This window comes from Vipera ursinii (assembly GCF_947247035.1).
Source record: "Vipera ursinii genome assembly, chromosome: 3".
NCBI lineage: Eukaryota > Metazoa > Chordata > Lepidosauria > Squamata > Viperidae > Vipera > Vipera ursinii.
Window position 1 is genome coordinate 52,664,715 of NC_139516.1, and position 144,179 is coordinate 52,808,893.

Here is a 144,179-nt window from a genome sequence, read left to right on the forward strand (position 1 = left end):
CTCCCATCAATCCTTACATTTTGCCACAACAAATTCTTAAATGGGCAGGGGTGCAGTTCTAGAGGGATCAGTGGTTCTCTGGATCAGAGCAGGGCCTCCTAGAGGAGAGGCCTTCCTTAATTTCTCAGCAGGTTGTGTGAGACATTCTCCTCTGCTAGCAGGTAACATCATCAGACTCTGATCATTTAAAAGAACACATTTATCTGCATTTATCTGATCAGTTTTCACAGGAGCTATCATATTTATTTATTTATTTAATTCCATTTTATATCCCGCCCTTCTCCGAAGACTCAGGGTGGCTTACGAGCTTTGCCTTTTATTTACATTTTCTTGGAAAAGAAAATAGAAACTGAGATAATGATAACACTCACAGATTTATGGGGATCAAAAACGACAGATATCAGTAAAAGAGAATATTTGTAGCTGAGGGCTGAAATGAGGGCTCATAGGACCAGCACTGATGATGTTACCTAGTTTGGATAGTGAAATATCTGCAAGAAAATAACCAAGCTACTAGCGCACCAAGAACCCCTCAACTACACATATATTTCTCTTTGGTGCTCTCACTTTGACATTATGTTTTGGTACAATTTATGGTGACATGGGATTGCTGAAATTTCTCCTCACAAAAATTCAGCCAAATCATGCTTTCTTTTAAGTAAAAAAAAAAAATCAGGAAAGAATTGTATGTTATTTATGGGCTAAAACAAGTATGATGGTATAAGTGTCTTTATAGTTTTGTTAAAATTGATGGGCAGTCGCTGTACCTGGAGATGTTAGGGACCTTGAATCTATACTAGAGCCTTTGCGTGAAAATCTCCCATGCCAATTGCTGAAGAGAGGTTTCCCCAAGAATTGTAGAGTCACAGGGGAGGAATGGGTTATATTTTCTTTTCAATTCCAGATCTAGTTTAGCCTTAAGCCTTTCTAGCTGCATTGTCATTTCCATATAAGGCATCCCTCACTTTAGCAATATTATCTCAGTAGTGGCTGTTTTTCCAACCAGTCACTTGTCTGCTATTTATCTTACAACGAATCTGGATTTTCAATTAGTTGTGCAGGTGCCTTGGAAGGAGATCACATAGATGTCTGGTAGAGGCCATCATCCTATCCCATTTATCATAACATTATCAGTCAAATGACACAAATTATGTAATTTGCACCAGTCAAAAAGCTATGAACAAGGCACAATACAGCAGTCATCTACATGAAGTTGTGACATACATGATATCACATGCTTCCCTTGTCTCCCCCGCATAGATGAGATTCGGTGCCTTGCTAACACTCTGCTATCCCAGATAACCTTTGTCTAACGAATCCTGAGGATATGGTGCCCAGTATAAATAAAATGCTTGTTTTGTGTCACTATGGAACATTAGTGGCAGCAGTTATAAATTTGTTCATCTCTATGTGGTGCAAATTGTTGTTATGCTGAAAGTTTGGCTGGACCGTAATTTCTTTTCTGCCCTGCATAGAGCAGAACACATACAGCTGCATTGAGTAGCTCCTGCTGGTACTTTATTGTTAACTCTTGTTCCATGACTAAAGAAATGATTTAAGATGCCCCCAAGGCAAGCTGGGTTCCTGATGATCATATCAGCACATATCTGTGGTTACTTAGGCAATAAGAATATGGGACTGGTTTTCTTTGTGGATTTTAATTTTTTTTCCAGCTAGCCAAGATCCTTGGAATTCCCTGGTGGTCTCTGATTCAGGCACTAACCAGGTCTGACGAGATCAAATGCTTCCCTCTGCTGAGCCTCTCCCATAACTATGCCTTGTTAAAATTAGTTCCAGGCAGCCTTTCCCAAACAATGGAAATGATCATTTTAGCTTTTCTCAAAGGAAAACAAAAGTAGCCAAAAGTTGATTTCATATCACACAGTGAGCAAAAATGTGGTTTGTGTTGTTGCATAGGGTATGAACCCCACCAGTACTTGTTTATTCAATGGACTATTGATTATCATACTATGGTATTATGCAGGGTAAACATAACCAAACTTGAGAATTGCTGCCTCATGGCGCTCAGAAAGGTTATGAAGTGAGATCAGATAAGGCCACAGCATCAGGGTTTTCCTAAGAAGGAAAAATATTTTTGCTTGTGAAGCACTGAGAAATAAAGACTGAAGCTCTGAAGATGCTGGGCCTCTGATTGTTGCAAGGATAAGAATAACCACACTTAAGAGAATGCAGTATTGCTTCACAGCTTCCAAAGGAAGAATCTTCCTTTTACATGGAATAGTGGTTAGCCACATGCAGTATTGTTCTGATCTGGAATGAATAAGAAATTCATCCCATCCAAATTTGTATATGAACATACATATACTTACTTCCCAGATTTTCAACTGGAATGCGTGTGCATAACTTTTGTGATTCAAATTTTGAGATTCAGGTCATAATGACAAATGAAAGAAGATTTCAAAGAGAAAATCTATATGGTTGCTAAGAACTGACTGTCTTCATGGCACTTAATCAATCAACAAGAAGTAAACAGTTTCTCACGCTGTTTTGCACAAACAATATTTTGCATAGTAATTGTGGTTTTCTTATGGTCCTTTAATATACCTTCCCTCAAATTGTACTTTTGCTACACAACTGTATTTTGAGTACATACTACAATTGTATGGGGAAATGCAGCACTTCCAGCATTGTTGTCTTTCTATGTACAGGGTTAAATTGTTTGAATATACTAGGCAATTTTTGTCACATTCCCAATATCACTTTGTGAATCTTTTAAATTATTTTGCTGCACTATTTAAAGTCCTTTCCTAGCAATGTAAAATCCCTAGCATCGCAACTCCTCTGCCGGAATGATCATACATAGAAAAGCAATGGGACTAATTTTTTCCCTTCCCTAACACTAACTGTTGTGACATGTCATATGGCCTTTCTTGAATTTTATGCCCATTTTTTTTACCATCCTGGTGTCCTCTAGAATGTATTCAGAACAAGGAAAGTAGTGAATGGATGGACAGGTGACAAATGCCACGCTTGCTGCTGGTTCAAAAGAGAGAGCCATGATGGATGAATGGAATCCTGTGCCACATGTTACTTAATGGTGCAGCCACACCTTCTACACCAGCACTGCATGAGAAAAGAGCGTGGTAGGAACGCAGAAGACCATTGTTATTCCGAGGAGTTTCATGACATACTTTGATTTATCCTTCCTATTAAGAAAAGTCTAGGATTTTAGAACTCATTCTGAGCTAAACCTAATGTTTTTTTATACTCTTGCTTACTGAATAAAAGAGAAAGGGGTGGCGGTAGGAGGTAATAATAATAATAATAATAATAATAAGAATAATAATAAGAATAATAATTTAATTTCTATACTGCCCTTCTCCCGAAGGACTCAGGGCAGTGTACAAAAGTTAAGATAGAATTAAATATTAAAGCCCAATTACAGTAAAATTAATTAAAATTAATATTTAAAAACCCCAAACCCCTCAGACCAGGCTGGCTTGTTCAAATAAATAAGTTTTTAGGTCACGGCGGAAGGAGCGAAGGTCAGGAGCCATACGGAGCTCAACCGGTAAACGGTTCCAAAGGTCTGGCGTGCCCACAGAGAACGCCCTCCCCCTGGGGGTCGCCAGTCGACACTCTCTGACTGACGGCACCCTGAGGAGGCCCTCTCTGTGGGAGCGCACTGGACGAAGGGAAGTTGATGCCGGCAGCAGGTGCTCCCGTAAGTAATCCGGACCCATGCCATTTAGGGCTTTATAGGTCATCACCAGCACCTTGAATCTCACCCAGATAGCTGCAGTCTATGAAAAATCTCAAACTTTCAGTTCCCATCCCCAGAGTCATGTGTCATCTGGTCAAGATCAGGTTTTACAGTCTCATGACCATAGCAGGGCCATGAAGTCATAGTGCCAGGTTTTGATAAAAACCTTGGGGTTGTTGTTGTTTGTTGGAAATTTCTGCACAGAACCCAGCACTGGGCACTGTGGAAATTGGCCACTCTTAGGTATGTCTCTGCTGTCCTTATTAAGGAATTCTTGGCAGCTTGTAAGACATTTGGGTGTCACCTTGCTTGGTATGTATGTCTCTTATGTTATGCTTTTAAATCTGTTTGCTTGAATTAATAATAAAGCTTAAAGTTTCTTTATTCACTGGTGTGCTCATTGCCTCTGAATCCAAAAGAACCAATTGCCTGTGTACCTGATCACTGCCCTGACACTGGGAAAAACAAGCAGTACCTCAGTTTGTCTTCAACTGTTGGGTGGAGCTGCTGGCACTTGTCAGCCAAGATTTCTAAACTGTGAATAATGGAGAGAAAACTGGGATATCCAGGCAGCCTTACTTACATGTTCTGTATTCAGAAGAAGTTTTTGTGTACATCAGGGGTAGGCAACCTTGGCTCTTTTATGACTCATGGACTTCAACTCCCAGAATTCCTGAGCCCGCCATGCCGGCTCAGGAATTCTGGGAGTTGAAGTCCACGAGTCATAAAAGAGCCAAGGTTGCCTACCCCTGGTGTAGATTAATTTGCCTAATGTAAGCAAACAAAAACTATGTAGAATTTATCAGAGGATTATGACTGTTACTATAAAAGGCTAAATCTATTAATAAATGATTCAGTTTCTCAGCACTCAGACAGCTCTAATCCCACTGTGGCAATCTGAGATAACTTGATTCAGAGTCCGTTTCAACTACAAACCACAAAATGGGTTTGGGAATATTAATACTTCAATATCAAAGTCTTTAAAATGCAAACAATGATTTACTTCATCAGATTGCTAAAGAGAGGACAAAGGCAACAAACTTGAACTGGAAGAATGTGTTAAACTAAGAAATACATGGTATTAACTAATAATGATCAGAGGAAGCAGAATGACTGGTAGTCAGATTCATAACTGAATTGTTTGTGTCCTTCAGTAAGTAATATAGTATTCTCTGTTGGAAAAAAATAGAGATGATGTATTTCTGCAAAACTCTTCCCTACCTACAAATGCAAAAACACTGGATTAAAGGTTGAGTAATGTTGTCAGGTGAGAGATCTAGCATAGCATTGCTTGGAAAGCTGTGTTGTGGGCTACAGAACAAGGATTTCCAATTAAGGCTACTTCTGTGATACATTTTCAAGCACTGTGAGGTGTGTCCAAGATTCTCTTCCGCCCATCTCTTCCTGGGCAACCAATGTTTTCCTATTTTAAAAAAATAATAGATGAACATCCCAGTTACTATAAATACATTAATATGGGCTTCTGTGATTTCACTGTGGAGGTATCATGTCATCATGCTTTCAAAAGGGCTACAAGAGGGAGTATCTGACATTCTCAGCTTTCTAAAAATACTCCATTCTCTGGCCAAGGATTAAAGCGATTTTGCAAAGCAATTGCCCAGAATATGTTTTTAATCCTTACAATGAAACTTGACAGCCTACGGAGCTTCCGTACCAGCTTCTGATTTTGGTAACGCTCCTATCATGGACTAAAGACAAAATTGGGGGTGGGGAATGAACGGGAACAATTTGCAACAACAACAACAATATAACAAAAGAACAGAGAGATGTGAAAAATAAGAGAGCCCATAAATATTTTACCTTTGAAAAATACCCCCAGAAGACTCATTGGAAGTTGCAACTGCTGGCCTATAAATGTAAAAAGTAAATAATATTTAACTTTCTCAGTAAAAATTACAAGCATTTTTAAGAACAAGCATGTTTTGAATTCAAATTCTACACTGAATTGCCTGTAATATGGCAATGGTGCAAACCTTCCCAGGAAGGTTTGTCAGTTGTGTTATAACTCAAGGAATACCGGGTGATCTTTCAAAAATAAGCTCAAGCAGAGTCAAAACTAGTTAGTCGAGTGGGAGAATAACAGGAAATATCAGACTTACTCTATGTCAGCCCAATAAGTTGAAAACAAATCCTGGAACAAAACAAGAGTAATCATATCTGCATATGCCTAGCCAGGAGTTAAGTTCAACTTGAGGGGAATTTAGTGTTTTCCTTCCTCCAGGTTAATAACAGTACTGTTATGACAGAAATTATACTCTATAATTTCCCTAGCCATTTTATTTCTGTGAGAATATTTTAGGAGAATATTTTCCTGGCAGAGTGAGAAATTCTTGCATTTAGTTAAAGGAGGCTGAAACATAGTATATTCTTACTACCTTTGTGATGATATTCATTCAGTCATGTCTAACTCTTGGTGATTCTACTGTATGGGAAAGGTCTCTCCCCATCTTCCAAAGTTGCAGTACGTTTGGGGGTGGGTGGGTTTATGCTCTGGCTAGTGTCAGCTTTCATGGTGTCCAGCCACCGTGTTATTTGATGGCCTGGTTTCCTTTCACCACTAACTCTTCCAAACATAATTAATTCAGCAGTTTGCAGCCTGCCTAGTTTCACATAAATCCCAGTAAAGAACATTATGAAATAATTCCCCTTATGGATATCTTCATATCATGGAGTTTGGGGTAGTCAGCTATGGCTAGTAGTGAATTCTGGGGGGGAAGAGAAACAAAGGTATATCATGATATAGATTAAATATTTGAATATTTTGTATAGCTTGATCTCAGCTCAGCTCAGCATCAGATTCTGATGGAAACTTGCGTTGTCTTTTCTTGTCCGTAGCTCTAAAGGTATCATCAATGTGTCTAGGAGCTAATAAACCAATGTTAGGTACAATGATGCCTTTGTGCAGCCCTAGCAACACCACATATTTTAAAAATAAGTGTACTTCCAAATAATTTCTTCCAAAACTGGAAGAAATTGTCCACATACCATATGGCTCAGTTTCATAACATCCATGGTAGTCATGTGCAGTATAATTCCATCTGGAAGTTGAAAGTATTCTATGCCAAATGCAGAATATTGATATATTTGGTCTGATAAACAGGTCAGTGTAACCAAATGCTCCAGTCTGACAGCTCTTCCACAAAAGGATTCTGGAGAAGAATTCTGAAGAAAGCTTTAGATCAGGGGTGTCAAACTGCCGTTCCATGGGCCCGTTGCATCATATGGAGGCCGTGCCCACTCCAGCTCCGGCAATGCAAAAAAAGTCATGATACTTCACAATACGTCACATGACGTGGCAGGTTTGAAACCCGTGCTTTAGATCAAACCTCTCCTATTATTACAGCTGTATTGGAGCTATATTGCGTTATATCTGGCTCAGTTGCAGCTAGCAAGGCTTAAAACCATGTTGCTGTTCTGTTTTGTTGTGGTTAAAACTCTAGTTCCACCTTTTTTCCTAGCTTCCTAGATCTTGTCAGGGACAAAAGAAGTAGGGATGAAATTAAGAGTATCAAATGACTGGAACACAGTGCTTGGCTATTAGATTTTTCTCTTTCCCTTTTGTGCATAGTGGATTTAAGGAATTTTCAAATCTGCAGTAGCTTGAAGCAAGATGGTGATTTTCTTTCCTTGTTCTCAGTATTACAGGTTAGCAATGTTAAGCAATGCTGATCACATTTAAATTACTTCTGGAGTTTGGGGTAATGAAAATAGTGATGGTGCAAAAATGCCCTATAATTGCCCAAACAAGGGTATCCATACTTTCCTAGTGCAGTGTGTGGGAAGCAGTGGCATAGCGTGGGGGGTGCAGGGGGGGCCGGCCGCACCGGGCGCAACATCTGGGGGGGGGCGCGCTTGCACTCGGGAGGGATGGAAGACGCGCCGAAGCGCCCTTCGCGCGGCTGGAGTCCCGCGGGGGGGAACCGGGGCTGAGGCGCACTCGGGGAAGCAGCAACTCACAACCAGCTACTCTTGGGGGACGGAGGCACAAAGCCGGCCAGACAGGGCTCGGAGCCATCCCAGACCACAGCTGCACTTCCACCTTTCCCAGGGCGGCCCCCGCAGACGGAGCGCAGTGCAGGGCACCAGCATGCCCCACTGCCAGAGAAGCGCCCGCCAGTGCGGCCCCGACTCCCTCACCCCGCGGCAGGTGGCGGCGGCGTAGCGGGGCTTGCGAAAAGCGGGGCCGTCGGCGGCGGCTGCTCCCGGCGCCAGGCAAGGGCAAGCAGGGCAAGGTCGCTCCTGCTCAAAAGCCAGAGTTCAGCGGCTGGCGAGGCGCTCGCGCGGGGCTCTCCTGGGCTGGCGGGCCGAACGGGGACCGGCCTCCCCCTCTCCGCGGTAGAGCGGCCCCCGCGGTGGCGGCCCGGCGCACTTGGCTGAGGGGGCGGTGGTGGCGGGAGGAGGGTCAGAGGAGCGAGCCGAGCTCTCCCGGGGCAGCAAGTGCGGGCTGGTGCGGCTCCAGGCTCAGCCGCAGCTCCGGCCAAGGGCTGCCAAGCTCACGGGGCGTCGTGCCGGCCCCCTCCCTCGCCCCCCGCGCCCGGATGCGCCCCCGGCGGAAGCCCCGGCCAGCCGCGGTGCATGCCTGAGCGAGACGGGCAGCTGCGCTGGTGGGTCCCGCTCTCTTCCAGGCATCAGAGGTAAGAAAGGGACGGCGGCGCCCCCATCCGCCCCCCCCGCCGGCTCCGAAGCGGAGGCTCCGCTGCGCCGCCCGCCTCCTGGCACGGCCTCGGGTCCCGGCGCTTCTGCCGCACGTGAGGGAGGGGATGCCGGACCTTCCCCCTTTTCCCGGGGAGGCGTGGGTGGGGGGTGCGGCGGACGCCCAGGATGCGGGGCTCCCTGCGGCAGACTCGAGTGCTAAAATCCACGGGTTAGGGGGCGCAAATTACTTGCCTTGCCCCGGGTGCTGACAACCCACGCTACGCCACTGGTGGGAAGTCTCTGGACAGGAACATCCAGTAGTGATCTTGATCCCGCCATTCAGGATTGAAAGCTCACTTGACAATCAATCTAAGTCCTATCACTGGGGGAGAAATGGCTGATTCTGGGGTGACCAGGACTAGGCTATTATTATCTCCAGGATCAACAATGACTGGCCATCCCAGAATCTGCATGTACAGTATAAAACTGGTTATCATATCTTGCAAGCAATGATTATAACACACAACATGAGTTTTGATCACATTGTTATGATCGACTTCTACAATCCTTCCCAAGTGGATCCATTAACTGGATCCAGAGTAATGCACCAGATTTGAGGAATTCTTTTGTAGATTGAAGAGTAAGAATGCATCAGCAGATGTTACTTCTTATCTGTCACTTTAGTCTTGGAAAATCTGGAATTGGGTTGTGAATCTTCTTTGCAAACACAACACGTTCTAAACATTTTCCCCCTCTTAATTAAATGTACAGCAGAGAGTGGGCAAGTTATCTATTTGTATTATATTCTATTATATTCTATTCAATTAACAATGTTTGCCCGTTGAGTGCTATGTTGTTTAGATTATTTCCTTTCCTTGTTACATTCAATTTATATATTTTAGGTGGTTGAGAGAAGAGACCTGGTTAAGGCTCCCGAGATGCATCCATGAAAACTGGGTAATGCATTTTTGCAAGAAACTCCTTTTTCACACTATGTTGTTCCTTCTGGCATTTCTCAGGACTGGACCAATCAAATGTGATGTTGAAACTTTCTCTTCCACCTTGCTGACAGCAGCTCCTATTCTGTCACTTTAATTAGGTTAGTATTTCTTTGCTTCAGTGAGTGGCAACACCTTGTCAGGTCTTGGAGGGCTAAGTAGCTCAGGCCTGGTTAGTACTTGGGTGGAAATTAGTAGGGATTTTCCACATGGTAATATGGAGTGTGAACACAACTGTAAAGTCTTCAATAGAGCTCAGTTTTCAACTGAAGAGTTTCAGTCGCTGCACAGTATTGGTGATCAATGGAACATTTATTGATAAGCTACAAGTATCTTTAGCAGGCCGACAGCAGGTGGTAGCCTCTTAGGATGCTAAGCAAGGTCACATCTTGTTAATGCTTAAAGATTACTAGGAAACATTAGAGCAAACATGTCAAACACAAGGCCCGGGAGCCAGAACCGGCCCGCGAAGTGGTTTCATGTGACCCGTGAAGCCATCCTGGAAACAGGGAGGGAACGGCCCCCACTGCCTTGGCCCTGGCCCAGAGACCCTCCTCCTGCCAGAGACCCTCAGATCTGTCCCACTCCTGCCCAGGCCCCCATAGGCACCCTTGATGCGAACAATGTAGAGCTGGCCACGCCCACCCAGTAGGCCATACACACTCTAGCCACACCTACCCAGTAGGCCACGCCCACCCAGGCCATACCCACCCGGCCCCTTGAGGGCAACCGCAATGCTGATGCGGCCCTCAATGAAATTGAGTTTGACACCCCTGCATTAGAGCCACGGGCAAAATTGGGAAAACAACAACGACAGGAGGCTGAGATAAGCCCCTTCTATACTGTTGCTAAGAAAACTGTCCAGAAATCATGGAAATGTCCCGATTGTGAACTCCTTGGAGATGTAATAAAATAATTACCATTCTATACTTTCCTCATTTCAGACCAACCTTCCAACCTTATTATTACGATAAATCCCAATATATATGAATACTGTCATCAGGGACACATAAGCAGGGGGTCAGGATCTGACTGGGATAGGGCGAGACTACCGCGTTTTCTCTCTTTATTCAACCTTGTAAAACAATAAACATTGGGGGTATCAGCCAAATCTTATCACAATAAACAAGCGCTTTTACTTTTCAGCTTCAACACTGCTAGTTCTTTTCATTCTTTAGTGAACAATTTCCCACCTCCCTTTAGCCTAGCGCAGTCTAAAGTAAAAATACCATTTTTTTCTGGACCTGTTTCAAATGTCTCAAAAACTTTCTAAGCAATTTTTAACATAGTATGATGTACGCTTACATAGGATTTAATTTGAATGCATTCCTAACATATATGACCACAGCCTGTTATCTATACCCCAAGTCCCCCCTAGGGTACACATTTTTTTGGTTTTACTTGTATTTAGCCTCTAAGAAAAGAGCTTACATAAATAATTGGCAGTGTACCATCTACTCTCAAGTTGAAAAGATGATAGGTGACAGGCTTTTTAAATCTTTGGCAGGTAAACCTTTGATCTTCTTATCCCAGCTATAGAGTCATTTAGTTGGGTGTCCTCTTCAGCACTTTTATCTAGGGCATGCCCTCAATTGCTTCAGTGAATCTTGTCCCAGTCAAATCAGAACTCCATTAATTGGTGGAAATTGCTTGGTCTATTTAAGGTTTATAAGCCAACCTTTATAAACCAACAATTCAATATTTGATCTTCAATAGTTATTAGCACTGCCTATTTAACTGTTGCCATGATAGCTCTTCAGCTGTCAGCCAGCCATCTGCATTACTCAGCTTCTTCTCCCCCACAATCCTCTCTGATCTTAATGTGGTCTCCTGGATGTTTCTAAGCCTTCCTATTTTCAGAACGTATCACAAGCAAAACACAGTGTTGGAAGAAGAGAGTTTGAGTACTCCCCTTCCAGAATTCACAAACTAAAGGAGTCCATGACTAATCAGTACCAAAAGCATGGCTAACTTTTGGCTTGTCAAAATTACTACCTTTGAACTGTGCTGTGTCTTTCAATTTGATATCTGGATATAATGGCTGAGTTTATAAATCCATAAACAGATTTTCAAGTCATAATTTAAGGCAGGGTTAAAACGTTTTAGGATCATGGAGTGCACTCATATTACTGAATGGTGTAATGTGATAATGCATCAAAAGAAACATATCATATGACTCTGGGCACAACTGCAAAGTACAATCTACTCCAACTTTGTCCCCACAAGCTTTGCTTAGTTGCATATGTAGTACTACATAGCTGTTTCCACAGGGCAGCTGTAGAATGAAAAAATAAACAAAAGGTTAATCCTGATAAGATTATCAATCCTGAGTTGGAAAACTGCTGATGTGGCTAGTAGTAGACAACCAATCTTTGAATTATTGCAGATAAAACATTTATATAGGGCTGCCTCATGATTAAAAATAAAATGAACAATTTATTGCCTAAGTTGATCTAGCAACTATTCTTTCTCACTTGCATATGTAGTACTATATAGCTGTTTCCACAGGGCAGCTGTAGAATGAAAAAATAAACAAAAGGTTAATCCTGATAAGATTATCAATCCTGAGTTGGAAAACTGCTGATGTGGCTAGAAGTAGACAACCAATCTTTGAATTATTGCAGATAAAACATTTATCTGCCTCATGATTAAAAAATAAAACGAACAATTTATTGCCTAAGTTGATCTAACAACTATTCTTTCTCACTTGCTTTGTAATGTCTTAACATTAATTTACATTTAAAACCATTAATAATTTATTTATAGTGCCATTTCATTGCAGCTCATTATCTTGAGGAAGTGTGATCACTTTTGTCATTATTCTGGTGTAATATACTAATTAGATTCAAAGATCATTCCCCTACCGCAGACGTGTCAAACACAAGGCCCGGGGGCCAGAACTGGCCCGCGAAGTGGTTTCATGCAGCCCGTGAAGCCATCCTGGAAACAGTGAGGGAATGGCCCCCACTGCCTTGGCCTTGGCCCAGAGACCCTCCTTCTGCCAGAGACCCTCAGATCTGTCCCACTCCTGCCCAGGCCCCCATAGGCACCCTTGATGCGAACGATGTAGAGCTAGCCACGCCCACCCAGTAGGCCATATGCACTCTAGCCACACCCACCCAGTAGGCCATGCCCACCCAGGCCATACCCACCCGGCCCCCTGAGAGCAACTGCAATGCTGATGCAGCCCTCAATGAAATTGAGTTTGACACCCCTGCCCTACCGTATAATGTCTCATTAAGGTATTGGGCCTTCAAAGACATTGCAGTAAACTTGTTCTCATTCCTATCCCATTGATTTATATTTAGGATTGAAAAGAAAGGACTGATTGTAAGACGACAACACCCCCCCCCCGCACACACCCCCGCGTTTTCTTTTTCCACATCTTAAATATTACACACATCTGTCATCAGGTAGGTCATTAAAGAACACCAAACAATTTCTCAAGAATTTGCTCAGACTTGTCCAGACGTTTTTCCCTTCATACTTGCTAAGTTTTCCATTTCTGCCGCAAGATGGTGCTACGTTCGGACAACCTTAACGACTGACCCGGTTCGCTTCCACCACTGCGCGGAGGCTCCTGAACTGCCAACCGCGATTTAATTTTGCAAGGCAGCCCGGCTGGCTGCCCACGCCGAAGACGGCTTCCTCTTCGCTCCAGGAACAGCCGTTTTTTTCGGCTTAGAGGCCCCGGGAGGAGAGAGGAGGGCCAGGGAGGAGAGAGGAGGGCCCATCAGGGCTGGCAACACAGCAGCCAGGCTGGGTCACATCTTCCAGCCAAAAGCAGCCAGCTGCGCTGAGCCGAGCTGGACCCTTGGACCAGGAAATGCTTGTGCAAACCCACCCGCTCAGCCTCGCCTGACCCTTGGCGCCGGAGGGGCTGCCCTCTGCCCCGATTTCTTTGCTAAGCTCGGGCCTTCAGCTTACTGGAGCATTCAGCCAGCAGTAGGATGGCTTCAGGTAGGGAAGAGCCTTGGCTGTTTTGAAACAAAGTAAGTTCCGGACTGAGCTCCTTTCTCTCTTCCTCTCCCCGTCACTTCTTTTCCCTTCGCCCAGTTCGCCTTCCTCCAATCCAGCTACTTTCCCGATCTGGTTTCTTCACCGTTCTCTCTCTCTCTCTTAATCGCTGCTCGGGGTATTACAGGCGCCGACGACTAAGCCCTCCGGGAGACACGAGTCTGCTCTCTAAAGCCACGCTGCGCGCATCCCCGGCTAGAAAGCTCTCAGCTCATCATCCATCCCATCACGGTGGGAGGAGTTCGCCGTGCTCGGAGTTTCCGAAGCACAAAAAAAAAAAAAAACCGCTGGCTAGGTCAGGGGTAGGCAACCTCGGCTCTTTTATGACTCATGGACTTCAACTCCCAGAATTCCTGAGTCAGCATAGCTGACTCAGGAATTCTGGGAGTTGAAGTCCATGAGTCATAAAAGAGCCGAGGTTGCCTACCCCTGGGCTAGGTGTGGAAATTGGACGCAGCGGGCAAGAGAGTTTCTTTTGGGGTCATTTCCCCCCCCCCATCCTCGTTAGCGTAGCTCAAGTTTGAGCTAACACTGATGATGTTACCTAGTTTGGGTAACGGAACGTCTGCAAGAAAACAAAAGCTCCAGAGTTTCAAAGACGCCTCATTTCGACCCCGAGCTACAAATATTCTCTTTTATTGGTAGCTCAAGTTTCTTTCAAATTTAAGGCCGGGAAGGGACCGCGTCAAACCATTTTAAGAGTCCGCGAGCAGGCGACGACCAGTATTTGGAAACGTCGCTCGCGATCCCGCTTTGCGGGAAAAATAAAACATAAAAAGATTTGGAAGCCCACGCGAGCGGTAACAAGCAGCCTCTCCGGGCGCCATTTCCCAGATACTAGCTGACTTCCCTTCTTCTCCCCCAAGGCCTCTCGCTCCCGCCGGGAGACGACTTTCTTCCGTAAGAAGGCACGTTGTTCCCCCGGGGTGCACCAGCCGCGCACCGCTGGCGCCGCCGCCCGCTCTGGCAACCAGAGTTCCCCGGAGGAGTTCAGCTTGGCTTCGCACCCCGCTTGCAAGCTCCGCCTCCCTTGCCGCAGGCGGGGCGGTTGCGCGCCGGGCATCTCCAGCTAAGGCGCCGGGAAACCGGGGCCGAGCGGGAAGAGCCGGCCTTTTCGAATTCCGCCCCAATGTCCGAAGCTGGCTTGGCGTCCCGACAGTCGCTTTCCCCGGCAGGGAAACGGGGGCCCCGCCAGAGAAGCCCTTTCTGGCTTGTTCCCCGCCCCCAAGCGGTGGCTCTGACTCCCAGGCTGCTATATAGCGCGTCACCAAGTAGGCCGCTTCCGGTTGAAAGAAAGGCTTGAAAAAAACTGATTGGGGGCAAAGCGCAACTTTTGCATTGAAAAGCCGTTGCTTTTTACAGCTTAAATTATCGCAGCGTCGGCTACTTCGGGGACTGGGGGGGGGGCGTGTAATCCATGCACGCCTTTGTAACGTCAGGGAGGCGACCGAAGTCTAATTTGAACCGTTTCTCCCTTTTGTTTAAATCGGGAGACGCCTTCCTTTAAGCTGGTTTGCTTTAGCCCTAACACTGTCGAATTATGGTCGATTCGTGGCTTGAATGTTTTAGATTTAGATTTAGATTTGATTAGATTTATATACCGCCCTTTCCCGAAGGACTCAGGGCGGTTTACAGGGCATTTTAAAATCACATCAATATAAAATACAAAGTTAAAAGAGAATTAAAAGATTAAATTATCCCTGAAAATAAAACCCCAGTTAAAATTCTCAGCCTGGGTCAGAGAGCTCAAAGAGCCAAGTCTTCAGGTCCCGGTTTTAGCGCGATTTTATGAGCCAGAAATTGCTCCGAATTGGTTGGGTTCACCTAAACAGGGCAACTAAACTAGGCCACGAGCGAACTCGAGTTGTGGAAACCCAGCCACTTGGTTAATGATTCCTGTCTGCAACGTGGATGAAGTTGAACAAGCCAAGAGTCCTACCAGCGTGTAAAGCTGGCTTCTTCCAGCATGTTGAGCCACCATGCCATTGACCGGGGAGGATAAAGGCTGCCACTCTGTTGCACACTCCCGGCCCCCCCCCCGCCGCCTTTTAGCGCTGGATTAATGACATCCAGGGTGTTCCTTCAGTCGGGAGAGGCTCCTTCGGCGCCCTCTCAGCCGTCAAATTTACAGCATCCTGGGTGCGGTGCCTAAGCAAAAGTGGGAGGTAGAATATTGGCGAAAGCAATTAGGGGACTGGGACTGGCTGTGATGATCTTAACAAGCATTTGTGGCTCCGCTTAAGGAGAATGCGGTATCAGGCTCTTGTTCGGCCTCGGGGAGCAGTGGAAGGTGGGGAGGGTCTTATAAAGCCCTGAAAGCTGAAAGCTCCGCCGAGCCACGTCATCAATGCATTGGAAAGCTCTATTGCTCTGCTAAGTGTATGAGGAACGTCAATCGGCAAATGGGGGGGGGGAGAGAGAGAGAGAGAGAGAGAGGTTCCTAATGTCTTTCCCACGCGCCTCCATCAATCAATAATAGGGGGACAACCCGACACTGTCTCCGCCTTCTTTTGGAGCACGGTGGCTGCAGCCACACCGGTTGCAAGACTTCTTGCGGAGCATCGGGAGCAAGCAAAATGTCCTCTGGTATCGGTCCCCCCAAAAGCGGCTCCCCGCTGAGGAAGCGGGCCAGCCTTCAGGCTCCCAGCGCAGGAGGTGAGCATCTGTGGATTGCTTTTCCGGCTTCACGCTGGCTTCTCTTACGTGCGGGAGAAAGTGAGGAGAACTCATTCGTCACAGAAATTAATTGTCATCGCTTCTCTCCTGTATTCGTGTCCTCTTTAGGTGGTGGTGGTGGTGGTGGTGTGTGTGTGTGTGTGGGGGGGGGAAATAGAGAAATTGGCAATCAGGATTCCTTTTTTATTCATATCCCTGCGGCTCTTTTAACGGTGTGCGCTTATTCAAACAGGAAAGATGGTTGCTTCCTTGTTGGGTGTTTTAACAGCACTTCTCAATTTTTAAAATTCAGGAATAAGTTTTCCTGGGTTCATTCTGGTATCCCTGGCAACTTTGTGTGGGGTGGCACCCTGGGAAGAGCAAAAAGGAAGGGGTTGCTTGTTTGCAGCTGGAGGTATGGATCTAATGTGGTGTGTTCTGTCCTCCCTTTAACACACATGCGCCATTCTCTTTGTGCATAGCGGCAGCTTTGAGGAACCTGGAGTGCCCCAGGTCTGCTGGGATTTCCTACGTATCCTTAAGCTAGCTGGAATTTCTGGGAATTTGCTGTAATGGATACAGTGGAGAGATGCAAAAAGGGACATTCAATTTGGGAGAGAGAGCTGACAATTTCGCACAACTGTTTGTGTAATACAGACTAGACACCATTACTGTGAACCTTCAGCAAACACATTAGGATAAAGCATTTGTGTTGTAGTTACTTTTATGCTTGCTTGGGCCAACTGCACAAAAATTGTAAGATGTGTCAAAAAGCATTAGATGTGCTGGCAGAAGGAAGGATGCTCCCAATTATTTAAATTTAATAACATGAGCAGAAATTTGTTCAATCCCTTTTTTTAAATTTGTTTTTAAGATGCAGCGCTTCAGTTAAGCTGGTCCCGCCCAAAGTAAATGGTGAGAGCATGTTTTACATTGAAGGTTAAGCTCAGTGAGATAATATGAAATTGCAGGTGCTGTCATTTTTTTTGGTAATAAGCAGTCATAGCCAATTTGTATAAATTTAACTGCATTCTAATGCCATAATGATCTTTAACAGGGGTGTCAAACTCGTAACATCATGTGATGTGTCACGACATATTGCGACTTTTTTGCCATTACTGGCAATGGGGTGGGCACGGTTTCGCTATGATACATCCGCCCCACAGGCTTGCAGTTTGACACCCCTGATCTATAAGATTGGCTCTACCAAGACTGTAACTGCAAGGTGATCATGTTTTCTTCTTCCCAGGTTGTGTAGTTAAGAAGGCACTGTTCACAATTTGTTTTAAACTTACTGGAGGATCTACAGTACTGCTGCTTACTGCAGTGTTTCTTAAATTCTAGGCAATCATGGATCACTAAATAACTGTTTAGAAAATGCAGGAAACAACAAATTACACTTTAAAAAATCTTATATTTTTGTCTTAACAGCATGAAAGTTTTATATTAAACCTAAACAGCTAGGGTCTTCACTCAATGAAAATGGGTTTTTTCATCATCATCATCATCATCATCATCATTATTATTATTATTATTATTATTATTATTATTATTATTATTATTATTATTAAAATTTATATGCCGCCCTTCTCCCTAAGGACTCGGGGCGGCTCACAACAATAAAAAATTAAAAAACATAGAATACAAAGATTAAAAAAGAATTAAACAATAAATAAAGAAATAAAGGACAATTTAAGCCGATAAAAATCAAATTTAAAAACCATGATCAGTCCAGGCCTGCTTGTTGGAACAACCATGTCTTCAGGTCACGGCGGAAGGATTGAAGGTCAGGGGCCGTCCGCAGCTCCGGAGGCAGTTCATTCCAGAGGGTTGGTGCGTCCACAGAGAAGGCTCTCCCCCTGGGGGTCGCCGGCCGGCATTGTCTGGCCGACGGAACCCTGAGGAGGCCGACTCTGTGGGAGTGAACTGGGTGATGGGAGGTTGACATTGGCAGCAGGTGGTCTCGCAAGTACCCCGGACCTAAGCCATGTAGTGCTTTAAAGGTAATTACCAGCACCTTGAATCGCACCTGGAGGGCAACCGGAAGCCAATGCAGCTCACGCAGGAGTGGTGTAACATGGGAGTATCGAGATACTATTACTATATTGTATTTTCTTTTTCTTCTTTGTGTGAGAATATAATTCCACTTATCACGTTATGTATAGATTCATAACGTCAATAACAATACTTGAGACTTGTTTACTTTTGCCAGTGTTCTGAATTTTATTACTCACTTTGCTGCTAGCATTATTGCTTCAATGAAACAGGTTTTGGCTATTGAGCTGCTTTCATGAAGCAGTTGACCGCCACTGAATGTAAAAGATGGGAAGGAGTGAGTGTGCTTCTTGTGTGACTGGTTGATTAATCAATGAGGGAAGACTTTGGTAGACTATGTGGTAGGCCTTCATGGGCCATTGATAATCCACAATTCACTGTTTCAGAATTGCTGTTCTAATGGTACTAACAATAAAGCAGTTCCATAAGGAAATTCCCTGGAAATACCACTGAGTAGAGGCAACATAGCCAAATGAATAGCCATTTCCTAGCTAGGAGAAGAAGAAAGTATTCCACAACAAGTAAGTAAACACTGGTTTAGCCAGTAAAGGGGGAGTGAGTGAGAAAGAAACTCAAAACTGCCCTGCCTTGATTCTTTTTGCTATATGGATGGGAGGGAGGGCAGAGAGGGACAATATCATTAGGCTTTCAAGATTCTGTTATATCTTTTAACAAAATAAAGTTCTAGTAATTCTTGCATTTATTTCTTGACCTGTTCTATCTTAAAGGGCTTACACTTTAGCACAGGGGTGTCAATTTCATTGAGGGCCGCATCAGCATTGCAGTTGCCCTCAGGGGCCGGGTGGGTATTGCCTGGGTGGGCATGGCCTACTGGGTGGGTGTGGCTAGAGTATGTATGGCCTACTGGGTGGGCATGGCCAGCTCTACATCATTCGCATCAAGGGTGCCTATGGGGGCCTGGGCAGGAGTGGGACAGATCTGAGGGTCTCTGTCAAAAGGAGGGTCTCTGGGCCAGGGCCAAGGCAGTGTGGGCCGTTTCCTCACTGTTTCCAGGATGGCTTCACGGGCCGCATGAAACCACTTCGCGGGCCGCATCCGGCCCCCGGGCCTTATGTTTGACATGTCTGCTTTAGCATCTGGAAAGAGAATTTAGCAGGGTGTATGTAGGCACATTCCCCAATATGGTTGTGGCAAAAGATACACCTGGGTATGTCACCTAAGTTGCTTGAGTAGGTGAATAAATAATACCCTCACTGAAAAATCAAACTCTTTTTTCTGTATTGAGTTTTTGCATTATGGCTTAACTCAAGGTAAGAGAATCATTACCTGCAGTCCTTTGGACAAGTGGAATAGAATATGCAAGTCTTGAAAGTTGGAATATTTTGTCTTTTCTTTAAAAAAGAAAAGCAAATACAGGCATTAAAAAAACCTCTATCATGAGTATGACATACACAATCTTCATGTGCAAACTCTTCTGCCGTGTGGGGGTCGCTAGTTAACACAAGATGTTGTATTTGCTCCTACTAACTGCTGCTCCATCTGGCTTCTTTTTATGTTGCCTTAACAAGATCCACTTTCTCTTCCCTTGGAGTAATAAGTCTCCACCATACAATTGATGATTAAAGTTCATCTAAAGAGCTCTCCAATATTTTGGATGGCTTACATATTTGGAGATGTGTCTATTCCGAAAAGAATCAGGTAGCAATGATCAATTCAGTGTAAGAGATGTCAGAAAGCATGTACAGCGTGCTGATGAATATGAGACTCTTTTTTTTAATCTGTTCCTTTTTTCTATTTTCTCAATATTTCATCGTTCTAAAATGTTTACTTTCAGGTTTGAGCTAAATGTGTAGTTGTCATAAATAAATAAAAACGAGACAGTGGGTTTATTGTAACTTCTTGTGGCTTCATCCTGGCTGGAGAAACTTGCCCTGAATGGGGTTTCAGTCTCAATGCTGTATACTGAAATTAATCCACAGTGTTCCTGAAATCCTGTTTGCTCCAGCAGTGTGACACTCAATTTTTCATCAGCCAGCATTTGAAGATTCTTCTTACAGTCTAATTTGGGGAGGCTACTTCTCTGCCTGGCTCTCACTGTGGGGTTCAGGTGGCCTATGTAGAGTTGAAAGCCATGAGGTATATACATAGGGATCGACAGGGCTGAAAGGAATGGTCATTTCTGTGATAAACAGGCAGCAGTCCCTTCTAGTATTACAGAATGTCAAGACTTCAAAAACTTTTGTAAGTCATAAACAACACTAAACAGTAACACTATTTTGTTTCACTTCCAGGATATTGTAATGAGCTCAGTAATAAAAAGAGCAACACTAAACAGAGAGTTCAGTGTGCTCTTTTTATTACTGAGCTCATTACAATATCCTGGGAGTCAAACAAAATAGCAACAGTTGTTAGACTTATATATTGTTCCATAGTAGCTTTACAGTCCTCTCTAAGCAGCTAAGAGAGTCAGCATGTTAGCCCAAACAATCTGGGTCCTCATTTTACTGATCCTGGAAGGATGGAAGGCTGAGTCAACCGTGAGCCAGTCAGGATTGAACTCTAGACTGTGGGCAGAATCAACCTGCAATATTGCATTCTAACCACTGCGCCAACAAATTGTATCTTTTCAGTACAGTAGTATCTCAGTACTCATCATTAATTGGTTCTGGGAGGTGCGATGAGTGCCAATAACTATGAGTACCAAACAGTTTTCCCCCACAAAGGATAATGTAGTGAAACATAAGGCAACTGACACCAACTAGTTCTAGCATGCACGTTGTGTGCCAAACAAACGAGTACTGAGACAAAATTTTCATGTCAAAATGCGTTCAGTATCAAATTTGATGAGTTTCAAAGCAGTTGAGTATCAAAGTACCACTGTATTTGAAAGAATATTCTGTATATAATATTAAAAATATTTTTGAAACAAGAAATTTTATGAAGTTACAAAAAAAATCCATGCAAAATTACAAGAGGTTAAAAGTTATGGAACAACAAAACTCATTGAAAAAGCTGTTGTAGATTGTGAAGAAAAACTCTGAGACAGCTCTACTTAGCCAGGTCTTCAGCATGTATTGCACTACTATTGCCACTGTCTTCAATGTAAACATATCCAAATAAGGAGCTTCGTGTGATGAAAGATTGAGCCAAAAATATCTAGAAATCATGTAGTTGGGGAATGCTGCTCCCAGTGATTCCTACTACTGTGCTGGTCTGCCTCAAACAGAATTGATCAGGGAATCGGAGACCATCTTCTTTCATTTGTAATTCTCAGAGTTCATCTTTTTTTTGTTACCCCACATATAAAATACATTAATCAAGTAATTCACAGTTCTAGTCAGTATAACTAAATTACCCTTTGATAATTGTCCTGGTCCTAATTGGTTTGGGAATTGAGCAAGACCAAGAATTCTATGTTCAGTTCCACTGACGTTTCATGTGAATAATTAATTCAGCTTTCTTCTCTTGGTTAAGTATCCCACCATTATCCCTTTTCTATGTGGAATCAGATGGGTTTATTTTTAAGTCAGTGGAAAAGCCATACTCTTTATGTTTACACCAAAGTCCTCAGTATATAATGAAATTTTCTACCAGAAACATACATTATTGCAACCCAGAGGTGGAGGGGTTCCATTGCAGCCTGGCATTAAAAAAAAACTATAAAAAGGGGACTTCAAAAGCAACAGTAAGTCTTTAAAAAGCACAAAACAGCCTTTGGCCCATCATTTCAGAGATATTTCCTTACCTAAATAGGGAAACAGAATGTCCATAGGTAGACAAAAAAAGCAGTGGAAATGGGAGTGACTTCTGATTTCCTGCTGGCTTTCCCATTGATTTTTCTTGTGGGAAGCTGGCAGAAAGTGTTGAAAAAGATAGTCATGTGACTGCTGCTGACCATGGCAGGGGGGCAGTGTAGTGGCTGCAAGTTTGCCAAATTTCAATCCTATGGGAGTAATAAGACCCAAACTTTGGATGCATTCTTTAAGTTAGAGTTAGACCATTTGAGGTAGTTGATTAAAAAAAAAATTGACTGATGTTATACTGTTTCACCTAACTGAAGGTTACAAACAGAGTTTTTGTAATACATAAATGGGAGATGTTTGGGAAATTTGGGAAATGATAAAAAAGTTGCAAACAGAATCTTTTTCCTCCAAGTGAGGAACATGAATAACAAGTGAAATACATGAAAATATTTACATAAATACATAAATGGTAATTTGTGAATTTAGTTTGATAATATAAACTATGGAAAAATACAGCAAATGTTCGAACAGTAGTCTCCAGCCATATCCTTTGAGTTAACTTTCTCTGGCAGCCAGAATATTTTTGCTGAGAACTTCTCTATTTTTAAAACTTAAAAATAATACTGACTAATTTTCTCAGAACATTTCTGGAACACAAGCACATTTACTGGTTTTAAACGCAGGAGAGAAAATCCCAAGGCTCAGAATGATCATACAGTGTGACCTAAAAAGTGTTTCGCATCTGGGAGTTCTATAGCAACAGAACAATTTTAGGGTGTTTCTTCAGTCCCAGATGGATCTGCACAACCATCACAGGTTAGGAAATTGCTTCTTAAAATGTGGCCAAGAGCAAAAAGTTTAAGAAACACTGGGTTGGACCGATGACAGATAGTGGACATGAAATATGGAGGCTAGAGTTACATCTGTAGGCTATGAATGGTAGAAGTGCCAGTTGAGAAAGATAAATTGAGCCCTCAAATTAGTGAGTGCTATTTAGGATTAGGACAGTGGTTGGCAGTGTCTGGGATCACATCCCATGATTCCCACAAGAGGGAGAAGCATGTATTCATTTTGTCAGGGTGTTTTTCTTAATGCAGTAGACCTGTTTAGGACTTATACTGCAATTTTCATCTATTTCTCAACTATGTTGTCAGTTTACCACAGTTGTAATCAAAATGGGATTCTTTTAAAGCTACTATTTCAGATATTTGCAGAGCTGTAAAAGAATGACTAGCCAGGCTATTGTTGTTGACTTTAAAATATTAAGCCCAATTCTGCTTTGAATAGGATACCTCACAACTGGTTATACTTGTTGAGGCTGTTGGGGATTCTGCTTGAGCAACATCACTGTTCACCGCCCTGAGTCCTTAGGGAGAAGGGCGGTATACAAATCAAATCAAATAAATAAATAAATAAATGAATAAATAAATAAATAAATAAATAAATCTAGGCAACCATTCTCCTTTCCCAGTTTAATGGAAGAATCTCTGTCTTGTTAGCAATTCTAATTCCTATTCTGATTTGTGTATGCATGTACAAGACAGAAATAAAGTGAATCTTCTAATATTTCCTTTCCCACCCTCTTTTAATCTGCATACAACATTGTTTTCATTTTGCTTAGTCACCATTAGGGCTCCAGGTAGTTTATAGTAAACAAAAACATATTGGAAAAACATGAGGAAATGCAGAACAGCAGGCCACCTGAAAAAAACAAAAACAAATTCTGATTGCCCAATGTAAAGCAAGTCCAAAAATGTATTGTTTTACAAACCTTCATTTATAAACAGAAGTAAGACTAGGACATACCTCTGGTGAGGTATTCTTTCACTGCCCTACAGCAATTGATTCAAAAGTCCTGGTTTAAATGTAGCAATTATTGTTTCCTGTGACACACACACACACAAAAGTGGACCTAATGGGAGGATCAAATGCTTTGTTGTAGGTTTTTTATGTTCTGTCTTCCAAAAAATTCAAGGTGGTCCGCGCAGTACTGTATCTCCCACCCACCACTCCCGTTATTTCCTCTATAGCAGTCCTGTTAGATATGTGAACTAATAGGTGTCTGACATTTCTCCTGTGATTGCTGAGCCAGTATTTCCTAGTTCTGTTCGGGCTTTTTTAAAAAAAGTTTTTACATGTAATTTTTTTTTAATCCCATTTATATCCTGCCCTTCTCCGAAGACTCAGGGTGGCTTACAAGCTTAGCAGTAGCCTTCATTCTATGTATATGCCTGCTTATTAGGGCTTTCACACACCCCCAAGCGGCATTATTACAAAGTCAGCTTAATTGCCCCCAACAATCTGGGTCCTCATTTTACCTACCTCGGAAGGATGGAAGGCTGAGTCAACTTTGAGCCTGGTGGGATGCGAACCTGCACTAATTGCAGGCAGCTGGTGTCACTTAAGGAGGCATTAGCCCACTGCTCCACCAAGGCTCTTTGATATTGTTTCTATATGTAAGCAAACATCTATTAAAAAGTGGGACAGACCTCAACATTTTTCAGCTAACAGTAGAAATACAAGAACCTGTTCAATGAAGCAAACCTTGCCATTGATGTTCATCTTTTTCCCACGTAGAATTGAAGGTATAAGAGCAGCGTTTCGACGAAATCTCATCCGTCATCCGTCACGTTGCTCTTATACCTTCAATTCTACGTGGGGAAAAACCCGAATGACCAAAGATCTACATACAAACACCCGCGAAAACCTCAGAAAACAAATATATATATATGTATATATATTGCTCAAAAAAATAAAGTGAACACGAGATAAGACATCCTACTATTAAATACAGTACATTGTGTTGTTTAAGTGTTCCCTTTATTTTTTTGAGCAGTATATTTCATTTGCCATTGGTTTCCAGCAGTGTGGCTGAGCAGCTTACTTTGTACTTCTGAATTCAGTTACAATTCCTTCTGATGCCTGATAGCTGTGGTGGCAAACCTATGGCATATGTGCCACAGGTGGCACGCAGAGCCCTCTCTGTAGGCACGCGCTCCGTCGCCCCAATCCTAGGCCTTCAGCTGGGTTTTCTAAAACCTTTTCGCTTTAGGCCTCCACCGCCGTGTGCAAAAAACAAAAAAAGGTTCAATCAATCAATCAATTTCAACTTCTTGCGGGGGGGGGAAGATCTCACAAAGTTGGAATTGATTGAACTTTTTAGTCACACCCAGTATGCTGTTACCACCGCAGCCACGCCCACCCAATGGGCAATGTCCACCCAATGGACCATGCCCACCTAGCACCTGACGATACATAAGTGGGTTTTGGGTTGCAGTTTGGGCACTCGGTCTCTAAAAGGTTTGCCATCACTGCCTGATAGTGTTTAAAAGAATGATTCCTTCTAAAATGAGATGGCATCTGCCACCCAGGAACTTAGAAATTGAGATTGGGTTGGAATTGAAGGCAGAGAGATCTGGTGCAATGCAGAAGATGTGAGTGGGATTTTTTTTTTTAAAAAAAGTTGGATAATTGCTGGGGTGGGGGTGGGGGGGTTAGGACTGAAATTATCCTGAGGGCTCGCTGCTTGTCTTTCTGATAGCTTCTTTGCTTCTTCACACCTTCCACCTAACTGCAGACGAAGGGGCTGATCCTCTTGTAAGATGTCTGAACAAATGGACAATTGTGGAATCCTTGGTGGTCTCTGCACCTGGTTGTTTTTTTCATACAGCTGTTTTATTCCCCGGCTAAGTAACATCTTCAGTGCAAATGGACAATTTGCAGAGAATTTTCAAAAGCAGGTTGATGGGGCTCTATGAACACAACTGGTTTTAACAGCATCAAGTTGGTTAACATGTTAATCCTAGTACCACAGCAATTAGCACTTATTAGTGGAAATTATAACTGCAGTGATATCTGGTTTAAATCTAAAGTAGTTCCGTGAACACAAAGATTCAAAACAGGAAGAAGTGCTGCTATATATAGCTTAATATTTTCTGACTTTTCTCGACTGTTAGAGTAAGGCTTAAGAAGTGATACTTAACCCATCGCGTGTGGTTACATTTTGCTGTTTTCTGTTTCCCCGCAGGAAAAAACCAAATGTATAATTTCTCCATTCCTAGAAGGAAAAAAAGTGACGTGCAGAAGCTCAGTCAGGAATTGACAGAATAACAAAATATTTTTGCTTGACTAAACTGGGATATCTGTGAAATGGGCCACTTTTATTAACTGTTCTCAACTATGGCTTTGCCCGCTATATAGTCCTTATTGTGGTTACGGAGAGTGAAGGGCAGGCAGTCCTAACATGTCCTTGAGTTGTGCTCTTAAGAGAGATTTGCTGAACTGATTTCCCAGCAAAACATGAGAATGGATATACCGTACTTTCATCAGTTCTGTAATTTGCAAAAATTTCTCTAGAGCATGACCTCGTAAAAGGGCAGAAAGATTGCGAAATCCACGTGATTAAATTTAGACTCTGGGTTTCTTTCAGCTGCCTGTTATTTCCTTAACTGTGGCTACAAGCTGATTCAGACTGTGTATCACAGGTAGTCCTTGACTTACAACCATTCATTTAGTGATCATTCAAAGTTGCAAAGGTGCTGAACAAAGTGACTTATAATCAATTTTGATACTTAACGGCTGTTGCAGCATCCCTGCAGTCACGTGACTGCACGTGATCAAAATTTAGACTCTTGGCAAATGGCATGTATTTATATAAATGCAGCGTCCCATGGTCATGTGATCACCTTTTGTGACCTCCTGATAAGCAAAGGCAGATTCATTTAATTACTATGTTACTAACTTAATGACTGCAGTGATTCACTTAACAGCTGTGGCAAGAAAGGTGGTAAAATGGTGCAAAATTTACTTAACAACTGTCTTGCTTAGCAGTGGAAATTTTGGGCTATAATGAAAGTTTTATATTGAGCACTGCTTGTATTTGGAATTAAGTCCCACTGGAAACAGTTGTCTTCTAAGTGAACACATTGTTAATCTTTCATTTTCTCTCTGGTGCTTTTCTTCGCGCAGTACAACCTTCCTTTATGACATGCTGCAACATACAAGCAACACAGAAGACAGAACTTATATCTCCTGTACAGATCTGTTGTAGGATCAGGTCATATTTAATGTATTCTTATTTTATTGCCCTGTACACTGCCCTGAGTCCTCCAGGAGAAGGGCGGTATATAAATCAAATACCCGTATATACTTGAGTATAAGCCGAATTTTTCAGCCCACTTTTTGGGCTGAAAAATCCACTTTGGCTTATACTCCAGTGAACAAAAATCCACTTTGGCTTATACTCCAGTGAACAAAAAAAAAGAACTTCCACCCCCCAGTTTGGAGAGCTGCTGCTTTCATCAAACATGGACGAAGGCAGCAGCTCTCCAAACGGGCTGCGGCGGTTTGGAGAGCTGCGCGCGCAGCTCCTCCGCCACCTCTGCAAGCCTCCGCTGAGTGAATGGGGCGGTGGAAGCTTGCCACCCATTTTCTCGGCGAAGACTTCTTTCGGGGGATGCAGCCTCTGTCACCCCCTTCTCTCAGCTGGGCAGCTGAGAGAAAGGGGCGGCAGAGGCTGCATCCCCCGAAAGAAGTCTTCGCCGAGAAAATGGGCGCTGAGACGCCTCATTCTCTCGTCTCAGCGCCCATTTTCTTGGCGAAGGCGAAGACTTCTTTCGGGGGATGCAGCCTCTGTCACCCCCTTCTCTCAGCTGGGCAGCTGAGAGAAAGGGGCGGCAGAGGCTGCATCCCCCGAAAGAAGTCTTCGCCAAGAAAATGGGCGCTGAGATGCCTCATTCTCTCGTCTCAGCGCCCATTTTCTCGGCGAAGACTTCTTTTGGGGGATCCAGCCTCTGCCGCCCCCGAAAGAAGTCTCCGCTGAGCGAGAGAATGAGGCGTGCTCAGCGGAGACTTCTTTTGGGGGATGCAGCCTCTGCCGCCCCCTTCTCTCAGCTGCCAGCTGAGAGAAGGGGGCGGCAGAGGTTGCATCCCCCGAAAGAAGTCTTCGCTGAGAAAATGGGCGCTGAGACGCCTCATTCTCTCGCTCAGCGGAGACTTCTTTCGCGAGATCCAGCCTCTGCCGTGCTGCACCGAGAGAACAGCAAGCCGCCCCATTCTCTCGGCGGAGCACTCCACCGCCCCATTCTCTCGGCGGCTTGCCACCCCGTTCTCTCATCTCAGCAGAGACATCTTTCGGGGGATCCAGCCTCCAGCTGCTGCATTTCCCAGCCTCGGCTTATACTCGAGTCAATAACTTTTTCCAGTTTTTTGGGGTAAAATTAGGGGTCTCGGCTTATACTCAAGTATATGCGGTAAATAAATAAATAAATAAATAAATAAATAAATAATTCTGTCAATGACCATTCATTCCTGCATTTCAGATATCTTATATCTAGCAAATGAGTGTTCTGCATATTTCCGAGAAATATAACTCTGCTTCATCAACATCTTCATCAACGATTTAGTAAAGGCCCTGTAAAACTGGATATTTTAGTTTTGTTTGGATTTTATTCCTGGTATTTTTACAAGGCACGTTCCCTAAAATATTCTTTTAGTGTTTCTCTTTTATGCAGTCAAGAATAGGCAACTGCTTAGATCACGGATGTCAAACCCGATCGCATTACATGATGTATCATGACATATCGCAATGGTTTTTGCATTTGCGGAGCTGGGGTGGGCGTGGCCTGCGTGTTACGCATTGGCCCATGGGCTGCCAGTTTGACACCCTTGGCTTAGAGCAATGTTGTAGCTGAAAGGTTTTGACATATAATTTTGTTAACCAGTAAGCTGGTTAAGTTTACTCCTGATTTTTTAAAAAATAATCCTGAGATTTCTATGATGATGCCCGTCTCCTGCGGCTCCCAGTCTCCCGGTGCGTGCGCACCTCTCCGAACGGGGAGTGGTGCGCGTGCACCTCTCCAAATGGAGAGTGGTGCCGCCCGTTTGGAGAGGTGCGCGCGCACCTCTCCGAACGGGTGGAGGTGCGCGCGCACCTCTCCAAACCTTTGGAGAGGTGCGCACGCACCTCCGCCCAAACGGGCAGTGGCACCGCTCGTTTGGAAAGCTGCCGCGGCCCGTTTGCAAAGCTACCACCTTCGGAGGAAGGCGGCAGCCATCAAACGGGCCGCGGCAGCTTTCCAAACGGACAGCGCCACTGCCCGTTCGGGCGGAGGTGCGCGTGCACCTCTCCAAAGGGGAGACCCGTTGCCGTGCAGGTGCCTCCCATTTTGTGCATGCGTAAAATGTTTTTTGCACATGCGCGTGCGTAGACGCACGAGCGCACACTTTTTGCGGCTCCCACTTTTTTGTTTGTGTGATGGAACCGGTTCCCAGTGGCTCTTTTCCTTTTTCCGGTTGCCGACCCCTGCACTAAGGTAATGCATTGTGTGAACCCAACGATGAGATCTAGATGATTATGAAACAGCAGCAAAGAAATGTTCTGTATCTGTTTGTTGCCTTCTTATGGCCATCTGAATTTTTGCAGCACCTGTATTATGCAGTCCTACATGATGAATCTAGCCATCATGTAGGACTGCATTTGCTGAATTTGCTTGTGAGGGTTTTCAACTCTGCTGCCTTTGAAGACCAGGGAGGGAGAAGACAGGCTTGTGACTGTGACACTCCAGGCCTTTTATATCTGGGTCAGCACAGAGAGAGAGACTTCGGTGACAACCAGAGAAGTGGGAGGAGTCAGCTGCTTCTCGGAGGTCATTGTTGATAAATATTCGGTGACTACAGCTCTTGGAAATAAAGTTTGCCCTGCTGCCACCCTCAATCTGCTTCTATTCTGTGCAGATTTTTGCTTTTTTCTCTCTCTGTCCTATCTTAAAACCTAATCAGTTTCAGTTCTCCATTGGCTTAACCCAGGGCTTTTTTCCTCATAGAACGCTCAGAACGGAGTTCCGGCACCTTTTTTGGATGGAACCTTGTAGGGTAGGCAAGGCGGGTTGTATGACGTGTGTGAGTTCCGGCACCTTTTTCTTTTACAATAAAAGCACTGGCTTAACCTATTTGAAAAGATTATAGTATGGTAGTTCTGTAAGTTAGATAACGCAATATAGCTTGGGAAGTAACAATGCCCGATGTTTAGAAGTGGCTTGTTGGAATGTTTTAGTGTCTGCTTTAAGCCTTTGGATTGTATCTGGAATGGGCTTAGGAGGTAGGACTGAATATCACACAGTAGAAAAAAATGAAAGCTGCATGGCAAAGAATATATTAGACTGCTTTTAACATTTCTCAAGGAAAAGAAAGCGGATTCGTTTGCTTATTTCAATTGCATGTGTGTGCACACATACCCATGGACATGTGCTTAAAGTCAGAACAGCTTTATTATTATTATTATTGAGGCTCACCTTTTTCTTACTATCGTCAAATGACCAGTATGTGGTGCTGTGTGCTTTTACTTTTGGAAATCCCGATGCATTGGAACTCCACTGTAGAGTTGAGAAAGAGAGAGACAGCCTGAAAGAGAGCCATAACCCTCTCTGGTTCTTGAAGGGTTAATTCTTCCTTATTTTGAGATTAGCTTGGCTGGCTGACCATTGGTGGCTTCTTTCAGTTGTCTCTTGCTCTGCCTGTCTCTTGTCAGTGGCTGCAGTTTTGGGGCTGTCTCCTCCCTCTCCCCCTATGTAGCTGTGATTGGTACAGCCCAAGCCGGCTCCGAGGCTGGAATCCTATGGGATTGTAGCTCAGACCGAGAGACTATTTCTTATGAAATACTGGCCACAGTGACTGTAGCTTCCTCCTCTATCGCCCCAGGTATATCCTGGAGATCCCTTTGCCCCATGATTAGATAGAAGACCATGGATGCCCCTTGATTAATTTCTCAGCTTCTTGTTTTCCAGGTGGAAAGAGCTGTCTAGTGAGGTCCTGATATTATTGCCAGGTCTGTAAATGCTCGCAACCTCTTTTTCCCTTCCCTTTTTTCCTAGGGAGACTAAATGACATTGAGCCAGTGAAGCTTTTTGTTGGTCCTGAGTTAAGAGATGCTTGACAAGTCAGTATCTTTTAAAATTGAAGTGACCATATCTGTGCAGTGGGGTGGTGGTGGTGGTAGAGATGCCTTGTAAAAGCTTTTGACACAATAGGAAGGAAAAATTTGATCATATTGCTGCTAGAAGTAAATGCCTGATAGTTATTGGAGAAATGGGCAAGTTGTCTCTCTGCTATTTAGATATATTGGAGTTTATCCTGAGAAGGGGAATATGTTTCAAAGAACTGGGAAGAGAGATTTTGGTAAATAAGAACCCAGGCTAGCAGTTCTACAAATTCATCATTCATTTACCATTTACCAACCTAGTTTGGGCAAATTTATTTATCTCCTTCTGGAGAAGGTATGTTTGTGTGGGGGGGGGGAACGGGGACTTCAAGACATGGCTCTTAGAGTTGACCATAACTATTCATGCATTTTTGTACAGAATGCATTTTCTTTCTCTTTTCCATGCAGAAAACCCCATGTAATTGAGAAAACTAGTGGGGTCCTCGTTGGTTTCTGAGTTAGAATCATCTCTTCCAAAAAAGGACAGTTGTTAATATCGTTATTAGTTCCTTGTTTTGTGTTTCATTTTTGTTAGGATTGATTCTTCTTCCAAGTTGATTGCAATCTTCTGAGTAAACTTTAATGATGGTGGCTTTTCTTGACTTTTTTTTTTTGCAACACAGCTAAAAAAAGAAATGTCTGTTTGATTTTCTAGTCAGCTTCAAATTTGTCCTCTGTTTTCCCCCCAGCTAACTTTTATAGCCAAAGTTACTTTTCTCCTCACTCTTAAAAAATGTTTTTGAGCCATTGTTCCAAAAGCAAGAAGAGCAGGGTATTACTGGCAAGATATCTGTCAGTGTTGTCTTTTAAAAAAATAAAGATAGCTTGTTCTTGTACAATTTAAGAATGTCTCATCCTTGGAATAGTGACATGATTACAATAAAATTGTATGGATAATACAGAAAATTGAATGGAGCAGAAATAATTAATAAATCATGGCTTATAGCCAGACATAACATTTGCTTACATAGAAATGGAAATGGGTATGTTCAGTGGGGATGCTACTTGCTTTTTAACTCAAGAGCTTGTATTGAGTTCGAGAATGGACTTGCTCTGTACGACACGGAATGGCACTGCCACCTGAAATAAATGTCAACTCACAGAAAAAGAAGCTTCCAAACAGGTACATTGTTTTGTTCTTTCACCTTTTTTATACCAGTGGAAAAATTACTATCTTGCACTTCTTAGTGGATTATTTTTCAGTTAAATGAAAAGGTTACATTAGTAGGAAAATCTAAATAAACAATAGCGGTCTGGAAATGTATTTGAGAATTTTGTGTTCTGTCAATAAGACAGCATAGCTGTCAAGAAAGGTTTAATTCTTGGTCCTTATCTTATTATCAGTTGGGTTACAAGATTAATGATTTCTGGTCTTGGAGAGAAATGAAAGTTCATAAGGAATGAGATGCTTCTGTTCCTTCCTGTCTAACAAAAAGCATGTTCAGATTTTAAATAGAAGAAAAAAAACGTAAAAATAACCACAACCAGAACACTCCCTTGATTTTATGTCTTTTCAGAAATAATTACCAACCACATGTAAATCCACATTTATTTATATATTTAAGGCATACAATTTTAAAATAGAATACTTTAATTTTTTTCAGAATTATAGTCTTTAAGAAAATCTGTTTCAAGGAAGATCATACATTAATCTGAAAACCTTTTTACCTGGTAGTTCTTCACAAAGAAATTGTAGCTCTCTAAACTGATAGAATATCCCCTTTTTTCCACAGAGAAGCCAAAATAGTATTCTGTAGCAGAAGACTGGGAGAATAATATCATGCTCTTTGACTTCACAAAAAAGCTTTCTTTATTTTTTAGGAAACACAATTCCTCTGATGTGTGTTTGGAGAGGGGGACGGGACAGCATGAAACAAGAAGAATGTATAATAACATTTAAATCAGATGCAGTATCTCTCTGGATGTCACAAAAATTCCTTGAGAAATCTCAATAATTGCATCTCTATTAGCTACTTAGGATTTTCAAAAGAATTCCATGAAAAGCAATGCAAGGGGAATATAGTTATTGATCTAGTATCTATAGTTAAAATCTTGGTGAAAGCATTTCTTCATAAGACAGGAAGCTGACACTGTACAATACGGTCAGCCTTCTCCAATTTAGTGCCTTCCACATGTATTAGGACTACAATTCCCAGAATTTCTAGCTAATGTGAATTTAAGAAGAGATGGTTCTTTCCCAAACTGGTTGGCTGCTTCAGCTCCCAGAATTTCCAGTCAACATGTTAATTGTCTAGAGCAGTGTTTCTCAACCGTGGCAACTTTAACATGGGTAGAATTCCAGAAATTCTGAAAGTTGAAGTCCATCCATCTTAAAGTTGCCAAGGTTGAGAAATCCTGGTCTAGAGCACACCAAGGAGAGGAAGGCTGGAATTAATCATGCTGCGGATAGGGCAGGAAGTAAACTAAGAATGATGTGTCTTCATTTCTCTAAGCTGTTTGAGGGCAAATATGTAGAGCAAGGTTTAAAAATCCCCCCCCCCATTTTTTCTGCAAAATTACATGGGTGTAGCGCTGTTGGCAATCTGGGCTTAGAATCAGTGCTTTTCAGTTGGGAGACTGCTCGGCCAATGTGAAGCCTCAGCCTGAAGCTGCTGTGAATGGGGGCAGAATGGGAGTGGTGGGAAATCTGTGTTGCTCAGGCTGTCCTTGAAGCTCACAGGACCAGCTGTACTTGACTGGGCCCCTCATGAGATCAAGACAGATGCTGGCTTTGATAGAGCTGCCAAGCTTTCTCCTGGTAATTGGCACAGCCCTTCCTCAGCCCTGCTGGTTTCTCTTAATGAATTGGCTATTTGCAGTGTACACAGAGATCATATTAGGGAGCCATGTGATGGTCATTAATAAGGCATGATGGAGTTTATCTCTATTTAGCCTGTGCTTGGATCAAGAGTTAGAGAGGGGCAGGATGGCCTCTGCAAATATTTCTTCCTGCCATATACCTACTGTAATGCTTTGGCTTAAGCTGGCCTTAGGAACCTGGAATAATGCGAGGGCTATAAATGAGATTTGACAGATGTGGTCATGGCTGCCTGGCCTGATGTCTCCTGTGATCACCCATCCTGAAGCAAGGCTTGTGCGGGCTTATCGAATTCTCCCGTGTCTTCAGTGGACTCAGAAATGAATAAGCTCAGTGGCCAAACTAGTTGTTCCTGCATTGCCCCACTGTTCTGGGTGAGTGTGGTGCTAGCAAAACCTGTTCTGTGGTTTGGAAAGAGAGTAGGAATGTGGTTACTTAAACTCTGAGCAATAGGCTACTAATACCAGTAGGGTTTAAGCCATTTTAAAACCGAAAGCATGGAAAATCTGCCCGTTCAAAAATTACCTCATCAGCCACTGTTCTGCAGCTGTTTCTAGGGTGCAGTCAAAACGTCCGGGTCCTATTTATTTATTTGTTTATTCTAACATATTTGTATCACTTTATCAAAAAGGAAATCAATACATAGGAACAGTCACAGTGAAAACATAATTATAAAAAGGCACACGAACAAGAGAAGATAATATTAATCGCAGTAAGAGAGCCATTGCAAAATCTCCCTGGTCTGCTGGGACCCCCAGGCATGATAACAGAGCCAAGTCTTGAGGGACTTGTGAAGCATAGAGAGGGATGGAGCTGACCTCATTTGCAGGAGGGAAAAGGGCAAGCCATTACTTTGCAGCTGGCTGAGACACCAAGGTAAGAATTCTAGTTAGCATAGCTATGATTGTCAAAAAGGGAATTACTCTATCTCAGACATGTCAAACACAAGGCCCGGCCCGCAAAGTGGTTTCATGTGGCCCGCGAAGCCACATGTGAGGGAACGGCCCCCACTGCCTTGGCCCTGGCCCAGAGACCCTCCTCCTGCCAGAGACACTCAGATCTGTCCCACTCCTGCCCAGGCCCCCATAGGCACCCTTGATGCGAACGATGTAGAGCTGGCCATGCCCACCCAGTAGGCCTTAAGCACTTTAGCCATGCCCACCCAATAGGCCACGCCCACCCAACTGCAATGCTGATGTGGCCCTCAAAGAAATTGAGTTTGACACCCCTGCTCTATCTCATTCCAAAAACAATGTTTCTAGGAATATTATATACAAACACGCATTGACAATCTGAGATTCTTCCTCTAGTTTGAAATCCTCTTGAGGTTGCAACAAAATACTTCATGTGAAGTTGTCACACGTCTGCTCTGTTTCTTTCTATGACAGTCTTGACCATCATTACCAAACCCAGCATCCCCATTGCTACTAAGATAGGAGCAGAGTCAAACAGAGGAGAGTCCAGGGACTGCTTGCTTTTTTTAATGACTTGAAATGTCTAAGGAAAGAGCCAGGCAGGATCTCTGCATTGGGATATGGAGCCTCCAAGCCACCAGGTTCAGTATCTGGCATCTCCAGGTAGAACTGAGAAAAGGTCTTTGTTCTAAGTTCCTGGATCACAGACATTCTGGACGGACATTCATTTCAGGTTGGGGATATGCATTACATTTTGTACATTACCTTTTTTCCCCAAAAGTATCAGGGCTAGGACAAAAACATAATTGAATTTATTGAAAAATGTTATTAAAATTACTTCAGTAAAGTTCTTTAATATAATCACTCCACGTGTGCTTAATGATTTTCCTTTCTGCTACATTAAAAGTAACAATTGACTGTAATATTTGGTGGGGATTTGGAATTATATCCAAGGATTTCTGGGGGGCACCAACAAATTTGGCACGGCTGGTCATTCACGTTAGGTATTGTTAGTAGTAAGCTAGTAGTAAATTAGATTGAAGGTACCTTAATATCCGCTTTTGACTAAAAACATCATTTCTATCTACCCTAATTAATGCTTTCCTGTGGTTTAAGTAAACTGCATTTGGTACTGATTTTTGAGAGATTTATAGGAGTAACTTCAAGAGATAAATTGTTCCCTGCTACAACAATGTACCCACCCTCCTTTCTTGACCTTAACCTTATTTCTTCTACCATAACTACTTGATGCAATTTCTAACCTTTCAGGTCATTAATGAACTTCCTTAAATGTTTTTTTTGCATATGCAAAAAATAATTGCATATGCAATTATTACTAATTACTAATACAATTATTTATTTATTTGATTAAATTTATATACCGCCCTATTCCCGTAGGACTCATGTTTAGAATAATATATTTGAGTGATGACCAAAGAAGGCGTAAAAAGGAAATGAACATTTGGAGAATACCTGACTTGGGTGGGTCTTGACCAGCACTACAGAGAGTAATTGCTTGGAGAAGTTAACAAGTATAGCATGTGAGCAGTGTATGATGGCAGAAATCAACCAAGGACTGCCAGAATGGGCGGTGCATATTTATCACAAATTGAATGTTTCTTGAATGCCTGCACCAATGACAGCAAGATGTATAGCTTGGCAAACGGAAAAAAGGGTAAGGTAGACTGCAATCCTTTTATGAGGTAACTACCTGACAATAGCTGACTGTTGTATCCTGCCCAGAGTCTCTGGTTTGTGGGATGGGCAGCTGTATAAATTGGTAAATGAAATGAAATGAAATGAGAAGAAAGAGAGAGAGAGAAAGGAAAGAAAGAAAAAAGAAGAAGAGAGAGACAGAGAAAGAAAATGAATGAATCTGGATAAAATGTTGCTTATTGATTATTACTCAAAAAGGCGGCTCCTATGATTAATTACAAAGCTTTAAAGTACTACCTACCTCTTGACTGTAGGTTTCAGTGCCATGTGAAGAATTTGGCAGAGGTTACCCAGTTGCACTAGTATATCTTTTCCCTGCCTTTGAATCTTTTCGCCCACCATTCCCCTTCTTGCTATTATCTTTTACAACTTCAGGTTGTTGCTTCCAACTCCAATTTCAATTCATTCATACGGTCATTCTGGGATTGCTTTGCCTGTAAGGCTAATGGAGTTAGAATATTCACACTCCCAGCATGATCTCCTTTACAGTCTTAATTTCTGTCTTGTGTGGCCCATCCATTTTCTTCCCCTTTTTTTTTCCTTCCTCTTGGATTTACCTAAAAGCAGTCTTTGCATCTGCACCAAAATTAACTGGAGTTGGGCTTTAGAGTCCAGGCTAGAAGTTATCTGAAAACCATAGTTTCAGTGGAGACACAGCTCTATATCACAGTTAACATTCCCCCTTCCCCGCCCCCCCCTCCAAAAAAAAAGGAAAAAAGAAAGGGACAAAATAGAGAGAAATAAAGTATTATATCAACACTGGGCTCTTATGGAACTATTATTTATTTATTTATTTATTTATTTGTTTTTATAAACCGCCCTTCTCCCGAGGGACTCGGGGCGGTGTACAGAGTAAGATAGGCAACATAATGAAACAGTATTGAAAAACATTAATCAAAACAAAACAAACTGGGACCCCAATTAGAGCTATCAGAGCTATCAGGCCAGGCCGGACTGCTGGAATAGGTAAGTCTTTAAGTCGCGCCGGAAGGTGCGGAGGTCGGGGGCCATCCGGATTTCAGTTGGTAAGCAGTTCCAGAGGGCTGGCGCACCCACTGAGAATGCCCTCCCCCTGGGGGCCACCAGCCGACATTCCTTGAGCGGTGGCACCCTGAGGAGGCCCTCTCTGTGGGAGCACACAGGGCGGTGGGGTGTTGACATTGGCAGAAGGTGCTCCCGTAGGTAGTCCGGACCCATGCCATGTAGGGCTTTGTATGTCATTGTTAGCACCTTGAACTTCACTCGGAAGGCAACTGGAAGCCAGTGCAGCGCACGGAGGAGAGGTGTGATATGGGAGTATCGGGAGGCTCCCAAAAGTGTCCGTGCCGCTGCACTTTGCACCAGTTGAAGCTGTTGTGACTCAGGGCCAGCCTGTGGGTCCGACAGCCGGCTCCGATGTATCGGATGACTCAGATGAGGGGGAGGAGGGAGACGAACCGGCTGATGATGGTTTGGAGGCTTTGCAGAGCCCTCAGCCGGGGACCTCTTCTCAGCTGCGTGAGCCCGATAGTGCGGAGGATGATGACCCACAGCTGGCCCTGTTCAAGGACGCCCGACGCAGGAGGCAGTCGAGCAGGAACAAACAAAGAAAGGCTGTGGGACTCCTCGGGAGGAGGCACAGGGAGACCACGCCCTGAGCTCTCAATAAAAGGAGTGTTTGGGGAGGGGCTGGTTGCTGAAAGCAACTCTTCCGCTTGAGGAGTCAAGCTCTAGTGTTTTTGTTAATTGAGTAATAAATCTTGGCAGATGCCTTTTAGCCTTGGACGCTCTCCAGTCTCTTCTTTCTGAATAGGGGTTTGCCTTACTACAAGGCCAGAAGAGGGCTGGTTCAGAACAGAAGCTTCCAAGTGGATCTCAAGGGCAGCCCCATGTAGAGAGCGTTACAGTAGTCTAGGCGAGAGGTCACAAGGGCATGGGTGACTGTACGTAAGCTGCCACTGGACACTATTTATCCACGGTAAACATTTTAATGTGAAAAAGGGACATATGTGAAGAAAGTGTGCTATGGTAGTTAAGGTGTTAGACCAGGGGGTCTTCAAGCTTGGCCCTTTTATGACTTGTGGACTTCAACTCCCAGAATTCCTCAGCCAGGCAGGCTGAGGAATTTTGGGAGTTGAAAGTCCACAAATCATAAAAGGGCCAAGTTTGAAGTCCCCTGTGTTAGACGAATGATGAAGAGATCCAGGTTCTAACCTACTTTCAGCCACCAAAGCTTACGGATGACTTTGGGCCAGTCACTTTCTCTCAGCCCAACCCCCTCACAGGGCTACTGTCGTGGGAACAAATAGGAAGGAAGAGCACTAGGTATGCTGCTTTCAACTCTTGTACAAAAAATGATAATTCAACTGAATAAATAAATTACTGTATATGCTGCTGGGTTACCTTTTTAGCATGAACAAAAATTATTTTCTGGACTGTTTGGAGCAGCAATCCCCAACCTTTCTGACCTTGCAGATCGGCGGGTCGGCAGACAGGGAATGGTTCTCCGTGAGTGACAGGCGACTGAGCCTGTGCAGCTCCATTTGCACAAGTGGCAGGCATGTGCGGCTACTGCTTGCACAAATGGAGCTTCGCATGCATGTGCGCTCGCCCGCTGCTCATTCAAGTGTAGTTGCATGCGTACACACGAGCATTCACCCACCACTTCTGCGACCCAGTTCCAAACAGGCTGCACCCTGGTAATGGGCCACAGCCCAGAGGTTGAGGACCCCTGGCTTAGAGCATCTTAGAACAATGCAACTACAAGCAATTTTTTAAAAGCCTGGAACCGAATAGTAGCATTAACCTCATGGATCTTCAGCTTCTTTCTCCCTGCTAGGAAAAAGGATCACTTTTAAATGGAGCCTGGATGCAGCTAGTGAATGGGCTGGGCAATAATTTCTGTGCTTTTGTTCCTTCTCAGTATTAGCATCACATATTTAAGACATCTAACTTCTGTTTAGATGCACCACAATTTCTTTCTAATAGTGCCCATTCTGAGAATTTGGGGTGCTGAGGTTGATACATTCAATTTTGGGCTCCAATTGGAGAGGGTTATTTTCCTTTGAAGGACTGTAGGTAACATCAGCGGGGGTATTTTGGTAGCGTGGAAAAATGGTGCTGAGGAAGCTGTTGAAAGAGAAATGCACATCTCTACATGGGTGTGATATTGTGGTGCATAGTGTATTCTGTGACCCATAGAGTTGTGGTTGGGACTCGTAATTTGTTTCTTATGTGTTGAGTCCCCCTGCCTTCCATTCAATCCCTTTCCTTTGACCTCCACGTAGTTTACTTTACTTTATTTTAGGAACATTGAGATCCATATACATTCTATGCCATGAAAAGCTACAACAGAAGGAGATGCAGTCAATGCTGGTGGTTCTCTGTTTTTTGCTACTTACTCGGCCCCTCATTGTGCAGAGGGGGTTGGAGAAAGGAATTACCATACTCTTGGCCATCTCTCTGTAGATTTCTCCAGCGCCACCGACACCCACCCCTGCCTGTGCCTCGAGCTAGGAGTGGCTGTTCTGTTGCAGCAGCAGCAGCAGAGAGGAAAGGTCTGATCTGCAGGCAGTAGCTCTCATTAAAGAATGAAGGCCTGAGGTTTGAAAGCACAACAGAATGGACTTTGGGAGCAAAGCTTTCTTGGGATGTTGTCCCTGAAGCCCAGGATAAGGCTGGCTGATTTCTCCTGAGGTTTTTCTCTTGGCCTTTGCAGTCCATGTAGGAAGGAGGGTGGTTTTGCCAGGTTTTTTTAAACAGGACAAAGGATGTTTGTTCGTTCAGTGTCTGGAAGACAGCTAAGATACTAATTTCCAAACTGACGTATTAGTTGTGTACTAGCAGGATAGGATTTGGGGCTTTTGAGTCTTGGCTGTGAAGGCTTTCCCCAGACTGCAAAGTGTACTATATTGAAAATGATAAAAAAATATGCCTGTTTTGCTTGCCTAGCACCTTCAGTAGCATTCTCTTGTCCTTAACACTGCCATAAGATCTATAGGAAATTCTACTACTGACCCAGTGTTTCTCAACTTAAGCAGCTTTAGGATATGTGGACTATGACTCTCAAAATGACTTGACTGGTAAATTCTGAGGGTTGATGTCCAGACAACTTAAAAGTTGCTGAAGTTGAAAAATGTCTTAACCAAACATGGCAGAAATTAGAACTTTCTACTTTGAGAGAAGCTGTAATGGTTTTCCCCATTATAATTTGGATGGCCAAATCCTGTGAAAAGTCCCTTTCCATACCTGGTTGCAAATCTTTTTATTTCACTGCTGGCATTTCCCAAGCGTAGCCAAGGGAAACTCAGGTACAAAGTGCCAGTTTTGTGTATGTGTTTCAGTAAACACTGAACTCATTGGATGATTCCCCCCCCCTGCATTTGATTATCAGCCTTGGTATATTTGGGATAAGATGGCAACAAAATAACTATGGCGTGGGTTTCCATTGTGGAGAAGACTGTGAAATCCCTTAGAATTTCAGGAGTAGGCAACCTTGGCTCTTTTATGACTCGTGGACTTCAACTCCCAGAATTCCTGGGCTGGCTCAGGAATTCTGGAAGTTGAAGTCCACAAGTCATAAAAGAGCCAAGGTTGCCTACCCCTGGCTTAGATCATTCACTATTATCTGAGGCTAGTCCATTTCTTTTAGTTTCCTATACCTGGGGAAGGGAATAGCGGTGACTTGCCTAACACTCACGGGGCTCTGTTGAACAGGTGAGGCTTATGCATTTTATGCTATCTACAAAAATAGTGTATGATCATATAGTGAAAGAAATGAGATTCTTTCATGTGGAAGAACTATGCGGAAGGCTCTTCTCATTATTAGGAGGGGGATTTCCAGATTACATAACATGGAAAGGTTAAAAATCTGGGGCTTTCTGTCTGGTGTCTGAGTGCTGCAGCCAACAGAGGAAGTTGGTTATTAAGATGGTTTTCAAATGTTGACAGGCTCATGGAGAGAGAGATATTCATTGGCAACTGTCATTTGATTTTGGAGCTTATTTTATTTCTAATGATGGGTCCTTAGGGACAGATGGGAAAAATCTGATCTGGGTAGAGATAGCACTTCTTTTGGGACCAACAGAAGAGATTATAAGTAGCTCAGGGTTGAACTGTGGAGTCCTTGTGCTCTCTGAACTTGGTTGTTTATTTATGCTCCTTCAAAAAATCAAAATGCCTTTAGAAAATAAAATGCCGTCAGAAAATATAGTGCATCCAGAAAATCAAAGACCTAAAAACTGAGGAAGATGAAATTATGGTTTCATCCAAAGTAACAGCTCTCTTTATGTCTAGTGAAAGAACTAGTACTAGTGAAAGAATCCATAGCAACAGTACTACACAACATACATAAGCCAATACACTAAGGTTGAAATACCCAAAATCATGGTCCTCATTAACCTGTGCCTCAGTAAAGGTAAAGGTAAAGGTTCCCCCGCACTTGCGTGCTAGTCGTTTCTGACTCTAGGGGCCAGTGCTCATCTCCGTTTCAAAGCCGAAGAGCCAGCACTTGTCCAAGGATGTCTCCGTGGTCATGTGGCTGGCATGACTAGACGCCAAAGGCGCACGGAACGCTGTTACCTTCCCACCTTAGTGGTCCCTATTTTTCTGCTTGCATTTTTACGTGCTTTTGAACTGCTAGGTTGGCAGAAGCTGGGACGAGTAACAGGCGCTCACCCTGCTACGCGGCACTCGGGATTGGACCCGCCAAACTGCCGACCTTCTGATCAACAAGCTCAGCGTCCTAACCCACTGAGCCACCACGTCCCAACTGTGCCTCAGTACTTTCAGTTAAATGGACAAAAAATTAGAAGAACACCTTATGTGACCACCACTCTCAGCATCTATAAACTATAGCCCTGCCATACGTACAACCAAAAGTATAAATTCAGTATGTAGATGACAGCTAAACACCATGATAAAGATGGAACATTAAAGAAGACACATGAAAACAATCAGCAATAGCCTCAAGGGAATAAAATTCACAAGGGAAGAAAAAAAGCTAATAACACACTACCCTTCTTATCCTCATCATCGGAAAAACATGACAGCAAATTAGAAAAAAAAATCTATCGGAAAACAACCCACACTAACCAAGTTCTCCATTACCAAAGTAACAACCCAAAGAGGAGCTGTGAGAACATTATTCAAATAAATATAAATGCATCGTGGCAACCCAGAATGCCAGAAAAAGGAAACAGACTTCCAGCTTTATCAAACAATAGCTGATCACTTAGTTCACTAAAGCACCACCAACATAGGCTATGTAAAGAAAAACACTACCACACATCAAAAGCATCTGAGCCAGCAGTGTGCTGCAGCTGCCAAAACAGCCAACACAGTGCTAGGCTGCATTAACAGAGGTATAAAATCAAGATCACTTGTAGTGTTAATATCACTTTATAATGCCTTGGTAAGGCCACGCTTGGAATACTGCATCCAGTTTTGGCCACCACAATATAAAAAAGATGTTGAGACTGTAGAAAGAGTACAGTGAAGAGCAACAAAGATGATCAGGGGACTGAAGGCTAAAACATAAGGAACGGTTGCTAGAATTGGGTATGTCTTAATGAAGAGGAGGACGAGGGGTGACATGATAGCAGTGTTCCAATATCTCAGGGGCTACCAAAAAGAAGAGAGAGGCAAGATATTCTCCAAAGTGCCTAAAGGCAGGACAAGAAGCAATAGATGGAAACTAATCAAGGAGAGAATCAACCTAGAACTAAGGAGAAATTTCCTGACAGAACAATTAATCAGTGGAACAACCTGCCTCCAGAAGCTGTGAATGCTCCAACACTGGAAGTTTTTAAGAAGAGACTGGACAACCATTTCTCTGAAATGGTATGGGTTTCCTGCCTGAGCAGGGGATTGGACTAGATGATCTCCAAGGTTACTTCCATCATGATGATGATGATGATGATGATGATGATGATGATGATGATGATGATGATGATTATTATTATTATTATTATTATTATTATTATTATTATTATTATTTTATTCATTAAACATGAACCTCAGTCAACTGAACACGCAAATTGACTGGCACTAATGGTTGACACGGGTTGCTGTCAGCATCCTAGGTATCAACCAGGTATCTCCTTAAAATGTAAGATGTTCTGAGTAGCGCAGTTTTTTGTAGCATTGCTGGAGTTATTGCAGGAAGCTGCAATTTCTTGATGTATTTTGCAAAGTTTTTGGACATAGTTCCCAGTGCCCCTATGACAATGGGTATCACTGTTACACATTTCATCCATAATCGTGCAGTTTCGATGGCCAGGTCGCGGTATTTCATAATTTTTTCCAGTTCTTTTTCTTCGACTCTGGCATCTCCTGGTACAGCGATATCAATCAACTGTACATTCGGTTCTCTACAACTGCAATATCTGGTGTGTTGTGTTCCAAATGGCGATCTGTCTGTATTCGAAAATCCCACAAAATCGTCACCCTCTCATTCTCAACAATTTTTTCCATCCTATGTTCCCATGACTTTTCGGACATAGGCAAGTCGTATTTTTTACACAATGTCCAGTGGATTAATTTAGCAACTCAGTCATGTCTAGCTTTGTAATCAGTTTGCACGATTTTGCTGCACTCACATATTAAATGTGAAACAGTTTCAACTTTGTCGTTGCAAAGTCGGCAATTTGTATTGTCAGTGGATTTTTGTATTTTCACTTTCATAGCACTAGTTTGTACTGCTTGTTCTTGAGCAGCCAGTATCAAGCCTTCCATTTCTTTCTTGATGGTTCCCATTTTAAGCCATGTCCATGTCAAGTTGTTATCACATTTTCCTTCAATATTTTTCAAATGCTGTCCATGCAAAATTTGGTTTTCCATCTATTTAATTTGTCATCCAGCCATTTTCCCTTATATTCTGCCTTTGTTTCTGTTATTTTTATAATGCTCTCTGTTTTAACAGCCTGCAGCAATTTTTCTGTACTTTGATTCACACAGTCATTCAAACTTCGTTTTTCTTCTTCTACAGTTTGGTGAATTTGCAATAGTCCTCTGCCCCCTATTTTTCTTGGCAGGTACAATCTGTTGATGTCACTTTGTGGATGAAGCATGGTGCTTATTCAAAAGTTTATGCATTTTCTGGTCTAGATTTCCATTTCAGCCAAAGTCCAGTTGATAATTCCAGCTGGGTAGCGTATCACTGGGACTGCCCATGTATTAATGGCTTTACATGGGCAGTCCCAGTAATACGCTACCCAGCTGGAATTATCAACTGGACTTCAACTGAACTGGAAAACCTAAACCAGATGATGATGATGATGGTGATGATGATGATGATGATGATCTCAGAAACAACGAACAGATTATTACAACACATGACATCACATAGTACACAAACCAATAAAAGCCCTCCAAAACATGTTAAGTAAATCAAAAGTCTCCAAGAAGACGAAAAACAGAGGTCATCTACAACATGCAGTGTAAGAACTCACTCGCAGTCAGAAGACACAGTGAAAACTCCTTGATCATACAATACATAGACGGACTCAGCCATAGTTTGAGAGGGAAACTGTGAGCATCTTAGACCAAGCTAAATCCAAAATGCTAGGGAATTCCTGGGAGTTTGGCATTCAGACTAATCAATCATCAATAGATACCTAGTCAATAAAAATATAAGAAGGAAACAAAAAGACCAGAACATATCTCCAGAAGCATATACACAGATAAGCAGGGATTAACACCAGACTATCAAGCAGAAAACAATACCCTAATCAAGGAACTACCAAACAGACAATCATACCAACACTGGTCACTTACCAACACTGGCAGGGCAAACTATTATATATAAACAGGGGAAGAACTTCACACTGAATACCATGGATGTTGCTCTTTAGTCATGTGATGACGAAACACATGACTCAGAGAACATAAAGGACTCCATTTCCTTTAGGAAGTTATTTCTTATTTTTAACATGGACTCAGTGTGTAACAAGCAAATTTGGCATAGGTTCCTGCATTGAGAAATATGAAGCCAGAAATGAAAAACAAAACCAAGCACGCTTCACACAGATGTTCATATTTGTTTTTAATAGCTACTCATTACTAGTCACACTTGCCTCCTAACCATTTTGAATATTAAAATTGTCATTAGTATCATATTTCTGTCACATATGAGACCGGTATGAGTCCCAACAGCATATTTTTCATAGCACAAAGATAGAAATAGTTTTTGGAAACTATTCACAAATAACAAGCTTGTTTGTCTTTTAAGGAGGAGGAGCTGAAGGAATTAATTTTGGACATTTCTAAAATACATTATGGAATGCTCTCCCACCCTGATTCGCATAGTTAGCAGTTCTGAACTGATTTCTAAGGCTAATATGGGAGAACATTGAATTGGTGAATAAAGGGGTATGTGTGATATACGTGATACACCTCTGTAAGCTAAAGTCACTTTCCTTTAAATGTGCCAACTGGACTGGGATGGTATTTATGGAAAAGTGAATTGTCTTGCAACAACAGTAATTCAGTGAAAATCTGCCGACTTCCAAGATCTACAAATGAGTCTGAATAAACTGAGGTCTAATACTGCAAGTTTGCCAATGATCTAAGAAGAAAGAGGATGTTATTAATATTTGGCTCGTTCCTCTTGCTTCTCAGACCTAGTAGCTTTTCCTGTCTGCCTGATTCCCATCCTCCTTGCATTCACAGAGATCCACGGAGGAGGGCCACGGTCCCGGCAGTTGCAGCCTGCACGTTCTCTCCCAGGGCCTTCCCACTGCCTGAAGCATTTTCCTGTTGACCTACGGACCTCCATGGATGGCAAGTACAAAGAGCTTGCTGAGGTAGATCTGCTTCTTCCTCACCAGTTGTGTGTGCAGTGCACTGTTCACTGTAGAAGAAAGGCTGTAAACTGAACACGTTAAAGTCATGCAATTTTTCTTGGGTTGTTTTCCTTAATATGAAAAAAGACCATTTGTCATTCTATTTGGAGAAAATTGTTTTGAATCCATGTGGTTCTCTAGCATTTATGGGAGAGAATGGTTGACTGGAGAAAATAGATTTATAGTCTGTTAGTAAAGAATTGCTCTTGAAGCAACTTAATTTTGGATCCCAGAAATTAAAAGCAGAACAAGGGTTTTTTGTCCATTCACCTTCTACTCCGAACTTCCCAAAGTATGCGCCAGAAGCCAGCCACTGGAGGTGATAACATTGTAATCTAATACAGGTAGTCCTCATTTAACAGCCACTCATTCAGTGAAGTTACAATGGTGCTGAATGAATAGTGGTTAAGACTGGTCCTTGTACTTACGGCTGTTACCTGCCTCACAATTACAAAATCTCAGCATCCCACGGTCACATGATTACAATTTGTGAACTTCCCTGCTGGCTTCTGATGAAGGAAAGCTGGCAAGAATTTGCAGGTCATGGCCACATGATGACCTCTTTCAGTGAGCCATGCAGTCATCGCTCAGGACAGACGGCAATTAGGACTATCGGAACTGCCGTCACTAAGCAGCCTGGTCATGTGGGGTTTTTTGACAAGTTGGATAGGCTTCATGCACTACACTGTAGTATAGTGTTTCTCAGGCTTCACATCTTGGTGGAGAGAGGGAAATGTTAGCAAATGCTAGCTAAGGAATTCTGGGAGTTAAAGTCCCTTCATCTTTCAAGTTGGGAAGATTGAGAAACACTGTGTTAGGTTATATAGCTTCTGCCTTACTTTAATAGGAAGCAGGTAAGAGCTTGTTTACTTGGCAGTTCCTTGAGGTTGACAAATCAGTGTGTCTAAAACATCCTGGATAAGGTATGCTCCTGGGTGTGGCCTTGCCTTTATTAATCATTGATGTGTCCTTTGTTGACCTGAACAATGAGAAGCAGCAGTTATAAGATTCATCCAACAGCCAACACTGGAACAATTTTAGATTACTATAATTATGACCTCAATGTAAATTACTGTCCTAATCAAGGGTACATCATGTTTTAGTTTTCTAATTCACTGAACTAATCCATAGAACTTTCACTGATGTTGGCAGGAGATTCTAGTCCTGGCAGATTGTCCCAGAACAACCTTTGATGGACTCCTCAGATGGTTGTTTCTTACGCATAATAGAAATTTGCTTCCCTTATTTATTTATTTAAAACATTTATATACGGGTAGTCCTTGACCGACGATTGGTTGCTTAATGACTGTTCAAAGTTAGGACAGCTCCCCCAAAGTTGACCCAGATTTGAATTCCAACAGCCACCCGCTCCCTTCGATCACGTGACTGCACTTTGGGCATTAAGCAAGTGGTTTAAACTTCCCATAGTCATGTGACCACATTTTACAACCATTTGGCCGAAAACCGGTCTTTACTTCTGGTTTTTGGCAACACTGGCCTATAGAAAACCATTGCTTTATTGAATAGCCATGGCATTTGCTTAACAACCACCAGAAAAAAGATCCTAAAATCAGGTCAGTTATATGGGCGACCTGATTTGTGGTCATCCCAACTAACAACTGTAATGGACAGGTTCCATTATGGTAACCGAAGGACTACCTGTGGCTGCCTGTCTTATACCAAATTCTGGATAGCTCTAAATCAGACGTGTCAAACACAAGGCCCGGGGGCCAGATCCGGCCCGCGAAGTGGTTTCATGTGGCCCGCGAAGCCATCCTGGAAACAGTGAGGGAACGGCCCCCACTGCCTTGGCCCTGGCCCAGAGACCCTCCTTCTGCCAGAGACCCTCAGATCTGTCCCACTCCTGCCCAGGCCCCCATAGGCACCCTTGATGGGAACGATGTAGAGCTGGCCACGCCCACCCAGTAGGCCATACGCACTCTAGCCACGCCCACCCAGTAGGCCACGCCCACCCTGGCCATACCCACCTGGCCCCCTGAGGGCAACCACAATGCTGATGCGGCCCTCAATGAAATTGAGTTTGACACCCCTGCTCTAAATAAAGAATTAAAACCACATAAAAACCATATTAAAACTATTAAAATCATAAATACTAAAAAAAACACCACCCTGGTGCCAAGTCAAGCTTCCAACATGCCGTCCCCTCATCCTATCCCAGCACAAAGGGTTGGGGCAGGGGGAGCCAAGTCTTCAGTGCTGGTTGGAAGGCTAGGAGGGTAGAGTCCTGAGAAGTGTTTCATAAGGCAGGGGCTGCCACGGAAAAGGCATGTTTTTTGGTTCCTTTAAGGTGGCAATGTTTAAGGGGAGGGACTAGGGGCCTGCCCATCTATCTAACCTCATAGAATGATTAAGTCCTTCATTGAAGTTGCATGCACACCTGTATCGATATTCCAGTAGCACTGTGCTGCTATGCTTGCAGGAGTTGTTTTGTCACTCATTGGCTGAGAATGAAATGCGCAGTGCTCCCTATGAATTCCCAGAAGACAGCCCCATCGAACAGCTAGAAGAGAGGCGCCAACGGTTGGAGCGGCAGATTAGCCAGGATGTGAAGTAAGTTGCCAATGTTTTTTGGACTTTCCCTAGCTTCTCTCCGAACTCCTTTTGATATTTCAAGAGCAGGATGGAACATTTCACTGGAGTTTTGGGAAAAAGAGAACAGGATGGTAAGAATATTTGAAACTGGAAAAGATGGGAAAAAATTAAATGGATTTTTTAATCAAATGGATTATTTACAGTCTAAAGCAGGGGTGTCAAACTCGTGACGTTTCGCGACGTATCGTGACTTCCCCCATTACCGGTAATGGGGTGGGCGCGGTTTTAACGTGACGCATCCGGTCTGCGGGGCCGGCAGTTTGACACCCCTGGTCTAGAAAAAGTGTGATAGAGACTTTGGAAATATCCAGGAATGTCATTTCATTGCTTCTACTTCTGCAGTAATAGTAACCATCATGTCAAGAGAAGCATTCATATAGTCATCTGTCAGTGGCACGACTGTGTGTCTATGTGCATATATGTGTGTGGCTGATATTGTTACACTTTGCTTGTCCTGCACACAGTTTTCTTACTGTTAGATTGTCACTGAAAAGATTCTTTAGCAACTAGCAACCTTACAGCATGCAGAAAATATCTGGGTTTTATCTACCTCCATCTTACTGTACTTTCCTATAGTCTCTTAGAGACCAGAACAGGGAGAGGAAACAGCATGGTGGAATAATGGCATATTTGGCCATTAGGAGCCTGCAGATGTTTACTTCTAACCAGAATCTCACTTGTGAAGGGCTGCAAAGTCTCAGAGCTATTTCTTCAGTGGTTCAAGCCAGGGCCTCAATGTGAAGGGGGGACATTGTTTAGGCAGAGGAAATGGAAGGTGCCAGTTGCCTGTTTACCTGCCTGATGCCTGGCAACCAGTGGTGCACTTGTGATTCTCTGAAGAAAGAAGAGGGAATTGCAGAGGTGAGACAGAAGGAAAGATCCATTGGAAGGAAAAAAATTAGGGAGAAGGAAGACAATAGGCAGAACATGGTTTGCTGTAGAGATTAATGCATGTGAGTTCTGTTGAACAGCAAGAAGGCAGTCTACTCACTGGGGGAAAAATTATTCTAGAAGCCCAGTTTTTCCACTCCCAAAAATGCCCAGTGGGGGATATTGTGGCAATCTAGGAAAAGCAGACTTTTAGAGAAGAAGCACAAATAGAGATCCAGGAAAATAACTTCTTAAGGAGAGTGTAAGACCTCCTTTTATCAGGGCAATATTGGAGATAACGGATTCCTTCTGTTCCAGTGAAAATATTCCCACTGTCCCAAAAGTCTTTGATCTTCAGTTGTAAAGGGGCATTATATGGATCATATGTGTATAATGAGTTTATCCCAGTAAAGAGAAAGCAATTGAGCTATTTACCTACCTATATCTCTTAAAGGCAGACCCTATGAAAGGAGTTTGGGTAGAGGGTTTAGGATTGGTTTGGGAAACAAACTGGCTGACAGTAATCAAAGAAGAGAAAGGAAGGAGAGAAGGAAATTCAAATAAAGGGAAAAGATTATGTGGGAACCAGCAGTGCTTTTCCACTAACCAAACCAGAGCGTAGTCATGATATCTTACATGGACCTCTTACATTCATTCTCTTTTGGACCCCATTGCTAGTATATTACTGTATAGTGTCTGCCATTTCTGATATTGGTTTCTGCATTAATGCCAATGTTTTTCTTTTTCTCCTCATCTTCTTTACCATTTCCTCTTCCTCTTTCTTTCTCCTCTCTCTGACTGTTTGTCCTTTTCTTGGCCTTGGCCTCCACTTCCCATTTGTCCTCAGACTAGAACCTGACATTTTACTCAGAGCCAAACAGGACTTCCTGAAAATTGACAGTGATGCCGACCTACAGTGAGTGCCTGGCCTTAATTCTCTCTGCCCTTGACTCAGGGGTGGGTGCGGGACTTTCCCGCAGGCTGACTCTTCTCCTTATTCCCACCTTGACTGATCCAGAGTGAGTGACCTTCTCTTTTGAAAAGTTCTGCCCCCCCTGCACACACTGTATCCCACATGCAATTGTACCACCGCTGGGGGTGTTGCTATTAAAATTAATTCCACAAACTGCTAAGAAAGCCTTAATCCACATTAAGCGAAGGCATTTTTCCCCCCAACATGTTGCTGTCCTGTTGTTTTGGGATGATGATGGACTATCTAACGGGCACCAGGCTGGGGAAAGGCTGAGTAACCATATTGGGAGGATTCAGATAAAACCAGAGTTCAGAATGGAAGTGGAGTTACTCCCAGAAGTGAATTTGACCTCCAAGAAAAGTTGGGTATGTTAGAAAAAAGACATCGCTGGAAAGGAAAGGCAGAAGTCAGCTGCCATATTGAAATGCTTATCTGTGTGTGTCACTTAAGCAAACTCTTCTGAGAAAAAAATCCTATTTAAGATTGAAAAATAGGGGAACCATTTTATTTTGGACTACACCAAATATTATTGGGCTAAACCAAGCCTCATTTTATTTTTTGCATCTTCAAGTCCCATAAATCTCAACGCCAGTGAGTGGGGAATTCCTCACTTTATACTATTGGTTGCTTTCCCTTGTTCCTTTTCTGAGCTCTGTTTCCCTCCTGTCCTTCTTAAAGCAATTATTTTCAAGGCAGGCATAGTGGATAGAGCTGTTTGTCTCTGTTTTACGTTTTCCTTTCCCCCTCCCTCTTTCATTGTGCATTGGTTGACTGAGCAGCTCGGGTCCTAGTGAACCCAGAAGCTCAGCCAAGTAGGATGTTTCTCATTGTTTTAGGCAGATGATCAACTCTTTCAGCTTTGCCAGGACAAGTTGTTGCCCTGGGAAATCTATTCTTCTGATACTCTACATCAGGTTTTTTTTTTCAAACTGTGTTTGGTAGAATTATGGGGTTCTACCAGAACTTCATGGAGAAGAAAGAAAGAAAGAAAGAAAGAAAGAAAGAAAGAAAGAAAGAAAGAAAGAAAGAAAGAAAGAAAGAAAGATTCAAGCACAGCCAATTTTTTTATCACTAGAAGTTTGCCTCCTTTTTATGGGTTCCAGGATTTTTCTTTTAATCTAAGAATTTTTGCAGCCTGAAAATGTTTGAAAACCCCTGCTTAACCAAATGTTTGATTGTTCAATATAGAAATGGGCAGCCAAGCAACTGGTAAATTTGGGGCTCAGGGACATTTTTCCACTAGTTCTGCTGTATGTTGTATGCCCACAGGTCTGAAACTATTTGTTGCCCACTGCTTGTTCCTCACCCCTTTTCCATAGTTCACAATGCTGCCATTGGAGGATACGCCTGAAAGTCCCTGTGTTGCCCATGTTTGTGTATTCGATTTTGTATCTTCACATACCTGCTGGAAAAGGGGACTCCTGTAGCCTGACAGAATTGATCAGAGACTATTCCTTATGGTGGTTCCTTCATTCTCCCTCTTTTCCCTCTTCTTCTCCCCCCAGATTATTTAAAGAACAGGGTGAAGATCTAGTAGATCACCTTCCAAAAGAGCGAGATGTATTTTTGGAGAGAGAGTTCCAGAGGGTCGCCATCTCTGGAGAAGAGACATGTGGAGTAAGTCTGTTTGGTTTAGAAATTGTTCTCATTTTCCACAACACATACACATTGATTCTGTTTCAGAGACCCTCCCACAAAGATGGGCAAGTTGACATCCTCCACCTATCTTTGACTACAGCCCCCAAACCTCTGGTCTCCATTATCAATAATCTGATTGTTGCTGATGAAAACATCTGAAAGATACTTAGTTGTCTACTCCTGCTACAGAACATAATGCTGCTGTATTTGGAAATACCCGAGAAACAATTAGTCTCTGATACCCATCTACAACTTGATGCGTGCTACATCAATGACAACTCCCATTACCTTAAGCCACTTTGGTCAAGGCGAGTGGGAGTTAAAATCCAAAATATCTGGAGGATGCTAAATTGGGGAAAGCTGAACTACTGTCCTTGCTCTGAGTTAGGGAGAAAACATAGGTTGAAGATAAAGCACATGGACCACAGGCAACAGGGGGTTTTTTGGTTAAAGTTTCCTATAATGGAGAATTTAATAGGGTAAGGTAGTAAATTAGGTAGACAGATATGCTAACCACATTGTAGAAGGTTTTCTACATTCCCCAAATATTATATGTATTCCTTGAAAATCACAGAATTCAAAGAGTTTCACATTAGATAGCTACTGGGTGATGTTTCTTCAGAACTGAAGACGCTTCTTGGATGTGAAGCGAAATGTTTTCAAGGAAAAAGCCAAGAAAATCCAGCTACCTTTTGGAAAAGCACCTTTGGGACAAGCAGTAAAATAGAAAAGTTAAGCTCTGTTATTTTTCAGTGCCTATTATTTTTTTTTAAAAAAAAAACTATGTTCTGCTCCCCCACCTGAATGAAAAGATGCAATTTTTCTCACTTTACAGACGTTGGTGGTTTTAAAAAAAACATTTTAAAAGGGGTAGAATCCCTTCAAAGTGCTTATTCACCCTTGTTTTTTTTTTAAAAAAACATTCTACTGGCTTTTAATTGTTTTTCCTAGTGGCTGAGGGATGAATTTGAAGAAAGAAAGAAAAAAAAAATAACCCATACAGCTGCTGCTGCAAAAGCATGTGGTTTTTGTTTTGCATATTCTTCCATGCTGATTTGGGTTGACTTCCAGAGCAATGCAGAAGAAAACTGCTGTTGCTGTTGCTGAGAACTGGAATGTTGTTTGTTTTTACAAAAACCCAAGGCCTTGCAGGGTTCTGGGAAGTAAGTTCCCCAGGAGCTTTGATAGAGTCACTCGTCAGCTGAGCTGCCCTTCAACCAAGTTCAAGTCAGGATGTGTTCTCGGAGGTGCTACATCAGCCAGGGATCTGGGATGCAGCGACCCAAAAGAGGGCATTCTCAGGACTGGGCAAGTCTCCCCTTATTGAGTTATGGCTGGGGCCAAGCTTTTGACGTTTCCAGGATGATCAGTTTAAGATGTAGCCGTTTATCTATGTTTGGGTTAAACCGATTCCTCTGTGCTGCTCTGGCATTGCTGCCCTACATTTCAGAGGGGGGGAAAGTTTGATAGAACGGCCATTTTGAACAATTATTTTCTAACTTATTCTTGCTTATTTTTCACGCACGTGCTCCAGTGTGGATTGTTTTGTTGATGAAAAGACAGGAGAGAAATTTAAATTTAACAAACAAATACATAAATAAGTAAAGCAAAAGAGAGGGAAGCCAGTGAATAAAGTGAATGAGAGAAACCTCAGCCTTGGAGCCAGCCACAAATGTTGCTATATTTTCCTCAGCTGAGAAGGTGAGCACAGTAAGCAGATCCTTCCCTCTCACAGTTACACTGGAGCAGTTACAGTGGTGATATAAGTGAAAAGTCAGTGTCCACTGACTACCAATATTTGGTAGTTCAGAGCCTAATTTTCCCCTGGTCACTTCTATGTGAGCCAGAATCTTGGTGGTCCTGCTGAGGCAACCATGTTGTGAGCAGGGAGATAAGTTTTTCTTTACTACACCTATGCAACAAGCAACGGGGATGGGGGTTGTTCACTGCTACTTGCATAATGAGTTATATAAGTCTTTGTAATGGCTGAACTGGAACTACTAGCTGTTGAATATGCATTCATTCAAGTGCCCAACTCAAGATATGTGAATCTGAGTGGCATACAAGACGAAAAAGAAAAGTCTTATTCCTTAATATAAAACAACTTATTTAAAGCATGAGGGTCCTTGGTGCTCTCTGAGCTTCCTTATTTTCTTGCAGACATTTCATTATCAAAACTAGATAACATCATCAGTGCTAGGGTCATTAAAACATACTAAACAATAAAAATGATGAACAGAAAACTTCCTCAAGTCTCCCATTGGAGACTGAAGTCAATTTGCCATAAACCCCTGGGGAAATATGTATGTGTGAACGAGAGTTTTGCTGAACAACCAACTTGACTTGGCTTCTTGCAGACCTGCCAGATATAAAGTTGGCTGCATCGTAACTTTCTCTGTAGACTATTAAGATGTTGTAATAGCTTCAGTTGACTAAACCATGCATATGAGATAAAACATGGATTAAGAATCCTGTGATCTCCAAATGTTGCTTCCTTTAAAGAAAAAGTAGATCACAGAGAACATATTAGAAAGTATTTTGGCAATGTTCCTTAATAGCTGGTTTTCGTGACATTTACTCTGGTGCAATGCAAAACCTTTGTTGAGGCCTTCTGGTATTCAGACTGCTTCTCTGGTGTTCCTTCTGTTTTTTAGCCTGTGAAACTTTCCACAACGAGGCTTTGACAACCCCCCTCAGTTGAATAAACTGCTTTTCTTTTGCCCTATACAGGTGCCCTTCACAGACCTGTTGGATGCTGCTAAAAGTGTGGTCAAAGCATTGTTTATCCGGGAGAAGTACATGGGGCTTTCTCTGCAAAGCTTCTGTAAAACCACAGCACGATTCCTGCAGGATCTTTCAGAAAAACCCTTTGCCCCCAGGATGTACGAGGAGATTCCTGAGACTCCTGTGGCTGCAGGTAAGGATCAAAACTGGGCATGGATTGACAAAAAGCATTTCCCTAATTCTAGTGACAGAGATGGCCAAGTTGGTAGTTAGAAAAAGAGGCTTCAATAGGATTTTTGGCTGATAGTTTAAACTACGAAGCCTGGCAAATAGTCTGGAAGGAGACGACCTTGAGGCCCAACAACAATAACAAATCCTGCATTATCTGCTCCTGGGATAGACTAGACTGGACAGCTGCAGGAACTCCACAGTTATCTCTCCATGCTTATGCATTCTGCAAGATTTCTGTAAACTAACAGATTTTTTTATGTGGGGGTCTAAGGGAGAGATTTTAAAAAGCATGTAGGAAATTCCAGTTCTATGCTGAAAAAGGCTGATTGCACTTATTTGGTATATGCTGTGTTCTGTATATTCTATTTGGATTTTGCTAATAAAGGAAAAGGAAGTGGACAGGGATAGGATCTTTGTTAACTATGACAGGAGAAATAAAAAGCCTGTAGATTTGATGAGTTGAAACAGGCGTCTCCAATGCATCTTAAGCTATGTCTAAAGCCAATTAGAAACTTACTTCTAAAATTCAAAGAGAAAGAGAAAAAGGCATTCTTTTCAGGAATAACAAAGGAATTTTACGTGTAGTCTACATTTTTCGACTACATCCAAAGCTGCAAGTTTTCTGTGTTTCCATAGAAACTTGCAATCTAAACAGATTTTGAGGTAAATGGGAAGGAGTAACATAATTAGGCTTCCTCAACATTGTGTCTCTTGATGTTTTGGATTACCATCCTCAAATATGGAAAGCTGCCAAGTGAGGGATGGCCAGAGATGTAGCCCAGTACATCTGGGGAGGATTGGGTACTACTTTGCCGTGGCCCCATCACATTCTACATGCAATATAAAGTTAACCTGGTTACTGGTAGTCCTCAGCTGTGACCATTCATTCAGTGACCGTTCTAAGTTAAACCAGTGCTAGGGGATGATGGTTACGACTGGTCCTTGGAGTTCTGGATATCCCAGCACCACCCGGTCCCACAGTTGTGATATGGGTACTTGGCACTTATGAATGGTTAACACTTATGACTAGTTGCGGTACCCTGTGATCACATGCTCACCATTTTCAACCTTCCTTATCCAGCTTGCCCAGAAAGTCGGTGGAGAAGCTGGCAGGGAAGATCACAAATTGCTGGGATAAGTCTCTTTTACCCATGCAACCTCCCCCAGCCCCCTCCTCGCTTGTACCATACCAGCCAGTTGCAGCCTCTCTGGCCCTCGCCCTGCTTCCGTTGTACCTCCCCAACCTTCCCCATGCCTCTCCCACATCTCCTCACACCCTCCCTGACCCTTGCTGGGTTTTTCTGCACAACCCCTTGCATTCTCACACAGCCTCCCCAACCTATATCGCATCTCTCATACACTCTCATACTCCCTCCCCAACCCTTCCCCCCTCATGCACCCTTGTTCACCTCCCCGACCCATGCCTCTCCTGCACTCCCCTTGTAAACCCATGCTGACCTGTGCCTCACCTCTTGTACACTCCTCCAGATCTTCCCTCGCTCTCTCCTCAACCTCCCCTGGACACTCTCTTGCTCCCTTCCCCACCTGGCAACAGTCACTTACTTCCCTTTCAGCCTGAGACTTCCTGCCGGCTTCCCCACTGATTTTGGTTGTGGATACTGGCAGGAAGCTGCCTCGCCTAACAACCATGGGATTTGATTAACAACAATGACCGGGACTGCAGGGATTGTTATCTCTAAGTGATGCAGTCACACTTTGTAACCACATCACATAGCAATGGAAAACCCAATCCTAATAGCCATCATAGGACTACCTGTACCTATTCAGCCTCTGCATAACTGATTTGCTTGGTTTGTGCCCATGCACCGTTGGAGGAATAGGATGGGAACTCAGCAACCCCTGAAAGGGGGGGGAATTATAGTGTGGGCCCGAGGTAAATTAGCTTTGTATTTCTCTTTTAGCATTCTATTCAACTCTTAACTACAACAGCCAAGGTCACTGGGCAGATGGGTGGCTTCTTGTAAGCATTTTCCTCTGTTACAGATGCTCCAGTGCATCCGCCATTTGCACACCAGCACCCTTATGAGAAATGTGATCCTGACTCAATGCCTGGAGATCTTGGCTTTGGCCTCAGGATGGTCAATGGAGTAGTTCATGTGTACACCAAGCAGGACATCACTGACAAGTAAGTAGGTGGCTGAGGTCATGAGAATAACCTGGTTAATAGGGAAAATCTGGAAGAGACATAACATCTGGGCCAATGATGTCATCTATGGTTCATATTTAGCTGAGCAAGATTTCTGATCCTCTCATTTTTCTCAGCAGCTAGGAATCATGAATGTTTTGACTTAATAAACTCCAAACGAAACATCGATGTAATGAAAGTAAACATTAATCTATAATTATCTAAGACAGAAATATGGAGGTAATCTATATTTTAGGAAGGCTCATGGTATATTCTCGAGCAATATTTTGTGGTATACACAAAATGGATCTGCCACATTTCCTTTTTTTGCCAATCATTATTTATGTGCATATAGTGTGCGGTGATTAGCATTACTACAATAGCAAGAAAGCAGACAACTTTTTTCCTTTATCTATCTGGCCTCAGGAAATATGGAAAATAATATTTATTAAATAGTCTGGAGCTGTGGTTGCCAATCACCTGTAATGAGACAACAAATTTCAGTTAGGAAAGCTTATTACTTGACTAAAAAGTACATGCCATTAATAGAACAGAGTAAAGCAAATAAATAAAAAAATGTGCACTGTGCTTTCATTTTTACTTTCACTTTCAAAGCAAAGTGCTATAAAAAAGGTTATTTTTAAAAATATGTAAAACTTCACTCTTTAGTAACGAAACAAATAACAGCTTCGTGACATCCTGGGAAAGTCAAGTTTAACAAAAAGCCTTTTAAAAGTATGTGGCAAGTGATGGAAAAAAACACAATGGTGCAATTGGAACAATTGCTAGGAAACTTTCACAAGTTTGGTGTGATTACCAGACAACATTTCTCTAACTTCCCACCAGCCTAGCCTGAAAAGGCAGAAGCTAAAAACAGGAAGTACCACCAGCTACACAGGAGTCTGAATATTTAGGCCTTCACTGTTCTCTGAAACCAGTTAGTAGCCAAAATACAGTAGATAAACACAAAGAATTGTAACTTATCTGCACCTTGTGCTAACTGAATAGCGAACTCAAGACTTCTGCATCACTGAAACCACAATGATTTTAAAGCAGACTGCTACAGTCCAGACTAGCAGGCTCAGATGTGTGGACTTCAACTCCCAGAATTCCCCCAGTAAGCATCCTAAACCTGCCAAAGTTGAAAAACACTGGTCCGGGCTGATGCTAGTTTTTGTATCAATTGGAACTAGTAAAATACACTTCTGAACTGAGAATGAAACAGCAAGGAAGGAAAAGCAGGATATTGCAACTCGGCATCTTCAGCTGCTCTCACTTCGATCTGATGTGGATCCAACCATCTGACATTCATTACCCGCTAGCTCAGGGGTCCTCAAACTTGGCCACTTTAAGACTTGTGGACTTCAACTCCCAGAATTCCTCAGCCAGCATGGCTGGCTAGGGAATTCTGGGAGTTGAAGTCCACAAGTCTTAAAGTGGCCAAGTTTGAGGACCCCTGCTCTAGCTCATAACCAAGTTTAGGGCTCCAGACATAGGACTCCACTCCTACTGTAACTCCTTGATCTGGTATAAAAGAAACTTTGAGGCTGATGTCACGAAGATATTGACGACACTGTACTCTAAATCAGGAGTCCTCAACCCCTGGGCCACAGCCTGGCACCAGGCCCTGGCCTTGTTCAGAACTGGGCTGTGCAAGCAAGCGAGTGTGCCCTCCACTCACACAATTGGAACTGCACACACGTGCCCGCTGCTCGCATGGCCTGGAACCATTCCGTCTCCCATCCCGCTGCCACCACCATCAGTCCAGAAAGCTGGAAAAGTTGGGTCTGCTGCTCTAAAATGTCTCTTACCACCTGAGAAACCGTCTCTTACTTCAGGCCTGACAAATCATTCAGAACATCGTGTTGCTCTATTTTCTCGAGTAAAATACATCTTTTCAAAGTACTAGTGACTATTGACAATAATACAGTGTTTTTTCTGGATTATTGGTGAGGCTGTTTTTTTGACAGGTTTATACCTATTGGGTTACTTTAAAAAAAACTATCCCCTAATGCACAGCCGGGCAGTGTAAGCTGCTGCTAGCGGTTCTTGTTCTTTCCTTGCTTTTCCTTTCATGATGCAACGTCGCTCATGTCTTTGGGGTCTGTTCTCTGTTGCACTTTGAAAAGGACCACTGAACTGGACTTGCCTTATCCTGACCTGCAGGAGTTTGTGGCTGACATGAATGTTCTGATGGCTCTGATCATCAATGGCCCCATGTAAGTTTTCCACCTTTTTTATCTGTATTTCTTTTCCACCTTTTTGATCTGTATATGCAAAACCGAGGTGTCAAACTCCTTCTTTCCAAATAGCCATACTACAAGCATGGCTTTATATACATTAGGATCATGGAATCTATTACGTAAAACACATTGTCATTGTAAGATTATATGGGAGACAGATTTATTTATTTATTGTCAATAATTCATATAATGACTGTTTTATGGGATAATCAAAATGTATTCTTCAAGTTGAAAGAAAGTGCATTGGACTTTTTGAAGGTAGGTAAGTGTCCTCCAGACTACAATAGAGAATGCTTTAAAACAGACATGTCACACTCGCGACGTCACAGGCCGGCAGTTTGACACCCCTATTTTAAAACAACTTTGGGTATCAGGAGCCAAAAGGTTTTTTTCAATTTCTTAGCATTTTTGTAAATAGACAGTAGCTACTTAAAGTGGCTACAGTAGCCACTGTAGTCTCACCATTAGGCTGACTTGGCATAGGCTTGATCGTATGGGATCTTTAGTAATTCCCATATTCTGTTTCTGGAAAGAAGTACTTAGCTTTCGCATCAGTAATGTAAAATTTTCTGGAAAGGCAGATTGTTCCTTTATTGATTTATTGTACTGAGCCAGCTTCTGGGATACTCTTGAAATTAAAACTCACATGGGAAATGTTCTAATCAGGGTGTGCAAATCTTAATTTGTTTTCTTTTCACCTTTGGACAGAAAATCTTTCTGCTATAGGAGACTTCAATACTTAAGTTCAAAGTTCCAGATGCATGTCCTGCTCAACGAGATGAAAGAGCTGGCAGCTCAGAAGAAGGTGCCACACCGTGACTTCTACAATATTCGGAAGGTAGAACCACTGTATAATTTGAGAATGTGTGCTGGTAGTTAGGGCTACAGACTATGTCAGTGCCACAGACGGTTGAACCTGGAAAGTTCAATAGTTGTTGTAGAAAGCTTCACCAGTACAGCCCTTTACCTCTTTGTACTGATAAGAGAACAGTAGCAGAATCTACTGGTTTTACATTGATAGCAGGACACTTTCAACAGAAATGCTGAATTTTACACTTAGCTGGCCCATTTTGGATTGATATATGTGGACTGTCTTTTTAAAAAACCACATCCAAATAATTATGTTAATGCTTATAACAATCTTGGAAGAAAGTCAGTGTTACTTCTGTACTACAGATTGAAAAACAAAGCCGAGTCTGAGAATAAAAGTTTTTTTCTTGAAGTCAGCTAATGAGCTGATGTCTAAGATAACATTTGAGCCTGCACCTTCCTAGCTTGCGTACTTATCCACTAATTCCTTGAGCAGGTGGACACACACATCCATGCTTCATCCTGCATGAATCAGAAGCATCTGCTACGCTTCATCAAACGGGCTATGAAGAAACATCTGGAGGAAATCGTTCATGTGGAAAAGGGCAAGGAGCAAACCCTTAAAGAGGTCTTTGAGACCATGAATCTCACAGCATACGATCTGAGCGTGGACACCCTTGATGTCCATGCGGTACGTCAGATGCACCCATCAAAGAGGGGCACTTTTCCTTGACTTGTAAAGAGGATTAAAAACAGGTTTTCCTAGTGGATTAAATGGTGATCTTAACTTTGGACACTAGGCTGGACAAAGCTTTCTTAACTCTTTCCAGTAGAAGAGTCTCACGTGCAGAATGGTAGTTCCTGACTTTTTCGGGTCTACCGGAACACAGTTCTAAAGTTGCCTCAGTTGTAAGGAATAGAAAATCTGATCTCAATTAACTCCAAGAGGTAATTTGGTCGTATTTACCAAAGAGAAGAAAGTGCTCTTCAAAGAAATATGTAGCAGCTTCTGATCTTGGGAGGCACTGCTCTCCAATCGAAGGGGGATGATGGAGGGAATTCTGATTAAAGAAATATATCATTACCAGTAATGCTAAGTGAGGAAGAGAAGGCAGTGCTGTTGCATTCTGGCTTATCGGGATTTAACTTGGCATCCTCTCTATTAATAGGATCGTAACACCTTCCATCGGTTTGACAAGTTCAATGCCAAATACAACCCCATAGGAGAGTCTGTGCTGCGTGAGATTTTCATTAAAACGGACAACCAAGTCTCTGGAAAATACTTTGCTCATATAATTAAGGTGAGGGCTGCTGTGATGGTATGTGGGGATGTCCTTGAGAGAGAGGGACAGGGAATGGCCACAGCCAGGGGAACAGATGGACAAGAGACAGACTGCAGAAGGAATATCGACATGGCAGATGTCTCAGAAGGGACCCACCCTAGTTTCTTGGGCTGTAAAGGCAGTGGGGGAGCAATGGAGTTTCAGACTTACAGGATTCCGTTAATGTAACCTGATAACAAAGTAGGATCAGTTCATCTGGTTTTGCTTCACATCTGGTCTACCTTGCAAGGTTGGCAGCTGCCTGGCCCCATTTGTACATACTTTCTTAAAGCCAGGGGGCTGAACAAGTTAGGCAGATTTAAATATAGCTATCTTTTGGTGCTTTGAAGCTTGGGAGAGACAAGCAGTTTGGTTTTGGAAAAGTAATAAAAGTAATAAGTAATAAAGTGGCAGGGGGTGAGCAGAAAGAGGTGGTGGGTGTATGAACATTGTTTCTTGATTACTACAAGCCTAGGGCCATAACTCACTTCTGAACATTACAAGCCCACTCTTCACATGTTTATACATTTGTCCTTCAATTATCAAAAGTTGAGGCCAACATATTTGTGGCACACCATGCCATGCTACAATACTTACCCAGTCATTGTGGTTGGAAATTAAGGTGTGCCTAGCCAATTCTGTGGGTTAATATTGGGCTTAGCATTATGCTTGAAAGAGGCTCTGTGGCCGAGTGTGTTTTATGAACCTAAGAAACCTTATGGCTAAAATAACAAAAGTAGATCAGGTGTTATGCAGGTAGTTTCTCTATTTAATTACACAATTTGTTGAATGAATTTAAACCAATCTCTTTGTCACTCAACCTGGTTCCTAGGATTGTTGTTTGGGAAGAAAATGAGAGATCCCCATCTAAGCCACCCAGACCTCTCAGACAAAAGGCAGGATATAAGAACGTGTATCTTTTTTTAGAAAAAGCTCCTATTCTTAAAGCGCTAACAAGCCCTTGCTCTCCTGGTAGGAAGTAATGTCTGACCTGGAAGAGAGCAAATATCAGAACGCAGAACTGCGACTGTCTATCTATGGCCGAGCACGGGATGAATGGGATAAGTTAGCCAAGTGGGCTGTTACCCACAGAGTGCATTCCAACAATGTACGCTGGCTGGTGCAGGTGCCTCGGCTATTGTGAGTACCTCTCTCTTGGTTTTGCAGTTTCAAAAGCATCCAGACACTCGCTGAATCACAAAGGCTTTGCATACATTAGCTGCTGTGTTAGCAGTGCCCAATAGCCACTTCTGTCTAGTAAAAAGTGAGTATAGGACGTGCTTTTTTCATAAGCACTAAGATTACACCCTAAAGGAGTGTCAAACTGCTGTCCTGCTGGCCAGTTTCATCATACCGAAGCCAGGCCCACCCCATTGTCGGCAATGCAAAAAGTTTGAGATACGTGACGTGGCGAGTTTGACACCCATGCTAAAGAAGATAAAGGTTGCCCTTCCACTGTCTGTTTTTAGAAGAGTGTCAAAACCCATGTTGTTTGAATGTGTATTATTAAGGATAAACCTTATAGGCTGCAATCTTGGAACCAATTTCAGAGCATTCATGTATAGCAAATATGTCAAACTCTTGACGTCACATGACGTCGTGCAACGTATCGGAGCCTTTGCGCCATTGCCGGCAATGGGGTGGGTGCAGCTTTTGGATGACGCGTCCGGCCCATGGGCCAGCAGTTTGACACCCCTGGTGTATAGGATCAGAGAGATCACTGTGCCTTATTATGCATCTGGGTATCCTTGGAGGAAATGGTTCTACTGCTTTATAGAGGGCTCTTTATGCTACAAGTAGCTTTCCACTTTATTTTTTGACAGTAAGGGAGAGCAACCATTTTGATAAGAAATATAGAGAGCACATTACTATTCTGCTTGGATCTTAGTTTTGACTTCACTAGTTTTGACAGCAGTTGTAATGCCACTTAGTAGGAAACCACCCTTTGGATTTAGCTGCTCAGTAAAGTACACTACCAGTTTATATGAGCTACAATGGTACGACTTGCACTGATGGTGTTACAGTATCTAGTTGACTAATGAAACATCTGAACTGGAAAGGGTTGCAACAGATTTCTGTCTACCATAAAGAAAAAGAAAAAGTCCCTCTGTTGGTGGTGTTGGGAGGATGGGGGAAGAGCCAGTTGCAAATCTGTTCCCCACAATCTCAACAGAAGCACCAGGACCAAAGCTACTTTGAAAGTATTTGATAAGTGGTCATAAAACTTGCACGTTTCCCCAAAAGTTCATCCTCCCTTTGTGTAAAATAGTTATCTATGGAGATTCTCAACCATCCAAGTCACGGTTGTCCCAGAGGTGCTTTTTTTCCAAAAGGCAGTTGGACTTCCTTGTTTCTTTTTCTCTGAAAATGTTTTGCTTCTTATCCAAGAAGCTTCTTCACTTCAGGACTGAAGAAGCTTTTTGGATGAGAAGCAAAATGTTTGCACACCTTTGGAAAAAGCATCTTTGGGTATAAGATACAGTTGCAAGAAAAAGTATGTGAACCCTTTGGGATTACGTGGAGTTATTTATTTTATTTATTATTTTAATCCCATTTATATCCCGCCTTTCTCCGAAGACTCAGGGCGGCTTACAATCTAAGCATGAATTGGCCATAAAATGCACTCTAAACATCATGTAAGTCACAACAATAGAAAAACACAGTCTGCTTAAAATAATACTACACAAACATTAGCTGTTGTCATGTTTTAATTGAACATAACATGGAAACATTCACAGTGCAGGGTGGAAAAAGTATGTGAACCCCTAGCCTAATGACTTCTCCAAGAGCTAATTGGAGCCAGGAGTGAGCCAACCTTGACTCCAGTCAGTGTGATGATATTGGATGTGTTGCTGACAGCTGTCCTGCCCTTTAAAAACACACACCTGTTTGGGGTTTACTGGTCTCAAGAAGCACTGTCTGATGTGAACCATGCCTCGCAGAAAAGAGCTCTCAGAAGACCTACGATCAAGAATTGTTGACTTGCATGAAGCTGGAAAGGGTTACAAAAGTATCTCCAAAAGCCTTGATGTTCATGTGTCCACGGTAAGACAGACTGTCTACAAATGGAGAAAGTTTAGCACTGTTGCTACTCTCCCTAGGCGTGGTCGTCCTGTAAAAATGACTGCAAGAGCACAGCGCATAATGCTTAATGAGGTAAAGAAGAATCCTAGAGTGTCAGCTAAAGACCTACAGAAATCTCTGGCACATGCTAACATTTTTGTTGACACATCTACAATAAGGACAACATTAAACAAGAATGGAGTACATGGGAGGACATCACGGAGGAAGCCATTGCTGTCCAAAAAAAATATTGCAGCACATTTGAAGTTTGCAAAAGAGCACCTGGATGTTCCACAGCACTACTGGCAAAATATACTGTGGACAGATGAAACCAAAATTGAGTTGTTTGGGAAAAACACACAACACTGTGTGTGGAGAAAAAAAGGCACAGCACACCAACATCAAAACCTCATCCCCACTGTAAAACATCATGGTTTGGGGCTGCTTTGCTGCCTCGGGGCCTGGACGGATTGTTGTCATTGATGGGAAAATGAATTCCAGAGTTTATCAGGACATTTTGCAGGAAAACGTACGACCATCTGTCCGCCAACTGAAGCTCCGCAGAGGATGGGTGATGCAACAGGACAATGACCCAAAGCACACAAGTAATTCAACAAAATAATGGCTTCAACAGAACAGAATATGCCTTCTGGAGTGGCCCAGTCAGAGTCCTGACCTCAACCCGATTGAAATGCTGTGGCATGACCTTAAGAGAGCTATTCACACCAGACATCCCAAGAATATTGCTACACTGAAACAGTTTTGTGAAGAGGAGTGGTCCAAAATTACTCCAGATCGTTGTGCAGGTCTGATCTGCAACTACAGGAAACGTTTGGTTGAGGTTATTGCTGCCAAAGGAGGGTCAACCAGTTATTAAGTCCAAAGGTTCACATACTTTTTCCACCCTGCACTGTGAATGTTTCCATCTTATGTTCAATTAAAACATGACAACAGCTAATATTTGCGTAGTATTATTTTAAGCAGACTGTGTTTTTCTATTGTTGTGACTTACATGATGTTTAGAGCGCATTTTATGGCCAATTCATGCAAAACTCCACGTAATCCCAAAGGGTTCACATACTTTTTCTTGCAACTGTAGTTATATCGTCCAGCCATCTCTGCTGTATGACATATGCAGTGAAGACTGTGGGGAAGTGGATTGCTGAAACGGTTGGGTTACTTAAGTGATCTTTCATTCCCAGAAGCTGTGCAAGCCTTATCACAAAGCAGCTGATTTTAAGTGTGATCAAGGAACACTTAGTTATTTGTTCATAATTTCCACCATAACTTTTAATGCCAGGGAAAGCAGAGAAGCGGGAAGAGGTGTTTGCAGTTTTCTAGTACCAGAGTAAAATCAATTGGACTGGTAACATGTCTTTATTTATTCATCAAAATTATTTATTTATTAAAATTTTATCTGCCCTTCTCCCCTACAAGGTGATTGTGAGTAGCTTGAGATTTTCTGCCCAGAGAACAAGGAATTAGGTACCACCTAATATATTGACAACAGAAGCAAAAAAAAGTGAACTAGTTCAGTCTTCTAGGAAATATGTTCCCCACTCTCTTCTTCCAAGGATGTGGGTATGTGGAGTGTCACACTACACCACTGATAATTATAGCCCTCAGCTCAGAAAAAAAGGTCTGAGGAACACTTATTGTCAACTATCGGGAATGAAAGAGAGTTATGTGTGATGGATGGAGCACACTATTCCTTTTTGTATCTTGACTTTTAACAGCGACGTATACAAAACAAAGAAACAGTTGGCCAACTTTCAGGAGATGTTGGAGAACATTTTCTTACCTCTCTTTGAAGCCACCATCAATCCTGCCAGCCACCCAGAATTGCATCTCTTCTTGGAGCATGTAAGTAGGGATATTGGAAAAAGCAATCGTAATTCCTAGTACTTGCTAAAGGGGTGGCTAATAGTATCTCTGCCTTTGGGGCAGAGTGAAGGGTGGTTGTACACAAATGTTATATATCTGATTCTTGGATATACTTGATCTTGAAGATGGTGTATGGTTGATTATGGTTGATATATATCAGTCTTAAATCATTGTCATAACCACTCTGCCTAATCTGCATACAGCGAATGAAGAAGTAAGAGGTCCCAAAACTGACATGCCTATTCTCATCCTCTCCCTTTTCTTTCCTTCTCCGGGTTCTGAATGGGCAGGTGGACGGTTTTGATAGCGTAGATGATGAGTCCAAGCCAGAGCACCACATCTTCAACTTGGACAGTCCCTTGCCTGGCAATTGGGTGGAAGAAGATAATCCACCATATTCCTATTACCTTTATTACACATATGCTAATATGGTGGTGTTGAATCATCTGCGTAGGTAAGGTGGTCTGGTACTCATCTCCCTCCTCACCTACCTTTTCTGAATTTGAGTCTGCCCCAGAATCACATGGTTGTTCTTTTTTTAAGGCCTTGAATAACTTTCTCTCACCTTTCTGGTAATACTAGCTCAAATCCTCAGATCTTGTGGTCTGTGTTTCGGCTTCATATCTTTGGTGCTGTAAGTTGGGTGTTCATTTCTGTTCCTCTTTCCATCTTACCAGCATTTTGACTTCTCCTTTTCCAAAATGCTACTCATCTGATTGACTGAGCTGTATATTTTGCTTTCCTTTTTTTTTTTTAGGAAGCGGGGCTTCCACACCTTTGTGGTGCGACCCCACTGTGGGGAGGCAGGACCCATCCATCATCTTGTGTCAGGGTTCATGCTGTCAGAGAACATATCTCATGGCCTCCTTCTCCGCAAGGTAAGGGAACGCCAGTGAGTTGGTACCACATATAAAACAAGGAATTCTGGATATGCCTGTATATACGATGAAGCAGAAACATTGCTTAGAAGCCAAGCTTTTGGGTGTTGGGATAAAGGCTACTGTTGTGGTAAGCATGCAGTGGGAACCTAGGCAAAAGGGAAAAAAAATCTCATTGTACTCATGTCGGAAGTACCAAGGTGCTTTCACGTTGAAAGGATTAGCCAGTGACATCACTATTGCCCGGGGGAGTTGGGAGCACCTTTCACGTCCCTGTTAATGTGCCCACCAAACTGGTACCTATCCGTCTACTTGTAATTACACAATTTTGAACTGCTAGGTCACAAGAGCTGGAACAAACGACAAGAGTTCACCCCATCCCAGAGCAGCATTCTGGTTTCGAACGCTGGCTTGCTGCTTGTCAACCCAGCATCCTAACCACGTGAGGAACCATGCTCCTAAAAAGAAAATGTGAATAGATCATTATTGGGCACGCTGGAGATATTCACAGTCTCTTGGAAGAGCTTCTATTCATGACTGTTCCAAGTGGCTTGAAGGAAGGGGAATCCCTATATATTTATCCAGAAGCAAACATCAGGCAGGGCTCAATGTTTGCTGGAGATACCCCATGCCTTAACGTTGAGTTTCTCTCTAGGCACCAGTGCTGCAGTATCTCTACTACCTGGCTCAGATTGGCATTGCTATGTCTCCACTTAGCAATAACAGTCTGTTCTTAAGCTACCATCGTAATCCACTACCTGAGTACCTGTCTCGGGGCCTCATGGTCTCCCTGTCCACAGATGATCCCCTGCAGTTCCATTTCACTAAGGTGAGTGTCATGTCGCGGTTGTGATCCAAAAGAATGAAAGATGGCACAAGGGAAGAAAGATGCCCTTCTTTTTAGCTAAGGTAGTGTGGCAAAATATTAGAAACAAAACGTAGCTGTATAAAGTTATTCCTCTGCCTCTTTCGTGTGTTAATTGCATAATGCTTCATTCCAAGCAGCAGAGCCACTACTTTTAGATCTCTGCAGATATTCCTGTTGTACCTGGTGTACTGCAAGCAGCTGGCAGGAATAGCCAACTCTCCAGAAGATACGCTTAAAATACAGAAGGATCTTGACGGGCTTGAATATTGGGCACTATCTGACAAAATGAAATTGAATGGTGAAAAAATAAGGTTTTACATTTAGGCAAGAAAAACCAAATGCACAGATATAGTATAGGTGGTACCTTGTTCAATAGTAGTAACTATGAGAGAGCTCTCCGAGTCCTAGTGGACAATCACTTAAATATGAGCCAGCCGTGTGCTGCAGCTGCCAAAACAGCCAACACAGTGCTAGGCTGCATTAACAGAGGGATAGAATCAAGATCATGTGAAAGTGTTAGTATCACTTTACAATGCCTTGGTAAGGCCACACTTGGAATACTGCATCCAGTTTTGGTCATCACAATGTAAAAAAGATGTTGAGACTCTAGAAAGAGTACAAGAAGAGCAACAAAGATGATTAGGGGACTGGAGGCTAAAACATATAAGGAACGGTTGCTGGAATTGGGTATGACTAGTTTAATGAAGAGAAGGATGAGGTGGGACATGATAGCAGTGTCTCAGGGTCTGTCACAAAGAAGAGGGAGTCAAGCTATTCTCCAAAGCACCTGAAGGCAGGACAAGAAGCAACTGATGGAAACTAACCAAAGAGAGAAGCAACCTAGAACTAAGGAGAAATTTCCTGACAGTTAGAACAATTAATCAGTGGAACAACCTGCCTCCAGAAGCTGTGAATGTTCCAACACTGGAAGTTTTTAAGAAGAGACTGGACAGCCATTTGTCTGAAATGGTATAGGGTTTCCTGTCTGAGGAGGGGGGGTTGGACTAGATGACCTCCAAGGTCCCTTCCAACAACATCATCATCATCAATTATTTTTTATTATTATTAAGCTTCAACAACAGTTGAAGTTAAGCTTATTTGTTTATTTCATGTGTGCATCATAGCCAACAGGTCCTGAAGGGTGTATATTCCCATTCTGTAAAAACAGAAGCTTTCTATAAAATGGTACATGATAGGTTAAATTACAGGTTATTTTTGTTATTAGCAGCAAAAATTGTTGCTAATACACAGGAATGTGTTGGGAAGCAAAATCTTTATTGTCCAGTGTAATTGAAATGTCTCCACCTAATGGCTGAAAGATCAAACTTCGGTCATAAGAACCAAAGTAAAAATGGTGGTAGATATAACAACAATATTTCCACTTCAGTCTGTAGAAATATTTATGGCAGCTTGGAACACCAACACTGTTTTTAGAAGACTTAAGATGTTGCTTTAGCTGTTTACAGGTAGTCCTCAACTTACAACAATTCATTTAGTGACTGTTCGAAGTTACAATGGCACTGAAAAAGTAACTTATGACCGTTTTTCACAGTTACGACTTTTGAAGCATCCCCATGATCATGTGATCAAAATTCAGATGCTTGGCCACTTGTCCATATTTACGACCGTTGCTGTGTCCCAAGGTCACGTGATCACCTTTTGCAACCTTGTCAATGGGGAAGCCAGATTCACTTAGCAGCCGGGTTACCAACTTATCAACTGCAGTGATTCACTTAGCAGTTGTGGCAAAAAAAGGTTGTAAAATGGGGGCAAAACTCACTTAACAAACGTCTCACTTAACAGAAATGTTGGCCTCAATTGTGGTCATAAGTCAAGGACTAACTTTATCTTTCACTTATCCCAGGCACATGTTGTTCTCCAATTTATCCGTCAGAGATAAAATACTGGAAATGCTTTCTGCTCAGTTTTTTATTAAAAGTAAACTTGCTTTGAAATCAAGCTTCACGCCTTACTGAGGCTGGATTTTTGTCCTGATGTGGAAGTGGTTTGCCTTCTTCTGGGACACAGGTCTGCAAACCGCGGCTCCGGAGCCGCATGCGGCTCCCAGTCCTCTGACATGTGCAGTCCAAAAAAAAAAAAGTGGGACTAAAAAAGTTCAACCAATCAATTCAAATATGCAGGGTAGGTGCATATCTCGCCTTGGCTCCACTCTTCAGTCAAACCCTGTTCTGCACATGCGCGCATATATGCGCATGTGCACACATTTTTTGCGGCTCCCAGTTTTTCCTTTTGTGAGGGAACCGGTTCCGAGTGGCTCTTTCACTGTTTCAGGTTGCTGACCCCTGTTCTGGGATAATTCTCCACTTCCCAATCTAGCTTATAGCTCTGGACTTTTCAGTTCCTGAAACCAGTCCTGTATCATATTTTGCTGCTTGTTAATATTCTGTTTGCATGTATCTATCTGGGTCTGACTGTCAGTATCGCTTCCAGGAACCCTTGATGGAAGAGTACAGCATTGCCACACAGGTTTGGAAGCTCAGTTCCTGCGATATGTGTGAACTTGCACGCAACAGTGTGCTTATGAGTGGCTTCTCCCACAAGGTAATGTAGAATCTTCTGTGAAAGTGATTGACTTCAGGCTATGAGCTGCCCAAATAATGCTCTGAAGTTCAGAGGGAGGGGATTTACGGAGACTTATTCATGGGAACCAGCCTGTTTTGTGTCGAAAACATAAAACCTGCAGGCGGCCTCCTCTTCAACCAAGTCTGTACTCAAGGGAAGAAGATGACTCAGGGCTCATGTTGAAGAAAGCATTTCCAAGTCCCCCCTTCCCTTGTTTCCATCTGCAGCAAAAGACCGGTCTTTGTTCTGAAAGAGTCATAGCAGTTGTAGAAAATTAGGCTGGAAAGGAATATATTTTATGTTGGGGGGGGAAGTTTCCATAAAGACCTCTGCAGATGTCATCCTTTCAGCAGTTGAGGTAGCCACCCACCTGATTATGAAGTTCAAAATTAATTTGTCTTCAAGTGGGTGGAATTCAGAATGCCGATATCTGCTGTGCCCTTTTTTGCTTAGTCCTTCCCTGCTCCCGGGTATATAATAGCTGCCTTTATATTCTTACTTATTCTGCTCAGTCCTTATTAAGCTGATTTTAGTTTTCCGTAGGTTTTCCCCCAAAGGCTGTCTATACATCCCCAAATCGTTGGTTTGTTCTAAGCTTAGGGCAGCCTACTTGTGTGTGGATGCCAGGGAATTCGATACAGTAATAGGGCATGATAAACTTATTCTTGATACATCTTGTAAAATTCCAGGAGGCATTCAACTCTTGATCAAAATCCCAGTGAAACTTAGCACATTGGATGAACAGAAATGAAAATAAGAGGGGTATTTTAAGCCTTTTCTCTGACAGTTTTAACCAGGAACCAAAAGCAGAAATGCCTGTCCCAAGACTTTATCTGACTTTGCCACTGTAGTACCACTGTGCCTCTACTAAGATTTCTTGTTCTCATGGAATGAATGAAGGGTAGCCTTTCTAGGGGTGTGGGATGCTATTTGAGCTATTTGTACAATTCTTTGCTAGACAAAAGTCCAGAGAAGCACTAAAATGAACACAGGGCGAGAATTTAAGACCCATGAATGAATGGGGGCTGTTCTATTAGTTTGCATGTGTGGGGAGGGGGCTAGGGGGGAGAAACAGCAAGGTATTGTTGGTATTGGCTCTTGTTTTGTTTTTAAAACTATTTATTTATTAAATTTAGAAACTGACCATCTCATTCTCGGAGTGACTATGAATTATACTCTATCCTTCATTAATGTTTTCGTCTTCAAATGTTCCAGTGGAAACATTTGTCTTAACCCTTTGTCTTAACCCTGGATTGGTTTCTGCTTTTGTCCCTCAGGTGAAGAGCTACTGGCTTGGTCCCAACTACCTGAAGGAGGGGCCTGAAGGCAATGATATCCGTCGTACCAATGTGCCAGATATCCGGGTAGCCTATCGCTATGAGACCCTTTCCCAGGAGCTGACTCTCATCACCCAGGCTGTGCAGACAGAGATGCTGGAGACCATCCAGGAGGAAGACCTTCTGACTATCAGCTCCATCCGGGATTCTTGCTGAAAGAGACTCGTTGATAATCGGTCTTCCTTTCAGCCCTACCCTGGCTTGACTAGCTGGGGCTGTTCTGTGAGCGCAAAGAGAGCCTGACCATCCACCTCCCTCATCTCAGAGACTTTTCTACTTTCATGTTTCGTCTGTGTGCGTGTGTGTGTGTGTGTGTGTGTTTCCTTCAGTATCTCTTGAAAAGGTTTCCATGATTTTTTTGCACATGGTAATCTGCTGGGGTCTCCTGAAAGGGGAATAGTTAGAAGCGTCTCCAGGGTTCAGATCCAGGAACCAAGCAAAGCATCTGTAGTGTGAATGGAAAGGCTGGTCAGATCATTTGTGAGCCAAGGCCAAAGAGGTGGAAAGGAACTGCAGAATAAATTCTGGAAGTCCTAGCATGTGAATACATTTGTCTGGTGACAAAAAGAAACACCAGCATGTCTACATGTATCCTGAGCAACATCTGCCAGGGCCAAAGTCTTCTGGGGGTGCCTTGCACTACCTCGCTTTTGTTTCAGGGGGTTCACATTGGCTGGTCAAGCAACTCTGAGAGGCTGGAACCAGCCCTGTGTTTTGCCATCAGGGCAGTGCGTTGTTGTCAATCCCACTATGCAGGAGTCTCTGTTTTTCAGTGTTAAGCTCTAGTCTAGTGTTTCTCAACCATGGAAACTTTTAAAGATGTCTGGACTTTTAACTCCCAGAATTCCCCAGCCAGCATGACATCTTAAAGTAATGACATCTAGTCATCTTAATGTTGTCAAGATTGAGAAAGACTCTCTAGTATGAAGTGGGGCAAGAGACAGATTCTTTGCCTGTCATTTCCTTTCAAAACCCAATAACGTTTGGTTTTTTTTGGCTCAGGGAAAGCACTAATCTTTGATTCCCTCCATGCTTTAAAGGTGGACAACTCTGCGCTGTCAGGGGCAAAGTTGACTTGAGATAATAGAGGTATTGTTGGTAGCATGACAAATAATTTGTTCTGTATCTTTTGTAAAACTCTTGGGTTCCCTCTGTGCCAAGTATTGTAAAAGAGGTTCAGTCCAGTTATTAATGTAGCAAGGAGATTGAAGATGATTCTGGCACTGAAAAAAATGATTCATGGAGGAAAGCCTTGGAGCCAAGATACCTGCCTGGCATGGAAGGAGTTTAGGAGTAATGATTATGATTGTTATTAATTATATATCTCAGGTTCAAAATGGAAATGATGAAAGAGGTCTGAGATCAGTTGTTTTTAAAGCAAACTTTTTAAGTAATTTTAAGCCTGATTGGATCAGTGACACTCGTCAGCAATTGGGGTGGGAGGATAGGTGGAGTTGCATTAAGCCATTTATTGGGTCTCATCTACTTTCCCAAAGTTGCTACTAGCTCAGGAATGATAGCATTTTGTTCCCCTACAGAGTTAATGGTGCAGTTGCAGGAGGAGAGGGTGTTAGAGCAGAATCACTATCCATTGAAGAAGAGTTTATACACTCTGGCAGTGTTGCCTCATTTTTAGACTGCTGTTTTAAAATTTAGTTGAGTGTGTGTGTTTCCCCAGGTTGGGAGATCATTCCCACCTCTATTGCATTCCCACTGTTCCAATGTCTGATGCAGAGATGGAAATTGTTTGGATTGGTTAGAATGAAGAAGATTCAAAGTGCTTGTTACACCTGACTCTCCCTCCCTCTCTCTTTCTGTCTGTCGCTGGGTTTGGGAGCAATAGAGACCATTGCATGTGGAAGAAGAAACCACTTTTTCACATATAGCAGGAAGAAAAGCCATAGAAATGCCTGGACAGGCTTCTGTGCAGTCACTTTTTGGCACTAGCATGAAGCCTTTTGCAGTGAGTAGATAACGCATCTGGAGAAAACAACATATAGCAACTTCCACTCTTTGAAACTCTGTAGAGTAGTAATATCTAATAAGTCATGGAAGAAGAAAGTAGATCTAAGTCGTTTCCAGGTCAGCCTTTTTAGTTCTGCACCTTGGAAGGTTTTATAGTTGAAAGGCCAGCCGTACCCAGGACAGTCTGTACAAGTTTCTGACTAAGGAATCTACTTTCTGACAGCTTTTGACTCCCATTCATGTGCAACCTTTAATACTTGTCATCCTATTAATGAGTGTGCCATCGGTCATAATTTGGAAATCTCTTCTGGGCCCCTCTCCTGAGGTACAAAACCAACTTCAGACTCTGCTCACTCTCTTCAGGTTATTAGACAAATGTTACTTATATAAATAGACACTCAATTCCCTTGTTCTTGCTCCCAGTTGCCGCCAATAGCATGTGATCTTACTATTGCAAGCAGATTCTGTACAAAGGGAAATACATTTCTAAACTTGAGGTGAGTAGATAGCAAGGAATGCTTCTAGAGTGAACCGGAAGCTTGTTGATGCCGGCCTCTTCTAAGTTTGACTACCTCAATCTGCCATTGTCCAGATACGTTGGACTAAAGCGCCCATAATCGTCAACCAGCATGGCTGCATGAAATCGTGTCCAGCACAGTTAGAAGTGAGCAAGTTGAAGGCTGCTCTAGGTGCTGTGGCCAAAATCTGAGGGTTGTAACAAATGTCTGCTTAAAGAGATTCATGGAGTGCACCAAGACTAAATAGGTTGCTTTTTTTCATGTTAACTGTGGAAGAAACATTTCGTTACAGTTGGTGTCATTATTTTGAGGGTCACATCCAAGAAAAAGGAACCGTTCTTTAAAGCCTGTCTAGTTGGCATTTCACCTTCATGGCATGGCAAGGTAATTGGGTAATTTCCCTTCCCCCCCCTCGTGCTTTGCTTGGAATTTTACTGTCTCCCAAGCAGTTTTGCAATAGAGCTGTCTTGCCTTTGTTTCAGCCAGCATGGATGCCTTGTCAATCTCTAACGGTTTGGTCCAACACATGGTTCCAGGAAGAAATGGCATATCAGTTGAACTGAAGTGAAACATAAACTGCCGCCCCCCCCCCTGCATCTCTCATTTTCTCTCTTCTCTTTGCCTTTGATCTACATCATGTTAGTTTTTGCTTTGTTGTCAGAATTGAAACTGGTATTCCTTTTAGCAATCACATGTACCTTCCTCTCACCTGGCTATTATATGTACCTTGGATGAACTCTAGGCTTGTCTGTGCTGTTAGAAATCTTCTGAAATAAGAGCATGATCCACCATTAAAGATTATTTAAGTAAACTGAGTCTTTGTATTCCTGATTGAAGCCATTTCTCCTCCTTGTTGGGCTTCCAGGCAGATAATAAGATCACTTTTCTCCAAGGCTGGATTTTGAAGAAGGAACATTCATCCTCTGGGTAACAGTTATCTCTAGACATCAAAATTAATTTTTTTTAATAAGTATGATTTAATAGCTCCTTCACACACACACCTGTCAGTCTTTTCTTGGAGAGGATGGTTAGCATCATGAAGAAGTATTTCTTCTTCTAATACTTCTGGAGGGTTTCCACACAGGGCAAAGGCAGTGGGAGATACGCTGTTTTTCTTACTTCATGGGGGGGGGGGTCTGCACATGTGTACTTGTGACTATGTCTGAAAAAAAATGTACCATGAGATTATAAATTGAAATTTTCCTCTGGGTCACCCTTAAAATTCCCTAGTTGAGTTAGGTAGAATAAAAGCTTTGATTGGCAGCATCACATTTGAAACTTCTCAAGCCTCATTCTGCCTATCAAAATAAAGATACTTGTCATTGATATTATTTAGCTGCTTTCATACTATGTAGTTTAGTTGTATTCTCAGCCTCAGGAACTTTAAAATGTGTGGATTTCAATTCTCAGCATTCCCCAACCATATCTGAGAGGCAGTTTGGTCTAGCAGTTAAGGCACCAAACAAGAAAGCAGGATGCTGTGAGTTCAAGTTCTGCTTTGGCCATGAAAACCAGCTGGGTGAATTTGGGCCAGTCACTCTCAGCCCCAACCTATCTCACAGTGTTATTGTTGTAGGGAAAAAAAGGAAGAGAAAGATGTATTGAGTATGTTCGCCACCTTGAGTTATTTGTAAAAATAATAAAGGTATGATATAAATAAATGCTTAATCATTTGATGATGAGGATGATGAAACCTACTGATCACATTTCCATATAGAAAATTAGATACGTGCTTGCCAGAACCTCTTCACACATAATGTACGTGCTGCTCTTATTCACGCACATGGTTACAACAATCTCGCTCCCAATCATATTTTCTCCTCTTCTGCAAATACTTTAAACATCCCTCTTGTTGATCCTGATGGATTTTTTTTAATTGCAGCTTTGGGAAGGGTTAAACCATTAAAGGATGGGTTGATGCTTCCCTCACAAATTGTGACCACCTAAACAATAACTGCCATTTAAAAAATCTTGTTGCCTAGGGCATATGGGAAGATGTGCAGGGAGACTGCAACATGAAGGCAAAAGGTACTTTGTGGTAATGTTCTTCATGTCTTTAAATTAACAGCATTTTAGGGTTATGCAACTGTACCTGGTCCACAATTCTGCATGCAACCATGCTGCAAAATGTCTTCAGATACAAAGCAAAACAGAATAACAGTTGGAAGGGTCCTTGGAGGTCTTCTAGTCCAACCCCCTGCTCAAGGAGGAAACTGTACCATTTCAGACAAATCCCTTCATAAAACCTCCAATGCTGGAGCACCTACAACTTCTGGAGGCAAGTTTCCACTGATTGTTCTCACTATCAGGAAATTTTTCCTTAGTTCTAGGTTGCTTCTCTCTTTGGTTAGTTTCCACAGGTTGCTTCTTGTCCTGCCTTCAGGTGTTTTTGAGAATAGCTTGACTCCCTCTTCTTTGTGGCAGCCCCTTAGATGTTGGAACACTGCTATCATGCCCCCCCCCACTTGTCCTTCTCTTCATTAAACTAGACATACCCAATTCCTGCAACCATTCTTCATATTTTAGCCTTCAGTCCCCAAATCATCTTTGTTGCTCTGAATGGCCCTAATGAATACCTACACAAAAAAGTGCAAGTGCTTCATAGATATGGGAAATAATCTTACATAAGAAAAAAAGCTTGGTTAATTAAAAAAAACCTGGATTTCTACCTATTGGTGTTCAATTTGTGCCATCCCCAATTACACAGTACTGTTAAAGCTTGAAAGAGAATTAAATGAATGTGTAGATATCTATTAACTATCTTGCTGTGAATTCCTCCCTCTGGAAATCATTCATAGCAAGAGTTTTTAACCTGAAAGAATGAACAGGTAAGAAAAAGGATAATGAATTTAATTCAAGAACATTTCCAAGTTGAAAAAAAAGAGTATGGTATGAACAAAGGCTTCCAGGCAACTGAAGAAAACAAACTTGTTGCCACTGTAGGTGCTCTTGCTAATGGAGATAAGGAAATATTGGGGCAAGTCGGAATCCCTCTTTCAAATAGATTGAGTTGCAAGATTAAAGTAGTTGTCAAATCATTGGTCAGGCTTCATGTCTCCTAGAGCTTGGTGGAGCAGTGGGCTAATGCCTCCTTAAGTAACTCCGGCTGCCTGCAGTTAGTGCAGGTTCGCGTCCCACCAGGCTCAAGGTTGACTCAGCCTTCCATCCTTCCGAGGTAGGTAAAATGAGGACCCAGATTGTTGGGGGCAATTAAGCTGACTTTGTAATAATGCCGCTTGGGGTGTGTGTGAAAGCCCTAACAAGCAGGCATATACATAGAATGAAGGCTACTGCTAAGCTTGTAAGCCGCCCTGAGTCTTCAGAGAAGGGCGGGATATAAATGTAATAAAAATAAAAAAATAAAAATGTCTACTGGTTAAGACCAATATTGTCTAATGCAGTGTTTCTCAACATTGGCCCCTTGAAGATGGGTGAACTTCAACTCCTAGAATTCCTTAGTCAGTTTTTCTGTCTGGAGAATTCTGGGAGTTGAAGTTCACCCATCTTCAAAGGGCCAAGGTTCAGAAACACTGGTCTAGTATAATTGGCAGTGCCTCTGCATGATTCCTGATCATGTACTACCTGACCTTGTCAACTGAATATCTCTGAATTCAAGACGGCGTTCACACAGACTAAGTTCTGCTACTAATAGGTAGATTTCAGTGTACTTGATATTGGGCAAGTAAGCCATTGTCTTGAAACTATTAACTACCTGCTGTGATAATCTCAATTTTATACTAATGCAACTTTCCTCACTTGCTATGTGATTATATTGATAATCTGTGTAGCAGTTACTATAGTAAAGGTAAAGGTTCCCCCGCACATGCGTGCTAGTCGTTTCCGACTCTAGGGGCCGGTGCTCATCTCCGTTTCAAAACCGAAGAGCCAGCGCTTGTCCGAGGACGTCTCCGTGGTCATGTGGCCGGCATGACTAGACGCCAAAGGCGCACGGAACGCTGTTACCTTCCCACCGGAGTGGTCCCTATTTTTCTACTTGCATTTTTACGTGCTTTCGAACTGCTAGGTTGGCAGAAGCTGGGACGAGTAACAGGCGCTCACTCTGTTACGCAGCACTCAGGATAGTCTATTATTATTTTGCAAACATGGCCTTGAAGTTAAAGGGCTGATGTTCAAATCAATGGTGGTATTGCAGACTCATATACAAATTGCTTACGGCTAATCTTAGTAGCCCATCTATAAAGACAATTCTGTATACAAATTGGGAAATGTTTCACAAATTAAAAAAAAATAAATTCATAAATTATAAAAGGGAGACACAAAGTTTTTTGGGGGGGAAATGGCGAAATACTATGCCAGTAATGACCAGAAGGTGGCGTTCCAGAGATGGTGGAACAAAATATCAGGACTTGGAATAGAGCAGGTATGATTTGCAGCTGAGTTTTGAAACTAACTGAAATATGAAAATTAAAACTTCATGACCTGTTTACAGGTATAGAACCTGACCTAACCCTAACCCACAGATGACACAGAAAATACAAATACAAAGAAAATACAAAGCCTCAAACAGGAAACAACCTCAAGAGCCCCAGAGGGTATAAAAACTCACTCCCTACAAGTGGTCTCATTCTTCCAAAGCCATCTTTCTGTCTGGCTCTCCTCTTCAATAAATTACAACCTTCTTTCTAAAGCAGTCGCCATGTTATTTATTCCCGGCTTGGACTGGACCCTGATGAAGACTTTTCCTTCAACACTAGCATTTTTGTGAAGAGGAAAGAAAGATAAAAGGATGTGTGTTCAGGATCTGAAAGAGGAAGAGGAAGATGCCTTTGTCTCTGACCAGCAAACAAGTGACAGTTCTTTCTGCTAAGTAGAGCTGCTAATCAGTTGAACAGTCTCTCAAACTCTCTGATGTCCAAGTAGATCCCAAGATCATATGACCCAGATGTTGGAAAAAAAACATCAGAATATAGACCAAGCAGCCCAGATGAATCTTGGATACATTTTAACCAGGATTCAGAATGGAATGGAGGCTGTTCATCTGAAAGAATTCAGCGCTGGATCCAACTGGAAGCAATACTCAACAACTTTTAACATTGTAGTGTGTCTCATGTACTCTTTTGGGATATTTCACAAATCCCTTCTCAAAAAAAAAAGTGGTGCTATTTGCATTCTTAACTTATTGTCCTGCATTGTGAATGATCTAATTCTAAACCTACTACAGATCTCTTCCAGCCCTCCCTCCATCAAAAGAATTGTTCAGAAGATAGGTCACCCAGGAATGGACTGTTATGAGTGAATTAAACTATGGACAATTTTAATAATATTATTTCAATCCATGTGACTGCTCATCTCAGCAAGTCTGGGTAACTCATAAAAATTATAATAAATTCTGCTGATAATTTCGCTCAAGCGCATTGTTTTACCGCGCTTCAAGTGTTTTCCTCGTTGTATAAATTAAATCACTAATACTTTCTTGCGGTGTGTGTGTGTGTGTGTGTGTGTGTGTGTTTTAAACAAAACTAGGTACTGCATTCACACAAGCTTTTTTCCTCTCCTGTACTCCCGACTGTTTCCTTCATTTACAGCTCAAGGTATTTTTCTTTATAGGAATAATCTATTATCAGGATAAGTCCAAAGCTAAAAATGTTGGAAAGGAACAGTCAAGACATCGAGTTGCGGCTCTTAATTCTGGAAAAAATCTCCTTTGGCTCAAACGAATTGCGTCCAGCGTAGGTGACTTGAAGAGCCGGATTTTGTATGAAACTGGTCGGTCGGCAATGCGGAAGGAAAATCAGGTCCGGCCAGTAAGGAGCGGAACACGCAAACCACGGCCTAATTGTCTGCGCTTCAGGGAAGGTTTTCCCATCAGCACTTTGCACGTGTTGGCACTCGCCACCTCCTTCCTCATTGGGACATTCCTCCGCTTAAAAGTACCGGTATAAAAGCAGCTCTCAGCTTGCACCGATTGCGGAAAGAGGGCGGTTTCTGGTTGGTACGAGCGACAGCACCAAGCACGTCTGGAGTCGCCCCGCGAGGAAGATGGAAGTCACGCTGGGCTACTGGAACATCCGAGGGGTAAATCCGTGTAGAGCAGGGGTAGGCAACCTCGGCTCTTTTATGACTCGTGGACTTCAACTCCCAGAATTCCTGAGTCAGCATAGCTGACTCAGGAATTCTGGGAGTTGAAGTCCACGAGTCATAAAAGAGCCGAGGTTGCCTACCCCTGGTGTAGAGGGAAGCGGGGTGGCCAGCAGGAGCGGACCGGGAGGAGACCATAGAAAAGCCCCACCGTCTCGGTGCCTCCCTCCCGTCCAGGATTCGGCGCTTTCCGTCTTTGGATCGACCGACCGAGGTCGAAGAGGCGGCAGGCGGGTGGGCGGAACCACGAGGACCGAAGCGTTTTCTAAGCGGAGAACTCCTGCAGCTCGAGGCTAGCGCGCCCCCTCCCATTTGGGTGAATTCAAGAAACGGGGGGGGGGGGGTGGTATGAGGATTGGGACCATTTTGGTGTAGTGGTAGTCCTCGGCTTACAACCCTTTGCTTAGTGATCGTTCAAAGTTACAAGGGCACTGAAAAAAAAAGTGACTGGTGACCATTTTTCACACTTAAGATGGCTGCAGCCTTCCCAGGGTCACGTGATCAAAATTTTGAACACTTGCCAACTGGCAACAACTTTTTGCTTATTTAACAACTGCAGGGAAGTCACTTAACCACGGTGGCAAGAAAGGTCGTAAAATGGGGCAAAATTCATTTAACGACTGTCTTGCTTACCAATGGAAATTTGAGGCTCAATTGTGGTCATAAGTCCAGGGCTGCCTGTAGCGATTAAGGTAGTGATTAAGCCACTTTTTTTTCCAGCCCTAGGAAGGAGGCAAGGACAAACCACCACTTCTGTAATCTTGCCCAGAAAACTGCCAAGATTAACACAGGCAGTGGCCAGGAGTTAACCCACACAACTCAAACCTCATGAGGATAGCAACTGGTGGCAACCACAAATATGAGGGCAGGATGAGAAACCTTGATGGGAGGAATACTGGGAAACATGTCAGTTCCATTTTGGGGCAATCATTTAGAGCAAGTTGCTGCTATTGGAGGCTCCTGCCCTCAGCTCCCAAACCAGCCTACCTGTCTTTCTCTTCTGCTCACAGCAGCCAATTTAGGCGTCTCGCGAATGAAGGCAAATACATACGTCTCCCAGAATAATGTTGCAGGATCCAATCCGAGTTGATCACCGGGACCAGCGGTTTGGTCTTCCGAGCTTGCGGATTTCTGCTGGAGTCCAACTTCAGAAGATGGACACCAGCACAAGTCCAAAAGCTTGGCAGTCCGAACCTCTGGTCCCGATGATTGACTCGGATTGGATCCCGCAATTTAGGTGTCTCTTGGAAGCCTACCAGCAGCACAGGGAGCAAAGCAGCACCTGCTCCTCACTTGATACTGGAAACTAAGCCAGTTATTTCAATTTTTTATAAGGCTGCCTTAGGGGCAATGATGAGTATCTATGGATTGTCTCACCACGATATTCTTTTCCCACAGTTGGCTCATTGCATTAAACTGCTCTTAGAGTATACCGAGACCCCCTATAACGAGAAACACTATGTTGCTATTGAAGGTAAGGAACCGAATAGAGGTCTTGAACTTCAAGAAGGCTTGTCTAATTTTCTGGGAGGAGGATGCTGGGCTGACCGCAGTATTTTTTGAACTGGCCTGTTGGCTCTCTCCAGGCTTAGACAGATTGTACCAATATTGGATATAACTGGACTTAGAAAATTTTAACTGATCCAGTAAACACCCAAAACAATGCACCCAATTTTTAAGTATTCGAACTGCTATTAGAAGAAACAAAAGCTGTTTGGTATCTGTAACACAAAGAAACTTGCCAAAGATTTACAATGGTCCTTTTCCCCATTGCTGATTTAGATACATGAATAAGAACAAAATGTCTGTTAATCTGTTTCAATGGCTACCCTACAAATTTTTGCTGTTCTTGAACTCTGGTTGCATATTTGTGTAAAATGGGTGGCACACTAACACTGGATTGATTGCTTCTCTGCTCACTTGAATAAGCACAGCATAAACAAATCCTAATCCTACCCATTGTCTTTCTTGTTCCCAATAAGTTTCTACCTTATCCCCAGTTCAAAAGAGGTTTAAGTCATCATTAACTTATCAGTATAAAGTAGTATTCCCCCCCCCTTATTTTGACACTGTTCAGTGACAACATCAAGGTGTGTAAAAGCTGTTAAGCTTTGGCATTTATTCCCTGGGAGGCAAAGTCATTTGACCCTTTCTATTGTAAAAGCAGTCCACAATTGAAACTGGCAAGGCTGTCATTAAGCAAAGTGGCTGCTAAGGAAAATTGTGATTGTTCTTATAATCTTACTTCAGCTTTCCTTTGCTTTAAAGACCTGCGAAGTCATAGATGCAAGGATTGATTGCAAAGTTATGTTTTCATCACTGTGAACAGTTGCTAAATGAGGATTACCTGCATGCGTGAATGGAGATCTATTTGGGGGTTCGAGGAGATAAAAGCTTACTCACTCTTCTCTGATTCCTAGCCAGCTCTCCCCCGCCCAGCATTCCTGTCCTGCCTTTCTCCCTTCCCCATTACCATTTTGTTTCCCTTGTTCCTTTCATACCTGTCACCAACGCCTACCTAGTTTTTCTCCAGGAATTAGCTTCTATAGTAATCTACATTATAACCAAAATGATGACTGTGCCATCCTCACAATTACTGCCCTTATTATTTGCATCCCAACATCTGATGCTAGTATGTTGATTTGCAAGATGCATTTTTGTCATTGCCCCCTTCTCCCTGCTGCAAATTCTCATGTCTTCAGATTTTCGACAAGGTGGAGGGAGGCAAGAACACACAGGTAGGTATCCATGCCACTTAGGAAAGAATAAAAGGAAACGTGTTCATTTGCCAGTTTCAATCATGTTCCACCTGACTCCAAGTGAGAAAGTTGGTTGTCCAGGATCAAGTCACAGTTTCATTTCTATTGGACAAAAACATAGTTATAGAATCACAGCAGGCTCCGCTTCCTTCCTTTGGATGGCTGATGTTTTTCTATCTTACTGTATTTCTTACTTCGGAGTTCCAGGCTGTAGAAAACCAGTTTAGAGAAGCCTGAGCCCCAAAGACAGACCCAAGCCATTTTGGCTCCAGTGATTGGTAAATATCTTCTGCTGATTGGTGACACGTTGAAAGGGCACCAAAGCCAGAGAAAAAGCTTCTTGTAAAGACTTGTACACTCCCTGGTCAGCGTAATAATTAAAGTTTTAGAAGAGAGATTCTAGACCCAGAACAATGATTGTCAATGGGGCAAGTAGATGTTTTGCAGGCATTGATTTTCTCTGCCAGTGGAAGAAATAGGTTCACCAATAAAATATTGACCCATTCATGGTGGATCATTTTTCCTGCCCCCACCCATCAAGCTAGCTTAGGAAGGTGAAATGAAGACAGAAGTAGGTATTTAGTTTCAAGCAAACTTGAGAACGTGGGATACCGTAATCACTTGATTATGTATTATTTGTAAAGAAATCTTCCTGGGAAATGTATAAATAATAATTATCATTGTTGGAGTAGTTGCGGGAGGGGGTTGTTTTATTTTTTAGAAAAGATCTGTGTTCTGGACGAACAATGGGTGAAATCATAGTGTCTAGAGTCATGCAAAAAGTACATTCAGTGCCTGTAAATTTTATATGGTTTAAGCTGTCTCCAATACTTGCAAAATAGCATATATAATACAGATACATATACACTGATAAGCATACAATTATCATATCTTAATATGCATATCTAAATGTTGATGATTATTATTTAAATATGAACATAATGCCTCTCACCGTAGTGGAGAACAGTGAAATGAAATCAGAAAATAATACAGAGCGAGTTGGAAAGCTTGGCATTGGTGAGTATAAGATTGAAACAGAAAATGATTTTTTTTCTAAATACAGAATAACAGGGACCTTGGGGGTCTTCTAGTCCAACCCCCTGCTCAGGCAGGAAACCCTATACCATTTCAGACAAATTGTTGTCCAATCTCTTCTTAAAAACTCCCAAGGTTGCAGCATCCACAACTTCTGGAAGCAAGTTGTTCCACTGATTAATTGTTCTAACTGTCAGGAAATTTCTTCTTAGTTCCAGGTTGCTTCTCTCCTTAATTAGTTTCCATCCACTGCATCTTGTCCTCCCCTCAGGTGCTTTGGAGAGTAGGTTGACTCCCTCTTCTTTGTGGCAGCCCCTGAGATATTGGAACGCTGTTATCAAATAAAATAGGGAATCCTGTATAAACTTCAGTGTATGTCGGATGTCAAGGCAATGGGTTATTTATCATACTTCACTGTTACAAAGTTCCTAATAGTTGAATTGTCTGTCATGAAGCTACAAAAGGCAAAAGCTGGATTTATCCAGCTTTAATTAGTAAGAGTGGATAGGACTTAAGCCGCGTCTCCTGTAAAACTAGTACTTCAGTTTGTCAGCCACAAACCTAGGGGGAGCAACATTGCGTTCAAGGCAAGGCTAGGAATACTATTTCAGAGTAGCCAGCTTCCGCCTCATCTTCCAATTCAGTGGAAATGGGAAGTATCCCATTCCCAACGTGGAATGGAAAAACCAACTGCAATCAGTTCAGGCCCTTTCTGCAGTTCCAAAGCATTTCTGCTGGGATGTTCAGGAATTCAGTGTGCTGGATGGAAAGGTCAACACAGCCTGCCCCGCAAAGATGAACAACTGATTTTTGGCATTTTCTCAGAAAATGGCTTTAGCGGGGAGGAGACAGAGCAGTGAGAGAGATATAGCAATGGAATTGGGACTTGAGAGGTCAACCTTAAATGAGAATGACCTTTGTTAGGATTTGCCATAATTGTACTTTGCTGTAATAGGGAGGTCGAAACGATGTGTCTTTATCTTTGCTGTCGTTGCAACCCCAAAACCTCCATTTTGCCCAATCTGTTTAAATCAGGGTTCTTCAAACTTGGCCCTTTTATGACTTGTGGACTTCAATTCCCAGAATTCCTTAGCCACTGTGACTGGCTGAGGAATTCTGGGAGTTGAAGTCCACAAGACATAAAAGGGCCAAGTTTGAGGACACCTGGTTTAAATGGACTTGCATTAACAATACATGCATCTGCTTACAGCTCATAATTTGGATCTGACTGAATGGACTAGCGTGAAGGAGAAGCTGGGTTTGGACTTTCCAAATGTAAGTAGCAGTTGTGGATAATACGTAGCAGTACCTTCCTGTAGGTTGAGAGGAGATGGTAGATCAAGTCGCTGCTGATCTTGTTAAGATCGGTGAAATTAATGAGGAAAGAGCCTTGAACTGTTACAGAAGCAGTCCTGGCAGGCAAAACATCTTGACTGAACTCTGCTTGATTGCAACCACACTATAATTGCATAGGGATGGTGGGACAAGAAAACAAAAATCAGTGTAATTGACTTCAATGAATTCCTCACCTGAGCACAGTTAAAAATAAGCTAGCAGGCTGAGGCTCATCAGAGCAAAATACTGTAGAAATAATCCTCTAGCTCAGGGGCAGGCAACCTCGGGAAGTCCATGAGTCATAAAAGAGCCGAGGTTGCCTACCCCTGCTCTAGCTGGAAGTTTAAGCAAATTCATTCTGTATAAAAGAATTGGGGGGGAAATGAGAATGCTATATGCCAAAAGAACGGAAGTGTTGTCTCAAGGGAACAGAATGGATAAGATGGGAGAAATAATTGGATATTTCAGTTTAATCTCTGTAGAACCCCAAAAGTTACTATTCTGGCCACTGACAACTCCGTGCAAAATTCTTATATCCGAAGCAATGTTTGGTCATAAAAACATAAATTCAAGCCATTCTCAGAAAACCCTCCACTTGGTTCATTCCTAGAATTTAGGAATCGTTCAAGGGGCATGTTTGGGCAATGTAATAATTCATAATATCTTTGCATCTTTACTCTTCTTCTTTCCCTTTCTCCCTAGCTCCCCTATCTTATTGATGGTGACAGAAAGATTACCCAAAGCAATGCCATCCTGCGATACATTGCACGCAAGCACAAGATGTGTAAGTGGTTCAGACTCCCCTTTGGTGTTTTGTTTTAAAACTGATTTTCTTCAAATAATTGCCCAGAAGTGGCTCCTCACTTTTGCACAACATTGTGTTGCCACAGGTGGTGAGACGGAAGAAGAAATAATCAGGATAGACATACTTGAGAACCACCTCATGGACGTCCGTGTGAGCCTTGCAAAACTGTGTTACGATCCAGATTTTGTGTGTTGTGCTTTTCTGTCATCCTTCAAAATGGTATCAGACTATAACAGATGATCTCCTTCCGTCGCGATCTGAAGACACTCTTATTTGAACAAGCCGGCCTGGCCTGATGGGGGATGGGTTGGGTTTTATGGTAATTTTTAATATTTGTATTTACTGTTTTTAGTCGGGCACGTTTAATTTTTTTTTAACTTTTGTATTTTTTATATATTTGCCCTGTTCACCGCCCTGAGTCCTTCGGGAGAAGGGCGGTATATAAATATTATTATTATTATTATTATTATTATTATTATTATTATTATTATTATTATTATTATTATTATTATTATTATTATTATCTGAAGATCAGTTTGGGCTTTTTTGGAGTGATCAGATAGATCAATTCGATTTAAGGAAAAAGAGAAAAGTTCTGTGTTAGTTATTGAGCTGAGGGAAGGGAACAAAAAAGAAAAATGGGAAGTTGCTAAGGTCAAAGTTTCACAAAGATTTGGCTAGAAGCCAGCCTGTAGATAATCATCTCTTTTTGCAGGAAAAACTAAAGCCTGGGTATTTGGAATCACTACCTGGGAAACTCAAGCTGTTGTCTCAATTTCTGGGGGACATGAAGTGGTTTGCAGGAAAAAAGGTATTTATGCTTGAGGTGATTTATATCAAACCACGCTGTTTGACACGTTTTATTCTTCCATTTAAAAATATTTTCCTGTTGTTAATTTTTCTAGCTCACCTACGTAGATTTCATTGCTTATGATACATTAGATATAAATCAAATGCTGGAGCCAAAGTGCTTGGACCAGTTTCCAAATCTGAAGGAGTTCTTTCATCGCATTGAGGTGAAATGCATTTTGCCTTATATATGAATCTCTAACAGTAATTACTGAAAGTTTGCAATAGAAAAGTGAATATGATTTTCATCCCAAGTAAGCCAAGGTATGAAGTGCTCAAATGGGATGTAAGCCAAGATCTTTGTAGCAAAGTCAGCATGCAGTAGTTTCAAGGGGAGAAACTAGGAATATTGGTTGGGATCTATAGGAAGATTGAGCAACTTATATTCCATCCAGCTCTCTAACTCCCATACTTAGTGACTGTTTTCTGACATTATGGAAATGTCACATACAATATTTAAAATCCTTGGTAGATATTTATCCTATACAACAGGGGCGTCAAACTCAATTTCATTGAGGGCCACATCAGCATTGCAGTTGCCCTCAGGGGGCCGGGTGGGTGTGGCCTACTGGGTGGGTGTGGCTAGAGTGCATATGGTCTACTGGGTGGACGTGGCCAGCTCTACATCATTCGCATCAAGGGGGCCTGGGCAGGAGTGGGACAGATCTGAGGGTCTCTGGCAGAAGGAGGGTCTCTGGGCCAGGGCCAAGGCAGTGGGGACCGTTCCCTCACTGTTTCCAGGATGGCTTCGTGGGCCACATGAAACCACTTTGCGGGCCGGATCTGGCCCCCGGGCCTTGTGTTTGACATGTCTGCTATACAAAGTTGTTTCAAACATTGCTACTTAATGCCTTGGAGAATTGAGGCGAGAGCATTGGAAGACCCTTCTATTTCATTTTTTAAGCAAAAACTATATCAGGAATATGAAAGAGTATAAAAAATGTAGTGGTGTTTTGGGGAGTAGAAAGAATTGTACAACACGTAACATTCTTTTCCAGAACATAGATATTAGCTATGCCCTTAGGGTTGGGTTTGGTTGTTGCAAGAACCTGACTAGAAAAATAGCCACAATGACTGGGCTGTACAAAAATCACCACCTGTCTTGCAGAAGTCCTAGCCAACATGGCCAGTAGCACCTAAACACATCTGAGGAATGCGGCTTTAAACAATTACATGTTTTGTTAAGTTTTGGCTAAGGGTGTTTCTGAATCACACCATTGTGGTTGTACAGCAAGGGATACGGCTTTCCCCCCCCCCCCCCAGAAAATCATCATTAATGTTATGTATGAACCCAGCCATTGTGTGCTACATACCATGAAATTGAAAAGTCTTCACTTTTCACTAAATGGAGTAGAACACACAGATAAGCTTCTCTCATTCAGTCCTTGGTGAAAGAAGTGACATACCATGATGCAGGGGTCTCCAACCTTGGCAACGTTATGACTTATGGACTTCAACTCGCAGAATTCCTCAGCCAACCATGGCTGGTTGAGGAATTCTGGGTGTTGAAGCCCACAAGTCATAAGGTTGCCAAGGTTGGAGACACCTACCATAATGGATGAAATAGTGGCAAGGGACTTGATCCACTCTCTGTGTTCAAAGGTTATTATCTCCCATATTGCAAACAAATGGATAATTGAAAGCAACAACAATATAGCTTTTCAGATACTAAACAGACAATTGCAGTTTTGTTCTGGCTTAGACTATTGTGCTGTGTAATGACAACACTACTAGGCAATGACAAATATCCTTCTGGCTTTCTCGGCAGGCCTTGGAGACGATTGCTGTCTACCTGAAATCAAGTCGCTGCATCAGGACTCCCATATTTTTGAGTTGTGCCTTGTGGGGCAACAAAAAATCTAGAAGAGATCACAAGCCTCAGGAGGATAACAACTGGAATTACCATATGAATGAGGGACCTTGAGTCATTCATTAGCCTTCCATATTTTCAAGTCTTATTATCATTCTAAGGCCCATGTTCACCTGATAAAGAATATAAGAACATGAAAAAAAAATACTCTGATTCTTAATCCCTCCTTGGTCTGTTTCCCCACTTTAAATCTGGGCTCCAATGTTGCAGCTAAGGAGTTTACTTTTTATAATATGAATAGAAAAGTTCCTAAATGGTGCCTAAGTAACAAAGTATGTTACTCTGTGTCTGTTTCTTGAGCTTCTGCTTCCTTCAGTAGGGGAAAGGCAGATTAAGTTCTTGGGGAGCATTTTCAATCAGAATAGAGCTGGAAAGGACCTTGGAGGTCTTCTAGTCCAGGGCTTTTCAACTGGTGGTACCCAGTGGTACCTTAGCACCTGGCAGGTGGTACACAACCCCAAGCCAAGGTTTTTTTTCATCCCATTTATATCCCGCCCTTCTCCGAAGACTCAGGGCGGCTTACAATCTAAGAAGCACAAATCAATGTGCTTAGCAATAGCCTTCATTCGATGTATATGCCTGCTTATTAGGGCTTTCGCCCCCCCCCAAGCGGCATTTTTACAAAGTCAGCTTATTGCCCCCAACAATCTGGGTCCTCATTTTACCTACCTCAGAAGGATGGAAGGCTGAGTCAACCTTGAGCCTGGTGGGACTCGAACCTGCACTAATTGCAGGCAGCTGGTGTTACTTAAGGAGGCATTAGCCCACTGCTCCACCAAGGCTCTTATTTTACCTAGTGTACCAGGGAAGGGAACAAGCTAAAGCGGTACCGCGAAGGCCTGGAGGAGATAAGCTGGAGCTGCAGGGCTCAGCAGAAGCACCAGGATCTGCACACATGGCTACATGCTGGTTGGAGCTTCTGGCATACCTGGAAGAGAGAAGGAGGCAGAGGGCAGAGAGAGAAGAAGCTATAAAAGGAGCAGGTTTTAGTGGGAGAGGGAAAAAAACAGAGAGAACAGGCTTTTGTTAGCAAAACGGTGAGTGAGAGAGTGAGAGAGGCCTTTGCGAGCAACGTGTGAGTGAAAGAGCGAGAGACTTTTGCGAGCGAAGGGTGAGTGAGTGAAAGTGAGAGAGAGGCTTTTGCAAGTGAAGGGTGAGAGAAAAAGGGAAAAGTGAGGGGGAGAAGGGAAAAAGAAAAGGCATTGACTTCTGACTTCCTCTGTTGCAGTAGAAGGAAGCATTAACATTGAACTTCAACTTTTTACTTTTCAATAATATTATAAACTAGCCATTTCTATAACAACAAATGAATCTAACCAGTAAAGCCCCAAATCCACCCCCTGCCTTTTTTCTTTTTAGTCATCAAGTTTTTGACATCTTGCTAAGCACTGGTGGTACTCGAAAATTGTCATGTCCTAAAAGTGGTACAATCTGAAAAGGTTGAAAAGCCCTATTCTAGTCCAACCACGTCCTCAAGCAGGAGACCCTTTACCATTTCAGACAAGTGACTGACTAATCTCTTCTTAAAAACCACCAATGATGAAGCACCCACAACAACTGAAGGCACTGGTTAATTGTCCTCGCTGTTAGGAAGTTTCTCCTTAATTCCAGGTTGCTTCTCTCCTTGATTAGTTTCCATCGTCTTGCCTTCCTCTTTGCGGCAACCTCTCAAATACTGGAACACTGCTATCATGTCCCCCCCCCATCCTTCTTTTCTCTAGACTAGCCTTTCATACTACCAGTTTAGATTTTCCAGCCTCTACAGTTTAATAAAAGCCATCTGTCTTCACTTATTAACTCAGAGGCGCTGAGAAAAAGAGCAAGCCTCGCTCTCCACCCCACCACGCCCTGCCAGCTGCCCTAGTTCTTGCAGCAAAGGGGAAAGGCACTCTTCTCTCTCTGTGCAGAGAGGAAAGCAAAAAAACTAGGCAGCTCGGACAAGAAGAAAGAGTATATGGGCAAAGTAGCATCAATCCCACCCTGCTTTCTTCTACTAAGAGATAAGAAAAAAGAATTGGAGTTGCTAGACCAGCTGAAGCCCCAGAAGAGGGAAGGGGAGGCTCCGATATCTACTGGGGCACTCTGATGCCTGGCCTCCAATTGCCAGCCCTCTTCTACTCTGCTATCCAAAGAGCTGCAAGGTTGGGCACATCAGGTTCTCCTGCAGCAACTGAAGACGCCACCCGCCCAAGAAGCCCTTCAGTGCAGGTGGGCCAGGAACCTGTGAAAGTGGGCAGCTGCAGCAGAGAGTGCTAACAGGAGATTCCCATTCTGAAGGTTGCCTAGTGTGGGCCAGAGCTGAGCAAATAGCAGCTGCAGCATGTAAAGTAGGTGCTGCTGCTGTGCTGCATATTCACCATGAAGCCCCCTTGGCATGCGCCGAGTTTACCCCATGACGAAGCCAGAGATGTTGCATGCAGCGATTGTGAAATCTGCTGGACTTGTTAAGGCAGTGAATCAGGTCCCCTCCATCACAGCATGATGTCAGGTTTCCGACGTATGGGCTTTTCAAGTGACTCTGAGGCATTGTTTACCTTAAAAGTCCTTTATTTAGCCTAATACACCGGCAAATGCTTGCTTGAAGGAAGCTGGAATCTGAAATCTCCGCCCCTTTGCACAATATATTAAACACAATTCTCCACTTTTCTAATTTTGCCATTAATCATATTCTCCAATTAATTTAAAGAATCAGTTTCCCTTCTGTTAGACAACCCGCCAAGTTCTTATCTTCTTTAATTTCATATGGCCTTGAGGTACAATCTTCCTCCTCCCTCCTCCCAGCCTTAACCCTATCTCTTAAAGCAATACAAAAGTTTAACATATGAAATAGCTGCTTCTTCATCTCTTGTCAAGCAAGAACATTCGATGTTAGCAGCGTTGACACATGCTTCTTTTGTGTCTCATTATTTTAAGATGGGAGGTGCCCAAATGGGTGGGGAAGGAGAGATGGGTCAGGGAAAGATCTGTAACCAAACCCTTCCCATTTTTGCTGTAGTACTCCAAGGGTGTGTGTGTCAACTTGTTGGCTAATGACTTGCAAAAAAAAGTGATGGCAGCAGAGCCAGGGGAGAAAGCTAACCTCCTCACTTGTTGGCCCACTCACACCTTCAGTCTCCTGATTCAGAACAGCACCAAAACTGGGATTCACAATAAGATTGCTAATTTCATGACAGCAGTGGGTAGATAGCCCTTGGATTCCATAGAGAAAAAACTGAGGAGGCAATGTACATTTTTCCCCCCACAGGGATTGAGAAATCTGAAATCTCTCCCAAAGATTAAAAGGTAAAGGTTCCTCCACACATACATGCTAGTCGTTTCCGACTCTAGGGGCCGGTGCTCATCTCTGTTTCAAAGCCGAAGAGCCAGCACTTGTCGGAGGACATCTCTGTGGTCATGTGGCCGGCATGACTAGACACCAAAGGCGCACGGAACGCTGTTACCTTCCCACCGTCGTGGTCCCTATTTTTCTACTTGCAATTTTACGTGCTTTCAAACTGCTAGGTTGGCAGAAGCTGGGATGAGTAACAGGCGCTCACCCTGTTACGCGGCACTCGGGATTCAACCGGCCAAACTGCCGACCTTCTGATCGACGAGCTCAGCGTCCTAACCCACTGAGCCACCGCGTCCCTTTCCCAAAGATTATGAAACGCAAAAATATGCACATACGCACTTTGGGGTAAGTGAATGTTATAAAGCTGTTGCCAACGCTGCTAACATCAGATGTCCTTGCTTTGACAACAGATGAAAATGCAGCCATTTTCTCCTTCCCATTTTTCTTACGCTTAGAATTAGTTAGTGCAGGGAGGGGGGATTGGGATGCAAGCTCAGTTAGCCATAACAATAACTCTGCCGTGGGAACCCAAGGACAAACTTGGCCCAGAGTTGATAAGGTTTAGGCGGGCTGGAGAGCTAGCCCACGCTTTAAACTAATTGGGGAATGTGCTTTATGATTGTTTATTGGGGGTGGGAATTGTACGTTGTTACTTTGTATCCAGGGGGGATTTAGTTTTTGGTGTCAACTATGTAGTTTCCTGAATAAAGGATTCTTTAAGGAAAACAACGGCACAAAGTTGTTTTGAAGGGTTTCATCTGTTGGAACCACGACAGCTTTTTGGTGTACAGGATCTACTTCTGCTGCTGGGATATATCTACCATGATAAATTAGATGCTTAGCTGAATATGATTTATAGAGTTTACCAGCCTTTTAAGATTTAATACAGTAGAAAGTATCTCCCCCCACCTCTTCCCAAATGCAAACAATTATTTTTTTCTAATTGAACAGGAAAAAATTTTCTATAATGAATCCTAGAATTGTCACATACACAGTTAAACTCATTTTTGGTTTCGGGTTTGTTTTTTGCATTTTGCTTGTTCTCTTTAGTCCATACCATTTCTTTGGCCCTGTGCCAAAACATGGTGAAATAATGAACCTCAGTGTAATCATGTGTGACATTGTATAAAGTGGTGAACAGCTCTTTATATTGTTCATTAACACTGCTGGCAAACTGTGCCAGTGAACAGGGGGAAGGTTGATACAGAAGAATTGAAAACTGCATCAGTTCAAAGAAATCTCTGCATCAGCCCAGTACTCTTCAATAGCTTCATAAACAATTTAATTTAAAATTTAAAAATATTTAGATGAGGGGAGAGATTGGGAACTCATCAAATTTGCAGAGGATCCCAAGCTGGCGGGAGTAGCCAACCCACCAGAAGATAGGCTCAAGATACAGATGGATCCCGACAGACTTGAACATCCTGCCCTATCTAACAAGATGAATTTCAATGGTGAGGAAAGTTAAGGTTCTACATTTAGGCAAGAAAAATCAAATGCACAGGTATAGAATAAGTGGCACCTGGTTCAATAATAGGAACTGTGAGAGGAATCTTAAGAGTCCTACTGGACGATCAAATATGAGCCAGTAGTGTGTTGCAGCTGTCAAAAAAGCCAACTAGGTTAACAAAGAGGGACAGATTCAAATCATGTGAAGTCTTAGAAGCATTAGAATGTGCAGTCTAGAGTTCTACTTAGCAGCCATTTGGATTAAAAATGAAAAGGTAGAACAAGGGATCAAAAATTCCATTTCAGCTGGTATTATGCAAGTAGAATCCTGTGAATGTGGGAAAAATGGGATAAAAACAATTTTGAAAATATCCATTATTTAAAGTGCCACATTAAATAGCAGCACCTAGCAACTCTGATGTAGAAAATGTTAAACAGTCATGCCTGGTGGTGCAGGTCTGCAGGCTATGCAAAAGAAAAGTCAAAACAATGGCTACAACGGTGCAATTGAAGTTCTGCTTCTTTTTAAATGTGCATTGCAAATATACTTCCCTTTTTACAACCCTGTAGTCCAGGGGTGTCAAACTCAATTTCATTGAGGGCCACATCAGCATTGCGGTTACCCTTGAGGGGCCAGGTGGGTGTGGCCAGGGTGGGTGTGGCCTACTGGATGGGCGTGGCTGGAATGTGTGTGACCTACTGGGTGGGCATGGCCAGCTCTACATTGTTTGTGTCAATGATGCCTATGGGGGCCTGGGCAGGAGTGGGACAAATCTGAGGGTCTCTGGCAGAAGGAGATGGGACTGGGGCAAGTGCCAAGGCATGGTCCACTGGAGGAGCCTCACTGTTCCTCTCAGGCCATGCGGGGGGGGGGGAGGCTGCACGGTGGTGCGGAGGTCAAATGCCCAGCCTAGCCCTCAAGCACCTGCAGCACTAAGCTCACCCCCACTTCCCCAAGGGGGTGCCCAGCTGCTGTGCTTGCTCTCCTTAGCCAGGTTGCTCATGATGGGTATGAGGGCAACGTCAAGAGGGAGGCCCACTTCCTCTCCATGTGAGGAGACCTGGCTTTGTATCCAAAGCTTCCTTAGCAATAGGATGGGAGACCACCCAGGTTAGGCCAGGAGGAGGGGGCAAGGGGATGGTGAAAGGGCAGCAGGGAAGGACTAAGGCAGGACTTCCCTCAGACCCTCCCTCTCCTTCCTTCCTTTTCTTCCTAAGAACAGAGTGATGGGAAAATATTTGAGATGAGGGAGGGAGAAAAACAGGCAAGAAACGCAGCTGAGGAAGTGTCATCCTTCATGAGGAATGAAGAAATGCACCATCGTCTGGAAGTGGCCAGCACATGGCCCTCTCCTCACAGCGCCGAGAGGCTGAGCTGGGTGGCACAAATCTGAAGAGAAGCACAATGCTGCCCAGCCCCTAGCCTGCCTGAAGTAGGCAGGACCATGTGTTGGTCACTTCCAGGCGATGGTGCATTTCTTCATTCCTCACAAAGGGTGATACCTCCCTAGCGTGCACCCAGGGGGTGGGGCCAATGCGGCAGGGGACAGTCCCTCGATGTTTCCAGATGGCCTTGTGGAGCTAAGACTGAATGTATTTCAGCATAGATGACCACCACAAAATTGTAGATTGGCTCCTGACGGCCTGGGCCGGAGCCAAAGCAGCGGGGGCCGTTCCCTCACTGTTTCTAGGATGGCTTCGCGGGCCAAATTAAACCACTTCGTGGGCCGGATCTGGGCCCCGGGCCTTGTGTTTGACATGTCTGCTGTAGTCTCTTAAATTCGGGGTGGAGTCAAGGTGGACTTTACAGCAGATACTTCTTTCCTAGAAGAGGAACATCTGTCGCAACCTAGGATTGAACTTTCAACCTTCTCAGTGGGAGGTGGGCATCTTCACCACTAGGTCCCCACGCCCGTCAAATACGCACGGGCAGGGATGACATTTAGATCACATCCTCGTGGTCACCATCTTCATTTTGATATCCCCACTGCAAGACAAATGTCAAAATCTGTGATTCAGTCAGGCTTCGGACTAGAGATTCTCCGCTTTCAGCCTTTGCTATTTGCAGCCAGAAATCACGATTAAAATAACACAAAGTAAAACTCTTAGGGGAAGGAAAAAGAAAATTTGGGGCCGCCCCTTCTGCGGGTCCCGGTGTGCGTCACCTTTGACTCGGTCATGTTTGCTGCTCAGCAAAGCGGGCGCACCAGTCGCTGGCTACGAATTTCGTGCCGAGTTCACCCGGCTCAAAGTCCTCCTCGGTCCTGGCGCTCGGATCTGGTCTTAAGCAATCGGAAATATTAGAAACCAAACTAACTGGACTTCGGGCAATTTTTTCAGAAGAGCTGTTCAAATTCCACTCAAAGCCAAATCCCCAAACTCAGCAAAAAGTCGGGCCGGCGGCGCAAGAACGAGCGCTTGAGTTCAACGCTCCCAGTATTGGGCTGCCCGCCTTGCCAACGAAGGCAGCACGTGGGCCGTTGAACAAGCCCCTCCCAGGCGGATTATATTTCTTGAGGCTGCCGAGCTCCATTGCCCGCGAAACGGAGCGTCCGCCGTGCCTAGCCAGCGAGCCGAGGAGCTGCGAGCGCCATGCCGATGATTCTGGGCTATTGGGACATTAGAGGGGTGAGTTGCTCGGCCGGAGAACGGGGCCGCCTTCGCTTTTCCCCGGCTCGGAGCGCGTGCGCCGTGCGGAGCCTGCTGCTCTCCTCTCGCAGCTCCCACCCGGGGGGGGGGGCCGCCGGGGCGCCAGGTTGGACCCGAAGCCGGCAGGAAAGCGGCCGCCTCTCCTGCAGGGCGCCCGAAGCGGCCGTTTGGAAAAGACGGGGGGAGATTTCTCCGCTGCTCCCCAACGGGCCTTTTCTCTGCCTGCGGGCGAGTGGAAAGGAGAGGCGACGGTCCCGCGGGGCCTCTCCTGACCCTTTCTCCGGTTCTCTGCGGGACATTGCCAGCCTGGCTGCTGCTGTAGCCCGGCTGGGTTTGTCTGGCTGGCACTTGTTTCGGAGGTGGGGGGAGAGGCCTGTTTCGGTCTCCTGCGTCTGCAGATCGGATGAACTGGCTGCCCCAAACGAGCTCGATTTCTTCTAGCTAGGTCTGAGCGGGGCCCCTTCTTTGTCTTGGGAGAGGCGAGGGCTGGGCTGATTTCCTGAGTAAAGATGGGGAGTGAGATTGGAATGAACGTTGCCGGAATTGCGATTGCAGAGGGAAAGATCTGTACGATGCTATTCACAATTAAAGCAGGTTAACTATAATTAAAGGATTTTCTGCCACTTGGTTCTCACGGTGAAATCAGGTGGTCTTTTCTGAAGAAATCTCTCTCTGCTTTTTTTAATTTTTTTTATTTTAATTCCATTTATATCCCGCCCTTCTCCGAAGACTCAGGGCGGCTTACAAGCTTAGCAGTAGATAAGGGTCCCATAGATAAAGGGTGGGAACATAAGTTCAATAAATCAAATCGACAAGCAAACTTTCAGACTGCATGTTCCCCTCCCCCCTTGCTTTCCAAGATCCGCAGCCTAAAAAGTCAGTAGGAAATCCTTTCCTTTGTTATTTATTCACCAAAGAAAAAGCGCCACCCAAGAAGGACATTTAGTGTGACTCCTGGCCCAAAGAAGTGGTCTGCCTTGTCTATGTGTGAATACAGTGGAATTTGAAACGGGTGACTATTATTAACATGTTTAAAATGTGTGGGAACAGAAATCTCACTTATTTGTACTAATGAGTTTGGAAACTACACAATAAGCCACCTGTGTGAACCATTGCTCCTCCTGGTCTCCCTATAATTATGTTAACAAAGGAAAATAAATTTTGTCAGAAGCTTTGGAAAGGATTGAAGGAGCTCAAAGTGGTATGAAGAATGATGAATACTTCTTAGCAGTATTCATTGGCAGTTCATTAGCAGGTTCCTGCCCTAGTAGTTCCAGTTTATCCAGCCTAAATGGGGGAGATCTTCCAAATATATTAGGACTACAGTTTCTGTCATTCTGCATGGCTATGCCGGGTAAGTATAATAGGAATTGTTTTAATGTAATGTTAACAGAAGAGCACTGCGGAAGAGCAGGTTGCTTAGCAAATTGCAGGAACTGGCGCTGCCTTCTTTCTTTCCCATTTGAACTTTCTCCCCAGATTGTGCCTGGCAGAGTTGCCAGTTAAGCTGTAACCTTCTGATAGGTGTGGGAGGAGAACGGAGGAGGCGTGTTTTGGAGCTCAGCCACCAGTAGCAAATGAAAGTATATAGCAGCCGAACGGAAGGCATTTTACCTTTAGAAGGAGTGGATGGTCCAAAAGAGAGGGGGGAAAAGTATACTATAGCAGTACACCAAGACAAAGCAGAATGTAAAAAAAAGGTGCAACCGCTCTGCATGCTGCCCATTAAGCGGAAAAGAAAAATTTCACAGAGAGGGGACTTCAAGCAGAACTGGCTTAAGGAAGAAAGAGTGCATAATAGTAATAATAGAGCATACTATATAGCTAATCATAATAGAGTAATAGGTAATAGTAATTAAACGGTAATAGTATATAGTGTATTGAATAGTGTTATTGTGAAGTATAGCATAGGTAAAGGTAAAGATTCCCCCACACATGCGTGCTAGTCGTTTCCAACTCTAGGGGCCGGTGCTCATCTCCGTTTCAAAGCCGAAGAGCCAGCGCTTGTCCTAGGACGTCTCCGTGGTCATGTGGCTGGCATGACTAGATGCCAAAGGCGCATGGAACGCTGTTACCTTCCCACCGTAGTGGTCCCTATTTTTCTACTTGCATTTTTATGTGCTTTCGAACTGCTAGGTTGGCAGAAGCTGGGACGAGTAACAGGCGCTCATTCTGTTACGCGGCACTCGGGATTCGACCCGCCAAACTGCCGATCTTCTGATTGACAAGCTCAGTGTCCTAACCCACTGAGCCACCGCGTCCCTGCAAAGTATAGCATATGGAATAGTAATAGTATACTGTAATACTAGTTATCAGAGCAATCACTTTTATATGTGCTACAAAATAAAACATCTATCCAACCCTTATGGAGAGGTACAAAGAAACCACCTGTCCAGGGTCCAGTGCTGTTGTGTCTCTCTTGAGTCTGGGTCAGTCTAATTCAGACATGTCAAACTCATGACGTCACGTCGCACAACATATCGGGACAGTTTTGCCATTGCTGGCAATGGGATGGGTGCGGCTTCTGCGTGACATGTCAGGCCCGCGGGCTGGCAGTTTGACACCCCTGGTCTAATTGGTACAGTTTAAAAAGAACCCACAAGAAGCATCTGTCTATGGGGAGGACTGATACTATGTGTTTCCTCTACCAAACATATGTACACTTTCATAGTTTCGAACAGCTTCTTTCTCAAGGCCCGTGGGTTTCTTTTGGTCGTTAGCAAGTATGAAATCATATAGATCAGGTCCTGGCAAAGAGGAAGGAATGTGCAAATTGTTGCGGGAGGTGTTCAGTCCTAAGAAAGAGGCAAAATTGAGAAGAAACTCAAAATAACCCTGCCTTGATTTTGCTTGGTATGAGGTGGAGTAGTGAGAAACTCTGATAGAGGCTTTCAAGGGCCTGTCGTTCTAATCTAGCCTGTAAGAATAACGAGCATTCCTGAAATCGCTACTAGGTCTGTTTCTTGACCCTGCTTACCTCAAAGGGCTCTCATCAGATTTCTTCACATCTTGTTAAAAGTATTTGAGGATGTTAGTTTTACCCCACCCATCTGATGGCTTTTTTTTTTTTTGCTTCTTTTCTTTATAGCTTGCCCATAGCATTCGACTGCTGCTGGAATACACAGGAACACCTTATGAAGAAAAGTTATACAGCTGTGGAGAAGGTTTGCCTTGCTGAGTTTATTTGTACTGAACTCCTCTCCTCCCCCTTGTTTCCTTCTGTGAATGCAGCTTGTTGAATATAAATACCTAGTTTCCGGTGTCTTATATGCTGGGTGCTGAAACTTTAGGGGCAGGGCTGGCTGGAAAACCTGGAGTGGATCTTCCATTTAGTCTGTGCAGGGAAAGCGGGACCAATTGGAGAAGAAGCTGCAGTCTGTGATTTTTTTACAGGCTGGGGTCTGGGCGTCTTTCCTTCTAAAGTTGAAAAGCAGCTGTCTGCTCCATCCCAACTTGAAAGGCAGGTGGGGAATGCCACAGCCAGAGCAGCTGCTTAGCTCAAAGGACACATTTGATTCAGGAACTGGGCGGGCTGGCTGGAAAACCTGGAGCGGATCTCCCATTTGGTCTTTTTTTTAAAATCCCATTTATATCCCGCCCTTCTCCGAAGACTCAGGGCGGCTTACAATTTAAAGCACAAATCAATGTGCTTAGCAATAGCCTTCATTCTATGTATATGCCTGCTTATTAGGGCTTTCGCCCCTCCCCCCCCACAAGCAGCATTATTACAAAGTCAGCTTATTGCTCCCAACAATCTGAGTCCTCATTTTACCTACCTCGGAAGGATGGAAGGCTGACTCAACCTTGAGCCTGGTGGGATGAGAACCTGCACTAATTGCAGGCAGCTGGTGTTACATAAGGCTCTGCGCAGGGAAAGCTTTAGAGTGAATTAGGAAAAGTGAAAAAGTGAATTAGGAAAATAGGAAACGGTTGCTGGAATTGGGTATGTGTAGTTTAACGAAGAGAAGGGTGAGGGGTGACACGATAGCAGTGATCCAATATCTCAGGGGCTGCCACAAAGAAGAGGGAGCCAAGCTATTCTCCAAAGCACCTGAAAGCAGGACAAGAAGCAATGGATGGAAACTAGTCAAGGAGAGAAGCAACCTAGAACTAAGGAGAAACTTCCTGACAGTTAGAACAATTAACCAGTGGAACAACCTGCCTCCAGAAGTGGTGAATGCTCCAACACTGGAAGTTTTTAAGAAGAGACTGGACAGCCATTTGTCTGAAATGGTATAGGGTTTCCTGCCTTAGCAGGGGGTTGGACTAGATGACATCCAAGGTCCCTTCCATCATCATCTTCTTCTTCTTCTTCTTCTTCTTCTTCTTCTTCTTCTTCTTCTTCTTCTTCTTCTTCTTCTTCTTCTTCTTCTTCTTCTTCTTCTTCTTCTTCTTCTTAAGTTTAATCCACTTGCACTGTTTTATGTTTACATGTTTGATGACAAACAGCCTTATGTTTATAAGTGACAGTTCTCCTACTAAGTACCTGCATGTCATAAGCATTTGAATTAAAATTACCATATTAAAATCAAATCTGATGTTTTTTAATTTTTATTTGGTGTGCGTTGGAAGAGGGGTAGTCTTATACGGCGAGTATAGCCCAAACCCTATAATTTAACAGGAAATGTAGGGGGTCATCTTATACGCCGGAAAATACGGTAAGTTTTTAATTTATAGGAAAAACAGTGCAAAGGATTGGCACTTGGAGTTACTTTGTACCTTTGGTGTTTTCCACTTTCGTCCCTCACTGCAGTATCGAACTTTAGCTCCTGGATCTTATTGTTAGGGGCAATAAGCTGACTTTGTAATAATGCCGCTTGGGGGTGTGTGAAAGCCCTAATAAGCAGGCATATACATAGAATGAAGGCTACTGCTAAGCTTGTAAGCCGCCCTGAGTCTTCGGAGAAGGGCGGGATATAAATGGAATTAAAATAAAATAAAAAAAATAATGAATTGATGTGTGTCTAGAATTAGCTTTAGACAGCCTCCCTGGATGATTTGTTAGACATCACAACATGATGATCATAATTGGCTGTCACTTGGCTAACATTTGCATGGAATTAGGTATTAGCATATAAACATGTATCTCTATCTGTAGACTACTAAAACTCTCCTGTCTGTTACTTTTAATTGGCCAAAATGGTGCTTCATAGGGAAAAACCTTTTCAATCAAGGTACCTCAGATGAGCTGACTTAAAGAATGCTGGGACCTATTATTCCTGTGGGAATGACATTTTGGAAAGTTCTTGCCATTGGATACCACTGTGTTGCTTTTTTTCAGAACTGCTATTGTGGTCACATGATCCTCATTTCCAACATTCTCTTGACACCTTCCAACAAGTCAATAGGGAAGCCTACATTATGGTATATGGCAGAGGTCTTCAAACTCGGCCCTTTTATGACTCATGGACTTCAACTCCCAGAATTCCTGAGTCAGTTGAAGTCCATGAGTCATAAAAGAGCCAAGGTTGCCTACCCCTGTTGTAGGGAGAAAGTCGATGGGGCCATATGACCACAGCAGCAGTTCTGAACAGGCTGATCCTGTTGGTAGCCACTCCATATTAAACCCATACCATATGATATCTAAATCTGAAAAATAAGCCACTCTAATTATTTATTGTGCCAAATATTTATGGGGTTTTCCATTTATCCAGCTAGTAGAATGACTTCTTCATGTGGCTTGATCTTGCCAAACTGTTTCCTTGAAACAAGTTGTAGAATGTTACATAATGTTCTGGGGAGTATTCTTGGTACGAAACCAAGAATTATGATGATCCATAGAAGTCTCACGATATATTTAACTGGGTCATCTGAAGGCTTAATTGGCTGCTAACAGCATATTAAGCTTGGATTGCTTCCCTCTGTTAATTTTTGTTTTGTTGCAGGATGTGTTATATAAACCTCGCCCATTAAGTTACCTTACGGTTCAGTGCAATAGACAAACTCTGAAAACTCGATTAATTCAGTAATCAAGCTGTGCTTATTATGCAACCGGTCATTAAATGGCAGAGGTAATGGAGGAGGGGAGATTCAAAATGTTTGCCTGAACTTCTCAGCATTTCATATGGTACTTGCTATAACTGGGTCAGGAAAAGCATGCCCTTTTTAGGCATTTCCTAAAATGGATCACTTTGTCCAGCGAAAGTTAAGCAATTCCTAGCTGATTAAATTTTCTGGGTCTCTGAACTTTCCCATTTTTTTCCAGCTCCTGATTATGATAAAAGTCAATGGATCAGTGAAAAGGAAAAATTGGGGCTGGACTTCCCTAATGTAAGTAACCAGCTATCTATAACAGTTGAGAAGAGTATCTTATCGGTATGCTGTTCTCTATGGCATTCATATGTGAGGACCTGGGTAAAGAGGATAGCTGAAGGCCAATTGGATAGAGAGCAACCACATGAAAGCCTAACGTGGCAGAGGTTTGTTCTTAAGCAGGTCGTTCTGTTTACTTCCCAGCTTCCGTACTTAATTGATGGCAAGACCAAATTGACACAGAGTAATGCTATTATCAGGTACATCGCACGCAAGCACCATCTGTGTAAGTATACCAGAGCTCTTTTGAGGGCTGAGCTGCCTGATGGAAGGCCCATTTCTGCTGCCCAGGATTTCTCATCTCTCTATACTATCTGCAGGTGGTGAAACTGAGGAAGAACTTTACAGAGTGGACATGCTGGAGAATCAGGCGATGGATTTCCGTATGGGCTTGGTGATGATTTGCTACAACCCTGATTATGTGAGTTGAGTCTCCTTCATTTCCATTTTCTAGTGAACCAGAATAAAGAAGCAGTGCCATGCAATGCTGTACAAACTAAAGACTGGATTCAAATATAACACAGAAAACATAGTTACTGGGTGTGTCTCTCAAGGTTTCTTGTGGCAAATGTATAAAAGTGTTGTGTAAGCATCTGCCAATATCTGTGTCATTTTTCTGAGAACCAAGATGGAGGGGTTGTTTTTTTTTTTTTTAAGTGCCTTTGCCTGTATTCAGGGAATTAACGAATTTGGAAAAGTCTGCATGTGAAACCTCCAGATATAAACCTCCCAGTCCATGATATTGGTCTTTGCACACACTTGCACGTTAAACTGCTGATGAGTTATCTGTTATCAGTTATCTGCTGATTTTTGAAATCAATATGTGAATATCTGCATAGGAGAATTGTTGTTTGCATAATGCGCCAAATAATAAACGTATCAGCTATTGTCTAAAAGTTAAAATGCAAAGGAATTTTCCTTCGCTTTTCGGTAGAATTGCTGTATAGATATGAATTATGTTTGCTGCTTGTAAAACAATTTTATTTTAATCCTTCCTGCTCACATTTCACATATTGCTGCAGTGGCTGGACTGGAATGAATGCATTTTATGTGACCAAAACTACTTTGAAATAGTTCAGTACTGTTAAAATGCCATCAAAACGTAAGGAGTACTTTTGGCTTCCTTTGATGGCTCTTGGATGGAGTGTTCCAAATTTCATAACCATTGAATAGAAACGTGTTGTCGAATTTTGGCAATGATTTTTCATTCAGTTTTTTTTTCTACGCGCTTGTTTTGCAGGAGAAGCTCAAGCCTGGATATTTGGAGCAGTTACCAGGGAAACTGAAACTCTTTTCCCAGTTTTTGGGGGATAGAAAATGGTTTGCCGGGGATAAGGTACATACATAGCCAAACCTGGTCATCCTTGGGCAGGTCTGATCTGTTTGGAGACTCACTATTGTTTTGGTTTTTTTTCCAGATCACATTTGTTGACTTTCTCATGTATGATGTACTTGATCAAAACCGCATGTTTGAACCCAAATGCCTTGATCAGTTCAAGAATCTTCAAGAGTTTTTGACCCGTTTTGAGGTTAGCTTTAGCTTCATGAAATTTGCTGTCTTGTGGATTTTGTGACTTGAGTTCACTGGGTTTTGGCAAGAACTGACAGATTAACCCACAGCATTTATCTATTGGCTAGATTGGATGCCCAAATCGGCATGGGCAGAAATATGTGAAAAACACCATCCTTGTGGTATGAAATACTGTCCCTTTAGTACAGACATGTCAAACACAAGGCCCGGGGGCCGGATCCGGCCCACAAAGTGGTTTCATTTGGCCCGCGAAGCCATCCTGGAAACAGTGAGGGAACTGTTGCCTTGGCCCTGGCCCAGAGACCCTCCTTCTGCCAGAGACCCTCAGATCTGTCCCACTCCTGCCCAGGCCCCCACAGGCACCCTTGATGCGAACGATGTAGAGCTGGCCATGCCCACCCAGTAGGCAATACGCACTCTAGCCACGCCCACCCAGTAGGCCACGCCCACCCTGGCCACACCCACCTGGCCCCTTGAGGGCAACCGCAATGCTGATGCGGCCCTCAATGAAATGTGAGTTTGACACCCCTGCTTTAGTATATGAAACAAAACACCTGAAGGCTTGGTGGTAGATTCCCTTCCATACTTTTATTTAATGTCCATTTTCCTATGATGAAATGGTAACAGTGCAAGGATTTTAAAGTCTGCTGCCAAATGATAAACTCACAATTGGTATACACGTGTGATAAGTAAAACAGAAACCACAATTGAGTGATTTCAGAAGATGGGAAATCTACTAACTACCTATGTAAATGCAGATATTTTTTTTAGTTGCCCCCCAAGCCCCTTTCCCAAAATAGATGGATTTAAAATAGCAAGAAACTATAAAAAACAAAATTTAGCACTTAACACTTAGACTTATATACCACTTCACGCTGCTTTACAGCCCTCTCTAAATGGTTTACATTGTTGCCCTCAACAATCTGGGTCCTCATTTTACTGACCTTGGAGGAATGGAAAGCTGAATCAACCTTGAGTTGGTGAGAATTGAACACTGGCAGTCAACTGTTAATTACCCTCCAATATTGCATTCTAACCACTGTGCCATGTCTCTTTTAAAACAAAGGATTTCTCCAGTTTTGGGTGGAGAGCAAAATATAATTGGCACTAAATCTATCACTCATTCCCTAAGTCTGTGGTGGCGAACCTATGGCACGCATGCCACAGGTGGCACGCAGAGCCCTTTCTGTGGGCACGCACGTGGTCGCCCCAGTCCTAGGCCTTCAGCTGGGGTTTATAAAACCTTTTCGCTTTAGGCCTCCGCCGCCGTGTGCAAAAAAAAAATCAATTTCAACTTCTCACGGGAAAAAAAGAGATCTTGCAAAGTTGGAATTGATTGATTGAACTTTTTAGTCCCACCCAGTCTGCCGTTACCACCGCAGCCACGCCCACCCAATGGGCCACGCCCACCCAGCACCCGATACATAAGTGGGTTTTGGGTTGCAGTTTGGGCACTCGGTCTCTAAAAGGTTCGCCATCACTGCCCTAAGTGATGGTTTCAGATATTTTTGGACTTCATTCCCATCATCTTTCTCAACAAGGCATGGCAGCAGAGGTTGATTGGAAAAGGCATGTGAAGGATACTCCATTAAAGTGGTTTCATCTAGAATATATTTTTGGTATAGAAGAAATGAGAGTGGTTGCCCTGATGGTGGGTTTGTTGGGTGGTGCGTAGGAGTCTGCCTTCTCGAGCCTTTGGCCTACTAGCAGCTTCTCTCAATCTCCTAAACATTTCTTTTGTCTGCATCCTCAGGCCCTGGAGAAGATTGCTGCTTACATGAGTTCCAGCCGCTTCATGAAGACTCCCATTAATAATAAGATGGCCAAATGGGGTAACAAGAAAATATGAAGAAAAAAATCCTTGTTGCTGGATGAGATATCTCCCCCTTTTCTCCATTCTCGTTTTGGGTGGAGTTGATAAGAAAAAGAATGGCCTTTCTGTAGAATTGTTATTCAGATGTTTAGGTATTTGGAAGGCAATAGTGGTCAATAAAGTATCTTGGAATTATTTGGTAATGTTGTCATGCTCAGTACACTATCGCACATTTTTGACTTGTCTCATACCTCCTATTTTATATCTCTGTGTTTTCATGTATTCACATGAATGTGTATTTATGAAGAACTATTCATGTGTGCTCAAAGCTGATTTAATTGCCTGTTGGCCTTTTGCTAAAATGAGAACGGCACAGAAGAAATATAAAAGGCTACTAATTTTATTTTCCATTGCATATAAGACATAGTTAAATAAGCTCGATTAAACAAAATAACAATAAGTTAGATTAACATTAGCAACATCAGAAAACCATGCATTCTGATTTTGCTTTAAGTATGTTAATGGAAATTGAATCATGAGTCAACTGTCCCAATATTTTATGCAAACTCAAAATTTACAAGCTATCAAATCTCACATGAGTACATGTGCACAATTTGGAATTAATTGAAACATCGTTACTTGCATAGAAAAGAGGTTCATTGTTTATTTTTTTAGCAATCACTTCATTTTTCTGTCCAACTTCTCTCCATCGTTTTATAGCATGAATCAGTGAAAATATTTCTAAACTGACAAATGGACAAATTGCAAAGTAAACCTAATATACTCAAAATATATTCACAACATACTCATAAAATGGCATATCTGAACCAGTAAATACATAGAATCATTTTCTTCATTTCTAATTCAGAGGTGTGAAAAAACATCAGAAGGAATGAGCAATCTGAGTCTTCTATTTCTTGTCATAAACTGTATTTGAAAATAATGATGAGACATTATCCAAAAAGAATCTGCTTATCTGTAAGTAGCACTAATATGGTTGGGGTGAGGATGAAAATAATTGGCTTGTTGGAGCCTTTTCATTATGTGGATGATATGCCAGTTGTTTGGGAAAGATCAATTATTGTTTTCTGAATCTATTAACATGTGTCTTAACTACAAATTTGGGGATGGAATACCTATTAATATAATATAGTCTTTTACACTTTTAATCTTTTGCCCCCTATTCCAATTATCCTCACTTGGAGAAGGTAGCGTACTTCCAAATCAGATTCATTATTCAGAACATACTGGCTTCCCCAAAGTTGTCTTTAAAGTTTTATTTATTTATTTTATTTTATTTAGATTTATATACCGCCCTTTCCCGAAGGACTCAGGGCAGTTTACAGGGCATTTAAAAAACAGTCAATACAAATGTTAAAACAAATTAAAAGAGATTAAATAGAACCCTGAGAAAATTAAAACCCAGTTAAAATTAAAATTAAAAATATTCTCAGCCTGGGCCAGAGAGCTCGAAGAGACAGGTCTTCAGGTCCCGGCGGAATGAACGGAGGTTGGGGGCAGTCCTAAGCTCTGCAGGCAGCTGGTTCCACAGGGCAGGCGCACCCACTGAGAAGGCCCTACCCCTGGGTGTTACCCGCCGGCAGTCTTTAACCGGCGGCACCCTGAGGAGACCCTCCCTGTGGGAGCGCACTGGACAAAGGGAACTTGATGCTGGCAGCAGGTGTTCCCTCAAATAGTTCTTCTAAGTTCTAAAAGATCCATTTAAGATTCCATCCTTCATAGCTATTTTCTTGATATAGTCTTTTTTTCACACTCAAACGCAGCCCTTTACAGATGTTCCTGAGATAATTAAAAAATGGCATGCGTGTTACCTGTTACAGCATTTACAGAAGCATCTTAAAGCCCTCTTAAATGCTATTCTTAAACACGGCAATTACAAACTAATTGGAAAATCAGTGGACTGAAGATTACCCTGCAGCTAATAATATTTTCAATGAGTTGTGCCATTAATCCAGTGATGATCTCTTCAAAATAAATGATGGAATGGGTTAGGAGATCTGCAAAAGCTAATGCTGAGGACCATTACTGTGAAAAGAAGTACAGAGATTAAACCCTAACTTAGATAAACTAGCCATTTTTGTAAAAAAAAAATACACTGACCATGGAAAATTACAGTGGGGTATGATTAATTTCGCCTTGGTATTATGTGAATTCAGAATTCACTATTCTGCAAACCATGGTTTATAGTTAACTCATACCACTTGAATTGCTCAGGATCGTACTGTATGGAAGTAAGTGTACAGTGCTTTTATCCTCAGCAATGTTGTAGTGGGTGTGCTTAATACTGTAAGGCCATTCAATAAATTTCAAGCAGAAGTGAGCACCCTAAATTCTACCTACCAATAGTTGGCTTGTGTTTTGTTGCTTTGCACATGAAAAAGCTTTTATCAGTATTCCAAAAAATATATTGTATTGCTTTTTCCCCAAGATAAATAGTTGGCTTGGAAGAATACTATACGTATATGTTTCATGAGAAAAAAATGAGTTATCTTTGGAGAAATAGGCTAACATTTTACAGCACATTTTTGTGCTACAATTATTTAGACAAGTATCCTTGACAGGAAATACAACAGCACCCCAGATTACAAAATGCCTAAGGTTGGATTCAAACCGCCTCACTTCTCTTCTGTTTAGCAGTCTTTGTCTTGCAACACTCTGCTTATAAAGCATTGCGAGGAGAATATTACTCTTTGCTCCCTTGTGCTCATTATGCCATTTTTCCTTCACAATACTATCACATGAATTTATGATATTAAAAGTAAGATGCCAAGAAATTAGTGGTAAAAATGATCCAGTGTTTACTTATGCGCTTGGTGTGACTACCTCATGATTTGCACGTAGGAGTGCGAATTACGCATCCAGATTTCCTTATAGATGAAGTAAACATATGTGCTAATTTATCACATCTTCCCTAGCTAAATAATCAAGTAACAAGGAATAAGGAGTAACCTATCAGTGTAGAACCCACTGTCTGTATGTGCTAATTCCACACCATCTTTGTAGTCATCTGTGGATAGTTACATCAAACTTCTTTACCCTGTTTCTGTTTCTGCAACACCATTTCCTGGTGGCCTTTTACAGGGTCCTGAAGATGTGCTTGTGTTCCTGGGCACATGTGCAGGATTGTCAGAACCTTTACTGTACATGGTTATTTTAATTGCTGCTTGTTTAGTTTTTATCATAGGTGCTGGTAAAGCACTTAATTTTTGTTACTTTTTTGAACTGCTGCTAACTACCCAGAATCACTATGGTGAGATGTATGGTTACATAAATTGATACCGATAAAAGAAGCCTAGGGTTGAAATGAGGAGTCTTTTGTGTTCTCTGAGCATGTTTTCTTGCAGAGGTTTCACTATCTAAATTAGGTAACATTATTCTAGTAATGTTCTAGTAATGATGATGTCGCAATGCCCCCCTATAAATTGAATGAATGAATGAATGATAAATAAATAAATCCATCTATCTCTCCATCCATCCATCCTACTGTTCTGTGGGGAATGCAGGAACCATGTACTTATATTAAGGCAGACCTCTGGCCCTTTTAATTTTCCCCCCTCAAAATACTCTCAGAAAGAGTCCATCCTCATTGGTCTCATCTGCCAAACCCTTAGTGGACTTCAGAGCCCAAGTCCTTTTTCAAAGGGCAGCTCCAGCCTACAATGTCTGATTAAAATCCAGAACTGTCTGACAACTAATGTTTTAGTTCCTTCCTTCAGTGGTGTCATTGAAAAAGAGAAGATTGAATTCCAGTCCAAAGCTACATTGACAATATGACAACATACCTTTCAGCAAATTGGAAAGCCATGAGATTGATTCAACGGTCAAGATTTAGACATTGTCTTACCTGTGGTGGGGATTTAACTCCTGCAAGCATTGAAAAGACTTTTCTTCCCTCTTCTGGGCAGACCATTTTCAGTTCTTCTTGGCTCAATGACAGTAGCTGTCTACCATTTAAGATGCCAAGGGATTTAACTGTGCTGTTGAAATAACCAAAAGGTACATACATAATCAAATTAGTCACCCTTGAGGAAGAAAAGGGGGTTGGGCCCGATTCTCTATGCTTTGTTTATTAGGCCATGCTACAGTGCATCTTTTCTATTGGTGTTGAAAATAGACAATCTGGGTTTCTCAATTTCCAACCAACCATTCTCTGTAGTTAAGAGTTGAAAATTGCTGAATGACTGAGAACTGGAACATGGCCCTCCTGGTTCTGACACTTGATCTGTGAGCTTGTGTTTGACTGTAAATGTGCAATCTGGTATTTCCTGTATAAGTTAGTATTATCACACTCTCCTTGCTCTATTTTTGCTTAAAAGTAAATTTGCATTTATAGTTTCTGTAAAATATCAGCATCTAGAATTATATCTCCAGTTTGACATCTCTGGTCATAGTGATAGTATGATTGCTGCGATTAGTAGCTGCAGTACATCTGCAGGAATGTTAAGTGTCAAGGGACTAAACAGAGTTGAAAGTGAAGAAAGAGTTTACTACTCTACACAATTTTTCATCTCATAGACATCAAGCATTAGAATAGCCAAATCAGCCATGACTGGAATCAGATTTATTGGACTATTTATTACAGTAAAACCTACATCTTGGAAAAACCTTTTGTCCTGAGCCAAACTGTGACTTCTGCTGGTGAAGAACTTGGCTGGAGATCACTGAAACCTGTTGAAACCTGAATACAGAGGCAAAACATGATTTATTGGAAAAAGAGAATATTAATTGCTCAAGCTTCTAAAAGCCTATCTATTTAAAAATAAGTGTAATTACAGGCAATACGTTTCAACAACTGGGCTTGAAGATCTGAGTTTTTCCTTCCAGTTCTCAGTGGGTAGTGTGTGTGAAAGTATAATTAATACAAATTTACAGTAATCTCAAGTGCTGCTGCTAGATGCTTCAATTGTTTTTATAAATTTCTAGCATAATGACTCAGTTCCGTACTTACACATTGGTACAGCAGATTGAGAATGCCTGCTTTCACTAAATGCCAATTTAATTTCTGTGATGCCTCCCCAAAACCTAAGCATTTGGGATGAGACTTCTTGCTATTTATCCTCCATGAATTCGGAATTCAGGATATTTCTTAATCTGGATATTAAGAAGAATTCAGTGAGTGGACTTCCAATGAGATATAGCCAATAACAGCAATTCTGTCTGAAGAAAACTGAACAGCTGGTTCCAACAAAGTAGGCAGAGATGCCCCTTTCTCAGAGAACGTATACTTTTTCTGATTTTGTATCACATTGCCAATAGATAGCTGCTCCCTAGATATGTTTTAATTTTATATAGAAGGGGAGGAGTGATTATGTGAAATAACACCTAGCATCAGGCATCTGTTTCTGAAATGCCACATGACGCAACAGAAAATTGTACCTACTTGCTCTGGATTATATTCTTTACGTGTTGTCTGATCCTTAGGTTCCAGAATATTATTAGGAATATAGCCTTTCTCCCCCATGGCATTTCTGGCAAGCCACCATCTTTTTCTTTGGTCCAAAATCTAAAGAATAGGAGAGTTCAATAGAACAAAATAACAGAATAACAGAGTTGGAAGGGACCTCGGAGGTCTTCTAGTCCAGCCCCCTGTTCAGGCAGGAAATCTTATATCATTTCAGGAAAAATGGTTGTCCAATCTCTTCTTAAAAACTTGCAGTTTTGGAGCATCCACAACTTCTGGAGGTAAGTCATTCCACTGATTAACTGTTGTAACTGTCCAGAAATTTCTCCTTAGTTCTAGGTTGTTTCTCTCCTTGATTAGTTTCCATGCATTGCTTCTTTTCCTACCTTTAGGTGCTTTGAGGAATAGGTTGACTCCTTCTTCTTTATGGTAACCCCTTAGATATTGGAACACTGCTATCATGTCACTCTTAGTCCTTCTTTTCATTAAACTAGACAAACCCAATTCCAGCAGCCATTCTTTAAATGTTTTCACCTCCAATCCCGTAGTCATCTTTGCTGCTCTTCTCTATATTCTTTCTAGAGTCTCAACATCCTTTTTACATCATGTCAACCAAACTGGGTGCAGTATTTGAAGCGTGGCCTTACCAAGGCGTTGTAAAGTGGTATTAATACTTCATGTAGTCTTGATTCTATCCCTCTGTTAATGCAGCCTAGCACTGTGTTGGCTTTTTTTTTGGCAGCTGCAGCACACTGCTGGCTCATATTTAAGTGATTGTCCACTAGGACTCTAAGATACCTATCACAGTTACTACTATTGAGCAAGGTACCCCCTATACTATATTTGTGTATTTGGGGTTTATTGCCTAAATACAGAACCTTACTTTTTTCACCATTGAATTTCATGTTTTTATTGTACTGTTGTTGCTGTGGGCTGCCTAGAAGGGCGATTGTGTATGCTTTCTAAATAAATACATAAAGATGATTCCTGTGCCATTAGTACAAGTTCAGAACGACTAGTCTGATTGCCAAGTTTCATGATGCATGGCAGTAAACATTAAGAAAATGTTATAGGGAATGCTTGGCAAAGTTATGTGCTATTGCAAAGAGGTTATTACCAGTTGGGGTAAAGGTTATGAAGAAAAGTTTGGAGTTTGGGTAAAAGGCATCCTAAGGTCTACAGTAGGCCACACAACTTAAAGCTGCCAAGTTTGAAATCCATTGGTTTGCATTGTTCCTTTCAGATTCTAGTTCAAAAGCCTATGATAGGGGTAGGCAACCTTGGCTCTTTTATGACTCGTGGACTTCAACTCCCAGAATTCCTGAGCCATCATGGCTCAGCTTGGAAACCTCTCCCTTTCCCCTCAGCGTGGCTGGCTCAGGAATTCTGGGAGTTGAAGTTCACCAGCCATAAAAGAGCCAAGGTTGCCTACCCCTGTCCTAGACCTAGACCAGGGGTAGGCAACCTCGGCTCTTTTATGACTCATGGACTTCAACTCCCAGAATTCCTGAGTCAGCTATTCTGGGAGTTGAAGTCCATGAGTCATAAAAGAGCCGAGGTTGCCTACCCCTGGCCTATGAGAATCATTTGCAGCATTAATGACTTCTACACAAAGATGGGTATTCCAGACTTCAGTTCTGGTTTTATTTAATGATTTGAACTAGCTAGAAGCCACTGTTTTCTAGTAAGAATTATGATTAGAACTATCTTCTCCTTTTTGGTTCTTACTTTTTTGGTCTTTTATACCACTTAGAACTAAATACTCTGGTATAATTTACTCTCTTTCCTAGTCATGATTGGGCTGCAATACACTTTAATTACTTTGATGGTGTTTATGTAAAGAAGCAAGGTAGATTTTGATCCTATACAGGAAGACTAGAAAAGCAGCTTTGTTAGTCGTGTGCACTGTACTTGCCAAGAGATCAATCTACTAAAGGAACAAAGTTTCAGTCTTACCTCTAGTAGGTCCCCTTTTCTTACAGTGAGCTCTTGGGAATTCCGTGCATGGAAATCACACATGGCTTGCATGAGTTGGGGAGGATTGGAGGCCCTGAAGAGGAAACAAAACTGCCCTTGAGAACAAAAGTCTGGGAGATAATAATAATAATAATAATAATAATAATAATAATAATAATAATAATAATAATAATAATAATAATAATTTTTAATATACCGCCCTTCTCCCGAAGGACTCAGGGCGGTGAACAGGGCAGATATATATAAAAATACAAAAATACAAAAGTTAAAAGAAAATTAAACATATGCCCAACTAAAAACAGTAAATACATATATTAAAAATGACAATAAAAACCCAACCCATCCCCCATCAGGCCAGGCCGGCTTGTTCAAATAAGAATGTCTTCAGATCGCGACGGAAGGAGCGAAGGTCGGGCGCCATCCGGAGCTCAACCGGCAACCGATTCCATAGCTCCCCCTGGGGGCCACCAATCGACATTCTCTGAGCAGCCTGTTCTTCCTTTTTCCTTTTTTATGTAAAAAATACCCTTGAAAAGAGTTTGCCTCCTTGTTCTCTACATGGCCACATCCCTTGTGATGGAACATCTACTAGATTCTGCAAATGTGGGCCAAACACCTCAGCTGGGGTGGGCCTTTACAGGATTTGAGTAGCCTGACTCCCACTTCCCAAAGGCATCACACCTGGCAGATGAGAATATTATGGAGATCTTATGCCCCAAAGCAACTCTAGCAATAGCGTTCCGATAGACAGGGTCCTATTTCTTCATTTTTGCCAATTTCAGAGAAGTAATCGTTAATTTGTTTTAGCAAAAACCACAACATGGCATGTTAAAGACGAACGCACTGCTAAGTATGTTGAAGAACACATCATTTCAGTATAATTCGAAAGTATTGTATCTTGTTCTGTTTTTGTGGTATTTTTGTATTGTGGTATTTTTGAACTGATTTTTGTTCTTAAATATTTTAAGCAATTGTAAACCACCCAGAGTTGCTGGGAGATGGGTAACATATATATTTAATTTATTATTATTGGTCACATAATCAGCCAGGTGCTTAGACTAAATCTGACATTTTTGCCCACATCCCCAAAGACCTACAATAGAATAGGCAGGTGTTGTTTGATGGTGTTAAAGGTGTCACCACAGCCTCCTTTTTCCTTCTCCTTCTTTGAAAGCTGTGTCCAGACTACTTTTGTCAAAATTTTAACTGCTCTCTAATTCTTAATTGTATTTATTCCATTGTAACCTGAGTAGGTATGCTTGGAATGCAATTTCTAGAGTAAATTCGGTGCATGGAAATTCTATATGTCTGCCATTTTCTGTTGGAGTCAAAATAATTTTCATGTGGTCACATAGGTAAGTTTCATTCACCAGGAATATTTCCTGTATATCCACTAAAAAGTCTGGTAAAAGAACATACCCATCTGAAGAATTATTCTGGGTTCCATTTGCCTATAAGAAAATAATACAGCTTACTTTAAGTGAACTTAATCATAAGTACACATTAAACAATGTTTTAATAAACAAATGGCTTCAAATGTATGCAAAGACAATATGTCGTGCTATTTGCTTACATGTTTAAACTTCATAGGAATCCACTGTATTGGCAGTAGCAATAAAATTTTATCTGCTGGAGAACTGCATTGTTAGTAATGTGACAGCAGACTTTGCATTTTGATGATATAGTAAGCTTTTTCTTTGCAATTGCTAATTGACATACTGATTTGCAAATTATGGCAGCCTGGTTCTCTCCAAATATGTTGCAGTTCAGCTCCCATAAGGCTAGGCAGCAATATTTATGCTGCATTCATGACTATCTTCTATCCCAAGATACTGGGAGTTGCAGTTCTTATCTGTAGGCATTTACAGAACAGCTGAATGGTAAAAATGGACAGACATATAATGATTTGCTAAATGAGTATTGCCATGAGAATTAACATTGCCTTTGAACAATATATGAAACTATAAAAAATCAGGCTATTTGAGATGACATTGTGCTGACTTCGTATAGGGCAGGCAAGATACTACTTTTGCTTTACAAGCTCATGGCCAAGCATCTGCTCTCCATATCATGGCTCTCTCTTATACTGATTTTACTTCTGCTCTACCTGTGGTTGTCTGCCATTCACGAGTAACTCACCTGAGCCATATCATTAGGTCTCCAGGTAGACGTGGGAGGCACCCATCCATCTGAAAATGTGGGTATGTAGGGAGGGAAGGATTGTCCCTTTGGAAATTCTTCCCTGTGAGTAGGAAGAGAACTTATTGAGTAATAAAAATGTGGATCAAGCTACAATAGATCCAGATCATCAAAAGTGTTTCCTTCAGAATCTCTGTTACAAATCCACTTGAATGACAGGGTTACTGAAAATTATACAGTGAACAAAATGCAGGGATAGCATGGATTAACAAGGATAATTTCAATGAAGAAGAATCCTGCTAGATTTGGCCAAAAGTCCATTTTGCTTTCTTTGGCATTGGCTCTGCATGATGTTAATGGAATGGCTCTGGCTATAGCGTGCTATGCAATGGCTGGCATTCTGATTTGACCTAGTTTCCTATCACATTGAAGAAGCAAACTAATTGTGCAAGGCTTGACAACTCTTACCTAGTTTGATTCCAAGCAGTTCCCAAATTCTTCCAAATAATCTGCTCATCATAATTCAAGGAGCGCCTGAGCAAATTAATAGCTGCAGGTGTCAGCAATGGTAAAATTACTGTAGAGGCCAGATTCATCCTGGGACATCTGGACAAAATCTGAGAAGGAGTGAGAATACATGGGATTCAGGGAATGCAACATGACCATGTAATCGAGCCTCCGAGGACAGAAAGGCTTGCAAGGGGAAGTCACAAGGTTTATTGTTGACTTTGTTACGGTCCAGGTTTTGATTCACTGAATGCTTCTAAAGAGAGATAAAGTTCTTATTGTTTAACATTCAGAAGACACAGTATAGCTATACTTCCCCCCCCCTGTATATTGGAATTGTGTTTAGGAAAGAAAAAGATAAAAGGGTAAGAAATGTAGTATGGTTAGAAATGGAACATGAAGTTATCTGGATTATTTCTTGTATTCCACGAACGAGGCAGAGTAATTGCCTAAGCCCTAAGCCACACCCTGCCTGGAACCATCTACACCAGAGGTGTCAAACTGCTGGCCTGTGGGACAGACACATCATGGAGAAACCAAGCCCACCCATTGCCAGGAATGACGTTGCGAGTTTGACACCCCTGATCTACACAGACATGAGAAAAATGATTTCCACTTGTGTCTTTTTTTGCCTTCATAGATTTCCAATGTGTCAGGAAACCTCTTAGCATCTGGCCTTGGATAACAGCCATTTTGCATTTGTCATCTGTAGAAAATGAGGTATAAAGAATGCTGGGAAACCTTCAGGACATTTGCATTTTGGTTCTGAATATTAGAAAATATGATTGCTAGAGCATAGAGAACACCTATCTGAATTCTGGGGTGCCTAATTGATTTAGGGGGGAAAAATCCCTCTCTCTCTATGGTAACTACAGCCCAATATTATATGCACGAAGATGGAGAAACCCAGAAATACCCACAATGGAGGAGTTGACTGTGAAGATGATACAACTTGCAGAAATGACAAAGTTGAATGGTTTGATCAGTGACATAAGCAGAAACCATATTTACAAAAGATTGAAAACTTTTTATAGACCTTTTGTTGACAGTGGACAAAAACCAACATTTGATCTCTGGATCGCTTGATTAAAAAAGCTGAATATGGGAAGAAGGGAATTATATTATGCAATTCTAAATGGGAAAAAGTAATAAAAATTGTTTGCAATTGCTGCAAAGAAGATTGGAAGCTGCTGCTTCTTTTTTTCTTCTTCGTTTATCTGTACTGTTTCCAGCTCTTTATTTTTTTTCTAGTTTCCTTTTATATATTTTTCTTGTTTATCTTTTAATGATGTAAACACTTTCAATAAAAACTATATAAGAAAAAATGCTCTCTATTTACAAGTGAATCTTTAAAAAAAAAGACAATCACCAGAAACCTCTGGAATTTCTTGCTTGACTGCTGTACTCACAGTTCTTAGAGTGGAGAAGACGAGGTTGGTCAATTCAGGAGCACTTGGCTGTTGTATGGTTTGGTCAAGCTCCCCCTGCAAAAAAACAAGCACAGTCCCATAATTATTATTTCTACAATTTTGAAAAATCATTTCACAGATTGAAGAAGGAGGGAAGTAAACCATTAATTAGACCACATCAGGTTATGGAAGGGGACGCGGTGGCTCAGTGGGTTAGGATGCTGAGCTTGTCGATCAGAAGATCGGCAGTTTGGCAGGTCGAATCCCGAGTGCCGTGTAACAGAGTGAGCGCCTGTTACTCGTCCCAGCTTCTGCCAACCTAGCAGTTCAAAAGCACGTAAAAATGCAAGTAGAAAAATAGGGACCACTACGGTGGGAAGGTAACAGCATTCCGTGCACCTTTGGCATCTAGTCATGCTGGCCACATGACCATGGAGACATCCTTGGACAAGTGCTGGCTCTTCAGCTTTGAAATGGAGATGACCACCGGCCCCTAGAGTTGGAAATGACTAGCACGCATGTGCGGGGGAACCTTTCCCTTTACCTATCAGGTTATGGGCTATTTTTGTGCTTCAAAATAATGTTGACCCCTGGTGATTGCCTAGAGTCGACTACCTCCTGAAGTCTTCTTGGCAAAGGTTTGGAAGTGGTTTCCTCTCACCTTCTTTCTTGGGGAAGGGGGGAAAGAGAGATTGAGATTGAGATTGAGATTGAGAGAGAGAGAGAGAGAGAGAGAGAGAGAGAGAGAGAGAGAGAGAGGCTATACAGATTGGGAATTCTGGAAATCTCTATGCCAGCCATTAGGAAGATTGCAAGAGTGGAGAAGGAAATTGTGCTAGGTTTGATTAGATTCTGGGCATGGAACTGACAATGATGTGCCCTGGTGTTGGCAAATAATTTGATCCTCTAATAATCGTATTGAAGTTGCTTATTTAGCTAATGTTTAGTTCCCTTCTCAAAGAAAAACATGTATGGTGGATTAAAAATTAAACTGGGTGTGGGAAGCATATTCTGGACTGATACTTGGCTCTGGCCAGGGCTCTGATTCTTATAAAAGAAAAACAAAAACAGGACTTATCGTGGTCCTTGGCTGGAGAGTGTCCTAGTCACATATTGTGCTATGCTATCACATATTTTGGTTTAATACAGCATGTCTCAACATTTTTTTCACCTGTAGCCCTCTTTCAACCTTGTTTTCCTCCTGTAGTTCCCCTGTCCAAGTCCCATTATTGAACAGTAATCAATGCATTTTCTGGCATCTACAGGACAGTATTTGCAATATACACACTTTGCTTTTCTATGGCCCTATCAGTGCCCCCCTCTACATGTTTTTTTTCCACCTGTGACCTCCTTAAAATATCCTAGGGTATCCTAGGGTGCCCAGGGGACCGCTGATTCTCGGTTGAGAAGTGTGATTTAGTAAAGAGTATGAACGTAATTTGTAAATCAGGGTTTCTTGTGTACTTGTGTGATACATTTAACAAACCATCAATAAGCAAAACAAAATGGATTGGTATGATGTGCAACTCCAGCTAGTGAGTAATTACTGGGAACTTGGTCTCCTCTCCCCATTCACCAACAACACAATTTCAACTATTAGTTGGAGTTGCAGCATTTGGGGGAAGGGATGTTGGATGCTGCTAGGGCCCAAGCGAAGCTGGGAATGGCTTCTTTCCTTTTTCTAGCAAGGCCACCAGCAAAGAAAAATGAAGAAAGGCCATCCCTGGAAGAAAATGCCGTTTTCAAGGGCTGTTCATCTTGGTCTCCATTCTTCAGCTCTTTTTCCTCCACTCCCCTTTTCTTTATGGGAACCGTTCAGGAAGATCAGTTAACACAAAGATTAGGCTTACACAACACATTAACCCATAATTAACTGCATAATAGCTGTCAAATCAATTGTATTTCTTCGCCCAACATTCTGAACCATTAACAAAACAATACCAGCTAGATCTGGACAACAAACTAAAATAATCTCAGCTTAGTCCAGTTTATGACACAACTCTAGCTGTGGTATTGTTACCAGTAATTTCTTTTCTCCTTCCATTTTTTTTAGTAATAGAAACATAATACTGTATACATGAGCAAAAAAGGGGGGGAATCTTAACCCTCTCCCTTCTGTTCATTTCTCGAGACCTGCATCCAGCCATTTTAGCTGTCTATGAGAAAAAAGCAAACAGGTAGAATGAGATAATTCAGATGTGAACAATCAAAACTGGAAAGAATTTTGGTGCCCCAACCTTGTGGAGGAACACAGCAATGGTATTTATGAAATAAAGAAATTGGAGGAAATGATGGGAGGTAACAGTCATGTCACATTTAGGGTCTTAAGATCAAATTACAGGAGATAAAAAAAATATTAGAAAATTAATTTAGTGAGTGACTTTTTGCAATAGATACCAGGCAGAGGAATTGATCTGTTTATGGATGATAGGAAAGGGTGAAGATAATGTTTAGGACCCTTTACTAATCCAGATTGTTCAAGTTGTTTTCACTGGGGAATAATTCTAGTGATTGGGAAAAGGTTCTGTTCCAAATTACACAGAGTATCAGTCTGGACTACTTTCCCCATCCTGTTTATCAGGTCTATTCAAGCGTGCAATCACAGCTTTCTGATAAAGCATAGCCTTTATTTGCCCTTCCAATAAAGTCAGATCTGTATCATTTGTGCATCATGCTTGAAAGCATAAATGTGCCTAGAATTTTAATTGCGATTTAACTGAGACTTTCTTTGGGAAACATTTTTCATCTGAAAAACTGCATTAAATATCAACAAGCACATACAGTACATTTAGATTCTCCATACAATTACATCTGGTGAATAGATAGGTACCTTTATAATCTTTCTCTAGTTTCCTACGGTAATTTCTTATCTGACTACCATGATTTTTTAATTAGTTAAAATATTCCTAAATTAATTCAACAGTGGCAATAAACAGCTACGACTAAACAGAATGGAGCTCTTTGTGCTGTTGCCCCAGATATTTCGTGCTGTGGAATTCCTGAAGAGGAGTTCTTCTAGTAGGAAATGTAGCCAACTGTATTGGCAATAGAGAAATTTCTGCCAAGGTCAAAGAAGTTGCAAACCTACCAGCAAATTGAAACTGTACTTGACCTTCTGGAAGCATTCTCCAAATTCAGATTCTGAGGGCAGTGCTGCTGAACCAGAGAGACACATTAGCAAAATAATCCAGAAGATAAAAGACAACAAGGCTATGGACAGGTATCTCCACATGCAGGACTTTCAGGTCTGATAGAGGTTGCACACTATCATACCTGAATGTTAAATGCGTGCACGTGCGCGTGCGCGCGCACACACACACACGGGGGAATAATCAGATTTGCAATCCTGTTAAGTCAGAATAATCAAAACATAATGTTAAATAAACTAATTTAATTCCAACTTTCTTACTTAGTTAAAAAGCAGTCTAAATTCAAAGATTTGCTATGAATGAGTTCAGTGTAATATATAAAGCACACTTTTTATACGCAAGAAAATTATATGAAACCCTATTTGATAAGATATACCACTGCAGCATTCAGAGAAACAAAGCCCATCGGATTTAAATTGTATGGATCTAGACACTATCTTATAATCTGGATATTTTGTGTGGACTTTTCAATAAAAAAATGAACTTCTGTTTATGGTTTTGATAATTAGATAGGATATATTATAAAAAAAAGAGTCAGGATTTATCCTCAGAGGGAGGGGGAGAGAGAGGTGGGGAGGGAGAGGTCTGTTTATAATTGTACTTATAACTGCTGTAAAAAGATTGGAAGCCTCTTCTTTATATATTTTTTCTTCCTTTTCTATTTTTCTGCTACTCTTTTTCTTTAGTTCCCCCCCTCTTTTGCTTTATTTCATTTTGTTAGTCTTATTCTTAAAAATTTGTGCTTGAAAATTTCGATACAATTGTTTAAAATTTTCAATAAAATTATACAGTAAAGTGTATGGATCTAAAACACAATCAGTATTCAGATATGAAATTGATGATCTAAAAAAGTAGAACCTATCATTAAAGTGTGTCTCCATAACAGAGGATTGATGCACAGTCAATAGAACACCAATGTCTTATAAGTGAACTAGGAAATCTTAAGTGATGATGGGATACAAAAATATGATCACAGATTATATAATAATATTCAGGAAATTGAAAAACCAGACAGGCTGTATATAACCCCAAAAGGATATCTCAAAAATAGACAGAACTGATGATAATAGGGCAAATGAACTTCACACATATCTATGTTGGCTCTTAAATTAAACCTTCTCTAGTGTGAGATGACTAGAATTTACCAAAAGAGTTTGAGATTATGGTAGAAAATCAAAGCCACGAGTGAGTGAATTAATTAATTGATTGATTGATTGATTAATTAATGAGGCAAAATCTATAATTAAGGAAGGAACCCAATTTCCAGGATTGTAATGTCCTAGGAATTAGGTAATTCAGTAAAAATGATTGGCAGTAAAATTGTTCCTGACTAAATGCATATCCTATTCAAAAGTCCACTAGTCACTATGAAGTTCGGAGGAAAGAGTTTTTTAGCGTGTTTCATATTGCTTGTTCCTTTGTATCTTTTCTCTCTTGTTCAGAATACTCTGAAAAGAGACTGTCCCTTAGATCTGTGCAAAGCTTCAGTTCAGAGACTTGAATCAAAGATAGTTTGGATCAGAATAAGTTAATGCCCCCTCCCCCTTTTATTTTCCAGGAGACCGTGGAAATTTAGAAATTCACAATTGCCCACTTGCTACTCTCTTTGGCAGTGTTACCTTGATTGCTATCACTTTCTTTTTTCTTTTTCTTTTTCTTCTTGTCACTCAGGGGGGTGCTCTTTTGTACTTTTCTTGCAAAGGATTCAATATCATCTAGAACATGGTTCAGGATCTCCTGTTCGCAACAGAGGAACAAAAACCGAGTTCAAATACTGTATTATTGAAAGCTTATTTTGGTGGTGGGGGGACCACTAACAGTGTACATTTTTCCTGCCATTCAGAGATTTAACACTGAGATTATGCTTTCAACTTAGTGATGGTTTAATTTACTTCACTTGGTTCCTTTCCTTGATCTGGGAAAAAAAACACTCATAAAGAAGCAAAATTAATTAGCTGTAAAGAGACATTTTCAATCATTTAAATGTTATTGATCTCCAGATCAAAGAATCTCTTATTCTGGCTTGTAATCCTGGCTTCTAGCTAAACATCTTCTTAGATCTTGACTATCTTTCCAGACAATTTCTAGAAATTCTTGTCATGCTTTGTTAGAAGCTGTGCTTCATGATTACAATCTCTGTTCATCAAAAAAATTACATTCAGACTTTGTACCAACCACAATAGCTCCTATACTCAAACAGGAGATTTCCAGTTGGGTTTGGACTAAAATTCACATACTCTCCAGACAATATGATTAACCTAAGGAGTTGGGGAGTTCTAATTGCAAATAAATTGGGAGATATCTTCTACAATGCAGTTTTCCAAACTATGCAGTTTTCTTGCCCTACCTGTTTAGATAACAACATCCTGCTCTCCAGTTGCTACCCTCTCGATAGAGAAATACATTTTAGTGTGGGGCCAGCAGAGAGAGGGTATCCAAGAAAGAATGGAGTACTTACAATTTCTACATATTTATCCTGCGACATCGGGGAGAGTTTAGCATCTTCTTGATGTGTTTCATACTTCTGCTGCCAGTCAAATTGCCGTTCACCTTCTACAATGTTCAATAATCAGAATCAATAATGACCCAGCTAGCTGACTTTCCATTTCAATTCCTTGCCCCAAATATTTGTACCCCAGCTGCTTCTAAAAAGGATACCAAGGGTGAAAGAGATAGCTGTTGTCACATAATGAATGGCTATCACTTAACACTGAATGTCTTATAATGGAGGTGGGGGAAATTCATTCCTAGTTACTGTTACAGTACTAAATCTTGGCTTCTAGATCGTAGGCTAAATCTAGAAGAATACCCAAATTGCAATCTTGAATGTTTTTTATCTAAATTTCCATTCCCTTTTTGGCTTTTAACTGAATAGAAGCATCTCTTTCTGAATTAAGCTTGAATTTCTTTGTCATTTTACCCATCACTGACAATGGATTTTAACAGCTTCCCTGATTTTTTTTAAAGGAAATATATTGCATATTACTGGAGGCTATCAATTTACTGGTGATAACCAAATCTGATCTTTCCAGAACATTTATCCCAATAATTTCATGCATATATTGAAAAGCAGTGGGAGATAAGATAGAATATTGAGGAAAATTACAAGCAAATGGCCTATTGTTGAGCAATAGGCCTTGAAGCACTAGACTACAGGTCTACTGTATTCACCATACAGAGCATCCAAAATTGGAAACAGTCCAAGAACAATTCAAGCCTATTATATATCTATCCCATGTAAATAATCTAATTCTCTCCTTTGGTCATATTTCCATGTACTGTAAATTATGACAATAGACATTCCCTCCCTCCCTCCATCTTTTTCCTTTATTTAGCTAATGCATGTCTTCCATTAGCAGGCAACATTCCAGCAAAAAGGAATTATACAGTTACCACTGAATTCTGTGTAGTGTGGTTCCATGTCCCAAGGAGAATCCTGAGGAAATTGTTTGGTGTTGCCAATGTAAGATGCTCTGCTCTGCTGATTCAACATGTTCTCCAAGTTCAACCTAAATTATAATAATAAACTTACATCATCATCATCATCATCATCATCATCATCATCATCATCATCATGTCTTGAGGTAACCAATAAAGCATCTGGAATAGAAAGTTAATATTGAAGATGTCCAACTCTTCTGTTACCTGAGCATATCATGATTCTGACGTTCAGTTTTCCATTCCTCAATAGCTTTCTGAATTTTCATTTTCAACAAGTCAGCCTAAAAGAAAGAAGAAGCAATTTCCAGGTCTCTCTGGATTCAGACCTGCTTTAAACTGGAATGGTACTGTTATTGTCTGATACAAATTGTTCTCCGTCACTATGACTATAAAAAAGATGTTGAGACTCTAGAAAGTGTACAAAGAGCAACTAACATGATTAGGGGACTGGAGGCTAAAACACATAAAGAACGGTTGCTGGAATTGGGTATGTCTAGTTTAATGAAATGAAGGACTAAGGGTGACATGATAGCAGTGTTCCAATATCTCAGGGGCTGCCACAAAGAAGAGGGAGTCAAGCTATTCTCCAAAGCACATGAAGGCAGGACAAGAAGCAATGGATGGAAGCTAATCAAGGAGAGAAACAACCTAGAACTAAGGAGAAATTTCCTGACAGTTAGAACAATTAACCAGTGGAGCAACTTGCCTCCAGAAGTTGTGGGTGCTCCGATACTTGAAGTTTTTAAGAAGAGACTGGACAGCCATTTGTCTGAATGGTCTCCTATACCATTTCTTTCACAGAAATGAGCAGGGGATTGGACTAGAAGACCCCCCAAGATCCCTTCCAACTCAGTTATTCTGTTATTCTGTACTATCCTATGGCAACAGAAGCACTGCAGAACATTTCCTTTGGCTAACCTTTTGATAATTATGCAGGATGTAGGACTCATACCTGAGCAAATTATTTCCCACTCTTATAAGATAATAAGGGGCTAATTTCTTTTTGCTATTCACCTTATGTTAAACTCTAGGAAGAGAGTATCCATTAGGACTTGGACTATGGAAGCTTCCTCACATGTTTATTAAAATCTGACAATCAGTGTCTTCCTGCCGGCGGGGAACAATTTCCTAACTCTCCTAGTGCCATAGATCCAAATGAGATTTGGTAGGACTGCTATTTTTTTAAGCAAAAGTGTCAATTTCAGATATATTGCATTATGGATTTCAGATTATTATGCAGATTATGCAGTTTGTCTTTAGGCTGGAGGAGAGAGATTTTTCCATGGACCGGAAGGTGAGTGGTTTTGTGTGCTGCCTGCATCTCGCAGATGGGGCTTTGCTTGTTTGTGTGGACCGGTTGCTGGCATGCCGTGGCCCGGGGGACCCCTGCTCTAGGCCACTTTCAGGTCTGTCCCCTCCAAATTAAGGACATGCTGTAATTACCCCAATCTGCTCGCATTGGAAGAGCAAGATACTAGTTTTCTGCTGGTTCAGTTCTTTCACAGAAATGGCCAAGATGGAGTTGTAAATACAACAGTTAAGGATGGAGACACATTCCTGGATATCTTCCAAGGAATAGCAGTCCAGCTCTTCCTGTAGGCAAAAACAAACAAACACACAGAATGTAGTAGAAAAAACCATGCTGCCGCCTTCCTGGTCTGAAGAAAAGAACACAACTTTTTATGCCAACAATCCATGAGGAACAGTAGTTACTTGATACTCCTTGGGATTTTACATGTCTTATATAATAGCAGTATGATGGCCACTGTTCAGATATTTAGCCTTAGATGTGAAATAAAGTATACAGAAGCTTTGTTTACCTCAGCTTCTATGTCCGTCAGCAACAATTTGTTCTCCTTGATCTGCAAAAGCATGTCTTGGCCCCACACTTGGCTTTGGGCATCCATCATTTTGAGTCGCTCAATACAATTGTCCACATTGTTGATTTCTTTGCCATCAATAGTACAAGTCAAAAGATGCTGTGGATCAAATATGGACTTTAGTTCTTTAGTGCATAATCTGAGTGTATATGTAACTGTTGTGAAAGGATCAGTCCATAAGAGGCACTAGGAAGTACTGTAATGAAGGACCATCTGTGCTGCATATATAGCATATGCTGTTAACTTTAATTGCTTCAGTTTATTAAACAACAAAATCTTTCAAATGATTAATTTATGGTGGGAATTTTGTTCAACAGATGCAAAGTATAACTCATTAAATTAGGTAGATAATCATTAATTACACAACGGTTTAATATTTACAAGTAATTCAGAGTTGTTATGTTACTGTAAGAAAGAATGGAAAAATATTAAACATTAAAGGTAGGGAAATTAATATTCCATCTGCAGGAAAACAGTTCTAAATTTATCTGATTAAAATTCAGGTGATCAATCAGTTAGATATTAATCACTGAAAGGATATAAGCTTCTAATGCTGAAATTCAAAATAACTTCCTGTCAGAAGAAGAGGCCCCAGTCTCTTGCAGATATTCAGACCAATGTGTACCAGGAGAAGTGAGTTCCCACCTGTGGCTGTATGTATGTAACATGCTTAACCAGGCTAATTACATGGGGCTGCATTCATCCAACATGAAGCCTAGATGGGGTGTGGGGTTGAATAGCATAATTTGAAAAGCAAGACTGTCTGGTTGGTTTGGGCTTCAGTATATTATTAAAACAAAATGAAGTCATCAAATTAATCAAATTGCGTGAATACAGCGAATAATAGGGTTTGTCCTAATTTATCTTCATTCATCTGGATGCGTGAAGGCAACCTCTGAGCGTACAGGTAGTCCTCCACTTACCACTATTTGTTTAGTGACTAAAGTTGTGATAGCACTCAAAAAAGTGACTTACAACCAGTTTTCACCCTTATGATCATTGCAACTTGCCAACATGATCAAAATTTGGCTGCTTGGCAGCCACCATGTATTTACAAAAATTGCAGTGTCCTGGCGTCATATGATCACCATTTCCAACATTTCCAACAAGCAACGTCAATGGGGAAAGATGGATTCACTTAACAACCGCATGATTTACTTAAGGCCATTGTGATTTTAGCAACAGAAGTTGTGGTTGTAAATTGAAGGCTACCTGTACAATGAAGGCTGTAAACTTACTAATTTATGAATGAATGGTAAACTGAATATGTGTAAGTTAAGGATGTTATTTAATGCTGAGTTTCTGTTCTTCCCCATTCTGTAAAATCATTTAACAGGTTAAGACCAGAGAACTGGTAAAGAAAAAGCCATGGGAAGCACAGGATTATGGAGTCCGACAAAATCTTGTCAAGCATCATATTTAACTCTACATGCAACGCAGGAAGCTCAGCATCAGAGCATTTTGAACCAATGGCCAGGTAATCTCTTCTTCAAGAAGATCAGCACAAAAGGACCCAAAATTCTTTCGTCGAGCAATGGGTGAGGCTTATGTAGAGTATAACAGAAAAATGCAACTGAGCAGAATGTTAGGGAACTTTCTGTGCTTCCAAAGTTTTTTCCTACCTCCACCCGATCCCGGACGTCATGCTCAGCCGTCATTATAGCTCTACTGTACTCTTTCCTCTGACCTGTGAGAGGGAGGAAAAAGGCAGAGTTCAACTCTAATTTTTGCTTTAAGTATTCATTAGGATGGCAATCAGATCGTAGTTTGTAGTGGGTACCCAAAACCTCAGAGAAAGTTTATGTCCTGGAGGGCAGGGGAAGGCAGGGTTTGGTTCTACATGTCTTGGCTTGTCCAGGACCGCTTTATGTGCCAATTATATGGAATTAATAAGAGGAGAGGGTTGTTTCTTTTTACATCAGAAAAAATAACAGAAGGAAATGGGGAAGCTTCCATTCTCTAAAGTAGTTTATGCATAAGAGTCAGCTGATATTCCTCTCTTCAATGCAGAGTAAGAAAGTACGTGGCATAGGGCAGGGGTGTCAAAATGCCAGACCATGGCAAAACTGCGCCCACCCCATTGCCGGCAATGGAAAAAAAGTCATGATACATTGCGATACGTCACATGACATTGCAAGTTTGACACTCCTGGCATAGGGCCTGGTTACTTGAGGGACCACCTGTTTCCCATATTATTTTCCTGGATGCTCTGATTTGGCTAGGTTGGCAATCTTTGGGTACCTTTGATTAAACATTGCCATCTGTTGGGACCTCAGAAGCACAGCTTCTCTGTGGAATGAGGTTCACATGTCCCCATCACCACCATACTGGTGTTTCAAAGGCCTCTTTTCCCAGACCTTTGGCAATGAGGTTTGGCATCTCTTTTCTTCCATTTTTTTTTGTCCCTATTTGGGTTTGCTTTCTCTTTTTCTTCCTCTTGGTTTTCTGTTATTTTTGTGCTCTTCCCTTATTTTTAAATGTTTTCAACAATTTATAAACCATCCAGAGTCAGATTTGGTAGTTAGGCAGCATATAATTAATAATAAATTAATTAAGGACCCAGATTGTTGGGGGCAATAAGCTGACTTTGTAATAATGCCGCTTGGGCCCCCCCGAAAGTCCTAATAATAAGTAGGCATATACAAAGAATGAAGGCTACTGCTAAGCTTGTAAGCCGCCCTGAGTCTTTGGAGAAGGGCGGGATATAAATGGAATTAAAATAAAAAAATAAATAAAATAAATGACTAGGCAAGTCATTAGATACACAGCTGGAATAGTAGACTGGACTCAAGCAGAACTAAAAGTCCCAGATAGCAACATCAGAAAAATGACAATGTATCGTGCCCTTCATTCAATGTAGCGTTGTCAGATTTTATTTACCAAGGAACAGAAGTAGGCATGGAATATTGCAAGTATATCAGATGGCTGAAGAAATAAGAAGGGCATTGGAAGAATAATTGATACGACAGTGAAGAAGATGCACTGAAGCTAGCATACAATGAAGGCTTACTGAGTACTGGAGAGATCAAACTGCCCTGCAAGAAAGACCAAATGAAGAATAGAAAAGAGCCATGGCAAGGCAAATTATTATTAAAAATGGCAGACAAAACAGATAACAAGATCTGGCAATGGATAAGAGCAGGAAAGTTGAAGAAAGAGACAGAGGGATTAATTCTGGATGCTCACGACCAAGCCTTAAGAACATACGCATATAAAGGCAGAATTGAGAAGACAGAAGACAGCCTTGGCAAAGAAGTTGAAGAAACAGTGGACCATCTGAAAGAAGATTGCACAGACTGACTACAAACAAGGGCATGACCAAGTAGCAACAATGCTGCATTGGAATATCTGCAAGAAATTTGCTCGCAAGCAAGGTGGGACCACAAAATAGAGAAAGCAGTACAAAATGAAGAAGCCAAAGTGTTCTGGGACTTTAGAATTCAAGCAAACAAGCACCTGCCACATAACACTCCAAACGTAATAATTGTGCATAAAAAAAGACATAAAACATTGGGATAGTAGGTGTTGCAGTATCTGGAGACAGCAGAATAGAGGAGAAAGAACGGGAGAAAATCACAACGTACAAAGAACTGCAAATAGAACAACTGTGGCAAAAGAAAGCACAGATAGTACCAATAGTACTAGATACTTTGGGTGCAATTCCAAAACATCTGGGGCAAGACATGAACACCATCAGCACTGACAAATCACCCTTAGTCAATTGCAAAAGGCAGCTTTACTTGGGACAGCTTGCATCCTAAATACCTTTAATACACCAAACAACATCTGCCTATCCCAGTTCCTAGGGAAGGACTTGATAGGTAGATAAAATACCAGGTCAAGTCTAAACATCTAGTTGACCATCATGATCATGATCATGATCATGATCATGATCATGATCATCATCATCATCATCATCATCATCATCATCATCTTCCCTCTAGGCCAGACATGTCAAACACAAGGCCCGGGGGCCAGATCCGGCCCGTGAAGTGGTTTCATGCGGCCCACGAAGCCATCCTGGAAACAGTGAGGGAACGGCCCCCACTGCCTTGGCCCTGGCCCAGAGACCCTCCTCCTGCCAGAGACCCTCAGATCTGTCCCACTCCTGCCCAGGCCCCCATAGGCACCCTTGATGTGAACGATACAGAGCTGGCCATGCCCACCCAGTAGGCCATATGCACTTTAGCCACACCCACCCAGTAGGCCACGCCCACCCAGGCCACACTCACCCGGCCCCCTGAGGGCAACCGCAATGCTGATGCGGCCCTCAATGAAATTGAGTTTGACACCCCTGCTCTAGGCTATTTCTTGGCATAAATACATAAATACTTGTACTCCTATACAAGAAAGTAGACAATGTGCAGATGATAGCTACAACTTCATTTTAGGCCCCTAGGATGTGATTCCATCTGAATGATCTGGAAAGAGGAGAGTAGGCTATCCTTACGGTAAATGGCTTTGCCACTTGGCCTGGATAAGCTATTGTCTCTGTTGAAATGAGTTCCAGTGTCACTGTGGAGAAAAGAAAACAAGGCACATGGATTTAATTGTTTTAAAAGGTCTGCTATATACTCCCTTATATCTCAGTTATCCCCCACTCCCTGCTCTGAATCAAGACTTTTAGTAAGTCCCAATAATAATTTTTTTTTGATTCTGAACAAAATGAAATGATCTGCTCTTGAGATGTGAGCCAAATCTCATTTAAAAATGTCTGTAATCAACAGCATCCAAATCTTTTCTAGAATCTGTGTCTAGAGAATAGTTTGTTGTGGCAAATTCTCATTAAGATTGAAACATATAGACTTACTTGCAATAAGCACCATACCTATGGCTGAAGCGATCTTCCATTCTGAATTCAGATCCTACAAATTATATGCCTATTAAAATGCTTGCCAGTTGTGTTCACCAGCAGTTTCTAGCAGAGATGAATAGCCATATAAATTGGATAAATAAATAAATAAATAAATAAATAAATAAATAAATAAATAGTATTCAAGATCTGCATTTTAGCAAACATTTCTGCTACTGTGATTGAAGCATTATATTTCTTTTCAACATTCTAAATAGCCAGACCATAACCCAAATTTAATCATAACTGTAGAGAATAGCACATTTGCAGGGGTCTGGTAGCACAGCCAAATCATCTGACCTAGCCCTGGTCATTAATCTGACTGGTAGCAGGTCCCACACTTTCATGTTCCCAAATGTTTGGGCATATGGCCTAGATTTTAACTGGAGATGCCAGAGATAGCTTCCAGGACTTCCTGTATGCAAAACCTGTTATTCCTACCAAGCTAAAAATCCCAAGATAGTCATTCCCTTTGATAGGAAAAAGAAAAAACAACCACAACCCACCAAGGAATTTGTTTTGTGTGCAGGTAATTTTAAAGCCTTCTTCATTGTATTTTCTACTAACACCAGCGCCATCCATGTTATTATGTCTTCCCTTTCTACCCGAGACCTTTCACCCTTCTTAAATTATTGTAAAGAATAAAATTATTGTAAGATAAAGATACCCTCCAGCTGACTAGTTGGCTTTCTTCTCTGTCAGGATTTTTTAAAATGCTTTTTAAAAACTTTTGCAAATTTCCTCATCTGGCCAATCGAAGTGGAATTCCCAGGTGGTCTCCCTTCCAGTTAATAATCTAGGCTACCTGGCTGAGCTAACTAAGACTAGCCAAGATCCATTAAAGGTTATAAAGATCGACATTGTTTGGCTCTACTTATGAACAAGCGAACTTGAGAAATCAGTGCTATTATTCTATCCACAAGAGGGGAGGGGAGTAGGATTTAGCAAAGCAGCTTACCTTCTGAAGTGTGGTGGTAACAGGTGGTCTGATAGAACAAACACAGGATTTCCCTTAGCTGAACGCAGATTCAGGAAAAAGGCCACAGAAAGAGTTGTGTCTATGCCTAGAACATGGTTTCAAGTTCAGACTTTGCCCCTCTGTCTAAAGGAGCATTAATACACCGAATAAAGGGAAGTATTCAGAGAGTGACGGGGCGAATTAGAGGCATTAAAGTTTCGATGCTGCATGACGCAGAGGCCACACCTCTGCCCTTTGGTCTCTTCTCTGCACAGATAAATCGTCCATCTCCTTGTGTGCTGGTCCTACCCCAGCTACTGGAGAGTGGCACAGCCCTTGTTTCACAGAACTGACACTTGTTTGTGCCAGTGGGCACTGCTGTTTTTATATAGTTTTATTAAAAAAAATTAAAAAAAAGATTAAAAAGTAAAACAAGCTGACACAAAGTTAAGAAAAAGAGAATAAAAAACCCCAAAGAGAAAGCTAAAAGGGCAAGAAAGAAAAAAAAAGTACAAGAAAAATAGGAAAGAAAGAAAAAGACACAAAGAAGTAGCTTTCAATCCTGTTTACAGCATTTATAGGTTCAATTATAAATTTTCCTTGTACTCTACGATGATCACATACTCTTTTCTTTCTATAATCTATCCTGTTTAATCATCAAAACCATAAATCATAACTTCCTTTTTTTTCTGATTTGTGCAAAAAGTCTATAAGGGTTTTCCTGTCAGCAATAAACATAAGTATTGTTTTGTCTCTGATCAAAGAGGTCAATTTAGCCATTTCAGCAAGTTCCATCCTTTTCACCAACCGTTTCTCCATTGGGGGTATTTTTCCATTTTTGTGCATAAAACAATCTTGCTACAATGGCACTGTTCTTGAGGCAGTGAGGTTTAAGTCCTCATGTTAAGTCGGGTTGTCGGGATAAAATGCTGTTCAATTGAATTTGTCCCTGAGCATCTTTGATCTGATCCTTGGACTGGTGTGGGAGTCTCATGATTCATGGTTAACCATTATACCTGCAATGGCCCATTCGTTGACAACCATAAATCATTATGAGCATATTGCACCTGACTTGCAGATCCTTTATTGACTGCTGTTGTGTTCAAACTATTAGCATAAGTTATAAAGCACCATATAGCTTGGCCTCAAGCTACTTCTTATGAGTACATTGTCAATTAAGCATGCCAAGTCATGATAAACTCATGGCAAAAATTGTGTCCCCCGAAGAACACTATGAAACTGGAACAATTAAGCACATTTTTAAGCTGCCTTAATTGTGGGCTAAATATGAGATGTAGGCAATAACACTGGGATGTGTCAAATAAGAATTGTTATCAATGCACGCTTGTGCTGCAGTTAGGAGGATTCAAATATGAGCCAATAATGTTTTCTAGAGTTATCCAACCATTGTTATATGAAAAATAACAATTATGAAGATAAGCTTTATATCTTTTCAGTGATGACTGGATCATTTTGTATTGCTCTGTTGCCAGCCTGGTGAGATTGAGTCACAGGTTCTTTTGGGTTCCACAACAGTAGAAGTACTTAAGGTTTTATTCCAAGGTGGTTTAAAAAAAAATAACAAAGCCACATAGCATGGGACAGCAATTAAATAATATTAAAACAAGATAATAATTAAGCAAATTTAAAAATACAATAAGTCAAGAACACTTTATATCCTTTCTGACAGGCAAGGAACTCTGAAGAGATGATGGCAGGTGGATTCCTTCAAAGCCAGAAATTGAGCAGCACTCATTCAGTCAGGTCTACATCTAATCCCATGTGGGTTTTTTATTAGCTTATTAAGCCCACTTGCTTTTCAATGGTTTAATCTCAATAGGCCATCTCAAAGTTGAGGAGCATCTGTTTCTCCAAGGTTAATTGGGATTGAAGATGAGAGAGATATTTTGGGAAATATTAAAAAGGCAGAATATATTTTCCCAAAGGAATAATGGAGAAGATCTTTTAAAAAGTCAGAAACCAGCCCCCAGAAATTAGCCCAGCGCCTAAGCAGAAACCAGCTTTTAGAAATGCAAATTCAATAATCCTTTCAGAAAGGTGGAGCCTTCCAGCTAGAAACTGAAGAGATTAGGAAGACAAAGACCCTTAAAATCTACATACCCCATCTAAACTCTGAGACAGGACATAATAGGATTAATCCACCAATACCAAAAGGGGACACTCAGGTCAAAGTACATGACACAGGAAATACAAAGTGTCAAACAGGAACAGGAAACAACCTCAAGAGCCCCAGAAGGTATAAAAGCCCACCACTCTGCTCCATGTGGTCAGTTGTTTTTCCAGAGCCATCTTTCTGTCTGGTTCTCCTCTTCAATAAATTACAACCTTCTTTCTAAAGCAGTCTCCATGTTTGTTTATTCCCAGCTTGGACTGGACCCTGATGAAGATTTTTTTTTCAACACTAGTTACTCAGGTGTCTCATCTGAGAAAATTTAGAACAAAGTAAAATATATGTGTGAGTTAAGAGTACTGGAGATGAGCAGGATTAGGTAGCAAGAAGGTCCTGATCCTGTACATCTCCAAAATGTCCTGGATCAGTCCAAACAGAAATTGACTAATAATGGTAATGGGCTGCTTTGAGAGTGGAGGAGAGAGAGAGAAGATGCTCCATTCTTCTGCTTCATGGTGCAACTCTGCTGTTACTTGAGCAGCTACTAAGCATAACTTAGCCTCTTTCTAACAAGAATGTGACAATCAGCTCCGGGGAGCAGTGGTTGATTCAATAAATGGCTAGACTGATGGATTAATTCAGCTGTTAAAATTTGTTCTGGTTTTTTGGGAAGTGTTTTGTCTTTAAATGAAGACAAGGATGGCGCTATTTGCTGGCATCAAGCTTTTGGCAGGATAAGGATCATCAGAACTCAGCAAATATGCTGATAGAATTGACTGTTGGCTGAAACTGAGATTGGCAGGCTTTCAACCACAAGAAAGAAGTCTCAAGAAAGAAGTCTTAGTAGCTACAGCTATCTACAAATACAGGTAGTCTTCGACTTACAACAGTTTGTTTAGTGACTGATGATCATTTTTTACAGTTACAACCTTTGAGGCATCCCCATGATCATGTGGTCAAAATTCAGATGCTTGGCGACTGGTTCATACTTATGACCATTACTGTGTTCCAAGGTCATGTAATCACCCTTTGCAACCTTTTGACAATTAAAGTCAATGGGGGAGACAGATTCACTTAACAACCAGGTTAATAACTTATCAACTGCAGTGATTCACTTAATAACAGTGGCAAGAAAGGTCATAAAATAGGGCAAAACTCACTTAACAAATGTCTCACTTAACAACAGAAATTTTGGGCTCAGTTGTGATCATAAATTGAAGACTATCTGTAGAGCACTTTCGCCCAATATCCATGTTCATTTCTCAACTCTAACAACACATTTCGAAATTCACTACTTTCATTTTTCCTGAAATGCTGAGAATAAATACAATGAAGCAGTCAGTGCTTCCTCCTGCTGACCAATAAGAGAATGTAAAAAAAATGCCTGGCAGCTTCTGAAGTTTAAAAAAACCCAAAAAAATCCCCAAACCCCTCTTCATTATTCCTCCAAGCCAGAAAGTCAGATGCTTTCCAGGAAGAGAAAGCCTAAGGGGGCAAATATGTCTCTGCTTAGACAGCCTGCCTAGCACGATAGGATGGAATCAATATACATTATTTCCATTTATGTAGATCCACCTGGAGGACAATTCTTCTAGTGCAAAAAAATCAGTACCAAAAAATCTAATCAGCAAATTTTCTCCCTTAGTTTTTATGGATGGGTAGAGATTGACAAGGGCATTAATGATGGTGAGTAAATTTTCCCAGTCCAGGAAAAGCAACAACTTGTGGACAAGTAGTTGGGCAAAGGCCTTCATCACCAGAGTCTCCAGGAGCAGTGAGACCAGCAAATTGCAGCCCAGTTTTCTCTGAAAAAGAGATATTCCACTTTGAGTCAAATATGGTCTATCTTGGACTCAATTGCCACACAATCCAAATACACTCTCTGTGTGTAGGATTCAATCTGTAGCTGCTTTCCCCCTTCTGACCTTTACTGCCTCCAGAAACTGTATCAGGACCTCCACTTCATTTCTTGTCTGATGAAGTGTGTGTGTGTGTGTGTGTGTGTGTGTGTGTATGTAATTTTTTTTGGATTGCTAACAAAGAATTAAAGGGAGACTGATATGCATTTCAAACTTATTTGTTCTCATCAGTCAGCCATACCCTTCTGAGATTCAAACCTGGGCCGATTGCACCTTAGGCAATTGTTCTAACCTTTAGGCCACTGGCTCTTTCTCACTTTGTTAGCTGAGAAGCAAGGGAGATATGTGTTAAATGTTTGTTAAGTATTTAGACCTTGCTAGGCCCCTAACATGGGACAAATCTTATTTCCTGTTTCAGCCTAACCCAAGGCCATCAACAGGCAGTAGTCACAACAGTGACAGCTCATATTTGTGTAATTTTTTAAAAAATTGCTAACAAAGAACTCTCAGCCAACCAACCCGCTTACAGCAACAAAGCCAGCACCCCCCACCCCCACCAATATTTATGTATATGTATATGTATATATATATATATATATATATGTGTATATATATATATATATATATATATATATATATATATATATATATATATATATATATATATATATATATATATATATATATATAAATATGCCAGCGCTTGTCTGAGGACATCTCCGTGGTCATGTGGCCAGCATGACTAGACACCAAAGGTGCACGGAACACTGTTACCTTCCCACCGTAGTGGTCCCTATTTTTCTACTTGCATTTTTATGTGCTAACTGCTAGGTTGGCAGAAGCTGGAACGAGTAACAGGCGCTCACTCTGTTAAGCGGCACTTGGGATTCGACCCGCCAAACTGCCGACCTTCTGATCGACAAGCTCAGTGTCCTAACCCACTGAGCCACTGCATCCCTATATATCAGCACATTGTCCTCTTCCTCATGGAGCAATTAAACAATAGGAGAGATGATTATGTCTTGCAGGCCAAATCTCTCCTCACCCACCAATAACAACTGGAACCGGCCATTTAAAGGAGAAACACTGCAGAACAATACCTCCGAATCTCATATCTCATTTTCAGCCCAAGAAGATACCACGGTCACTGGCATTGAAGGTCCCTCCAAGGACCAATGGAACCAGAACAGTCACACTCCTTCTATCCCAGTTCTTCCAAATATCAGCAACCAGAATGACCAGTGCTGTCTGGTCCCACACCCAGATTGAACCCAGATTTTAAAAAGTTACCTAATCTGTTTACTCCGGTGCTATCATTAATGGCACTCCAACTATCTTCTCAGCAATCTTCCCTCAAAATGGAAAAGTTGGGAATCAATTGAAACAATTCATCTTCACTGCAAATAATAATAGATTAATCTCCCAAAATAGCTGTTATTATTGTTTGATGGAACAACCTTTTTCGTGGGTGTGAGTGTAGCATTGCCATGGTGCCTGGGAAGAGAAATATGCCTGTAACTATGGATACTCATTCCTACAATCCCTCTGGACGCTTTAATCAAGACACAGATCATCATAAATCGTGATTTTTAAAAATAATAGTTATTGCATTTATTTCGCAACATTTGGACATGTAACAGGTCTTAGCTTCTGTCTCCACCCAAAAAGGCATCAATAAAGACTATTCAATTCCCATTTCATTCTTTGGAGCTAATTTTCTGCATGACTTAATGGACCTGTGTTTAATTCAATTATAACCTTGGGTAGGTGGTGGTGGGGATTTGGCTTCACTTTTCTTCTTAGTAGTCATTTCTCTGGAGGAACGATAGAGTATAAATAAAATAAATAAATAAATAGGTTTCTATCCCCCCCCCGCCACCAAAATAAATTCAGTGTTGTTACGCCCTTTTCTTTATAATGCTTCAGTTACAATTGCCCTGTGCTAGGATTTGTTAGTGTGCAGAATCTTGCTAATTCTTGTTTACTTTAAAGATTTGCCAAAGGTCCTGTTATCAGCTTTCATATCATAATGTATTGCCCTGAAAATTCTTTTCTCTTGGTGGTTAGAGATCAACAAAGGTTTTGTTATTTGGTTGCGGTTACAATATTTCTTTTTAACTGACATGTTTCAAGATGCCTTATTATGGTAGAAAGAATCTTCAGTACTTTTTACAAAGCATAAAATCAATGAGCATCTTAAATGGTATCCTGAAAACACTGAAGAGAGGTTTTTCCCCCCCAGGAAATCAGTATGATTGGAATCAGTGCACCTTGATTGTTCTAGGGGTGAGCTCCATGCAATTTTAATCAATTTTACACTATTTTCACACTCAATTCTTCTTTCCAGAATACTCTGGATTTCCTAGTAATGAAACAAGTATACACAACAGTATTTGTTTGTTTATATTTGTTGAGATAATGGAAGCTTTTGGTCACTTAAGTATAAAGTACTTGGCAGTGCTTTTTTTTGTAAAAGAAAAAGGTGCCGGAACTCACACATGTCATACAACCCACCTTGCCTATCCTACAAGGTTCCATCCCAAAAAGGTGCCGGAACTCCGTTCTGAGCGTTCTATGAGAAAAAAAGCCCTGATAATAGTGTTTTCTTGAATATTGATGGGGAATTAAAGTCTAGGGGGAAAAAAGCAATAGGACATTGTTCATACAAGGATATTAAGTGCAAACACAGTTAAGATATATATATATATATATAGGTTAAAAATTATTGATAAATGTAACAAAGATGTTTCTACTTTATTGATAAAAATAAGAATCGTGTCTGCCCAATATGAGATAACAGATATTATTGTAAAAAAGGGAGGAAATATTTGATGTTCTAATATTAGACCTAAACTAAACATTTAGGTATATTACTAAATTTTTGGTTAACCCAGACAACACCTATAATGGTTTTGATTTATGAGAGGGGATAATGTACTAGAAATTGAATGGTTGAATATGGTGGAAAATAGATAATTTTTATAAAATAGAGCAATATTATAACCAAAAAGATAAGATGTGTAACCAGAATATTAGACTTTGGTATGAAAAGGGAAAAAGGGAGAAGTTGAAATAAGGGAAACTTTTGGTCGCCTAAAGATAAAATACTTGGAAATTATAAATAATAGCATTACTTTGAATATTGATGGGAAATTAAAGCCTGAAACCCCCCCCCACTCAATAACAGGACATTGATTGTATACAAGGATTAAGTGCAAATGCAATTAAGAATTGTATAAGCTAAAAATTAATGATAAGTGTAACAAAGATGTTTTTATTTAGTTGATAACAATAAGAACTGTACTAGCCCAATATGAGATAACAGATATTAATGAAAAAAGAGAGGAAATATTTGATGTTGTAACGAGATTTGTATGAAAGATTTATGTATATTACTGAACTATTGATTAACCCAGTCACCACGTTGCTTTTAAAATATCCAATTGTAAAATGAGAAAAACAATAAAATATGAAAAAAAGAAGTTAAAAGATAACACAGCAATCCTGACAGATAGTCAGTGGGAGGGATAACAAAACATATCCCCTGTATTCACAAAGCATGTAATGCACAAAATACACAATGATTTAACATTATCCTCACACAATATCCTCAGCCACAAACCATGTAATCCCATTATGCTTTGCCAAGTATGTTGCCATGTTCACCAATCACAAGACGCTGCCATCCAATTAGCTGTGCATGAAAGTCACCAATTAACATCTAAATCCCACATACAGGACTGGTGAGCCAGGCAGGTACATGAGGGGGCAAATAATGATATTATGCAAATGCAATATGATATTATGGGTCAAATGTAAACTTGAGTGACGCACTTGGAGGTCAAGATGTATCCTTTGCATGATGTGGTCATGAAATACATGCTATTGTTTTGACATTATTACGGCTTTTGTCACAGACTCCATTGACTGTTCAGAGATGCATTCCCGGAGCAAGTGATTACTTATATATGTATTTAATGAGGCATATATGACTTAATCTTGAACTCTGAATACAATCTGTTCACGTAACGCTGTATGCCAGAGATGTGAAAATCTAGCTTATGGCATTGGATCTATATAGGCTATTTACAATATAAAAAGTTTACAGATATGACGTGGTGAACATACATAGCACAATGACCCTTACACAACAGAGTATTAGAGTTGGAGTTTACAATGTAACCCTAGTAAACTTCAGAACTGACTCAGAGATATTATTAAATTGGCAAGGGTATAAAATAGGGCCTTTTGTCTTTCCTATCTGCAAGCTCTTTTGCTAGAAAAATGTTTATCCCGCTAGTTGTTTCATTTCTTCTTTCAGTCTAAAAATAAGGTACGTGAATAAATTATAGAGCTAATCCACTGTTAAACACATTGTGGTGCTATTGTTTATTTATTTATTTGTTTTGTTTTCTACTTAAAAAGACCTCAAAGTAAGAGGGTAAGAGACACATAGCATTTTATTACTTGGATTCTTGTTTATGCTGGACATTTACTTAGTAATGGAATTTAATTATTTCCTCAAGTCAGTCCTGGTATACAAACACTATTTACTCCTGCTTCTACTATATAGTGTTTAGGATTTAGAAAGTCTGACATCTTAATCTCTGCCCAGTTTATTTTGTCAAGATTGGGATTGTTCAACAATGTAGCACTGTACTTTGCAGAGGGATTTTTCAAAGGGGATCAGAAATGGCTTTTTAAATATTAAACTGTCAGCAATAGAATCCACACATCACACTGGATCAGGATTTATTTTGATAACATGCCAACTCCTAACCAAGGTACCTTATGTCAGGGCTTTTCAACCAGTGGTATGGGTACCACCTGTGGTACATTGGCACCTGGCAGGTGGTACGCGACCATCCTAGAAAAGTGGTAGCGGGAGAGGGGAATGAGCTGAACCAGTGGCAGCATCGCACAAGCCTGAGCGAGAGATGGCTGGAGCTGCAGGGCTGTCAGGGCTCAGCGGAAGCATCAGGATCAGCGCCAGGCTCCAGCTGGAGGTCAGCGTTGATCCTGGCACTTCTGCTGAGCCCAGAAAAAGTGCCAGTCAGCTGGAATGTTGCAGCATCTCCAGGGTCTTGTGATTTATATTCAGATGCTTGGCAACTGATTCATATTTATGGCGGTCACAGCGTCCCAGGGTCATGTGAAGTGACCAAAACCTGCTGCAACCACCCAGCAGATGAGGGGGGAATAAAAACCAAACACTCCCCCCACCCCACCCCCGCTGCCAATCCGCAACAGAAATGCTCACAACAATGAAAACCTTGGACAGGAGGAAGAGCACCAGCGGGCGGGTAGGCAGGTGTCTTGCTCGGCTGTGGCTTGGGTGGCACTTTTTTCAGTGCCATTGTAGCTTCAAACAGTCACTAAGTGAACTGTTGTAAGTCGAGGACTGCCTGTACTTCATCACATTTTTCCTTTTTTGGCAGGGGGGCGGTCATCAGGTTTTTGACACCTTGCTAGGCGACTGGTGGTGCTCGGATGTTGCCATATTCTAAAAGTGGTAAAGGTAAAGGTTCCCCCGCACGTGTGTGCTAGTTGTTTCTGACTCTAGGGGCCGGTGCTCATCTCCGTTTCAAAGCCGAAGAGCCAGCGCTTGTCCGAGGACGTCTCCGTGGTCATGTGGCCAGCATGACTAGACGCCAAAGGCGCACGGAACGCTGTTACCTTCCCACCAGAGTGGTCCCTATTTTTCTACTTGCATTTTGACGTGCTTTCGAACTGCTAGGTTGGCAGAAGCTGGGACGAGTAACAGGCGCTCACTCTGCTACGCGGCACTCGGGATTCGACCCGCCAAACTGCCGACCTTCTGATCGACAAGCTCAGCGTCCTAACCCACTGAGCCACCGCGTGGTACAATGGGTGAAAAGGTTGAAAAGCCCTGCCTTATGTCTCTCTTAGCACACTCTCTAAGCCCACCAAATGTCAGTTTAATAGCTTCCATGATAAGCGGAAGCTGAGTTTAAGGGTTCAGTCAAAGGAAATTTCTGTGCAAAAGGAAAAATAGGGGAACCTGCTTCTTCTACAGGCAGCCAGCAGAGGGCCCTATTGGCCAGCTTGCACTCCAATGAATTACTACGGTAACAAATTCCACTTACTAAGTTATCGTTCCTTGCATCCTAGGAACAGCTGCTCCGGTAGGTATACATCTCACATCTTCCTGATAAAGCTTGTATGAATGTTTATTGATGTTTCCTGACTGGAAGAGATGCTTCATTGAAAAAGGAAGGTGTGAAATTCTGCCATGAAATTTGATATTCAGTAGCGGCAAAGTAGGCAAATTCTTTGTGACACATTACTAGAAAAATACCTAGAAATGAAGCGCATTGCATTAATGCTGCTATCAATATGCTGTTTACTGACATTGCCGCATTTCCAAGTACCCAGGCCAGCACATTCTTCATTTTACTAGATGGGAGAATACTAAAAAAAAAATGGCAACATTTAATAATAATAAAACAGTAACAACATACTCTCCATGTTGCAGTTATGGGAAACGGGAGTGAGGATGAGAGAGGCTTGTTCAGAGTCACCTCATGAACTCTTAAACCAGGGCATCTTTACTTTTAATACTGGAAGGTCTGCAGGGGAATAAAAACTATTTAAAATAGTAGCCACAAGCATGGGATCACACACTGAAAAGGATCTGGGCTTTAATCTTGAATTCAAGAGACTTTTTTAACCTCGCCTGCATATCCCTTGATTGTAAGAATCTCTAGGTTACTCTCTCAGCCAGCTCTGATATTGTGTGTTTTCTTTTTTTAAATATCTGTTTATTGTTTCTTTATTCATGATATTTCTCAAAGTTGGCTTTCGGATTTTCCCTTTCCGAGACTGCTACTTTAAGTTGCAGATGTACAAAGCATGATGGGGTTGGGATATAACCATCTTCAGAATGAAATGAAATGTGGTAAATATAGACAGTGGTAGGGCTAACATAACTGATAGTCAAAAATGAAAATGGCTACTAGATGGCACCATAGGCTTATAGATTTCTGAATTTTTTTTCTTCTACCTGGCAATGCTTAGGTATTGTCGCACCAGAAAGTAGCAATTAAGTGATCAGCAGTGGCCATCCGCAAAGCAATGTTGTTAACCAGTTGGGGACTGATCAGTTGCAGTAATTATCACATATCCTGGGATGAAAACCAGATATATCAGGTCATGAAATGATAGAAGTGTCCTTTTTGATGCATTATTATCCAACACTTTCAGACTGGATTTTCTCCCTCTCTTTGCTCCAAGCAGCTGCTTTGATGCCAACAACGGAATGGTCTGGCTGAAAATGTTCCCCCAAATGTAAAAAAAAATAATGATGTACACCACTTAGTGTGAGTAAAAATCTAAGGAATGGGGGATTGTGGTAAGGAGGACTTAACTGTCACCTTTTAACTGTGGTCCTGTTTCAGACTGAAGATCCTGCACTTGCTAGTTGCACTAGAAAAATACTTATATTAATGTAAATAAAATTCTTTTTTTTTTTGAAGAAAAGATGAAATGTAGGATCCCTGGTTATATTGTAAGCTTTGTTGTTGTTGTTGTTAGTTGCGAAGTCGTGTCCGACCCATCGCGACCCTATGGACAATGTTCCTCCAGGCCTTCCTGTCCTCTGCCATCTTCTGGAGTCCATTTAAGCTCACGCCTACTGCTTCAGTGACTCCATCCAGCCACCTCATTCTCTGTCGTCCCCTTCTTCTATTGCCCTCGATCTTTCCCAGCATTAGGCTCTTCTCCAGTGAGTCCTTCCTTCTCATTAGGTGGCCAAAGTATTTGAGTTTTAGCTTCAGGATCTGGCCTTCTAAAGAGCAGTCAGGGTTGATCTCCTCTAGGACTGACCGGTTTGATCGCCTTGCAGTCCAAGGAACTCGCAGGAGTCTTCACCAGCACC

At 41.9% G+C, this 144,179-nt stretch overlaps 3 protein-coding genes across 4 annotated transcripts; 2 read left to right on the forward strand and 1 right to left on the reverse strand.

Moving 5' to 3' along the window:
* The first annotated feature begins 13,088 nt into the window (after nt 1-13,088).
* AMPD2 (adenosine monophosphate deaminase 2) lies at nt 13,089-75,530 on the forward strand. Of its 2 annotated transcripts, none has more exons than XM_083357800.1 (18): nt 13,089-13,370; nt 45,883-46,016; nt 48,496-48,626; nt 50,386-50,454; nt 52,017-52,128; nt 54,880-55,066; nt 57,109-57,250; nt 59,380-59,469; nt 60,202-60,331; nt 60,800-60,994; nt 61,473-61,604; nt 62,602-62,765; nt 66,425-66,551; nt 66,863-67,026; nt 67,330-67,450; nt 68,106-68,279; nt 70,770-70,880; nt 72,179-75,530. In XM_083357800.1, the coding sequence occupies exons 2-18, from the start codon at nt 45,987-45,989 to the stop codon at nt 72,392-72,394; spliced, it is 2,295 nt and encodes a 764-aa protein (XP_083213926.1). In that variant the 5' UTR covers nt 13,089-13,370; nt 45,883-45,986; the 3' UTR covers nt 72,395-75,530. The 2 variants fall into 2 exon arrangements, with proteins under 2 accessions (XP_083213926.1, XP_083213925.1); XM_083357799.1 differs by having other exon boundaries at nt 13,089-13,338.
* Nucleotides 75,531-80,571: 5,041 nt separating this feature from the next.
* Nucleotides 80,572-106,747, forward strand: LOC310638855 (uncharacterized protein). Its single transcript, XM_083360216.1, has 17 exons — nt 80,572-80,757; nt 82,219-82,294; nt 84,537-84,596; nt 85,825-85,889; nt 86,652-86,733; nt 86,840-86,940; nt 87,470-87,565; nt 87,660-87,770; nt 89,372-89,521; nt 96,819-96,881; nt 99,991-100,066; nt 103,108-103,172; nt 103,359-103,440; nt 103,535-103,635; nt 104,455-104,550; nt 104,633-104,743; nt 106,499-106,747. The coding sequence occupies exons 1-17, from the start codon at nt 80,722-80,724 to the stop codon at nt 106,592-106,594; spliced, it is 1,467 nt and encodes a 488-aa protein (XP_083216342.1). The 5' UTR covers nt 80,572-80,721; the 3' UTR covers nt 106,595-106,747.
* Nucleotides 106,748-109,654: 2,907 nt separating this feature from the next.
* On the reverse strand, nt 109,655-131,333 carry EPS8L3 (EPS8 signaling adaptor L3; the record flags this gene model as incomplete). The annotated part of the gene is made up of 19 exons (XM_083360217.1): nt 109,655-109,684; nt 110,424-110,556; nt 111,172-111,257; nt 111,960-112,082; nt 113,937-114,030; nt 115,377-115,408; nt 116,097-116,199; nt 116,565-116,713; nt 118,013-118,087; nt 121,101-121,165; nt 122,781-122,898; nt 123,620-123,714; nt 124,555-124,670; nt 124,807-124,883; nt 126,046-126,195; nt 126,423-126,581; nt 128,105-128,169; nt 130,933-130,997; nt 131,293-131,333. The coding sequence occupies 19 exons, from the start codon at nt 131,331-131,333 to the stop codon at nt 109,655-109,657; spliced, it is 1,776 nt and encodes a 591-aa protein (XP_083216343.1).
* Between the last annotated feature and the right edge of the window lie 12,846 nt (nt 131,334-144,179).

What these genes read in the sequence shown, in the direction of transcription:
- AMPD2 (XM_083357799.1), top strand. An exon ending in CTGGAGAAGAGACATGTGGA is followed by an intron (nt 52,129 to 54,879) that starts GTAAGTCTGTTT and finishes TGCCCTATACAG; the next exon opens with GTGCCCTTCACAGACCTGTT. An exon ending in ACTTCTACAATATTCGGAAG is followed by an intron (nt 60,332 to 60,799) that starts GTAGAACCACTG and finishes TTCCTTGAGCAG; the next exon opens with GTGGACACACACATCCATGC.
- LOC310638855 (XM_083360216.1), top strand. Translation starts at nt 80,722, where the DNA reads ATGGAAGTCACGCTGGGCTACTGGAACATCCGAGGG. An exon ending in ATTACCATATGAATGAGGGA is followed by an intron (nt 89,522 to 96,818) that starts CCTTGAGTCATT and finishes CGCCGTGCCTAG; the next exon opens with CCAGCGAGCCGAGGAGCTGC. An exon ending in AGTTTTTGACCCGTTTTGAG is followed by an intron (nt 104,744 to 106,498) that starts GTTAGCTTTAGC and finishes CTGCATCCTCAG; the next exon opens with GCCCTGGAGAAGATTGCTGC.